This window comes from Rhinopithecus roxellana, chromosome 15 (assembly GCF_007565055.1).
Source record: "Rhinopithecus roxellana isolate Shanxi Qingling chromosome 15, ASM756505v1, whole genome shotgun sequence".
Classification (NCBI taxonomy): Eukaryota; Metazoa; Chordata; class Mammalia; order Primates; family Cercopithecidae; genus Rhinopithecus; species Rhinopithecus roxellana.
The window spans coordinates 109,734,392-109,878,570 of NC_044563.1; the positions used below are offsets into that span (position 1 = coordinate 109,734,392).

At 41.7% G+C, this 144,179-nt stretch overlaps 1 protein-coding gene across 6 annotated transcripts; it reads right to left on the reverse strand.

The window, feature by feature from the left end:
- Positions 1-34,459: 34,459 nt before the first annotated feature.
- EHF (ETS homologous factor) lies at positions 34,460-76,879 on the reverse strand. Of its 6 annotated transcripts, none has more exons than XM_030918693.1 (10): positions 76,692-76,802; positions 58,261-58,449; positions 55,214-55,313; positions 51,293-51,538; positions 48,925-48,987; positions 46,369-46,437; positions 46,181-46,249; positions 41,082-41,144; positions 39,010-39,205; positions 34,460-38,906 (listed from the first exon to the last, which is right to left on the reverse strand). In XM_030918693.1, the coding sequence occupies exons 3-10, from the start codon at positions 55,308-55,310 to the stop codon at positions 38,807-38,809; spliced, it is 903 nt and encodes a 300-aa protein (XP_030774553.1). In that variant the 5' UTR covers positions 55,311-55,313; positions 58,261-58,449; positions 76,692-76,802; the 3' UTR covers positions 34,460-38,806. The 6 variants fall into 6 exon arrangements, with proteins under 6 accessions (XP_030774553.1, XP_030774554.1, XP_030774556.1 ...); XM_030918694.1 differs by lacking the exon at positions 76,692-76,802 and adding an exon at positions 62,880-62,934; XM_030918696.1 differs by lacking the exon at positions 58,261-58,449 and having other exon boundaries at positions 41,082-41,141; positions 76,692-76,879.
- Between the last annotated feature and the right edge of the window lie 67,300 nt (positions 76,880-144,179).

A 144,179-nucleotide genomic window follows, 5' to 3' on the forward strand; every position in this document is an offset into this window, starting at 1 on the left:
GAAAGAAAGAAAGAAAGAAAGAAAGAAAGAAAGAAAGAAGAAAGAAGGAAGGAAGGAAGGAAGGAAGGAAGGAAGGAAGGAAGGAAGGAAGGAAGGAAGGAAGGAAGGAAGGAAGGAAGGAAGGAAGGAAGGAAGGAAGGTCTCTGCAATGAAAACTAGAAAACACTAACGGAAGAAATTAGAGAGGACACCAAAAACTTGAACGATATTTCATGTTCTTTGGAAGAATGAATGTTACTAAAATGTCCATACTGTCACAGGATCCTTAGGATGTTGCTTTGCCAGCTGGAAACCTCTGTGGCCAGTGGCACCTTTGCCCAAATTTTGCTTGGGCCCACTAGACTTACACCCATTCAACCTGGCAGACTGTGCTGGGCTTTCATTACCTGCCCAGATACCATACTTGCCAAGGGTAAGCTAGGCATGGTGTGGTGAGGGGTGCATGAGCAGAGAGTAAAGGGTCTGGCCACTGCACACAGCCAGGCACACTGGCTGCAGTGGGGCAGGCAGTTCCAGGCACCAGCATAAGCACTGTCTCCTTGCTGCAACTGGATCAGACATACTGCAAGTGGATTCCACTGTGGGCACTGGAAAATATGGCAGTGCCCAGAAGCTTGGAGATGCCAGGAACCACAGAACCCCAAAGAGGGTCTCACAGCCCTGGCTCAGGGAACTCCTATGTCTGGGCTCCCCAAAGGACCACAGTGCTTCTCTCCTTCTCTCTTTTCTCCTTCTTGTTGCCTGCAGTGTAGCAAGCGAGGGGCAGGTGTGTTTCAGCACTGTTCGTGTTACAGCTTCTTCAGCCCTGCCATTTGGCAGGTCCTGAGTTCTTGTCCAGGAAAAACGAAGTATATGTACTACTGGAGGGTGAGCAAGGTGAAGCGATGCTTTATTGAGTGACAGTACAGATCTCAGGAGAGCCAAAGTGAGTAGCTGCTATCTGCAGGCAGATCTTTCCAGTGAGCATGCAGCCCTCAGCAGAGAGGAGATCCAGAGTGGGTAGCTCCTCTCCACAAGCAGATCATCTTGTCATCTGCCCGAGTCTGGCTGAATCCAGAGTTTTTGTGGGTTTCAGAGGGGAGGAAGTGCATGCTGATTGGTCCATGGGTGGCCATGGGTGGGCCTGGAAAAATCACCATAAGTTCTCACTCTGGTCCACAGAACTAGTAGCCTGGCCCCCAGGCTTCAGGCCATCCCTGGCTTAAAGGTGGGGTTTCACTAGGGACCTGCCCGTTTTCACCCAGGAGCCTGTCTGCCTCCTGCCACCATTTATGACGCCCAGGCTGTTTGTGCCAAGGGGCACCTGCAATCCTGAGCCAAGCCACCCTCAGCTACCCTAGGCTTCAGCAGCAGGGATTTGTGTGTCTGTACCAGCCTGAGTGTGGGCATGCCCAACCAGGTAATGACAGCACCCAGGCTCATCCACAACTCTACTCTGAAATCAGAGTGGGCACCAGGAGTGTGGAGAGCCCAGGCAGCGGGAGCAGGCAGCTCCGAGACTGTGGGGGTAGGGGGCTTTCTGGGTCCCCAAGACCACAGGGATGCCTGGGTCAGCAGCCATAGCTGGGCAGCTGCAGCTGCACCTGGGAGCACGGGGCTCCCACCCCACCAACTCAGAAGGGGGTGGAGTTCCCACCTGTTCCCAGCTCCCCTGGGCTCCACGGAGCACACAGTGCTCCCCAGGCCTCCTCTGCTACAGTCAGTATTTTTGCAGCAGCCACTCCAGATGGGCCACTGCTGCCATCAATAGTGCCAAAAGCAATCTACAGATTCAATGCAGTCTTTACCAAAATACCAATGACATCCTTCACAGAAACAGAAAAAAAAACCATACTAAAATTTATATGGAACCACAAAATACCCAAAACAGCCAAAGTTATCCTAAGCAAAAAGAACAAAAATGGAGGAATCACATTACCTGACTTCAAATTATAACCACAGAGCTACGGTAACCAAAACAGCATGGTACTGTCATATAAACAGACACATAGACCAATGGAACAGAGTAGAGAACCCAGAAATAAATTTATACACCTATAGTGAACTCATTTTCAACAAAGGTGTCAAAAACATACATTGGGGAAAAGACAATCTCTTCAATAAATGGTGCTGGGAAAACTGGATATCCGTATGCAGAAGAATGAAACTCAACCCCTATCTCTTGACATCTACAAAAATCAAATCAAACTGGATCAAAGACTTAAAAGTATGAAACTATTACAAGAAAACATTGGAAAAACTTTCCAGGACATTGTTCTGGGCAAAAATTTATTGAGTAATAACCCATAAGCACAGACAACCAAAGCAAAAATGAACAAATGGAATCACATAAAATTGAAAAGCTTCTGCTCAGCAATGAAAACAATCAACAAAGTGAAAAGACAATCCACAGAATGGGAGAAAATATTTGCAAACTGCCCATCTTACAAGAGATTAATAACTAGAATATATAAAGAGCTCAAATAACTTTACAGGGAAAAATCTAATAATATAATTTAAATGGGTAAAAAATATAGACATTTCTCAAAAGAAGACATACAATGGCAAGCAGGCATAGGAAAAGGTGCTCAATAGCATTGATTATCAGAGAAATGCAAACCAAAACTACAGTGAGATATAATCTCATCTCAGTTAAAATGGCTTATATTCAAAAGACAGGCAATAACAAATGCTGGCAAGGATGTGGAGGAAAGAGAACACTTATATACCGTTGGTGAGAATTTAGTACTACCACTATGGAGAACACTTTGGAGGTTCCTGGAAAATCTAAAAATAGAGCTGCCATATGATTCAGCAATCCCACTGCTGAGTATATGCTCCAAAGAAAGAAAATCAGTATAGGGAATGGATAACTGCACGACCATGTTTGTAGAAACACTGTTCATAGTAGCCAAGATTTGGAAGCAACCTAAGTGTCCCTCAACAGATGAATGGATAAAGAAAATGTGGTGCATATACATGATGGAGTATTATTCAACCATTAAAAAAAAATGTGATCTTGTCATTTGCAACAGGGGTGGAACTGGAAGTCATTACATTAAGTGAAATAAGCCAAGCACAGCAAGACAAACTTTACATGTTCTCATTTATTTGTGGGGTCTAAAAAACAATTGAACTCATGGAGGCAGAGAATAGAAGGATGGTCACCAAAGTCTGGGAAGGGTCATGGGGCCTGGGGAAAGAAGTAGGGGTGGTCAATGGGTACAAAAAAAAAGTGGTTAGAAAGAATGAATAAGACCTAGTATTTGATAGCGCATCAGGGGGACGATAGTCAATAATAATTTAATTGTACATTTTTAAATAACTGAAAGACTATAATTGGTTTGTTTGTAACACAAAGGATAAGTGTTTATTAGGATAAATACCTCATTTACCACAAGGTGATTATTACACATTACATGCCTGTATCAAAGTATCTTATGTACCCTGTAAATATATACACTTACTATGTACCCACAAAAATGTATATAAAAAGAATACAGGCCGGGCGCAGTGGCTCAAGCCTGTAATCCCAGCACTTTGGGAGGCTGAGATGGGCGGATCACGAGGTCAGGAGATCGAGACCATCCTGGCTAACATGGTGAAACCCCGTCTCTACTAAAAAATACAGAAAAAAAACTAGCCAGGCGACGTGGCGGGTGCCTGTAGTCCCAGCTACTCGGGAGGCTGAGGCAGGAGAATGGCGTAAACCCAGGAGGCGGAACTTGCAGTGAGCTGAGATCCGGCCACTGCACTCCAGCCTGGGCGACAGAGCGAGACTCCGTCTCAAAAAAATAAAAAAGAATACAAAATGAGACATTACTGCAAGTCCTATAGATATTAAATTATAACAAGTAAATATAGTAACCAATGTATACTAATAGATTTATTTAATCTTTTAAGATTTTTAAAAATTATATATAAATATATATATTTTTTATATCTATATATTTGGGGTTTTTTTTTTCTATTTGAGATGGGGTCTCACTTTGTCACCCAGGATGGAGTGCAGTGGCCTAATCTTGGCTCACTGCAATTTCCGCCTCCCGGGCTCAAGCAACCCTCCTACTTCATCCTCCCAAACAGCTGGGACCACTGACACATGCCACCAAACCTGGCTAACTTTTCATATTTTTTGTAGAGACAAGGTTTTACTGTGTTGCTCAAGCTGGTCTTGAACTCCTGAGACCAAGACATGCACCTACCTCAGCCTCCCAAAGTGCTGGGATTACAGGCATGAGCCACTGTGCCCAGACTATTTTTAATATATTTTTATTTTTATTATTATTTCAATAGTTTTGGGAGAACAGGTGGTGTTTGGTTACATGGATAAGTTCTTTAGGTGTGATTTCTGAGATTTTGGTGCACCCATCACCTAAGCAGTGTACACTGCACCCAATGTGTAGTCTTTTATCCCTCACCACCCTCCCACCCTTTCCCTCAAGTCCCCATAGTCCATTATATCATTCTTAAGCACTCTTATAACTTAGCTCCCACTTATAAGTGAGAATATATGATGTTTAGTTTTCCATTCCTGAGTACGTTTTTTAAGCTTAGATTAAAAAGTACAAGTTTCTTGAAAAAAACACAAATTACCAAAAATGACTCAGGAAGAAATTTTTAAATCCTCACAGTCCTCTATCCATTTAATAAATTGAATTTATAATTTAATATATTTCCACAAAGAAAATGCTGAGCCCAGATGGTTTCATTGGTAAATTCTAACATTTAAGAAAAAAAATTATGTCAATCATAAACACTTTTTCAGAAAAAGAGGAGTAGAAAATACCTCCTGATTTATTATATGAAGTCAATATTACCCTCATTCTAAAAACAGAGACATTACAAAAAGAAAAGAAAGGAAAATGCAACATATAAATATACCTCATGCACATAGACTCAAAAATTCTCCAAAAATTTCTAGCAAATTAAATCCAATAGTAAATTAAAAAGACAGCACATTATGACTACATGTGATTTATCCCAGGAAAAGAAAATAATGTTGCAGAAAATACATCTATTGACACAGAAATACACTTACCAAGGCTGGGTGTGGTGGCTCATGCCTGTAATCCCAGTACTTTGGGAGGCCGAGGCAGGTGGATCACAATGTCAGGAGTTCAAGACCAGCCTGGCCAACACAGTGAAACCCCATCTCTACTAAAAATACAAAAACTTAGCTGGATGTGGTGGTGGGCACCCGTAATCCCACCTACTTGGGAGGCTGAGGCAGGAGAATCACTTGAACCTGGGAGGCAGAGGTTGCAGTGAGCTGAGATCCCGCCATTGCACTCCAGCCCGGGAGACAGTGCAAGACTCCGTCTCAAAAAAAAGAAGAAAAAAGGGAGAGAGAAATACACTTAGAATAAAACAAAAGGAAAATATTGGGCCACAAAAAGTGTAGCATGCTACATAATCTCTTTGAAGAGAAAATTCATAAACGTGTACAAATAGAAAAAAATTTCAGTGACTTCCCCAGGTTTGATGCAACTGTCTGATCCAAATCTAGAACAATGTTTTATGTAAAAATAAATAATTAAAAATGTATAGTTGAGGTCAAGAAACAAGAGTTACCAAGAACATAAGTGTAAAGTTATAAGAGTGGTTGAAGCCAAAGATGCGCTGAGCTCTGGGTCCTGAAGCACCATATAACAATTGAGAGTCCACCACTGTGAGCTAAGGAGAGTAGAAAAGTTTCATGTAAGACAGTATTGTCTGCATCATTGCTTGAAAAGAGACTTCTCTCTCAGTCCCTTTCATATGAAAGGAAGCTGACCTGTGTGTCTAAAACAGAACAGACATGAACTTGTGACCTAAAGACAAACCAAGCCACCTTAGCTTTGTCTTGGGTTGACTTCCCTAGAAGCAATTCTGAGATGAGGTGATCAATTTACTGAAAGTGTTCTTTCAGGAGAAACCCATAATGGAGTGAGGAAAGCAGAACACTGTAGAAGCAGCAGCTAGGCATATCATTTGAGGAAGAGCATGATCCCTCAGGGAGCTCTGAAATTTAAAGTGTGTCAAAGATTGTCCTGTCCAAAAGGAGGGAGAAGCTCTTACACTCTTGCTTCAGTCAGTCATTGGCCATATGCCAACTCCCAAAGTGAAGTTGTGAATCCTTCAGAAAATAAAACAAAAAAAAGCTTCTGTCAGTCAAAGATAATCATTTAGAAAAGAATACAAGTGTGATCTATTAGCAATCAATACCCAGAGCAGCTGGGTGGAGCACCAATGGCAACAGCATCTGCTACAGTGGGGGGTTCTATCTGTGATATCCTGAATTGCGGTAGGAGCAGGAGCTCCAAAATGCCATTACAGAACTTTATTCTAAATAGTAAGGCTTAGGAAAGCCAGGCAGAAACAATCACCAAACTACAAAAAACAGTGTGAACACAGAGGTTTGTGTGTGAGGTAATAGGAATAAAAATAAAACACTAAATAAATAAATAAATAACTCTCACACACAATGTCATTTTATGCCAAAATCCACTACACATAAAGAAATCAAATGCTAACAAAGATAGCAAACAAAACCAACAATCAGGACACAGATTCACTCCAAATAAAATTAATGTTATGCAGCAATCTGACAAAGACTTTCAAATGAGTTTTCCTAAGACTCTCAAATAACTAAAAATATAAATTACAAGGAAGAAAAAAATTATGCAACAAAAATGAAAATGAAACAAGAAAAATAGGAGGATGAAAAGAATAAGTTGCTGGGTGTGTATATACCCAAAGGAATAGAAATCATTCTACCAAAAAGACACATGCACACATATATTCAGTGCAGCACTATTCACAACAGCAAAGACATGGAATCAACCTAAATGCCCATCAACAGTGAACTGATTAAAAAAAATGTGATACATATATACAATGGGATCCTATGCAGCCATAAAAAAGAACAAAATCATGCCCTTTGCAGCAATGTGCGTAGAACCAGAAGCCATTATGCTAAGCAAAGTAATGCAGGAACAGAAAACCAAACACGGCATGTTCTCACTTGTAAATGGGAGTTAGACGTTGCACACACATGAACACAAAGAAGGAAACAATAGACACCAGAGCCTACTTGAGGGTGGAAGGTGGGAGGAGGGTGAGTGTTGAAAAACTGCCTATTGGGTACTATGCTTGTTACCTGGGTGACAAAATAATCTGCACATCAAACCGCTGTGACATGCAATTTACCCATGTAACAAACCTGCATATGTACCCCTTCGAACCTAAGACAAAAGGAAAAATGAAATAGAGACTAAAAAAACATAGAAAAGATTAATAACATGAAGTTGTTTTTTAAGAAGATAAACTGCTAGCTAAGGCACCAAGAAAAATAGAAGACCCAAATAAACAAAATCAGAAATGAAAAAGAAGACATTGCAACTGATACCACAAATACACAAAAGATCATCATAGACTATTATAAATAACTCTACACTAACAAAACTGAAAAACCTACAGGAAATGGATAAATAATGGACACATACAACCTACTAAGATTTAACCGGGAAGAAACAGAAAGCCTGAACAGACCAATAATGGGGAATAAGATTGAATCAGTAATAAAAACTCTCTCAACAAATAAAAACCCTGGTCTAGATGGCATTACTGCTGAAATCTACCAAACTTATAAAGAAGAACTAATGCAAATTCTTCTCAAGCTCTTCCAGAAAATTGAAAAGGAGGAAATTCTTCTACACTCATTCTATGAGGTCAGCATTACCTTGGTACCAAAACTAGACAAGGACACAACAAAAAAAGGAAAACTACAGGCCAATATTCCTAACGAACATAAATGCAAAAATCCTCAACAAAATACTAGCAAATTGAATCTATAATCACATCAAAAAGACAACACACCATGATCAAGTAGAATTTATCTAGGAATAAAAGGATTGTTTGACCTACACAAATCAATAAACATGATACATCACATCAACAGAATGAAGGACAAAAAACACTTTTTATATTGATCATTTCAATATATGCAGAAAAAGCATTTGATAAAATCAACATCTTTTTATGATAAAAATTCTGAACAAGTTAGGTATAGAAGATACAGACTTCAACATAATAAGGACCATATATGATAAACCCACAGCTAACATCATACTGAATGGGGAAAAGCTGGAAGCCTTTTCTCTAAGAAGAGGAATAAGATAAGGATGCCCATTTTTACCACTCTTATTCAACGTTGTGTTACAAGTCCTAACTACAGCAACCAGGCAAGAGAAAGAAATAAAAGGCATTTTAATCAAGAAAGATGAAGTCAAATTGTCCTATTTTGCAGATGACGTGATATAGAAAAACCTAAAGGCTCTACCAAAAACTTCCTGGAACTGATAAACTCAGTAAAATTGCAGGATACAAAATTAACATACAAAAATCAATGAAGTTTCTATACACTAGTAACAAACTAGGTGCAAAAGAAATGAAGACAGCAATTCCATTTATAATAGCTACAAAAAATTAAAATACATAGGAATAATTTTAAGGAGGTAAAACATCCTTTTTGTAGTAAGACTACAAAACACTGTCTAAAGAAATTGAAAAGGACACACAAAAAATGAAGAGATACAACATGCTCATGGGTCAGAGGAATTAATATTGTTAAAATGGCCATACTACCCAAAGCAGTTGACAGATTCAATGCAATCCCTATCAAAATACCAATAAAATTAGTGACAAAAATAGGAAAAAAATCCAAAATTATGGAAAAGCAAAAGAGCTCAAGTAGAAAAAGTAATCCTGAACTAAAAGAATAAAGCTAGAGGTATCATACCATCTGACTTCAAAATATACTACAAAGCTATAGTAACCAAAACAGCATGTCATGAGTATAAAGACAGACACATAGACCAATGGAATAATATAGAGAATCCAGAAATAAATCCACATAATTACAGCCAACTAATTTTTGACAAAGACACCAAGAACATGGGGGGGAGAACACCCTATTCAATAAATAGTGCTAGAAAAACTAGATATAAGTACACAGGAGAATAAATATTAAATCTAAAAATATTTTAATGACAATAATAGATTGTGACCAAAAATAGTTTACATTAAGACTACAAGGATAGTTCAACATCAGGAAATAAATCAGTTATGATCTAAACTGTTAGATGCAATGATAGAACAACATATTATCTCAATATGGACAGAAAAAGCACCCAATATAATTCTCCATTCATTCATGATTTAAATAAAAACCTCTTACTAAGCTAGGAGTAGAAGTAAACTTCCTCAGATTAATAAGCAGTATCTATCAAACACCTGTAGCAAACATCACACTTAAAATGGAACACTTTAGAAGTATTGTCTGGTCAGGAACAAGACCATGATTCTTTATTACCCCTTCTATTCAACTCTGTCTGGACACCTAAGTTAGTCACACAAATCAAGGAAATACATTTAAAAATTGAAGTCCAATCTGTTCTTATTTTCAGAAAATGTGATTGAATTACATAGAAAACATGAAAGTCATTTTAAAATATATGAGAACTAATAAATAGCATGATTTTTGAACATTAGGTCAAAATTAATAGTTTACTCATAAATGAGTAATAACAATTAGAAAAATTGAATAGAAAAAAAATCCCATTTACAAAACTGCAAAAATATGTAAAGCATTTAGGAATAAATCTAAAAAATATGTGAAACTCTCATGATGAAAATTATAAAACATTATTAAAAGAAAAGAAAGAATATCTAGATAAATGAAGATATTTGCCATAGTCATATATGAGAAGACAGAAAATCTTAAAGACATTAATTATTCCCAAATTAAATTGTTAAAATCAATGCAATTCCAAAGAAAATATTAGTAGGGTTTCTCACTCAGTTTCACAATTTGATCCTAAAAAGCATGCAAGAGAAGAAAGGACCAAGAATAGAAGACGAAAAGCTGGAGGAATTTATGAAATATGCAACTGGCATAGGAACAGATCAATGAATAATTAGAACAAAATAGATAGCCTAAAAACAGACCTAGCCATATGGGGAAATACACTATAGATGAATATGGTATCATCAAGTATAACAGAATGAATAGATTATTTAGTGAAAGTTTGTGACAGTTGATTATTTATGTAGAAGACAGAAATTAAAATTAACTCCCTGTACAACTAAAATTAACACCATACACAAAAAAGTTCCGGATGAATTAAAAATCTAAATGTGAAAAGCAAAAACTGTAAAACTTTATAATTGAGAAGCATGTATGTATGACCTCAGCATAGAAAATATTTATTTCTTAAACACAACAAGAGTATAGGCCATAAAGGAAAACATTTAAGGTTGAATACATCAAAATTAATAACTTCTGCACAACAAAAGATATCTCAGTCAAAATCACAGGTAATCTATCTACGGTATAGATACTTACAAAATATGTAACTAGAAAAGATTCATCTCCAGAGTCTGTTTTTAAAAATGCTTACAATTCAATAAAAAACTAAAATCAATACATTGAAAAATGGGCTATGTATATAAACCGGCAATTCACAGGAAAGAAAACCTGCGAAGACAATAAAAACATGAAACTGTGCTCAAACCCATTAATATCTGCAGAATGCAAATTGTAACACTAATGAGATACCATTTCACATCCACTAAATTTATGGAAATTCAAAAGTTTGGCAATGCCAAGTGTTGGTAAGGATATGCTGGTAGGAGGGCAAATTAATACTATTACTTTGAAAAACAATTTGGCATTATCTAGGAACTCTGAAGATGCTCATACTCTCTCCAAAATAGTGTTTTGGAGAAACTCTAACTCTTGTGCATGAGGAAACGCGTAATAATGTCCATCGCAGCTGTTTTCCTGGGATCAAACATTTGGAAATGATTTAAATATCTACCAATAGAAATGAATAAATTTCAATATATTTTCTGGAATGGAATATGTTTAATGGAATACTTTAAATGAATGTGGATAACTTAAAATGAAGTCGAGAGACAACAAATACTAATATTGATAAAACACAAATTGCAGAATAATATAGACATAGGATCATTCAGATAAAATCTTAAAATGTGCCAAATTTTGCTATTTACAGTTTAGGGATGCATACATAGATAGTAAAAGTATAAAATAAGCATGAGTATTCAGGAGCATAGTTATGTCTCAGAAAAGAAGCAGAATAGGACCGGCGCTATGGTACCCTGTGGTCTCCAATTGTAACTTTCATTGTAACTTTTTGTTTCCCCCAAAGAAAGAAAAACTCTATATATTTTCTGTGTTTGAAATATTTCACAATTATTTTAAAATCCAAAAGGAGAACTAAAATTAAAGTTTTGAAATATTTATTTTCCTTTTTCATCTTTGTGGTTGTTCAGAAAGGTCAATTCCTTTTTTTTCTGAATATAAAATAATTAGGCCTTCTTTTTATCTGAATATTGTGTGAGTGTATATGTGTGTGTGTGTGTGTGTGTGTGTGTGTGGTGTAGCACATATTCCTTTAGTAATAACATTGAAAGTTAGCGTAATTGGAAAATCTGTTTCTCCATCAATCATTTAGAATATTTGGTAGAAAAGTGATTTTTCTGGGTTGTGCAGATAACTATCTCGTAAAGGCCTTGACATGTGTGGACATGACCTCACCTATGGTGGTTTCCAGGATTTGGATGGGAACCAGTTTCTGCCTATTTCACCACCTCAGGAGAAATGCGAGGTGTTCTTCCTGGGGGCACCCAGTCAGCGCTGCATCTACCCGAGAGTTCCTGCCCAGCCATGCAATCATTTCTGAAACTAATGAGATCAGCAGCTTTTCACGAAACCATGAGTCATACCTATTGGTGAGGATTTCCAGGCTTGAGGAGTGCCTTGAAGTGCCGGCTTCACCAGATGTTCTGGCATCACCAATCCTTCCCCTAATTCTGAGTGCCACATCTGACCTACTGCCAACGGTCACAAGGTCGCCAGTAACCAAAAATCGCCTTGGGCTTCAGGTAAGGACCTGTAAAATCAATGCAATACCAATTAAAATTCCGGTTGGATTGTTTTCAAGGAACTTGATCATCTAAAATTTATATTGGTTCACAAATAACCAAGACAACATTAACTTTAAGATGTATTAGAGACTGATAATAAAAACAGTGTGGTAATGTTTCAAAAACAAATTAGCCAATGGAAGAGAAAAAAATAGTGTCAGACAAATAGACAAAAGAGATTACACATTCATTGAGAGATACTTTGTTTAATAAATATTGAGAAAACTGAAATTAGATCCCCATTTAACTCCATGAACAAGGATAGATTCTAGATTAATTAAAGGCCTAAATGTGAGCTATAAAACTAAAATAAATAGAAGAAAATGTAGAATATTTTTGTGACCTAGGCGCTGGTGGCAAGGAAAGAGAGAGCATTAGTAAAATTTCCAGAGCACAAACCCAATGGCAAAGAAAAAAACCCTTGAAAGATTTGACTATAACAAAACTGTGGATTTGTGTTCATTGAACGACACCATGAAAAAAAAAAATAATAGGAGAATGACAGTATTCAAAAGGAAAGTGAGAGAGCACCTCAGAGGAAGATACTTGTAATCTCTAAAACCAGTATCTGAAATATTCAAACAAATTCAATAAATTTCCCCAAATACAATAGCCCCAATAAGAAAATAGAGGATATGAAAATACAATTTGAAAAAGAGGAAACACAGAAGATTACTTAGTATATTAAAGTCATTCAAAATTGATCAGAGAAAAGTTGTTTTTAATTTTGATGTTTTTAATTGATAAATAAATATATATATATTTATAGTGTACAAAATGATGTTTCAAAATATGTATAGATTTGTGGAAATGGTAAACTGAGCTAGTTACCATACATTAGCTCCACATACCATTTTTTATGGTAAGAACACTTAAAATCTACTCTCAGCAATTTTCAAGTACACAATACATTGCTATTAACTATAGTCACCATGTTTAGAGAAAAGTAATTTTAAACAAGAAGATATCACTTTCTACCTTCTGGACCAACAATAATCCCAGGCTGGACAGTGGAAGTGTTGATGAGGATGAGATGCCACAAGAAAGTTCATTACTGTGGGTGGGAGTTAGGACCCAAAGATTCCAGGTGTACATCCCAATGAATTCTTTACCCAACCCCATAGGAGACCATGTACAACAAACATATTAAACAGAATGGTCGCCCAAGGTAAGAGGCATGGAAATTGGGGTGGATAGGAAAATAAGACAATACATAAACATGTAACATTTAAAAAGAAATGCTTTAGGGCCTAATAATAATTACGTATCATAAATTGTGGAGTGTGATCAGCTCTGCAGCTGAGAATAGTCTTGCCCTGTAAGTGCTCATTATTTCATAGGGGAAAATATACTACACATGTCAAAGAAATTATATATCTGTATATGACATATATATCACATATATATATGGAATTATGGTGTCTGGTAATGTCCAATATACAGATGTTTGTAGTAAGCCAGGCAAACTGTGATAAAAAAAAAAAAAAAAAAAAAGCTATAACACAGAGTGTATTACAACATAATGCAGAGTGACCAACATTTACTTTTGCAAATACTTAACTCATTATACTTCTTCTCTGGGTGTATATTAGTGGCACCCCCTAAAACAACCGTTTGCACAATGAAAAAATCTGGGCATAAATTGTCTGAGACAATGCATCATAGATGTGTCTGTACAGATTTATGGAAATGCATTTAGAGTACCTCGTTTTTTGCAATTTTCATCAGCGCATTGAACCACACATTGATAATGAGAGACAGCATTTTGAAAATATCGCCTATTATCTGTTATATCAATAAAATATCTATTATGTATATTTTTCTGTTTCTAGCCTTTATGAACACCCTGTAGAAGAGCATAGTACCCAGAGAAAATAAATAATTCCTATGTTTTTTTCCCTCCACCTCTAGAGTTTCTCACCCATCATGTTTTAATGCTTGCTCTTACCCTATTTATACAGTAAATATATTGAAATAAAAGAAATGCCATGAATAGGAGAACAATCAAGCCCATCATTTTTCCCACTTGAAAGAAAATTATATGGTCATTTAAAATAACATTAAAGTAGAAGAAGACTGAGAGCACTAAGGAGGAGATGATGCATCTTGGCCAGGGATACAGACAGATTTAAGAGCAGAGCTCAAGTTTTCTCTGGTGAGTCATTTGGTTGGTATCCTTAGTGCTTCATCCCAAACTGCACACCTCTGCCAATCCTTTGGGAATTCTGAATGTTTGTTGACAATAGCAGGTCATGCATGGAGAAAAAAAAGAAAATAAAAATATGTTTTCAAAACTGATTAGTTAGTAAGGGCATAGAGATTTGCAGAGGTATAAAGAGTAATCCTAGATTAATACAACTAAGTTTCATGTATGCTAAGGAGCCATTAATTATAAGATCCTCCATATTTCATGTATCATTAAGTAAGAAAAAAACACTTTCAATTAAACTATCACATAATACCATCCTTGAAAAAATAGTAACACATGTTTAGCAGCCTGGCAAGCCTGGATTTACATCCCAACTCTTCCACTTTTAGCTAGCTGTATGGCTGTGAACAAGTGAACTAACCTTTCTAAGCCTCAGTGTCAGTCTTTGTAATATAAAAACAGTAATAGTACCTGCTAATTTATGTGGAGATTAGATGGGATAGTGGATCTCATTTAGTGTTTAGCATGGTATCTAGCACATACTGATTATCAATACTTAAAATATATTAGCTATTTTAATATTAAAGAAAAGTTTATGGTAATACACAAAGTGCTTAGGGTATAATGATAATTAAAACACAAGACAGAAAATTATACTGTAATTTAATCTCAACTACATTTTTAAAAAGTAATGCATAGAACAAGAGCTGGAAAGAAATATACAAAAATGTTAACACATATGTTAAGACATAAAATATGTATTTGGGAGGTAAAACTATGGATATTTTTCTATTTTATATTTATTTTTTTCTAGCTTCCTAACTTCTCTATAGTATTAATTGTAATGAGAAATAAGTATTTTTATAAGTTACTCCTAGGTCCTTCTTTTATACTCAAATACCACTATTGAATGAGTAAACCAATGCATCCCACTGTACGGTAAATAAATGTGCCTGTAAAACATCCATCCCACCACTTCTCATTCCAGCCCAATGACAGATCTCTCCCACAGAGTCCTACCTGAGAGTCCCTCTCAACACAATAGTTTAGCTCTTTCCTTCTTTTGAAATAGTTTGATGGGTGAAGCCTATCCCTGATCACATGAGTTATTTTTTCCCAGGATATTTACATGTTAATAATGAGCAAAACTTTACGCAAAAGACAAAAAGCTCAAGGTGGAATTCTAAGTGGCCCATATTTGGGAAGGGAGATTTAGAGGGCGAGGTTTTTCAATCCCAACAACTTCACTTTCCTCTACCAAAAGATTGTAAGATTAATGACAGTGTCCCATGTCTTAAGCTTATGGTAAAAGTCCAGATTTTCCAAAATAGTCATAATGTTAAATACTCTACCACTTGTGCTGGTCAGGAAACGTGTTCCAACCTTAGTTTTGCCTGCAAGATCCCTGAACTCGTCTCATTTTATATTCCAGGCATCTGGCTCTCAACACACCCTAAATCAATTGATTGTCAAATGATCAATTACTCCTAGCCCAAAAGAGACTTCTTTCTTTCCCAGCAAAGCCATGATTCCCCTTGCTCGCAGACCTCATTCCTCACCTCCTTAATCTACCTTAACAGAATGCACAGTGCAGGTGGCTGACACGAGAATTAATTTTCTCAGGCATGTTCTAAGAACCAGTTTCCAGGGAGACAGAATGAGTGGTCAGTACCATGCCATGCCCATGCTTTGGAAAGCCACTGGAAATGACTGGTAGGTGAGTCATGTAGCTTTGTCACTGTGTTTGTTTACAGGGACCAAAGCTATATTTGTCTTTAAACATGAAGATTAAAGAATCCATCTCAGGAAATAACCAGAGGCTCATATTACTGCAAAGTGCCTGCAAAAGGTGCTGTGTTGGCTGCAGGTGGAGGTATTTGGGCCTTTGAAACTCCACTAAAAGGCAGCAGACACCTGTTCCCCTATAATGGGTAGTTTACAAAGAAATGTTTACCTATGAATAGGCAGAAGCAAAGAGGAGATTGTGTCCTTCCACATACTCAGAAGGAGGGTTGGGAGGCAGCTCTAGGACAGCCTTTCAAATTGTTGGTTAATGTGGTAGAAATAATGTATAGCATGTTTCAGAAAACTTGCATTCAAGTTCCGCTTCTGTCATTTAATGGCTATTAGATCTTGGGTGAGTCTCAACCTGCCTGAGCCTCAGTTTTCATCATTTTTAAAACAGGGACAATAATTATAGAATGTTGAGATGAACAATTGAGACAACTTATATTGAGTTCCTGGCATGTAGTAGATGTTCAATAGATGTTTCATTCCTTATTCATTTCTTTCCATTTTTCCAGGTATAGAAATGTAGGCTTAGAGAGACACTATGATTCCCCCAAAGGTATCACACGTCAGTGAATGGTAAATGACAGACATCCTTTCTCTCTCTGAAAGTGAAAAAACTGGAACTTTAGTTTTCAGATTTGAAATATAATATATTTTCTGAAAATTCTTTTTACCTTCTCATCTACCAAAGCCAGATGGTAGAGCAGGCAGTTAGGACTGATGTTGAGGAGGAGAAATCGCCACAGAAAACACCTGCTGAGAAATCCTGTAGCTCTGTGAAGCGATGTCATCCTCTTCAGCTGGAGAACCAGGTGAAGGCAGCACGTGGGAGGGTCCAGCCCAGCATTATTGCGTGTGGATGCTCACTGTAGTCATCACTCACCGCTGACCCAACACCATGTCATTATAACAACAATAACTATAATAATGAAAACTCCCACTTACTGTTTCTTTTGTATCCAGTTACAGACCAAACATGCCCACCTCATAGGTTTGTTGTGAAGATGCACTAAGGCAATATATATAAAACACTTAGCAGAGCTCCTGGCTTCTAGTAAGTGCTCAACAAATGGTAGCTGCCTGTGCTTTACATATATAAGCTCATTTCATCTTCATAACAACCTTATGAAATGGGCATTACTATCTCTATTTTACCAATGGTGATGCTTAGGTGGATGAACGAACTTGCCCAGGTCAAAAATCTAGAAAGTAGTCAATACATAACCCAGATGTGTTTGAGGCCAAAGCCTGTGCTTTTAACCATTAGGATATACTGGCTCATAGTCCTGCTTGTGAAAGTTGTGACATGCCAAACATTCTAGGTTTAATGTTGCCTGGGTTATTCCTTTCCCCAAAAATCTCCCATGGGCCCAAGCCCTGGAACTGAGCCCAGCTGGAGGGAAGCAGATGCTGTATTGTACCAAGGGAGGTCTGGCTCCATGCTCACTCTTCATTGCCAGGAGCCTGAGATGCAAGACAATGGCACAGAAGGAAAGACACTGGAGTGAGCTTTTATAATAGGGGAAGCTTAGAGGTCACCTAATCACCAAAGGTCAGTGGACTTGTTTGTTTGTTCCAGTTTGATTTGGTGTCATTTTGTTTGGAATGTTTTGTTCCATTGAAATTATAAAGGAAACCTCAAAATGTAAAACCAACAAAAGTGGAATCACTCTGTTGAAAATGAGTGGGAAGCCCAGAGCCTCATCCCTTTTGAGGAGCCAGGCATCACCTCCTTATTCAAGAGGATTGGCCATGCACTTGGAGACTAAAGAACTGTGGCCTCAGCATGTAGACAGAGATAGCCTGGGTAGTGGAACGTGTGTGGGGCTTTGAAGTCAGACAGCTAGAGGTTCAAGTCTCATCTCTGTCTTTTATGAAGTGTGCAATTTGGGAAAGGAAGATAGCTTTTCTGAACATGTCTTATTGAAAAATTAGCTCTGATCTGAACCTAAGAGGAGAAAAAAATGCAATAATAGATGAAAATATCTTCAGACAGCAAATGCCACTCAGAAGAGGGGAAACAACTGTAAGGTCTGAGGTCACCAATTTTCGTTTTTGTTTTGTCTTTCTGGTTTGTTTTGTTTTTGTGGAAAGAGGAAGAAACTTTTTAAGGGTTAAAATGGTTAAAGAAATAATGCCTTAAGATAAGCATACACAATTACAGAGGCTGAAACGTGCACATCCTTGCCTTGATTCAACATTTACTGTATGCCCAGAAGTGTGTGTTACTGGGATGGAATAAGCAATATGACCTACTATCTGCCTTGGAGGCGAGTGTACCTAATAGTCACACACACACACACACACAGGGAAAAATTCCAAACTCTTCTCAGTATGGTAAATTAGGACATTGCAGCAGCTTGGTGTTCTCAATCTTGGGAGTCCCCGTGCTGGTTCTTGTTACAGCCGGAAAAAAATACTACAAGTTTCTCATATGGGTCAGGCTTTGTCTCAGGTCTCAACAGCTCAGGACTTAGACTCTGTGTTTTTTCTGAATCTGGTTGGACCCTGAGATTCATTTATCAGCCTCTGCCTTGATTTTCCCACTCCTGGTATAACAGGATGACTTGAAAAGCCCTTCTTTTCTACCATGAGTGCCTTTTCCATCCCGAAACTTGTCTCTGGAAAGAAATATGAGGATCAGAATGCAACAGGTTTTGAAAGGGCACTTCCCTCTGGGGCTCAGATATAAGCTTTCTTAGCTAATATATTGAAATGTATAGATAAAATAGGCTCAGAGGGGAAACAAATGTTCCCATAGCTTCTGGATACATAATAAGCCAGGATGATTGTCTCTTAAGGAAAATAGGCCCAGTCATTGCTGGTGGAGAGGGACCAACCCAAGTCAGGGAGCCCAGAGGCTAATGCTCTTGCCCCTTATGGCTGAAGGCAGGATATGGGGAGGAGAAAGACTAGGGAAACATTAAGATCAAGGCAGATGAAACATTAAGACTGTATTAGTCCGTTCTCATGCCACTGATAAAGACATACCGAGACTGGGTAATTTATAAAGCAAAGATATTTAATGGACTCACAGTTCCACATGACTGGGGAGGCCTCACAATCATGGCAGAAGATGCAGGAAGAGCAAAGGGACATCTTACATGGCAGCAGGCAAAGAGGGCATGTGCAGGGGAACTCCCCTGTATAATACCATCTGATCTCTTGAGACTCATTCGCTGTCATTGAGACTTATTTGCTATCATATCTTTCCCATGCTGACTAATATCACGCTATCGGTCAGCATGAGAAAGACCCATTCCCGTGATTCAATTACCTCCCACTAGGTCCCTCCCATGACACGTGGGAATTATGGGAGCTACAATTCAAGATGAGATTTGGCTGTGGACACAGCCAAACCATATCAAAGACCGAGGCTCATTAACAAGGAAGAGACAAGTGTGGGATCTTGGGGAAGTTACTGAATATCTTGAACTTAGGATGAAAAACCAAATACGTGTGAATTAAATTATTCCAAAAATATTTATCAAGCCCCTATAATGAGTATGTTATTAATAGCATCTATTACTGCACAACAAATTATCCCAAAAGTTAGCATCTTAAAATAACAAGCATTTATTTTCTCACAGAGTTTCTAAGGATCAGGCATCTAGGAGCCGCTTAACTGGATAGGTCTGGCTCAGTGTCTCCCATCAGGTCACAGTCAAGCTGTTAGCCAGGGCTACTATCATATGAAGTCCCAAGGGGGCTGCAGAATTCACTCCCAAGATCACTGATATGGCTATTGGCTGGAGGCCTCAGTTCCCTGTCATGTGGGCCTCTCTATGAGGCCGATCATGGCATGGCAGCTAGCTTCCCCCAGAGTGAGTAATCTGAGAGAGAGAGAAGGAAAGAGGATGCCCAAGACGGAAGCCTCAATATCTTCTGTAACCTAATGTTAGAAGTTTCATACCATTACTGTGCCATATTATATTAGCACAAACCAAACCTGGCACACTGAGGGAGCAGACTATATAAGGATGCGAATACCAGAAATCAGGCATCACTGGGAGGCAATCTCAGAGGCTAGTGACACCAAAGTGATACAGTCCCCAATCCCCTTTCTCTGAAACAATGAAACAGATGATAACCCTTCTAACTTAGACATTTTAGAATTCTAAGACTTTATTTAGCTAAGTAAAGAAACTATCTTTCACCCAACAATATCAGAAAGGCAAATATTTTTCATAAAATCTAGTAATAGTATAATTATTTATTCCATTTATTGAGTCCTCAGTATGTGCCAGGTAGTGTGCAGACTTTACATAGATTATCACTGGGCTCTCAGCTACTTGGGAGCATTGAGTTTTATTTGCTGGTTCACTATCATAGTCCCAGTGCCTACAATAGTACTGGCACACAGAAGTTCTCAATAAATATTTATTGACTGAATGATACAGTTAAACCTTCCAAATAACCTGCGAAGTGTTATCTCTCTTTTACAAATAAGAAATCAGAAGATTGTAGTGGCTTGCCCAAAGTCATAAAGCAAATACGTGGTAGAGTCAGGCTTGGGATGCAGGTCTATGTAGTTCCAAAGCCTGTATTCTTATCCATCACACACCATCGTCTCCTTTGCTTCTACTATATGTCCTGACCAATGAAAATATAAAAACAGGCTGGGCGCGGTGGCTCAAGCCTGTAATCCCAGCACTTTGGGAGGCCGAGACGGGCGGATCACAAGGTCAGGAGATCGAGACCATCCTGGCTAACACTGTGAAACCCCATCTCTACTAAAAAATACATAAAACTAGCCGGGCGAGGTGGCGGGCGCCTGTAGTCCCAGCTACTCGGGAGGCTGAGGCAGGAGAATGGCGTAAACCGGGAGGCGGAGCTTGCAGTGAGCTGAGATGTGGCCACGGCACTCCAGCCTGGGCAACAGAGCGAGACTCCATCTCAAAAAAAAAAAAAAAAAGAAAATACAAAAACAAAAGGGGGCTGAGGTTATATCAGAAGTATACAACTTCATAGATGCTTTACAATAAGCAATTTCCAATCTACTACAGTTTGAAAAGTTGATTCCCTGTTACTTGTTATTAAGGTAATAGAGTAGCCAAGGATGAGCACTATTGCCCTGGAAGGAAAGGTAAGTGATAGATCCCTAAACACACACACACTCTCTCTCTCACACACACACACACATTCAGATTTTCACTCTGCTTGAAAGACCTGTGAACAGATAACATTGTTAATATGTAACAGTTCCAAGTTTTCCCTAATCCTCTGCTTGCCAATGATGGCTTTGATTTGGGCTACTCAATTTCTCCCCAGACTTCATATTTGGAGAAGAGTTCTTCCATTGCCAGAAGAGTCTTCCAAATGTTGGAATCAGAATCAGAAAAGAAATGGAAGCAGGAGAGATAATGGAGGACAGGGTAGGGTTGGAGGAATAAATTTTAAGCAGGAAATGAGGATTTCTGAGAGGCACAAGAGAGCAGCTATTGTGAGAAAGTGGATAGGAGAAGAAAAAAATGTTAAAAGAATTTGTATGATTGTTTATCCTTTACAGGTTTTTACAAACATAAGTAAAGAACTCGAGTGGTTTTGAAGTCACTTTTTGGTTTCTGAACAGTATTCTTTGATCAAGGCAGTGCACTGAGACTAGATAATAGAGGATATAGTATTGAATAATTACACATAAGAACCTTACGATAAGAAGAATTTCATAGACGACAATGGAAGCACCACACTAAGAGATATCGTTGAAGTCAGAAAAAAGAGAACACGAGGAAGGTGAGAACATCCTGCTAACAGGTAGTGTTTAATATTCTCTTCTTTAGAGAATGCTAACAGATCCCCAACTGTGAAGTTATCATGATATCAGCGTACTTGAAAAAAAACTGTATATAGGCTTAAAAGTATATAGATTTAAGTAGCAAACTGCAGAGCCTCCGAGTTTTATGCTGGTCCCAACTCTGATTAAAGAAATTGAAGAAGATACAAGTAAATGGAAAGATATCCATTTCATATGTTCATGGATTGGAAGGATTGATACTTTTAAAATCTCCATACTAACCAAAGTGATCTACAGATTCAATGCAATCTCCATCAAAATTCCAATGACATTTTTCACATAAAGAGACAAAATCCTAATTTATATGGAACTACAAAAGATTCTAAATGGCCAAAGCAATCTTAAGCAAAAAGAACAAAGCTGCAGGCATCACACTACCTCATTTCAAAATCCACAACAAAGCTATAATATAATAATCAAAGCAGCGGAGCATTTGTATAAAAAGAGACACCAATGGAACAGAACAAAGAGCCCAGAAATAAATTCACACACTTTTACTTAATCGATTTTCCACACAGATATCAAGAACACACAATGAGGAAAGGACATTTTCTTCAATAAATTGTTCTAGGAAACTGGATATCCACATGCAGAAGAGTGAAATTAAACCCATATCTCACACCATATTCAAAAATCAACTGGAAATAAATTAAATATTTCAATGTAATACCTGAACCATAAAACTATTAAAAGAAACATAGTGAAAAATCTCCATAACATCTAGGCAATAACTTTTTTAATATGACCCAAAAGCACAGACAGCAAAAGCAAAAATAAACAAATGAAATTACATAAAAAATAAAAAGCACTACACAGCCAAATCACCAGAGTGAAAACATAACCTATAGAAAGGCAAAAAATATTTGCAAACCATACATCTGATAAGGTGTCAATATCCAAAATATATAAGGAACTCAAACAACTCAACAGTAAGAAAAAAAAAAGCCCATTTAAAAACAGGTAAAAGACTTGAATAGCAAATTTTCAGAAGATATGCAAATGGCTAACAAATATATGAAAAAATGCTCAGTGTCACTAATGATCAAGGAAATGCAAACTCAAAACACAATGAAATATCATATCACATGTGTTAGAATGGCCATTACCAAAAGACAAAAAATAACAAGTGTTGACGAGCTTGTAGAGAAAAAGGAACTGTTGCTAGAAATGTACGTTAGTATAGCCATCATGGAAAGCAGTGTTGGTTTTCCTCAAAAATTAAAAATAGAACAACCATATGATCCATGATTTCACATGTGTGAAATATAACAAAGTCAAACCCATATAAACAGAGGAGAATGATGCTTAACAGAAGTTGCCAGTGGGGAGGAGGATTGGGGAGATGCTGAGGAAGAAAGAAAAACAAAGACACTGAAGCAACTTCTACAAAAAAGAGTCAGAAAAGCAATAATCCATACATTTGACCCCCAAATTTTACTTTCAGAAATATCTCTTTGAGCCAAGTGTGGAAGTACATGTCTGTAGTCCCAGCTACTTGGGAGACTGAGGCAGGAGGATTTCTTTAACCCAGGAGTTTGAGACTGTGGCACACTATGATCATGCCTGTAAATAGCCATTGCACTCAGCCTGGACAACACAGCAAGACCCAATCACAAAAAAAAAGAAAGAAATATTTCTTAAGAAACAAAACATTAAGAAATATAAAGATTTATGGAAAAAATATTTATAAAGGTTGCTCATAATTAAAACATATTATGATACAACCTATATGTCCAATAAAAACATAATGGTAAGTAAAATAACAATTACTTAAGAAAAGGAGAACATAACTTTTATTTATGTATTTGTACTTTTGTATTTTAGAAATGTTCTTCAACTGGATGTGATTTACTTTCACAGTATGGAAGGAAAACATGTTTTGTTTTTAAAAAGACGAGTCCTAATAGCAACAGGACAGATTCAGTTTGGCTGTGAAGAAATATGGCTAGATGGGACAGGATGCCAAGCCCTGGTTACAGTAGTTTGGTGGTGTAAAATTTTTATTTTGGGGATTTAAGAGGAAAGTCTTTGATGGCTGGGCCAGTGTAGTCAAAAAAGAGCTGAGGAAACGTATACCCAGAGACAGAGGAAAGAAGTGAATAATCTTTTTGGGTTCTTTCCAAAAAAAGAATAAATGTTCTTCTTCCTAAAGAACTGATTTTAGTATTTATTTTACCTTAGTTGTGCTACTGACAAATTCTGTTTGTTTTTGTTTGTCTTAATAGTCTATTTGGCTTTCATGTTTGAGAAATATTTTTTCTGGATATAGAATTTTAGGTTGGACTTTTTTTCGGCAGTTCAAGGAAGTTATTCAATTATTTCCTGGATTCTGTTGTTTCGTAAGAAAATATATATTATTATCTTTTTTCCTCTGCCTATTTTAAAGATATTCTCTTTGTCTTTGCTGTTCATCAGTTTTACAAGGAAAGCCTGGGTGTGGCTTTCTTCTGATGTTTTCTTCTCAGAGTTTGCAAGAATCATTAAACCTGCGGGGTTTATTCATGTTGGAAAATTATATCCCATTAACTCTTCAAATTTTGCTGCATCACATTCTCTCTTCTCATACTGGAACTCAAATTATACCGTTTTTAGAAATATTTACCGTGCCTCATGCATCTATTATACTCTTCAGTGCTTTCTTAAATTCTTTTTTTAGCCTTTGTTTCATATGGATGTTTTCTATTGGCCTCTTTCAAATTATTACTTCTGCTCTCTTTTGTATCTAATCTTCTGTCAAATCCACCCATTGAGCTTTTCATTTTAGTTATTACATTTTTTAGTTCTAAAATTTTAATTTGACTGTTGCTTTTAAAATCTAACTAACGGCTAAAATTATCTGTCTTTTCATATATTTTCTTAATTTTGTTTGTATTATTCTGAAACATGTTAATCCTAACTATTTTAAAGTTCACATCTGATCAGTTCAACACTTGGATCTCCCATGGGTCTTTCTATCAGCTAGCTTTTCTCTTGGTTTTGATCACTTGGTCCTAGTAATTTTTGATTGAATTGCATATGAGAAAGACTCTGAATAATGTTATCTTCCTCGTGAAATGGTTCACCCTTTCCTTTGCCGGACAGATAGATTGGGCACTATCAACTTTCTCCAATCAAGGACTAAGCTCATTTGAAGTAGATTTTCAATTACAGCTAGGATCATCTTTGATTTATCTCCTCTTCCTGGAATTCTCAATAAGAGTTTGAGGTGTTAACTGGAGGTTTTTCTGCATAGTTGGTCCTGAATTCTAATCCTCATCCCTTCGGTATTCTGAGACTACCAAATTTCATTCTGTTTTTCAGAGTCTAAGTTTGTTCATCTCCTGCCCCAAGAAGTTTTAAATTGACAAATATTAATGGTTGGGAACTGATATGATGTTGGAATCAGTTATCCAGCCCTTTCTTCTCACTGACATTCTGACCCTTCAAATATTTTTTTGTCTCTTCGGCCTCATAAGACTAAAAATCTCACTGGGTTTCTCTGCCCTCTTAGTAGCTACCCCTTGCTTGGGTCCTCTTTCCAAATCCCAAACTAAAAAATTCCCAGAGATAAAAAGTCACAATGTCCTTTCACATTTCTGCATCTCTCCCTCTTCCTTGGAATTTTGTCCCCTTGAATCCTGGTTGCCATAGCAGCTCTCAATGCCTCCTTGGATTCCTTACATTTTTCTAGCTCCAGATAAATGTTCATGTAAGGAAATAGCTTATGCTCTAAGAGGCAAGCCATCACTACTATGTTCTATTCCTCCTTAACAAGAATAAGTCCCCTTGTAGCAGCATGAGAAAAAGCTAAACTCCCCAAAATTGGGCCATGTGCCCTCTGTTTTTTGACCTCTGAAGCTTTGTTGCTGTCATTTTCTCTACAGAACTGTTTTCCATAAGCCCCTGTCACCAGCTACCTTTACAATTTTATGAACTAGTGCTCTTCATTTTGTAATCAACAGAAAACTTATACTATCTAAAATAAGAACTTATTGGCTGCTGTAACTGAAAAGTTTAATAATAGGGGTTACTTCAGGTCTAACCTGATCCAGTTCATGATATCATCAGGGACCCAGCAAAAGTCCTCCGAAATTTGGTTTGTCCTAACCCTTCCCAATGTGTTGACTTTATCCTCAGGCTAACTTCTCTCATGGAAGCAAACAGATAGTTGCAGTAGTTCTGGGATTCGCATCCTCATATCATTCAGTCTTGAGAAAGAGAGTTCTGTGCTCCAATATTTCCACCCAAAAGTTCTAAGATTCACTCTGCTTGTGCCATCTGAGGTCACACCATCTGAGGTCACATAGATAACCCTCACCAAGGATGGAGAATGCTGTGATCTGCTCAACCTGGGTAGTGGGTTCCATGTCTAGAGCTGAAGAAAGAGCTAGTTTCCTCAAAGTCACATAGTTCCCCATGTAAACTGAGAACTACCAGAAAGAGAGAAGAGAAGAATGTAAACTCAGGAGGAACCAAGAAGAATTCGTTACATTATGAAATCTGGCCAACCAAGAGGTGAATCCAAATAAAGTACAAGATGAATAATAAATGTGAAAAAAACAGGTGGTAAATATTTGACACACATAGATTTAGATCTAAGATTAAACAACTTTGGGGTTTTGGTTCTGATTTTGTCAAAAAGAATAAAAGTATCTAAACCTCAGTAACGTAAAAATAAAAATAAACTAACCCAAATCAGTAAGTAGGGAAAGTAAAATGTGAGAAACAACACAAGAGTTAACTTTATAATCTTTTACAGCAAGGAGCCAACCAATCCCATCTAAAAATGAATGGATTTTATAAAAGCATAATTACTCCAATGTCAATCTTTTCATAATTTTATTTTTGTAAACTTACAGATATCTTTTGAAGATACCGTATATTAAAAGAACGTTTATTTGAATTGACTCCATCTCTTTTTCTTCAAGTTGAGTTCAAGTCAAATTGACTAATTTTTAATTTTTAAATAGCATGTCAGTTCGCATTTTTATAAAGTTATTTGTCTGTACAATTATTCTTTTTAATGAATAACTAATGCATTAATATGACTCAGATACAAAGTTTTGCAAATCTTGATTCACTGCACCCTCTCAGTTTCCACCCCTCAATCATCTATCTTTTTATTATTCTAGAACCCTGGAAAGGTGTCTACCAAATGTATACAAGGATTCTTTGAGTTGTGAGATTTGTAGTATATATTTTTTAACTTCCTTTGTATTTTCTATATTTCTTCATTTTTTAAATAATGATCAGACATCAGGTTTTTTTAAGTTATAATATTAGAAATGAAAATGATTACTGTCTTTTAATGGAAATTAAATTCCATGCTCTGGGGGAGGCTTTCCTGGCTGCCAGGACCAGAGATCGCCTTTCTTTTTTCTGCCATCCTGTATCCTAACTTTGCATCACTCACACACCAAACATATTCCCTGAGACCAACACTCTTAGTAGACATGTAGCGTATTCCTGTTGCAGGAGCTCCCTGAGAGTCCAATCTGTGATTCCATCATTAGCATTGCTGAGACCAACCAGACTCAAGAAAAGGCAACATCTGTCAAGAGTTTTGAATTTCAAATTACACGTGGTGCCCCAGGGACCTGTTTATTTTTATATTTTTGGCAAAAGTCTACTTCCTGTTTCTAAGAAAGCAGACTCAAAGAAAGAAGGGACTTCACTTAGCTGTTCAAACCTCAGGCAGTGCTTCCTTTAGCAGTTTAGGAGTTTCACTGAAAGAAATGCCATTGCTTGGGAGCTGGGTTCAAATCCTAATTCTGCCACTTGGGAAATTTCCATAATCATTCTGGATCTCAGTATCTTCCTCCCAAGGGAAAGACGATAATAATGACAGCACCTAGCTCATAGAGTTAAGTGAAATCATACAGGTAAAGTGCAGTACTTTGTCTGACACAGAGTAAACACTTAATCAATATCAGCCTTCACTGTTACCTGTGAGACAGATGCCCAAGAAGCAGTGTTAGCAGATGGGGATGCAATTCTTAGATCCAAAAGGACAGCATCCCTTGGAACTGGCTAAGTATGTCCAGGGATCCAGGCTCTGCTGATTTTTTCTTCACTCCCCTCCCACCTCAACCCTAAAACTCCACTAGAGATGGCTCAGCATTCACTTTAGCTCCCAGCCCATTCTAGGGGCATAAGGGAAGCCATTTTTAAATAGAGTGGCTGAGATATAAACATTTAAAGAAATGTTGGACTTGATTCAAACTTATTTTCATAAATTCCTGGAACTTTCTGTTTGGAATGGCCTGAGATGATCTAGTCCAATCTATTGATTTACAGGCAAATAAACTAAGACAATAGAGTTTTTAAAACTTGTGTAGGGTCCATGGCTACTTAGAGTTATAGCCACGCTTGGAAACCAGGCATCCTGTCTCCCTGCAGTTCCCTGTTATTGATCATACTGCAATGTAATACCCTGGTTATTTGGTTCTCTTCCCCAAAAGTATAAGTTCCCACTTAGAACCTCTGCTTTTTCATGAGGAAGCTGAGGCTTGGAGAGGTTAAGCCACTTGTCCAAGGGCACCCACCTTGTAAGTGAAGGTATGTGAATTAAAACAAGGGTTGTTCTAACTCAAAAGTCTATGCTTTTTACCCTGTTAGCCTGTATTCCAGTTTCCTTACTAAAGAAAGAATGGAGCCAGGCACAGCGGCTCATGCCTGTATTCCCAGCACTTTGGAGGCCAAGGTGGGAGGGTTGTTTGAGTCCAGGAGTTCGAGACTAGCCTGGGCAACATAGCAAGCCCTTGTCTCTAAAAAAGAATTTTAAAATTAGCCAGTCATGGTGATGTGTACCTGTAGTCCCAGCCACTTGGGAAGGTGAGGCTAGAGAGCTGCTTGAATCCAGGAGGTCGAGGGTGCAGTAAGCCCTGATTATGCAACTGCCCTCCAGCCTAGGTGACAAAGTGAGATCCTGTCTTAAAAAAAAAAAAAAAAGAGAGAGAGAGAGAGAAAGAAGAATGGGCATCAATGGAGGCAGCATGGTGGAGTAAAACTGGAAGTGAGATGGGCTCTCATGCTGACCTACTGTGTGAACTTGGACCACTCACAACCTTGTCTTCAGTCTGTCTGGTGCAATATGGCAGCACCTAGTGCAGTGAATCTTGATTGTCATCAATTCATAGTTGAAAGTGTTGAATAAGCAAAGCACTTATTTCTTGCACCATGAAGCCATGTCCTTCACTTCTTTTTGCTTTCTCTCTCATAGGAAACCTTGGTGGAGAGTCCAGCATAGGCCCAGAATCTTGCAATCAACATCCAGGTGAGACATGTCCTCAGGTCAAACCTAAGAGATGCCCTCTATTTTCACAGCTTCAGCAGGGATCACCAATTCTATCTAGTGTGAATACACTGTTTGTTTTCCTTCTTCTCTTTCTGTTTGCCATTGGAAAAGTCCATTAGTGCTGAATGACATGACTAAACAGTAAAGGAGAGAACAGTTGATGTGTTAATAACTCTTAGGTAAATACCATTTGTTATTGTCACCGCTGAGGCTTTCAGAGAGATGGCACCATTCCTGGTCCTGGTCTGTCCTCTTGTTGGCTCTGTCTTTCAGCAACCTGGAAAGACAGGTTTGGAGAGGGAAGGAGTCTGAAAGGGATTGGTGAGCAAGAAGAAGGAAGGGTATGGCAAAGGAACAGGGACTCTGAAAGAGACACAGAGAGCAAGAGAGAGAAGGGCAGGCAGACATGCAAACAGACAGCATGTGCACACACACACACACACGACACGACACACACATACACACAGTGAAGCAGAGGAGAGAAGACAGAAGTGATGATTAATGGAATCTTTTACCAGACTCCAGGAACACTCTGTGTCCCTTCCTCAGAAGTGCTGGGACTTTTGCATCCATCATTTCTTAGCAGCGCTGACATGGTCCCTCTGGTTCCATACATCTGCCCTTCCACCAATGTCTAGGATGTGCAGTTCTTCCTCCCTGACTTGGCTGTGGCCCAGAGGGAAGATGGCGTTGGCTGGATTTGAGGAATCAGCACAAGAAAGTTGCATGGTATCACCATGGAGGCCAGGAGGAAAGAGGAGCTTCCCTGAAGATGTCTCTGCTTTGGGGATGGAAGAGCCCTGTGGATATGGGAGGACCATAGCCAAGAAGATTCACATTGGGTGGAAGGATTTTTGAAGAGGAAAGTGGGAAGACTGGCTTCCCCTTCTAGCCAAGAGCCTGGGTGACCTTGAGATTGTTCTTTAAGCTCTCTAAACTCTGATGACAAGAATTTGTACCAAACAATCTTCCAGCTCTGGGGCTATGATTTTAAGGCAGATCAGACATCAAATCCTCCTTGAATCTTAGTCCTTACCCAGAGATGGTCAGGTATGCCCTTTAACACAGGGTAAAATGACTTGACGACACCAATGTTGACGAGTTATCATTGCATTCCCATGCTAGACACTCTAAATATTAATACCTCTCTTTGGGTCATCATAAATTCAAAAATAAGTTTCTTTTTTTTTTTTTTTTTTTTTTTGAGATGGAGTCTCGCTCTGTCGCCCAGGCTGGAGTGCAGTGGCCGGATCTCAGCTCACTGCAAGCTCTGCCTCCCGGGTTCACGCCGTTCTCCTGCCTCAGCCTCCCGAGTAGCTGGGACTACAGGTGCCCGCCACCTCGCCCAGCTAGCTTTTTGTATTTTTTAGTAGAGACAGGGTTTCACCACATTAGCCAGGATGGTCTTGATCTCCTGACCTCGTGATCCTCCCATCTCGGCCTCCCAAAGTGCTGGGATTTTTTTAGTGCTTAATTATTTTCGTAATGCTTTCAAAGGAAGACAATAGAGCATCATGTTTAAGACCTAAATTCTGGTTTCAGCCAGACAGAGGTGCAAATATCAGCTCTTCCACATCAGCAGAATGAACTCAGGTACAATTCTTCACCTCTCTGAACCTCAGTTTCCCAAACTTGTCTCGTGAGGTTAGAGTGAGAGTTACAAGAAAAAATAAAATCAAAGTGTTTTGCACAATGCCTGCACATATAAACCCTTTAAAATTATGGAATGGGCCGAGTGTAGTAGCTCACACCTGTAATCCCAGCACTTTGGGAAGCTGAGGCAGGCAGATCACCTGAGGTTGAGAGTCTGAGACCAGCCTGACCAACATGGAGAAACCTGTCTCTACTAAAAATAAAAATAAATAAAAATTAGCCGGGCATGGTGGTGCACTCCTGTAATCCCAGCTACTCAGGGAGTGGGGGCTTAGGCATGAGAATCGCTTGAACCTGGGAGGCAGAGGTTGCGGTGAGTGGAGATTGTGCCATTGCACTTCAGCCTGAGCAACAAGAGTGAAACTCCATCTCAAAAAAAATTATGAAATGAACAGGGGCTAGAATCTGCTTGATTCCCACAACAACACTGGGAAGAAGGTATGTCTCCATTTCATAGAAGAAGAAACTAAGGAATGGAGGAGTGACAGGTTCATAGTCTCCAGCCAGCTAGAGTTGAAGTCAGGACCAGGAAGAAACAGCCTGTACCTCCCTTATATCATTATGAAGTTTCTTAAGACTGAACCTTCAAGAGGCTAAACTTTGAGGCAGAGAATGGGAAGAAAGAAGGGGGCTGAGGATTTAATCTTGGGGAACGCAGACAGAGGAATGGGAAGAGAAAGAACTGAAGAACGAATACTCAGGAAAGCAGAAGGGCAAGAATTTCACTGGTGCAGAAAACAAAGGATTAGATTATTTTCCAAAATTAAAGGGGGCAGGGTGTCACCAGTGTCAAAAATCATAAAGAAAGACCTTGTAATTTGAAAATAAGCATGTCCTCTATTTATTTATTCATTCTACAAATATTAATGGGGTCAGGGGGACGTGTCAGGCACATCCTCGCTCTAGGAACACATTGGTCAACATGGAAGTTTCTGGCTCCTGTTCTCCAAGAGCTTATGTTCTAGCAGGGACAAGAAATACTATAAAAGTAATGAATTTTTTTTTTTTAGGAGGGTGGGAGACCAGAGTTTTATTATTCCTCAAGTCAGATTTTCCAAACATTCAGGGAGCAGTTTTTAAGGATAACTTGGTGGGTGGAGGGAAGCCAGTGAACCAGGAGTGCTGACTGGTCAGAGATAAAATCATAAAGACTTGGTAAACTAATGAATTTTTTAAAATAATTTCAGATACTGTAAGTTCTGTGACGATTAAATGTGGACAATGTAATAGGAAGCAACGTGAGGTAGGTGGGCAGCTGAAGCAAGTACAATCAGGAAAGCAACGTTTTGAACTCAGACCTGCATGACTGGATGGAACTAGCCACATGAAGACCGAAAGTGCATTGTCGGTAGAGGGAACAGCTGCAGCAAAGTTCCTGATGCAGGAATGAGTTTGACTATAACCTCCAGCAGGGCATTGTCAGTGACTTGATGTGAACAGAGGCCAGATCATAATAATAATGAAGGAGAACTGATTTATAAGGAAAGAGTGCCTAAGGGCAGTTGACTCACGCCAGAAGTTGTTCTTGAAAAGAAGGAATAAAGTGGTATTAGTGCCATTTATAGCACAGTGGGCAGTGGCAACCATTTCTATTTGGGGACCCTCTATTTCCCTTCCCATTTTGGTCATCTCCCCTCAATGCCAATATGCTCAACCAAAAAGCCACATCCTTGGAACATTCATATTAACAACTGTAGGGTATTTTTGGTGTTTGGAGATAAGAATAATCAAATCCTCCCACACCAAGGCTCCACTGACAACATCAAACCTGTTTGTACTGGCAGATACTGTCATCACTCCAGCAAACACAGTTATTTGCTTTGGATCTTTATTTTTTGTTCTCTATAATTCAGGGTCACCTTTGGTTTCTAAGGCTCCTGGGAATCCTATTTCACTGTTGGTTAGTTTTGATCACTATCCTTTCCACCCTTACCCCACCGTCCCAGGTCAGATTTTAGAGCAGTATTAGCCTATAGAATTTTCTCTGATGATGGAAATGTTTAGTGTTTTCACTGTCCAATAAAGTAACCATTTAGCCATATGCGACTATTCAGCACTTGAAAAGTGGATAGTGTGACTAGGAACTTAAATTTTAATTTATATAATTGTAAGTAATTTAAACTTAAATTGTCACCGAGGGCTAGTACCTATAGTTTTGAGTAGGTAATTCTAATGAGTTAAAATTGAGGAGAGTTCATGGTTTTCAAAGAGTCACTTTGCAAGATCTTTATGATTACTGAGAAATGCATCAATGCAAATACATAATGCCCAGGTCAGTAAGTGAGGGATTTCTTCTCAAGGAGGAAAAAAATGGAATATATTCCATTTTGCAGAAATATTATCAGAAAACTTATTTAGCCCAAACATGAAAAATACTACCCCTTCTGAGAAGTAATTTTTAAAGATTAGGAGTGTCCTAAGGGGTGCTGGTTTCACGAGGCCTACTTTGATGAAAGGTGTCCATCGTCAAATAGGCTTAGGCAAGTGAGCACAGTTTTTCCCTCTCTTGTAGATTCACAATGCACATTATTATAGTAAAAACTCTGAGAAGTCTTACAGTAAGTAGCTCTGTTTAACTATAGAAACCTCTGTGTGTGTGTGTGTGTGTGTGTGTGTGTGTGTGTGTGTGTGTGTAAAAAAATTAGCATCCTGAGAAACTAGAGAAATATTATTGGTACAACATGGACTTGGGTTGGGGGTGGGAGGGAGGAAAGAGGGACTTGTGTAAACAATGTCACATCTACCCCTTATTACTAGCTGTGTGACCCTCAGAAAGTCACTTAATTTTTCTGATCTTCATTTCCCTCATTTGAAAACTGGAGATAATATCTATATATCCAAGCTTATATGAGGATTGAATATAATAATATGTGTAAAGAATATTATCACAATTCCTGGGACAAGTGAATCTTCCCAGAGTAGTTAGCATTATTGTTTTCATGATCATTTATGAAATTATGTGACTAAATAGCTGAGATTTTCTGGACCCAGGGAGAAACGTGCTATGAACTACTAGAGCTCACTTACTGCCTGGAGACATTTTTAAGTATTGTATTGGAGACTTGGAGATGAGGGTCATCTTTTCTACCTTTCTTTATATCCAGCATTGAATGCCTTCCTGCAATCCATTCTCAAAACAACAGCCAGAGGAATCATTTTAAACCACAAGTTGGATCATGTCACTCCTCTAGTATCTCCATCACACACATGCAAAGGAAAAACTAGAGCCTTCATAATGGCTTCCAAGCTGTATGTGATCTGATCCACCAGTACCTCTGTTTCACCATTTTTTACTATTGCTGGTCTACTCGGCAAACAGACCTCCTCACTGTTCCCTGGGCATGATAAGGTACACACCCACCTTAGGACCCTCTTTTATCCCTTCACTATGGATCACTCCCCCAGTTATCTGTATATCTGTGTGGCTCCTTCCTTTAGATCCTTCAGTTCTTTACTGAAATGTTTCCTTCTTAACACTGCCTAAATTTACAGCATGCCCCTATTGTATTAAGTGCTCTAGCACTCTCTGCTCCTCTATATTTATTTACTATACATCCGATATGCTATGCATTATTTATTTGTTTGTGTTTTTTCTTGACTGTTTCTACTCAATACAACATAAATTTTATGAAAGCAGAGATTTTTGTCTCTTTCATCCTCTGCTACAATTTGGTGCCTAGAACAACATCTGGCACATAGTAGATGCTCAATAAATGCTTTTTGAGTAAAGTAACACAGAAGCTGTATATGTTCTGTTGTTAGAAATTAAGTGCATTTTCTCTAAGCCCAGCGTTGAATGGCTTATTGAAGAATGAAACACACATTTCCAGGCTGTTCTCTGTGTTTTTTATTAGTGTTTCCTGGGACCCATCAAACAAATAAACATATTTTGGAAAATATAATTCTTTCATAAATCAGGAATAGTCTGAATTTAACATAGCTTAAAGGGAAAGATTTCTGATTTTTTTTTTAATAGTAGCAATAGAGTTGTTTCCCACAAATTGTCAACCCAGGAGTCAGATGGGAAGAAAAACAAGAACTATGCAGATAGCTACAGAAAGATTAATCCCAATTTAGTTAAACTTGTGAAGGCTTGTACATTTCAGAGGTTCATAAGACATAGTCTCAACAGGAGATTTTTTTTTTTTATAAATGCTCTATCACTAGTTCCAGAAACTGAATTCCAAGAAGCAACACTGAGGATAATTCAGCTCTGATATTGTGATACTGTGATGTTCTTTCATTCATACAGTAAGTATCTGCCCAATACGTAACTACCAAGATCTAATGCATCCTACATAGTTAGACAAGCTCCTCACACATATGGGCCCATGCCGTGCACATAGTAGGCACTCAACAAATGTTTGCTTAACTACAGAAGAATAATATAATTGCCTTCCTTCTTAACTGTTTTACCTTTTTCTATACTTGATACATTTTAAAAACAACATGCTTGCAAAACTAAAATCTAATATGCATTACTAACTTTATCAAAAGATCCCTCAGTATTTTTCAAAAAGGAAAAAAAATAATAAAAACCAATCCCCAAATACTAAAACTTAAAACTGCTTTACACTTAAATAGCAATTTACATCATATTAACACATTCATAATCTTCATTGGTTAAAACAGGTCAAAGATTCATTACTGGCTTCTCATACCAGATAAGTCTCATAGTTCCCAAAAAGGCAACAGAATTCTCATCCAACATATATTTACTTGTGGAACCCAATGGCCTGTTTTGGTTTCATTTCAGCGCAAGTGAAGGCAAAATAAAGAGTCTCACAGTAAAATGTTCATAGTAGATAATATGTCCTTGAAGGTTGTGCTGTTGTGCTCTTATTCCATTGAAGAAATGATTCACATCCCAATTATAGATATGGTCTCCCAATCAGAGGAGTCTTTCAGGAGATATTCATTCATTCATTGAACAAATATATGTTGTGTACTTGTATCATGCTAGGTAACAGGAAAATAATAGTGATTGATAAGACATAGTCCCTGTCCTCAAAGAGCTAACAGTCTAGCAAGGCAGGAACTTTGAGAAAAGACCAATGTGTTCAAAGGAAAACTCATAACCTGGATCTCCCTTCTCAGATGGCACATTCAAGAAACTGTTGCTTATGCCCCTGGGAGCCAGAGCCTTGCTTAAGTCTTACAAAGTTAACTATCTAGCAGCCTCAGATGATTTGAGCCTGGTAAGGTCTTAGCAATAGATTTGCTGCCTCAGGTTCCCATGAAAACCTAATAAGGGAGAGGCCTTTCAACTCAGGCATAAAGGGGGTTTAAGGATAACATGGTTAGTGACCATGTGGACGTTCAGCACAGGTGAGCTTCTCAAGTGAGAGCCATGCATCCCCAAAAGGAAGGAGGGCTTATCCATAGGACTTTGCTCTCCCTTTCAACACTGTGGTGGGAAGTACTCTGTTCCCACCCCAACTTGGCATAGCTCGATTACTTTAAGTTCTCCAAGTCACAATCAGCACATAGAAAATGCGGCAAACTCAAGTCAAGACAATAGAAAGATATGCTGAGAACTTAATACTCCAGCCTTAATCAGGCACCAGGTGCCAAGAAACCTTCACTCTCAACAAACAACCCAATCCACTAATTATCTGTAGAACTGTTGTAGTTGGTACTCTTCACATTCACTTACCCCTTAGCAAAGATTGCTCTTGAATGGAAAGGTTGCAGAAAGAGCCAAAGCCAATTTGGAAGAAGTGAGAAACTTACAGGTTTGAGGAAGGGTGAACTCAGAGAAGGATCTAGCCTCCTTAGATGATGAACAGGCAAAGTCAGAGAAGGAACCGCAGTGAGAGAATTGGTAGATACCCCTAATAAAGTCACACAACTCAGACATACACAGACACACAAATATTCATGCGTTATACCCATTCAAGTAACTGGATATTTAATTCCTTCTATGTAATGAACAGGCAAATGCTGGGAAGGCCCCAGAGTTCTTTGGTCTTGCTTGTAAAGCAACATATGTCTTTTCTGCAGGAATGTCTGAGTTGCGTAGTCAAGATCTTTGCTGTTCATTGTTCCTTTTCTCAACTCTTTCAGTAACTGTTACTTGACGACACCAAGTTAAACCTTTATAGAGGTGACTAAGTCAGGCAGAAATAAAAATGGATTTGGTTGCACCTTCGGAAACTTATTCATGGGTCCTCCAAGATCACGACCTAGAATGATTCTCATTATAATTAGGACACATTTTTGACTCTTCTTACTTCTAGCCTTGTGAATATATTACAAACACTTTGCAACCTTTGAATATGAATCGCTTACCTCTACCAGGTAAGACGCTGTGGTAGGTGCTCTATTAGTTGATGAAGAGCACTCCCTCTTACTGATACATGTCTTCATTTGCATATCATTGCTGGAGAAAGAGAGGTAGAATGGAGGAGCAAGCCAAGGACATGAGAGAGCCCAAAAGAAAAGCTGCAAAAGGGATGAGGACATTCAAATCCATTTTCAAAGTGTCTACTGATTCCTGTGCTTCCCAGATTGCATGGCTCAATGATAAGTCTCCAGGACCCCCAGAACAATTCCTCTATTGAAGAAGAGGCTTCCAACTCCTTGGTGACAATTGTGCCTGAGCTGAGTTTTTGGTTTATTTTTTTCATCCTTTCTTTCTTTTCTTAAAAACAAAACAAAACAAATCAATCCTCTGAGTAAAAATCTAGGCAATAAACCATTCACTTGGGATCAGTTCAGATGAAACAGTAAACAGATAATCCAAAAGACAAAAAATTATGAGAATTAATACCTGCAAAGAGAATTTTCCCTGGAAATTCTTTTCTTGGTGTTTCTTTCTACAATATAATTTTAATTCTGCTTTGTAATTCCAGTGAAAATGTCTCCTATTGTACTTCCTGCTACATTACTATGTTTACCTTATCTGACATTGGCTCTCATCTGGGGTTCTGAAAAGAAGTTCCTCTAGCTATTTCAACTTATTGCCCCTAACATTTAAAACATAAAGATAGGTTGAGGTTGAAGTCTTACTTTTGCTTCACTCTAAGGAACTAAAAGACCTTACATATCTTTTTCTTCTGAGAATAAACCACCATCCTCATACTGACTAGCTAAACTGGTGGTTCTCAATCAAGGGCAGTTTTGCCCCCCAGGGAACATTTGTTGATGTCTGGAGACATTTTGGATTATCACAGCTGGGGGGTTTCTGGTCTCAAGTGGTTAGAGGTCATGAGTGGATGCTGCTGAACATCTTACAATGCACAGGAAAGCCCTCACCACAAAGAACGTTCTAGCCAAACAATGTCAATTGTGCGGATTGAGAAACCTTGGACTATAGGGATACAAGAGCAAACTCTTCAGTCATTTCCACACCACCGTCTCCTCTATCCAACTTATTTTTAAGCACTTGCAGCAAAAAAGAACCAAGCTGGGCTCTCTCTTAAATAGCTAGAAGTAAGCAGAGAGGGCAATTAAAGTATTTCACCAACCATCCAAGGGAGAGGAAGGAAGACAACCCTGGCATCAGATAAACCATTCCTGAATGAGTATAAAGACCCCACCATTATTCTTCTTGCTGATTTAAGCATTCCAAATCATGTGATTATGCAGAGATTATAGCCAACCTTGGGTTTTGGAAGTCCCCATTCTCCACTCACTGGATCCTAAGGCTCAGGTTAAACTTCCCAGCATCCATCCACTTTGTCCTAACCATCTGAGACCCTGGAATTCAACCCAGCAACCATGTTCACCTGCCTTGACGAAGCCATATAGATGCTTACATGTGGAGGATGCATCACCTTTTTCTAAATCATGTCACATACAAAACATTTAATGCCCTCTGATTTTTTTTTTCTTTCTCTTAGCAAGAAGCACAAGGCTACAAACCCTGTTACTCTTGCAGTGAAAAAGAATTCACAATAGAGGTGAAAACATATCACAACCACATACAGCATCATATTTCACAGAAAACTGTGTACGTTTTTTCCCCATATAGGACATACTTCAAAGTAACAAAATAATTTTTTAAATCAATTGTAGTGTTTCTTCTTCCCGTTAGAAGTAGTTTCTTTTTCCCCTCATGGTACATAAATATCAGAGAAAAGTAGTCTTTGAAATATTTACGTCCAGGAGTTCTTTGTTTGTGATTAGTTGGTGTGTGTTTTGGTTTGTGTCCAAAGTATTGGCAGCTTCAGTTTTCATTTTCTCTCCATCCTCGGGCATTCTTCCCAAATTTATATACCAGTCTTCGTCCATCCACACGCTCCAGAATTTCTCTTTTGTAGTAGTATCTGTAACAAAGGAGATCGCATAAGGTGACTGATCAGATGAAGGTTGCTAGGTAAATAATGGGTCGTGCAGCCTTATCGTTTTCAGAGACATGAAACTCCTCACCTCATAGCTCGGCTGAGCTTTTCATAGGTCATGCTGCTGTTGTTCTTCTTTTTACCCCATAGCTGAGCCACTGCCTCTGATTTCAAGAACCTGAAGACGCCCTCAGATCGGTCTTCCCATTTTATTAATCCTGGGTTCTTGTCTGGGTTCAAGAGGATGTCGCGGATGAATTCCCATAAGTGAGTCCCTCTCGGGTCTGATGAAAAGCAGAAAGGGAGGTTATTAATGGCCCAAGTCACAGCAAAGGTAGGGCAGAGAGCATTGAGTTAGGTCATCTTCCTCCAAGTAGGAGATACTCATTTCTCCCCTACTTCTCAGGGAAGATGGATCACAGAATCACCAGATGTTGGACATTAAAAAGGTATTTAAGAATAAACTAGCACAGGCCGGGCGCGGTGGCTCACGCCTGTAATCCCAGCACTTTGGGAGGCCAAGGCGGGCGGATCACGAGGTCAGGAGATTGAGACCATCCTGGCTAACCCGGTGAAACCCCGTCTCTACTAAAAACACAAAAAATTAGCCGGGCGTGGTGGCAGGCGCCTGCAGTCCCAGCTACTAAGGAGGCTGAGGCAGGAGAATGGCGTGAACCTGGGAGGCAGAGCTTGCAGTGAGCCAAGATCGCACCACTGCACTCCAGCCTGGGCGACAGGGAGAGACTCTGTCTCAAAAAATAAATAAATAAATAAACTAGCACAATATTTTATTTTACAGATCAGGAAACTGAGACACAGAGAATTTAAGTGAATTGATCAGGGTCACAGCTAACTAGTGACATAGCCAAGACTAAGGAATAGGCCTTAGGTCTTCTAAGCCACGGGGAAGTTTCTTCTAGTTATTATTCACAAACTGCTTGGGGTTCATTTCAACCTGTTACTTCCCCAGAGAGCAACTCTCAACCACTTTTATCTAGTACCTCAACCAATTAAATTGCTTTGACCCAGCAACTGTGTTTCAGCCAAATGCAAATCAATAAGGCTCTAGAACATTTACTCCCAGAATAGATGAGGGTGGTAGGGAAGGGGGTGGTCATGCAGTGACTGAAGGACCCAAATTGAAAATGAAGCCACTACTGCAATAAGATTATCAACCAAATTCAACTTTACTCCCACTGAATTTGTGATGCCCCACCCTCACCCCACCCACCGTTTGAGGGGTTGCATTAATTCAATTTTGTGGGATGATGTGGAATAACAGATAAAGACATTCTAATTCCTTATAATTTCTGGATTATACCTTTTTTTTTTTTTTTTTTTTTTAGACAGGCTATCACTCTGTGGCTCAGGCTGGAGTGCAGTAGTGCAGTTACAGTTCATTGCAGCCTAGACCACTCTGGCTCAAGCGATCCTCCTGCCTCAGCCTCCCAAGTAGCTGGGACTACAGGCATGTGCCACCATGCCCAGCTAATTCTTGTATTTTTTGTAGAGATGGGGTCTCGCCATATTTCCCAGGCTGGTCTTGAACTCCTGAGCTCAAGTGATCCACCCACCTCGGTCTCCCAAAGTGCTGGGATTACAGGACTGGATTACACCATCTTGATTTCTTTCTGTGTTTCACCCACAGTTCCACGTATCTGATATTTTGTATATGTTCATAAGATTTTATTACTGGAGGAGATCCAACTCCCAAAAAGCAGTGTTGAATCTTAAGGAAAAACAGTCATTTCTTGGAATGGGAACTCTGCAAAGGTAGGAGCTCAACATTTAGCAAAAGAAAGGATGATATATCTCAACTGTTTCTTCTTATCTTGCTCCTCTTCCCACCCTTTTCTTCTGGGAGAGATGGAAATTGCTAACCCCATGCCTGAAGCAGTTCTTAGGCACTAGGTGTCTCAGTTTTAGAGCACATATGACAGAACAAGGAGGAAATATCCAGTAAGGCTCCACTTTGAGAAACAGCTGCAGAGGGGGTTACTTTGCTAGCAAGTGATGCCTCTGTTTTCTCACTCCACCCTGTTTGGGATGAAGACATGAAGGCAGCAGACAGAGGCAATATTTGCTGAAAAACTAGTGGCCTCCAGATGTGCCCGATGTGATGGGAAGGACAAAAGGCCATCTGAAAGCCAGTCAACTTACTGTGCTTTTTGGTGTGACACTTGGCAGGGGGGTCTTGCTCCTTTTTTGTATCAGGTGACTCTGCTGAAGAGAAAAATGAGAGCCATTTAACTGACCTATTTTCTATAATTCTCTTTTTACTTCCTGCATCCACTCATTTAAGCAAAATTTACTGAGCACCTACTGCATGCCTGGCACTCTTTGAGTATGTGCTAGTGAACCAAACAAAACAGAGATGATAAATGCTATGGAGAAAAATAATGCAGGGTAAGAAATGGAGATAGATGTATGGACTTGGAAATAATTTGCAATTTGATACAAGGTGGTCATAGGAGACCTCTCTGATTCCACGACCTAAAGAATATGAGGGAGATGGTCATGCGGAGAGCTTGTGCAACAGCCTTCCATGTGTAAGACAGAAGTGCAAAGGCCCTGAGGATGATGTGTGTTTGGTATATGCATGCTGTAAGAGGCAGAGAGGGAGGAGCTGAGATTCTGATCATTAATGCCTTATGGGGCTTTTAAGGACATGACTCTGAGAAAGATGGAAGCCATTGAAAGATTTAGATCATTGAAAATTTTGTTTTTTTTTTTTTACATAATACAAAAATGTAAACGTTTATAACAAAGGAAGATGGCTTTTAAGCCAGAGGAGTGCCCTTTTTTGGCATGCAAAGTTACATTTTAATCAGCCTGACAAAAGGGCCATTGAGTGGCCCAAGCTCAGTACAGAGGGCCATAGTGGACTATGGAAACACAGATTAGTTTAACAAATGACTCATTATGGCAACCTGTGGGACTATTACCAAAGAGGAGATGATGGAGCCGGACCTGGGAAATAAAGATTCTTCTCAGAAAGAAAATTAAATGATCTAGCCGCATGTGTGTGAGTGTGAGTGTGTGTGTGTGTATTGGGAGGACTAAAGCAGATCTTACGAAGACTCTCACACTCAAAAACCAGCCAATTCTAATACAAAATAGTCCCTAAATACAATCCAATTATTTTAAGAAATTGGGCCAGTAAAACTGATCTCTTCCATGTGCCCTTCCTAACCTAGGGTCCCTTGACCCAGTGTGGCCTTCAAGGGCACCTAGACTGACTGAAACCATATGTGAAGGGAGAGGGTTCACAGCACCCATTCAGTTATCAAGAGAGGCCTATTATTCAAAAAAGCTATGAACTGTCAGCCATTAGCTCCTAATTAAATTGGTTAAGAAAAAAAGCTACTATTTACTGAGCACTTACTATGTGCCAGGCACTGTACTACGCACTTTACATGAATCACTTTATTTAATTCACACAATAACTCCATGAGGCAGGTACTAATATGATCCACAGTTTTCAGCTGTGGAGGATCTGAGAAACAGAGGGGTCAAATGACTTGTCTAGAGTCACACAGCTGGAATGTGGTGCCAGGATATGAACACAAACAGTTTGAATCCAGAAGCTTTACTCATAACCACAATTCTATGTCATTTCCAGAAATGATGGCCTACACATAATCTCCCTTTGCACATAACAGATTTCACACAAGCCTTTCCTGCCAAGAATCAGGTTCACTTCTATAATGCTCTTGTTAGTGAAAAAGATAATTTCAATCTGACAATTCTATATTTCCCAACGTTCATGGACCCTTTCACCCATCTTATCACCCAGCTAATCAAGACTCAGTGTTCCCAGCAATTTCTCGAAACGTCATGGCAGGATGGAGAGAGAGATTTAATAAGACCTCAGTAAACGAGAAACCTCTCATCCTGGTTAAGAATTTATCTCCTGGCATTGTCACTAGCAGGGCCTGCACCTGACTTGGGTTTCTCTGAAATCCGAGAGGACAAATTCACAGGAAATGCAAAGAGACTTCACTCTCCCTCTCTGTGGGTTGCAGGGTGAGGTTGCAACATCTCATCAGGATGTAACAATATTGCAACAGGTCTGGCATCCACTCCCGTTTCCAAGTGATACATCACTCTGACAGGGCCACGTTGTACTGCAGACAAAGAGTGGCATTTACCCAGCAGGCCACAAGCAAAGCTCATTTTCAAATGACATCCAGGAGGGATGCAGGGCCATTCTTTCAGAGCCAGGAGTTGAATTCAGAAAAATACAAGAGTCTCAGTATATTGGCCTCAATTATTGCATCTGGGTTCCTAGTTGATTTAGAATTAGTTACTTTAGAGTTCAGGTGCCTTTGTGAATAAGATGAAAACCTTGCACCCTCTCCTCAGAAAAAATGCACATATATGCACACATGAAATTTTGTCAACAATTTCAGGGGGGTGTGGCCCATGTAGCAGTCCATGAACTCTAAAACCCCTAGGCCAGATAAACCATGAGGAAATATTCTTTGAGTTGTCAGCCATTTACCCAAGCTAGGCTCCATCCAGTTTAGGAATGTTCTTTTTTAAATCCCCAAATAAAAATCTTCCCATCATCATAAAAGGGAATAAGCAGTCAAAGGCAAAAAAAGAACCTAATTTCTTCCAGCCCCCTCTTCCTGTTGCAGTGTGCAGGGATAAGCCATGGAATCACTGGCCTGCCTTACCACTGATATCTTTTGATCTTTAACCTCGCTTTAATATGTGTCCTCCTTCTGCCCTAGAATAAAAGTCAAGACTTTGAAGTTAGCCATGTGGTTAAGTGATTCATTCTTATAAAATAATGGCTTGCCCTGGAGAAGTTGTCCAGCCTAGCTTTCTCTTGCTCGGCTCCCAGGCACTTCAGGCCAACGTCCATCCGGTCCAGGCAACGGCAGCAACAAGCCACAGGTTTGTGATGCCAGTGCGAGAGCATGACTTCAGCTAAGCTGCTTCGCAAGAAGCAAAGATTAGAAACATTTGCATATGATTCAGCTGTGAGCCATTTCTTTACGGGATATACAAATTTCAGTGTTCTAATAGACCGTGCCACCCTAGCTTTAGGCTCAACAAGTCAGTGGATAAACACATCAAGCCTGAGCTGGCATGACAGGCTGGAGGACTGTCGAGCAGAACAGGACACTGGCAGCAGGCATTTTATGAAATGGGCAGATGACAGAGAAATCAAAACAAAGCCTGTTTCCCCACCTGCATTTATCACAGAGGGCATCAGTTTATGCTGAGCCTCGCCTTAGCTCAGCTGGTAACTAGCATTAAAACATAGAAAGATATTTCACTGCATTCAATTTCACGGGAACTTGAAATATAAAGACTCAGGCAAATGACCAAGGTTTTCCTGGGGGTTCTGGTTCCATGCAGTAGAGACTATAAACTATTCTGAAAGAAACTGACCCATATAAGGCTGTAATTAACTATCCTACTGAAGGGCTATTACCCCAACTAATACACCAACCCCAGAGACTGCCTTGATTCTTTAGGGCCTGGGTGGTTGATCTCATTTTCCAGCCTGGTTTACAATCACAGGATAGGAATGGGGAGCTGCAGCAAACAAGGATCAGAAGGATAAGGAGAGCAGATTCCTGAACTCATCTTAAGAAGGACTATTGAAAAATACAACCGGTGGACTCAGGAGACAGTGAGTTCCTTGCTGCAAATGCGAAAGCAGAAACTGGTCTCTAAGGCCCCTGTTGATTTTGAGATTCTAGAAGGTGTAAGTCAAGATGTAGAAGAGGATGACCCGGCTGTCAGGGCAGCAGAGCTGTAACTATGACATTTTGGTTTCCCGGGTACGTCAAGACACACTAGCCCCTGAGGCTCAGGAAGTGGTTGGTTCAGCTTTATTCTTAGTTGGAATTTTTTGCCATAAGTCAAAGACCCAACTGGAAGGATGGAAGGATGTGGGAGATGACACTGTAGGAAGTCGCAGAGGAACTCAGAGTGTGACTCGGGAGGTTTCCTCAGCCCTGAACCCCGTGGTCTTGACTGAGTGGTAATGATTGCCATGAAAATTTTACCTCGGTTGGCTCAGTTCCCCCAGAATAGCAAATACACAGCCAAGCCTTGACAGTATTTGATCTATTTCCTAATTTTAACAAATGCTTCAAGTGACACATAATGCTAAGGGCTACTGGGGGAAGGAAAAGTCGAGAGCTACTCTGGCCTCAGCTTTTAACCTCAATTCCAGAAGCATTTACACTGGCTCCCAGCCCCATCTCATTTAAGGGGCTTGACCCAAACAAAACCTCAAACCAAAACCTTTCATTATTTCCGTTCTCAAAAGCAAAAACAAAAACAGAAGAAAAAAAAAAAAAAAAGGGAAGGAAGGGTTGCAGACTAATTTCTTTCACAAAGACCCAATTAAATCCCAGTTCTGAAGTTGCTCCAAATTTAATTCCAGGAGAGAGGCACTATCACTTGTGACTGATGTCTAAGTGCCATTTCATAGACCTAAAGAGATCCACAAGTCTGTACCCAGATCACAGGAAACCATAAGATCCTCTTTCAACCAATTCCCACGGTGTACGTGCCAATGCACCTATTTGTAGGTGAGGGTGGTAATCTGAAATCCCCTCTCCCAGACTCCCAACATCCCAATCTTCTCACCCATTGTAACCTTGGTTAAGAAGCATAGATAGCCCCAGTTGCATCCAACCTTAACCAAATGCAGCTAATGTGAACATAACTCATAAAATGCAGGTGCTCTGACTGATTAGAGAGCACTGATGAGTCATCAGAATTAGACTTAAAAACTGACAAAATAGTGTAACTACGGGGATTCTGGAAATTTCCGATGGCTGCCTTTTCACCCAGAAACCATCACTACAGGTTCACGGACCTTTGAACTTCACTATGAGGTATTCTTTCTCTAAAGTCAAATGTAGTTTGTTGAAAATTAAATATAGCCTTATTTCCCATAAGTATACCCAAATTCGAATAATTTTATCAGTTATATTGCAAGAGTAAGTTTTCGTTGAAAATAAAGAAAAGCCTAAACAACTTTTATTGTCACAACAGAGTGACTAGTTTCACAGGAGACCAACATTTTGCCTAGAGGATCCCTACTGGCCATCTTCAATGTACAAATATTGCCTCAAACGCAAACCTCGTCTAATGGTAACTCCATTCCTTTCCTAGCCCTTCAATTAGAAAGACTCCAGCAAGGTAGAAATGCAGATTGTTGGTAATTCCCACCAATTCTCCCTAAGTACTAGGCACACCCAGCCTCAGATGTGATGACAGCTTACCAATAGGAAGGTGACTGGTGGTTGTCATGGAGATCTGAGCCCGGCAGAAAGTTTTGCTGTCCAACAGATCTGTGGCCATGAAAAGATAAAGGACATTTAGAGTCCCCCCACCTCACAATAGAACACTGCGGCTCTTAGACAAACAGAATAAGAACATAAAGGGCCTTAAGTGTCAGGGAGTTAGTTACCTACTGTGCTACCATAGTTGGTGTCATATAAATAGTTCTCATCTTTCCAGGTGTTCATGATGGAAGGGTCTACAAAAAATAGAGAAGGAGAATAGTCAGTGATCATTTTCCCTAGGGAGAAGAGGCTGCGTTTTCTAACTCATTGTTCATCAACAAGGTATGGGGGGTGAGGAGTGGTCCTCAGAGACAAGGGATATGATTCTGCTTCAGTTGCGTTACTTTGTAATAATGTTGTCTAATTTTCCTTTCAGCATCCTCGGGGAAATGGTCTCATCCACGTGTTCCATACCTATTGCATTTTTAGGGAAGTGAGAGAAGTTACAAGAATGGGAACCTGTCCTAGACTAGTGGTTCCTGGGAATTTTCCTAACCTGGCTTGGCATTGTTTTGCATTCTACTGCATAATCACCACAATATTTTTACCCTCGGATGTGGTGGGGGGAAAGCTTTGTGAGGGATAAATTTATTTAAATGTATAATAAATAATTAACAAGTATCTTTTTCTATTAATGTCTTCCTTGGAGGGTTAATGATGTTTCTTTCAGGAAGAATCTAGTCAATCTTATCACAATTTCTTTGTTGCTGAACTCCAGAGATTTGTCATCCAAGTTGGATGACAGCCCCCTCCCTCTAGGATTTTTCCAATTAGCTTAAAGGATGACATGACATTCTCAAAACAAAACCAAGGAGAAGGGGTGGAGAGTGTTACTAAATCAAACAAACACCTTTTAAGAGTGGGGCCCCATTGCCCCATCGCAGAAAAGAAGTGCTCTTGTACTCTGTCTCTCTCTCTCTTTCTTCTGTGTGCTGCCGTAAGCACATCTCACTTTGATTGACTCTTCAGATTTCAGATTCAAAGGGAATTCCCCTCCACCTACCCCAAATGGAGCTCAATTCCCACACAATCCCCAGATCTGGGCTGGTCTCCAACAGAAGCATTTTGTTTCTTGGCTAGCCAAAAGCTGTAAGATCTCTCACCTTGTCCTCACCAGAAACTTCCTGCTTTCTCCTCACCGCAGACCTAGGTTACCCTCAGCTCCCCTCCTTGCTAGGTTCTGAATTTTAGGGCCGGGGTGTAAGCCACTGACTGTGTTTCATTTTGTTTTTATAGCACAAATGATATAAAACCTGACTTACTGGCTAAGTCCTCCTGTTTACGACATAGGGATTTAGCCAGTATTTTAGCTAATAGCTACATGTTTGGACACCCCAAGCCCAATCTCTTGGGGTTACACCCTCTCTCCTTGTTGGGTCACCTTGTACACCTGTTGTTGTCTCTGAAAACAAATTGAACCAAAGAGGTTTGGGGGTGTTGGCCCCTCTATGAATGTCTTCTCCCTTCCTCCTAGGGTGGACCTTCTTCTCCACCCTTCCACTCAGCTTTTCTGAACTGGCAACACAAGAATGTCTGGATGGTCAAGAAGGAATTATCAAGTTATTTGGGACCTCTCCAGTATTACCCTGGCTCCTTCAGTGGGGCTGTCTGTCAGGTCAAGCAGGGGAGGGGGTGCCATCCTCCTGACCAAGTCCTGCATCCATCTCTAGGGCAATGCCAGGCCTGTAAAGCACAGAACATCCAGATGGCCCATCCCCTGGCCTCTGAAGAGAAGAGCATGGCTAGCAAAGCCTAATTCACATGCTTAGCATTTTGCTTTTTTCTTTAATAATGAATGGTAGGCCAGCCCACTTATAAAAGGGTAAATAACTGCATGGGCCAATTTTGGCCCCAAGTGACTCATAAATCACCTGTATGTCAAATTCTGTCCTTGGTGACTGGGAAACATCCTCAGGGAGGCCTGTGGCAAGCTCGGTTGGCCCATGTGGCTCACAGGCTCCCTGGCATGAACATGGGGAGTGACCTAGGAGCAAGAGTTGCTGCACAGTTTTATGATGGCTCATAGACTTTGGAGGACAGTCTCCAGGAGACAGATTTAGGACAGGGGAAAGGAAATGAAAATGAATGTAGATGCTATGGGACTGTAGCCTCTGCTCAGAGCCCAGAATTGTGTCCTTCATATAAAAACACACGGAAGGCAGGAGTTGGGTTGCAGGTACCTTTGTACATCTCTGCAGAAGCTCCCTAGGGCCCCTAAAAATTTGTTAGCTACAACACCAAGTCAACATCTTCCCCCTTTTGGTGAAACGCACTCCCCTCAAGGGAGGAGGGAGAGAAGAGGAGACATTGCCCCTTCCTCTTCTCTTTGCAAACTTGGCCAAGTCCAGTCCCTGACACTTTTTGTAGTGGGGAGGCCCACCTTATATTCTGCATTTCCTTGGCTACTGGCCTGAGGTCTGGATGATGCCACAACCAGGAGTAGGAGGCAGAGAAGTGTGGCTCCCCATAAGTCTATAAGTCGGAAATAGGTGGCAGTCACTGGTTGCAAGGGCAAGAATGAGGTTCATGGTGGGGGTGGCCTATCAGAGACAGCCAGGGAAAAGGCCTCCCTGCATTTCCTGCAAAAAAACTTGCTCCCACATTCTCTCTTACCCTCTCCCAACTATCCTCCCCAGAGCTTTGCCTGACTAGATTGGCTCCCTTTGTCCACTACTACTCACCAGTTTGTTCAGTCTTGACTATGACATTGTGTGTGGACTGGAACAGGTCACTACTGCACTGGCCTGTGAAGGACAGATTGGGATAGTCAGAGAGGATGGAGCCAGAACTGGGTGCTTAAATGAGGACAGAAATGGCTTCTTTGCAGAGCTTCTGCTATCCTACTCCCTGGTCACCTATGTTTGTTTATGGGAGGGGGTTTCTCTGTTAGCCTCTACAAACTCAAGCCTGCAGTTTCTGACCCCAGAAAATCAGGAATCTAAGGCACTACATTAGAAGCAATTCTTTGATGTGGTATAGTAAAGGCATCCAGTATGGTGGAAATAGAACTTCAGAAGCCCTGTTTTTCCACTACTAGCTATGAGGAAGGTGTGTGCCCTTTACCTTTCTGGGTGTCAGTTTTCCCATCTGTAACAAGATTAAACTAGATAAGGTCACTAGATGACTTCTAAGGTTCTTTCCCATACTAAGATATGATATGAAAATGAAAATGTAGGGAAAACCATTTTAACTAGCTTGATTCTTCTTTGATTTAAAATCTAATCAAAGCCATCATGATTACATCCAATCTGTGAGATATGTCTGGACAAAATGCAGTGACTCTTTCCTTATTTATGTCTCAGCACATATACAAGCAGTGCACATCACATGTCCTTGTTTGCTTGCAATTCCTCTCCCATTATCATATATGACACACACACACACATATGTAAATGCACAAATGAATCTAGTATGTTTTTCTTCCCCAGACAGATTATAAACATCTCAAGAGTGGAAGTCATGCCTTTAACCTCTCTGACATTCAGTCTTCCCACCTGTAAAATGGGCACAATGTTTACTTTGTCATAAAGTTATTAAATGAGTTAATTCACTTACAGTGCCTAGTATAAGTAAATACTCAATAAATGTTAGTTAATAGAATGTCTACACAAAGGCAAACAACAAAAGAGTGAGAAATCTGGCTGGACATTAGGAACTCAGAGGCTACAGCAGCATGTGGTGAGACCAAACAAGCCATGGGAGGTCAGAGAGGGAAGGTCTAAGACGACCACAGCACCTCCCAGGCCTCCCTGCCTCAGGCCTCAATCAGGGTAAAGCTTTAAAGGAGTGGATTTAATTGGGGGTGGAAGTAAATATTTTTAATTATTCAAGTGTAAGTCTGATCTCTCTGAAGATTCCTGAGGGTTATTTATAGAGCCTTGTTTGGTTTGATTCTAGTCAAAGAAAACTGAGCAGCCACCAATGTGAGGGCGATGGGAAGCAGGGTGTGGCCAGGGAGTTGAATGACATCGTCTAAAACGGCCGCGGCAGCCACAAGCTCTGCTGCAAGGCCCCAGGTTCTCTCAGTGTTGATGGCTGTTGCCAGGGTATGACTCTGGTTCACAGCCCTGGAGCTCATGCTGCCCAACTCCCGGTTACTTGCCCAAACATGGGTTCTACCAAGACATAAATGCCTTTTCCAGTACCAACAGGCCAACTCCCTATTCTTAAATATTGCTACTTTTCAGGATGCCCATAGTTCTCAGAAGAGCTAGATTTTTACAGCCACTATCAGGGGAACCTTATGCCAGTGTCAAAACCATTCTGCAAGGTCAGTTGTCCACCCTACTAGGTCTTACATGTCAGTATAGGATGTGTTCGTGTGTGAATAATCTACCATTCAAGGACAACATCTGGTGTGGTGGCCCATCCCTGTGCTAGGGGAAGCCTCAGAGAGACATCTAGGGCATTAGGGCAACAGAAATTCCGGAAACCACCACAGAAATATTCCCCATACACGTATCTAGACCATATGTTCTAACCCTTTTTTTAAGTTACAGACCTTTTAAGAATCTGCTGAAGTATTGTGAGTCTTTTCCCCTCCCAAAATACAAACATAATTCTAGTTTCATATATCTTCTTACCACCCTTAGAACCCTATCTTAAGAACCTAGGTCTAGAAGGTTGTTTGAGGTTGTGTGTGTGTGTGTGTGTGTTTTGTTTGTTTGTTTTGTAACCATGATGATCTTTAACAAGCAAGTGACTGGATGTTAAACTATTGAACCCTGTTTGCAAAGGAAAGAAGAAAACATTTTCCAAGGGTAGTAAATATTCTATGAATTCCTAGACAGCTTTTGTCTTCCTGAAAATTATCACCATAAGGAGAGGATTAAATTACACTACCATTTATAAGGGATTAGCCACACCAGGTACCCTAGGCTTCAATCCTGTCCTCTCATCTTCCTTCCACTTCCCTGTCTTGGGACATGGTAATTTGGAAGTGAGACCACTCTTTATTGTCCCTGACAAAGAATCCTGTCATCTGCAGAATCTCTGTTCTTCCAGCTGGCTCCTAGCAGGGTAGGGAGAGACACAGAAAGAGAGAGTCACCGTTCCACTTAAGATGCTGCAAGTTGCTGTAGAGGAGCTGCCCCGCCGTCCCTGCCGCTCGGGTGAACTCCTGCAAACTCATGCTGCAGAGATGCTCGCCGTTGATGTCGAACTCTTGGAAAGGGATACAACTGGCATCCAGCTGGTTGGTGTCCAGGAGGTGCTGGAGCCACTCCCACACCTGGTACTTGGTCCAGTACTGAGGATGAATTTCATGCCACTGGCCTCCAAAAAACCCGCTGGAAACTATAAAACAGGAGGCAGTCTCGTGAGTGACCCCTGGCTGTTCCTGGCCATAGTATCTGACACAGGGATGCACTATTGGCTGCCAGATATCTCAGAGACACAACCACAGTCTGTGTATGTGCCAGCATGGGGGATGGAGCAGAAATGCATCTTCATGTCCTCCCTAGCATGCTACCTACCCCTGGGCACTGGATGAGGACAAGAGAGCTGAAATGCTCAGAGCTCATTACCCCGCTCACCCACAGTAAAATATCACGAAAGCTAGAGCATTGCTATCATTTCAGCAATTTATTAGCTTATTGTTCATACCTGAATAGTTCTGCTCCTCTTTTCTCTCACTCACTCTCTGTCACTTTTTTCTCTCTTATACACACACACACACACACACACACACCCCAAACTCAGACCATTTTCAACCAAAAATAAGGCCTGAAATTAAGGTTGTTTTCTATATGATGCCTTTGCTTTTCCTCAAAGTGGTCCAGATTATTGATCTGCTAACTGGACTGATATCTCACTGTACCAGCCTAGTCATTATAGCTATCATGATGTCACTTCCCTACTCAGTTACCTTTAGTAGTTCCCATCACCCACTGAAATTAGGCATAAAGCTGCCTAGCTAGGCATTGAGGCTCTTCACTAACTCTTCTTCAAGTAATCAATAACTCTTGTCTTTTTTCTATGCTGTTCTTTCAGTTCAGCTTGTGTTCTACCTCTCACTCCTGTTGAATTTCTACCCATCTTTCAAACTCTGACCACCCCTTAAAGTCATCACCAATCCCCCCAACTTGCCTCAAGGGCTCACTGCCCTCTTACTCTCCAGGAGACATGCTTGGTATTTCTCCTAATGGCTTTGTCATGTTCTGTTTTCCTCTACAAGTCTCTAAGTGCCATCTTATTCTCCTTTGTAAATTGTATGTTTGAGGTCACAGACTGTTTTACTCCTCTTTGTATCACCTATAAAAATGACCTCAGAGACCTTGCCATAGTAGACGCTCACCATATATTTATTTAATGGAATATGTTTTTGAAGGAGAAATAAGGTAGGCATCTGAGGAGTTGGGAGGTGCATTTATAAGATGGTGCATTCAGATACTGATGAAGAAGTGCAGTTCATTCACCTGGATAAATATTGCTGAGCCTAATATGTGCTAGCCGTCTAAATACGTGACTCATGCTCACTTAAAAAAAAAAACATTCCATAGCCTGCCCAAAGTTTTGGGGCAATGGAAAAGACAGAGCCAGCATCTGAGGGCATGGAACAGGGTTGAGAGAGTTTACAGTTCCCTTGAGAATAGACGTCGGCAAAGAGCTCTCTTTCAGGAAAGGTGAGTGAGAGGGGCAAGAGGCAAAGACTATTGCATCCCACCAAGCTGAAGCAAGGGAAATCCAACTGAACATGACACATGGATATTCCAGTAAACTCAAGGGTGGACCAGTAGAAGAAAATGTAGTGCAAGAAAACTGTCTCTAACTTTTTCTTCAAGGTCACACCAGATCAGTTCTTCTCAAAATTTAATATGATCGTAAATCACCAGGGAATATTGTTCAAATGCAGATTCTGATTCAACAGGTCCGGGGAGAAGCCTGAGTTTCTGCATTCCTAGCAAGCTTCCATGTGATGCTGATGTTGCTGGTCTATTGAATTACAAGGAGCTAAAGGCCTCAGAAAGGTTTGACTCCCATAATGCCCATGGTCCAGCCCACAACACCCTCAGAGGGGAGACTGAAGTGGAAATGTTTCTGACCCAATCCCTCTTCTTCCTCATTCATTCAGAATCCATCCATGGCTTCCAGACCTCAGAAGCACTAAGAGGAGGAGGTCAGGTTTATCTAGTGCACAAAGGTGACCGCCATTAGCAATACCCATCACTCACAGTATGCACTTAGCTCCTCGTACCTCATGGCCAAACAAAAGCAGCCCCCAGCCCTCAACATGGGCTCTAAAGAAGAAGCCAATAGTCCGGGATTGGGGGCGGAATGGAACAATCTAATCTAAAAATCTAATTATATGGAAATAGTCCCAAATATACAGACCTTGGGCTCGATCTTTCCATTTCCCCCAATTTTTGGTGCCTCACTAATAAAGCTGTCTAAGGATGGAAAATATATTTTTGTGGCTCCCCAAGTCTTTCATCTTTATTTTTCTAAATTAATTGTCATGCTATGACAGTACAGCTCCGGTTTTGGCAACAAGAGGCACCAACTTTTAATAACCTAGCAGCACATCTAGAATAATCTCATCTGCAAACTTAATATGGTCTAGATTAAAAGATAGTCCCTGCTAATGTATCTTGTTCAAACTTGGAAAATCAGGGATTTTTGTCTGAAGTTAACTGGGGAGATTCCACATCAGACAGAGAACCCACCAAATTCCTGAAGTTTCAGGAGACACAATAAAAATTCCTATGAGTTCACATCCTCTCTGCCGTTCAACTGATCTCCTTCTCTTCAGTCTTGATCAAGGCTGAGCTTTCTTTGAGATCTCTGGAATTTAAGAAATAAAAGTGGCACCCCAGTTCTACCTCCTGCTGAACACATTTCCCCAACTTTCTTCAGAGCAAGCAAGAGAAATGCTGCCTTCATTGAGGGGCCAGGGTCCGGCGGATGCCAAAGACTTCCAGTTTTATTTAGAATCCACTTTCTGGGTCCTCACAGGGTATCTGAGGCTCACAACAGAAAATGTAACTGCCCAGAAAGTGCAGCAGTTTGAGGGGGCAGGTGACTGAGTAAGGGAAGCTCACCTGCTCACCCTTTCAATCATGTTTGACTAGGATTCCAAATTAAAAGAGGTGGAGCTCCACATGGATCAGCACTCCCTGCAGAATAACTCTCCCATTATCCTCCCACTCCTGCTTCCTCTCAAGCTCTGGTCACCAACAAACCATCTCCATATTTCAAAGCAAACTCGAACAGCAGAGCCTCTGGCAGGGAGATTGGCAGTGGGTGTGGATCAAGAAGAGGCCCAGAGCTTCCTAAACTCACTGCTGTTGGATGCACAGCTGAATGCCTACACTGGATGGCTTCACAATGGGGTGTGGGGTTCCTGATTCAGCAACAACTTGATTCAGGGATTCAACTTGATTTAGGGATTCAGCTTCATTCAGGAAGCCACAGGCTTGATCACCAAACCTCCTATACGCCCCACCACCAGGTCCCCTCTTCTTCTAATAGACGTGTTCTAGATTAAAGCACTAGGGAGAACACGTGTTCTCCTTACAAATCTCCTCTCCCCTTTCAAAGAGAGGCCACTGGAAGATGAAAAAGAAAGACTAAACTGCTATAACCCTCTCCTTCCTAACCTCCACGCACACGCACATACACATGCACATACACACCCTTTTTCTCCTAGCCTACCTTGGTATCCCAGCAAAACACTATTAAAACCTTCAACACGGAGTCTTTCCTTTAGGCATCTCTTCTACCTGCCTCACTGCCAGGCTGTCAATCTGGAACCTTTAATTTTGGGAGGAGGCAACAGAATATCTCAAATGAGCTTTTGTCTGGAACCCTGGGGGCCGGTAGGGAACTCCGAAATTGAGTTTTCTCCATTCCTTCTTGTCCCACATCTTCTGCTGAAAAGCCTATATTTTTCAAACATTAGGCTGGGAGAAGAAGTAAAGCAAAGAGCCCCCACAGCACAGCAGTGACACCAACACCCACAGGCCCCCTTACCATTGCACGTGGAGTAGCTGTCTGTCCAGGCTGGCGGCTGGTGAAGGAGGTTGTTGCCGGGGTTGAGATTCATTACACCACCTCCTTCCAGAATCATGATCTGTTAGGGGATCAAACAGCCTGTTCAGTCATTGCCTCTTGGACAAATGTCATTTGAAAGTGCAGATCACAGAGTAAATTTAGGAAGAAAATAAAGAGAATTTGTCCTTCCACCCATTGCCTGCCACCCATTGCCAAAGCCTTTTTTGTAAAAGCAAAACTCACAGCAATTAAAAATTTCCAGGTTCAATTTTCATATGCATGAGGCAAGTTTTTACAGCCACCCATTCATAAATGAATAATCTCTGATCAGGAATGAAGCGGGAGGAAAATGCAATACCTGCTCCCAGGGCGAGGCTGGCTGGCATCCAAGTGGTTTTTTTTTTTTTTACAAAAGTGAAAATGCCAAAGAGATTTTATTTAAAGTATTTAAAGTGCAATTTCAATCATTGAAAATCCAAGCCGGTGGCAGCACAGCCCCAGCACCTGTGTGGGAGCTCGGACTGCAATTGCACCTGCACACCCAGTAACAAGTTTTCTCAGTGTGGGTGTCTGCCACAGGCTGGGCTGGTCGTCAGAGGGCCTCAGTCATATTTTAATAGAGCTCTTCAAGTATCTGGCTTTCTGATAATATCAGGAATCAGTTGGTTTCTCTGACAGACACTGCCCATTTCTGATAAAGAAAAAAAATTTTCCTTTCTGGTAATAATTATAACCATTTTTTTTCTCTCCTGTTAGAGACTTGGAGAATTTAGTGGGTTTCCAAGCTGACCTAAGTAAAAGTGGCTTCCTCAGTCTGTGGGATCATTTTCTCAGTAAAGGACTTGGGAGAAGAGATTTCTTCTGTGGGCCTGTTTGGGTTTATTTTATAGCAATGTAAACATTTTACACTTCAGAAATACTGTCTTCAATTCTCTGGTATATATAATGTCCCTACTCCCAAGCGGGGCACCCTCCACCTTTCAGACCAGAGCCCCAACTGTGTGTTCAGTCATTTAAACGAAGAGCAGCCTGTTTCCAGATCACTATTGGGCAATACCCAGAGGCTGTAAAAGTCACTTGCTCTTTATAAAAATGTTGAGGTAGGGAGAGGAATTCAGCTTTCTAGCAGCAATTCATGGAAAATTTTCTGCCTGTTTTGGGGAAATTTTGCATCCTCGGGTATTATCAATGTCCACAGGAGTAAAATTGCCAATCCAGAAGATTTTCAGCCCTTGGCATTCCGTCCCCTAATTTAGCTACCACTCCTCTGGTTCTGTGTAGGGCCTGTCAGGGGAGAAGAGGGGTCTGCAGAAGGCATACGAATATATTCATGCATTCATTTATTCGACAAGTATTTATCAGCCTAGTAATAGGCTGGGCACTATTCTAGGTGCTGGGGAGAGAGCGGTAATTAAAGGCTGAACTAGGCTACACACAAACATGTATGATAATTATTAGCATCATCATCACTGCTGTTTGGTAAATCATTAGGACTGAATCCAGTCTAAGTAGAAGGTGGAGAAGGAAGACAGGGTAGGGATGGTGAACATTATAACAGCAAAGAGCCACTGGGTGGGAAGGTAGGAGAGCTGGATTCTATGTCCTGGCACCATGTATAGGAGCTTTGAAGCCAGAAGAGCTGGGGTCAATTCCAGGTCTTCCCACTTACTAGGTTAGTACTCACCCAGACATGTTACCTAACCTCTCGGAACCCAGTTTTCTCATATGCAAAATGCAGCTAATCATACCTCGTCTGTACATTGATTGGAGATTAAATGAGTTTCTGTACCTCCAGCACCTGGCACAAAGTAGGGCACGAATACACGTCAGGTGCTATGGTGAGAAGCGTCACTAGCTCTGTGGATAGGCTGAACCAGAAATTACACTGGGCCTCAGTTTCCCCACTTGAAAATTTAAAGATGGTGACTATACTGATTCGTAAGTTCCCTTTCTGAAAACCTCTTTGATTCTCACCCTCAGAGAAAGAAAACAAACTCATATCAAACTTTCTTTTCTTTTTCACAATAACTGGGCATTTTCCCATCCAGCTTTGTAGAGCAATTGCCCTAAAGCTAAGAAATCAGATTGGGAACTTCAAGGCGAAAGAAAGTCTCTAAGTCCCCAGACCGGGTGGCTGGGGGAAGGAGGAGGGCCCAGGGCCCAGTCTCTTGTTTGCTCAAGGCTGGGCTTGTTCCTTGCTAGCATTTGCTCAGCCACAAGCAGTGGAAAGGTTACTGTTTAACCCTGAAAGGGCTGAAGCTCAGAGCCCAGCCCATTTGCACGGAGGGATTGGCCTTCCAGGCTCAGGGAGGACAGGCAGGGGAGGGCTTCTCTAAAATTCTTTCACAAGGATTTACCTGCGGGGTTGTTTCAAAGTGATCGTTTCAGTGGCAGCACCTGCCTGGGCCAACTATGCTTCCTGACAAACAGAAAGCACGGTAGTGTGGAGGTTGAGCACCCAGGCTTTGGAGCTGGAGAGATGCAGGCTCAGATTCCAGTTCCCCTGCTTACTGTGGGTGACCCTGAGCCGGTGCCAAGTCTGTCTAGCCAAAAACATTCTGTTCCTCACTTTCTGTACCTGATAAATGGGAACAATACCAAACTCAAAGGGCTGTAAGAATCAAATGAGGTCATGCACATAGAGAGCTTGGCAAGTAGTGAAAAAAAAAGGATTTAATAAATGTTGCAGAACAACATGGGCCAGTTCTCCACCTGTGGCCAAATGCCCACAAGCCCCTCTCCTCAGGGCCAACGTCATTTTCCACCCTGACCTTCTGGAAGCATCCAGAACTTCTCCCAACCCGCAGAGATGTCTTTAAGACTACAGGGTGGCAGCTGCCCCATCGCTATCCTCCCACAAAAAGATGTCCTGTGCACAGCCCTGCTCCCTGCTGGCACTCCCTTTCCAAGGAAAAGCAGCCAGCATGGTGAGGGGCCCTTTTTTACAGGGCACATTAAGTGGTTTCCACTCATAAAAGAGTTTGTGTGGCTTAACCCTTAATGAGTCAGAGTTCACTTGAGCTCACCTGGGCTTGTAAGCAAAGAAGGTCAGAATCTCCGACCGGGCAGGGAGCTGCAGGGAAAGATGTCCTCAGGGTGGGCACATGAGGTCCAGGGCCAGTGTAGCTGAAGGCCTTTGGCCAAGTCCTACCCTCCTCTAAGGCACAGTTCTTCAGGTGTAGAGTGAAGACACTTGCCCCAACAGCCTCACAGGACTGTTGAGATGGAATGAGATCATGGATAACAAATGTGACTTGAGAGTTGTAAAAAAAAACCTTGTTATAACCACCTGACCCACATCCCCATATGCTAATGTAGATTTTCTATGGTATATAGTAATTGCTTTCTGGGGTATACAAAGCAATCCTTTTAATTAGAAAGTAGGGGAATTATTGAATGCTCTTATTTCAGCTCCCTACTTTACCTTCAGCATAGCTTTCATTATTTCTTAAAAAAAAAAAAAAATACCATCAAATGTGTGGAAGTAGAGACTTCAGAATCTGAGAATCCTGAGTTAGACTCTAGGTCCCATCTTTCAACCATGTGACCTTGAGCACGTTAACCTTTCTGAGCCTCTATTTCTCACACTGGTTTAGAAATGGGAGAGCTGGAGGGGATTGTGGGGGAGTATTCGTTTCTCCTGAGCCTAAAGGCTGTTTTGAAAGATAAATAAGTATAATGGGTCTAAAGGTGTCTTGTCTAGCCCCTGGCAAACATATCCCCTGTCAAAATTAGTTTCCTTTCCCTTCTTTAAACATTAATTCTCAAGGTGTTCCTCTAACACATTTTATTTCTTCCAGGACTGAATCCCCAGTTCAGAGCCTAAGTGAGAATGACTCTATCCTGGGAGTCAAAAGGAAGCTGGGAAAAGAACTTGCTTCGCCCCATCTTCTGCTGGAGGCAGGAACCTCGGACTGGGAGGCAGAGGAGGAATCCTCAGTCACCCTAGGTTGTGGTTAAAAGCAGTTTCTCAACCTCTCCACCACTGAAATGTGGACAGTCCTTTCTGTGGGGGCTGGCCCGTGTATTGTAGGATGTTTAGGAGTACCCCTGGCCCCTACCCTCTAGATGCCAGCAGCACCCCCTCCACACACACCATGTCCCCGAGGCAAAAACCACCCCCAGTGGAGAATACTGGTTAAAAGCTTGTGGAGGCAAACAGCTCAGGCTTTGCTCTTACTGATGTGACAAACTTGGGCTGTCCCTTCGCCTTCCTGGACTGCCATTTCCTCTCCTGGGGAATAAGCATAGACTTGCTGGAGGGTTAAATGAGACAAGGCACCTCAAAGGCCACAGCAGAGTGCCTGGTACCTATAGAGTAATTGCCTGATCTGTGAAGGTTTAAGAGAATACACTGGGTATCAGAGCCACCTTTGTCTGTTCCCAGGTGGTATATATTCTGGAAAGGTAGTATAAATTATTACCTGGGCTATTAAAAACTGCACACACAAAAAGAAAAACTATACCTTTTATTTCAAACTCAAAGAGTGGAGTGTGACCAGGTACGGTGGCTCACGCCTGTAATCCCAGCCCTTTGGGAGGCCGAGGCAGGCAGATCACTTGAGGTCAGGAGTTCGAGACCAGCCTGGCCAACATGGTGAAGCCCCATCTCTACTAAAAATACAAAAATTAGCTGGGTGTGGTGGTGGGTGCCTGTAATCCCAGCTACTTGGGGGGCTGAGGCAGGAGAATAACTTGAACCCAGGAAGCAGAGGTTGCAGTGAGCCGAGATCACGCCCCTGCACTCCAGCCTGGGCGACAGAGCGAGACTCTGTCTCTAAAGAAAAAAAAAAAAAAAAAAGCAGTGAAATGAAATGTAGATTATCCCGAGATTTTTTTTCATATATATTCCCCTATCCTTTTCATAGGTAGGAACAATTGGAGGGAACTGTATTTGATTTTGAGTCACTACTGATTGTCCAGAGGTTGACATTTGTCCCAAACTTCACCTCTTTGTGTAAGACCCACAGTTGTGGGGCAGAACTGTACTCTTCATTTGAAAAAAAGAGCACTGTGTGCTACCCGATAGACTGAAGAACTGGCAAGTACATCATGCCAGGCTTCTTGCCAGAACATATTTAACCTTAGGCAGCAAGTCCCCTACAACGTGCCATCAGCTCCCCTAACATTATGGGCCACTGGGGTTTGGCCAATCTGAAATTCTTTTTCCAGCAAGTAAGCAGTGTTCTGTTCTGAACGACCACAGCCTGAGACATGGCGGGAGATAGGCCAGCCTCCGCCTCTCACTTCTTTTAAGGGCAGTTTCAGGTAAACACAAACTCCCCCAGTGCCCTGAGTTGCTAAGGACTTGGACTACTTCTGTACCAGCCACACACAGAGACACATCCCAGCCCCCTGTGCCTGCTTCTCCTGGCTTGCTTTGTCGAGGGCTTGCTTCCAGAAAAGCACCACCCTGACCACCATGTACAGCCTTGACCAATGAAGGGGAGCAGGGGGAACAGAGCATTTGGTCTAACCCGAAAGTTTAAGAGTCTCCCATTTTGGCTGCTGGTCAGTAGCAAATATGGGCATAGCAGAAAAGCAGCCTAGTGGTGCCGCATGTCTTGAGGGAAACTCTTAAGAGAATAAGGGCTCATGATTCAAATGGCCAGGGTTGAAAACTTGGTACTATGGCTTGGTGGGCTATGTTGACCTTGGAGAATTTCTATCCTCTCTACCGCCTCAGTCTCCCCACATAACAAAATTCCACTTTGGAACGTGGAGCTGATATGAGGATTAAATGAGATTGTTTGTAAAGTCATCAGCGTAGCATCTCATATGTGGTAAGTGTCTAGTCAATGTCTATGCTTATTAGAGGGTCTGCCCATGAGTCTCTGTTTAAACTGTGTTGGCTGGCACTGGGGGCATCTCATGGTAGGGGTACACTCCGCAGAAGTAAGATCATTTCTCGGAGCCCCAGGCTCTGGAGTTACATGGCCACGGTTCAAATCCTGGCTTTGCCAATTTCCTAATGGGGCAAGCTTGGACAAGTTATTTAACTTCTTGAGACCTCAGTTTCCTCATCTATAAAATAGAGATGGTATGAAAAGCATTGTTGAAAGACAACAATGAAATTATACCTGTAAAATGCTTGGAAAAGCATGACACATAGTAAATATTTGATAAGTGTTTGCTGGTTTTTAAATAATAATCATAATCATACTTGTTTTTATTTTATTGAACACTCAAGGAGGAAATTGAGAGCCAAGTTCATTTCAAGCAAGGCTTCAAAGCTCTCTTATCTGTACTGTCTTCTCCAGTTCCAGCTGACTGGCACAGTCGAGCCTAGGACTAGATCTTATGCCTCCCCACTCCCTATTCTGAGAGCTGCTGTGTAGACGCACCATTATGGCTGAGCTATAAACAGTGGGGCTTGGACCCTGCTTGCAGAAGCCATGCTGTTCCCCTCTGACTGGGCACAGTTCTTACCCAAAGGATGAAAGCCATCCCTCCTGCCCCGCTTTCTCTCACCAGACACACTGTCAAGGCTGCCAAGAGCAGTGGTAAGGCATATGCTCCTAAACTCTGTGTTGTCAAAGGCTATGCACTCCCACATACCATGGCTGGTTTGCAGGTGCAGAAAGAAAAAGACCAGGAAGAGCAGCATGTCGTCTAAAACACGAGCCCCTGGCAGAGAACGGCTGATCGTTTCTCTATCCTCCGAGTCCCTTAGCACAGAGAATGCTCAAATACTGCAAAGAATAAGGTTTGCTACTTGGGAGGCTGAGGCAGGAGAATCGCTGGAACCCGGCAGGTAGAGACTGTGGTGAGCCGAGATCGTGTCATTGCACTCCAGCCTGGGCAAAAAGAGTGAAACTCCATCTCAAAAAAAAAAAAAAAGAATAAGGTTTGGGATTGGGACTGGGGTTGATAGGGACAGATAAGCAAGAAGAACCCCTGGGCCACTGGCAGGGAGCTGGAACCACACATCCCAAGGCCCAGGAGGCTCTGCTCAGCCCTGGGATTCCTAACAAGCCCAAGGACTGCTCCACTGGCCTCCCTTCTTAAATATACAGAGCAAACCTCCCAGAAGAGACCAACACAGGCCAGCTTGGGCCTGCTCAGTTAGAGGGAGGTCTTTCTTCTGCTCAGTGATGGGGCTACTGAGACTCAGGATTGAACACTTTAAAAATAATAATAATAACTATATTATAGTAATTAGGACTTACTGAATACTTAAAGTGCCAGCTCTGCACTGCTGGTTTAAACATATTATCTCAATTAATTCTCACAACAACTCTAGGAGGCATTATGTCATTTAACAGATGGCCTCTCTGAGGCACAGAGGAGTTAGGTGACTTGTTCAAGGTCACACAGTTTAGCAAGGGAAGAGAATTCAAACTCAGACTGTCTTGCAATAAAACCTGGGAACTTGACCACTCTCTGCTGAGAAGTGGGTACTTTGCCAGAGAAGACTCATTCTCACTTTGACCCCCATTCTAGACATGGTCATAGCATTCTCCCTGGACCATCTGCTGCCTTACACCTTTATCAAGTTTATATACATATTATATATATACATATTCATATACCTGCATATATACATGCATGCATATATAATGTAAATTATCGCCCTATGACTCAATAAAGTTATTTTAATTTTGTATTTGGGAAATAGACTGGTCCGTAATTACTTAGGCTTTACCTGAATCAGACCTCAGGCCAGAGAGCATGGTCTGCTCCTGCTGCAAGGGTGAAGGAACACTGGGAGCCACCAGGGCCACAGAGCAGATCTTAACCAGGGCTTGCACCTGCGTTCCCTGTCCCCATCCCCAGGGGACTGAGAGTCAAGGCCACCATCAGCCATCTTCCTAGCTCCCTTATTCATCCAACCACATCATCACCAAACTGCCGCAGAACTGGCTGCCATGTGGGCATCTTTACTCCTAAAGCCAAAGAAGCAATTAGTCCTTTTAAATAATTACTTTTGTGATGACAGTGATACCAACACCATTCTCAGTCCTTAATCAAAGTTACCAGCAGGTGAATTCACAGCATTTGCCCTAAGGATGTTGCAACAGCTTACTGACTTCCTGTTTCAATATGACTGTCGTTTCAAAGGACTACTCCCAAATAAGAGAAAAAAAATTCATGTACATGTGAAAGGCAACTGAATATAATACAGACAATCATTTGTGTCTTTACAAATGAATTAAATTATGAATCAAGCTTGGGGAATGTATTTGATTCTCTTGGGATTACATCACAGATAATTTCATAGCCTTATAATGTGTTTTGAAACAGACATTTTTCACGTTCCCAGGGGCAACATCTGAAGTATTATTGCTGGGGTTTCAAGGGTTTTCATCACCAATAATGCGGCACTGGGAGGCCAAGTCTGGATCCATTATAGGTACAATTTATTGACTGTAAGCCATTTGGAAATATATATAGTATGCTGATCTTTATCAGTCTTGGTGTCAGACCCAGGCTAGGTGGCACATACTGACAGTGGCAGGCACCCAAGTTGATCAAAAGACAAGCTTACCTAAGATGACCCCCAGGGCCTTTATCAAACCCATTCAGATATGATAAAGTAAAAATAGGGCAAGCTTCAGATTGTAAAAGGTCACAGAGGCTTTTGAGACCTCAAAAGAAGCTTTGCCTCTCCTCTTCTTCCAAACATTTACAACTTCCTGGTTTTGCTTGTTTTCTGTGGGCCTCTGTGGACAACCTATCACTGTATTATTTGCCAACTTGAAATAAAATAGGTCCTAATGCTCAGTACCCCCATATTGTCAGATTCAACAATGTTTGGCTGCTGAAACCCCAGACCTCTAAACTAAAATCTGCATTTCTGAGAACCTCCCTTAATGAAGTCTTGTACACTCTCACCATTGAGATTTTCTGGTCTATAGATTCACCCACTTGCCTCCCTTCCCTTTCCCACCACAAGATGACAAACTCCAGGAGACACCAGCCTTGAAAGAAATGTCCATAAATGCAAGCAAGTCCTTATAGAGTCAGAGAAAAAAGATTCAGTGTAGAAAATTCAACATCTAATCCATCTGCAGATAGCCTACTGTTACATTATTTGCCAACTTGAATTAAAGCAGGTAATTGCTTAATTCTATTAATACCAAATGTTCAAATTCAGCAATGATTGGATACTTAAAAGTTTGAGTCTCTGAAGGCCGAACAGACAAATCTGGTACCAGAATATAGCGCTTGCAGAGGATCTCTCTGATGGTTGCTTCCATCAGGAGGACCTCAAGGCTGGCCAAGCCACCCCTTACCCCATCCCACTCCCATCTCTGTCCTTCAAAAGATACTTAATTACCCTGGACTTAAGCCCTCATACCCAAGAAAGTTAGTCTCTCAGCCTTCAGCAGAAAGAAACTATCACCAAGAAATGCTTATCCAGCCATTACAATATTGTCTCAGACCCTCTGTAATTCATATATATTTACCAAGTGTCTACTAGATTCCGGGCACTTTGCTAGGTGCTGGGGACACAATAGTAAATAAAACATAGACGCTGCCCTACCCTGATGGACTATTCACAAGGACATGACTTCCAAAACAATAGTGGCTCCTTCCAAAATCATCTGAGCTCATTCCCCACCTCCTGTTGTGAATGGAATGGGGCAAGAGCGGAGAGAGCCAGGCAACCCTCTCTGGCATTTGAGAATGACCAACCTTGAAAAGTATTTCAACTAGTCTTAAAAGCAGGACCAATCCTCTTCTCTCTGGCAACCCCATGCCCTTGCCTTCACAGAAAACTGTGACTAGGACGTGGATTTGGCAGACAGGATAATGCTTCTGGGTTTCACAAAGCAGCCTGAGCCAAAACCAATCTCCACTCAGGGCAGAATAAAGCAGTGGGTTGTCCGGATGGCTGAATGTCTCTCTCCAAGACAATGGTGTGTTTATGTGTAGGAGGGTCAGAAGCAGGTTGTTAACATAAAACCCACCGTAAACAGAGCTGTTAATTCAGTTGCTGGCAGGGGCTTCTGTTATCTTCTGAATACCTCCCAGAGGGTATAAGCCCTACCTTTTCATTTGAGTTGGCAGCAGAGTTATTTTTTTGCACCTGTTGCTCTGCTCCGATAACAACGCAGTTAAGCATTGATTTGTAGGAAAATAAACAGAAAAAGGCAAAGAAAGGCATCTGCCCAAACAGCCTGAGCTGGTTTGACTGAGTGTTCATGCCAATTTGTTTTTCCTATAAAAAACCAAAGAAAAACCTGCATTTTCAGTTTGGATGCTACATTTCCACTCCCTTAATATAAAAGAGGGTATCAAATAGGCCAGAGGGAGCTGGCAAGGCTGAGAAGCCGGAAGACATTGTACTTTTCCATTGGCTGGTTCTGTGAGGGCACTCAGGGGTGTCCAAGGTCTGCAGAGTGACATGGCCAGCCTCCAGCCAGCCCAGGTTCAGATCACAAATCAGATTAACAAGGGCAGAGAAAAGACTGCTGGGATACGATCGAAACCAAAACCACACTCTTCCAAATGGTTGACTTCCAAAAGTCAATACAGTCTATGGAGTAGGTGTAGTCTCTAGGTTACCTCCTAAAACGGAGGCTCAGTGTACCCAGATCTCAGTCTAGCTTCTCCCCTAGACATCCTACATCCAGCCCTGGGCAAAGAGCATAATTTGAAAACCCTTAGTTCCCGGACCACAGTTTTCCCATCGCATAAATGAGGCTAGCCACACCTACCTCAAAAGCGGGCTGTGTAGACCCACTCATCTCCTGCCAAGAGATTTGAGGTCTCAGGTCCCAGGTAGAAAGGGCCTGAGATGTGCTAGATGTGATTTCTGTCCTAATCCAAGCATCATCACATGCTCACTTCTCATTAATTTGTCAATGTCACATGATAAGCTAAGTCCAAAAAGGGCCACAAGGAGTTAAACAAATAGCCTAAATGGAGATCATGAACAACATTAATTAAGCCATGGCATCAGCACTCAGCCTTCAGCACACACAGTCAGAGGGAGTTTTTGAATATCTCTTTTTGGCCAGGCGCAGTGGCTCATGTCTGTAATCCCAGCACTTTGGGAGGTCGAGGCGGGCATATCACTTGAGGTCAGGAGTTCGAGACCAATCTAGTTAATATGGCGAAACCCCGTCTCTACTAAAAATATACAAATTAGCCATGCATGGTGGCATGTGCCTGTAATCCCAGCTACTTGGGAGACTGAGGCAGGAGAATCACCTGAACCCAGGAGGTGGAAGTTGCAGTGAGCCAAGATTGTGCCACTCACTCCCAGCCTGGACAACCAAGTGAGACTCCATCTCAAAAAAAAATAAAATAATATAATATAATATCCTTTTTAAGCTTTGTAGAAGAAAGCACAGTCAAGGCAACATGCAACATTTCCCCAGACAAATACCTTGCCCCAGTTTTCTGAGGGCCGTGGGGGGTTCATTACTACCAGACCACTGGCTTCATGGGGAAGGGGGGCTTATGGCAGTGGGGAATGGCCTCAGAAATGTTGCCTCTCCAGGAGCATTAAGAATTGGGTGTTCCTACAGGGGAGGGATATGACTGCCTGAGTGTTCCCAGACATTCTTGTCATGAGCAGCGTAGGGAGTGGAGTGCTTAGAACCAAATCGGGCGGCAGAAAAATAAAAGATTTAACAACACCTTTAGTTGACTGAAAAATAAATAAGACCAACTGTGCAAGAATGTGGGAAGGGTGGAGGATGGTAAGGGGTGGGGATTGGAGCCAGGGAGGGGTCAGGATGGACTAGGACAATGGATTTGACCATTTCAAGAGTCAAGTTTCCTCATAGGAAAAGACCAAGATGTTTAAGTCAAGGAAAGAGCAACAGCCCCCAGCTCAGAATCTTGAAAACCACGTAATTGCAAAACAACAACAAAAACTATGACAGTGATAATAGTTCATATTTGTTGAGGGTTTAAAATGTGCTAGAAATAGAACTAGGCATTACATGAATTACCTCATTTAATCCTCACAATAACCCTGAATGTTAGTACTAATATTAGCACCATTTTACAGAAAGAGGTTAAGCAACTTTTCTAAAGACATAAAACTAGCAAATGGACTGGATATATTATAATACGTGTACTTGGAAAGGGGTGGGGAAAGCAACATAATTCTTTTGAAATTACTTGAAAATGCATCCTTGTGTTTCTAAAGAGAAGGAGGATGTCTGTTAGGACCTCATACTTTCAATTTCAAAGTTGAGATCCTTCAAGCACGGTTCCCACAACTTTTTCCCCAAAATATAAATAGGAGACATATTGATCATCCTCGTGCCCTAATACAGAAGCTCCCTTTCAGTGCAAATCAGTCTGGATGCTACAGAAACACCACTTCACAGCCACTCAAACCCATCTATCAGAACTTCAGTCTGGCTTCCCGTTGGAGGCCCCACATTGACTCAGGGGTTAGGATTGGCTGCCTGAAGCCACCTCAGACTTATTAGCCATGATAAAAGAGCAGTAATAACAGCAAGAAAAAAAAAACTTGAAAAATGAAGGGTGAATTATGGCTCTTTTGGAAGAGCACCTGATGTCTTAGCCATCACAGATTTGTCCTGATGACAAGCTTGCTTGTGTTATGGACATCACTGACTGACCAGAGAAAGACCATGAAAATGTTATTGGGGGAGCCTGAATTCCATCCCTGAGACAAAGAAATTGAGGAAAAGTCTTCACCTCTTCCACCATCACTACATCTATGACCCTGTTTTGAACATTGGAACAGTCTATAAAAACCTAGCCCTAAAACACCACCAGAACTTCATGAGACTTATTTCATTAGCATCCCTGCAGCTCAAGAGGCAAATAACATCTGAATTTTCTCACAAGTTAGACGACTTCTTCTTTAGAAGAAGTAGAGTTTTCCTTTTGTAGCGATAATCATTCAATAGCAGCAGGCAAGAAAGCCGAGTTTGGTTTTAGATCCTTCCTATGAGAACACTAGACTCGTGGCACACTAGGTCTCATATTTCCTTCCAGAACAGACTTTATTCTGCTTCTCTTGGCTCACTGGTTTATGCAGCAAGCCCTCTGGAAAATAAAATCATGAAAAACCCACCAGTATTGCCAGCAACTCCCTACCAGAAAGGTTTTTCAAGGAATTAAATCCCTTCCAGGCAATTATTCAGCTATCCTTCCAGTTGTTTGGAGGAAACCTTTGGAGCTCAAACAAAACTGTAAAACTCACTAACTCAAAAATGACATCCTCTCTCCTCAACAGGCCATAGCTTCCTACCAGAGGTTGCGTAGCTGAGCCTGATGAAAATGAGGAGGGGGCTCTCTGCAGCAGCTGCCCAGACTCCCAGCCCTGGGAGTTGTCATACATTCCATTTCACCACAACCAGAGGCAGGACCAGCTACATCATTTGCAGAGCTCAGTGTAAAAGGAACATGCAGGGCCCTTTGTTCAAAACTTATGAAGAATTTCAAGATGGCAACAGCAGAGCCTTAAACCAAACACGGAAACTTTCTAAGCATGGGGTCCTGTGGAACTGCACGAGTTGCACACTCATGACATCAACCTTCTCCAAGGGGTCAGTAACCACATTGGCCTTCACCCGTACCCATGTTTCATTACTGTGGGTGGGCAGGGGTCTCTTCTGTCTTTGTTCCATGGACTACCTCCTGAGGTCGTTGAGAGGATTAAACTAAACATGACATTGAACAGGCCTGTAACCACCTGGCTTACAGCAGGCACTCAACAAATTACCATTATCATTCTTATTATCATCTTCATTATGCCAAAGTCTCTTCACAACTCCAAGGCTACCCATAGGCAGGAACATATGGGAAGATCATGTTCCCCTTTTGGCAGAGACCATCTATCAACTGGTGCTGTTCAGAAGTCATTTTGTTAGTCGTGTATGAGAGAATGCTGTAAATGAGGTGTTCTTAACCTTTCAAATGTACGATGGATCTGTTTTGTAATCTAGTGAGGCCTACAGGCCTCTTCTCAAAATAATATTTTTACATGACAAAGTAAAATATTATAAGATTAAAAAGAAACTCTATTTTAAAAGACAATGTCAAAATACTTTTTAAAATAAATGCATGATATCACATTCTGGTGCAAAAGTAATTGCAGGGTTTTTAAATTTTTTTGAGACAGAGTCTCACTCTGTTGCCCAGGCTGGAGTGCAGTAGTGTGATCTTGGCTCACTGCAGCCTCTGCCTCCTGGGTTCAAACGATTCTCCTGCCTCAGCCTCCCGAGTAGCTGGGATTACAGGTGTGTGCCACCACCACACCCGTATTTTTAGTAGAGATGGAGTTTCACCATGTTGGTCAGACTGGCTATTTTTGTAATTACTTTTAATGGCAAGAACCACAGTTAATTTTGCACCAACCTGATAACAATATATGTGCTTCTTCATTAATACATTAAATAAGAATATCTACCTAGTGCAAATCTAACTTGATATCAAATACCCACATTTTGTGATATATGTAATAGGTGTAATAAGACATGCAAATGTGATTTCTCTTGGTGACAGTCACAGTTGCAGTTAATACTACCATGGAGTTTTGCCTACATTCATATTGAAAGAAAATATTAAATTCTAGTTAGAGAGTATTGAAAATAAAGATGATTTTTTTTACATCCAAGTTCACAGAACCTGAATTTACCCTTGGACCCCAGGTTAGGGATCCTTGTTGTTTTACTAATAACAAGAACTACTTGTTCAATTCAAATGGGCTCTAGAAACCACATTTGCATGACCAGAAACCTCATTTGAATAATTTACTAAGAGGTAGACCCCAGAGTGCCTGGGCAAAAGAAGTAATTTTTTTCCCCCAAAGCCTCTAGAATGCCCAAGATTCATGACCTCAGCATCAGTGGTCAGTAGACATCTGGAGACTTGATCAAGAATTTTAGAGGTGGGCAATAGTATACTCACTCCTAAAAGCTGGTCATGTGAACTGCCTGAAGGAGAATCAGTATTTTCTGCAGGTCCCTATGTGCCAGGCATCAGGACACAAGGACAGGAACGTGCTGTGTACCCAATCACCCCAGGTCTCCCAGGACCTCCTTGGTGGTGGTTTGCAGCTGACTCAAAACAAGGTTCAATTTGGATGTCCCCTCTTAATATGGTTCATCCATCTCCCTGCTACCCACCTTCCCAGTAAAATCCCTATTGCATTTCTTTCCCAAGGTCACAGTGAAGAACCAACATTGATCTCTACACACACACACACACACACACACACACACACACAACCAAAATCCCAGAATTTAATACACATTCACTCTGACCCAACAGAAACTCACTGAAAACACTCAAATTGAAGATTTCCCTTGATATCCATTCCACAAATTACTAATATTTACTCACAAGGTTTTGTTCGGGTGCTTTCACATTCTTTCTTAATTTAATCCTTACAACAGCCCAGTGCAGTAGACGTTATAAACTCCATTTGCCAGATGAGAAAATTTAGATGCTACAGCTTATATAACTCACTCAAAGTCATTCAACTACCCAGTGGTAGAGTCCAACTTGAGCTCAGATATCTGGACTCTAAGTCCAGGTGTTCTTCACACCACATCTCAGCAGCTTCCAAGCCATAAAATCTCTTAGCCTTCTACCACTTCAGATACACATGCAGTCAAATTTTACTCCATCAACATTCCTTGACCCACGGCCTTCTGCCTAGTGGAATTAAGATGACTAAAAGGTGAGCTAGCTGCACTCTAATTTTCTAAGTGGGCATGATCGAGACAGGCTGAATTTAGAGTCAAATCTAGAGTACACTGCAAAGACAAAGCAAGTTTTATCATTAGTCAGCATCATGACAAGATTGAAAATTGTTCTCATCTTTCAGACTCTGCTCACCTTATTGTCCAGAATACATCATTGGCCATACTGAGGAGATTTTTTTTAAGGTTCCTAAGAAGAAGCCTGGAATAACCTCCACAAGATGACCATATTTTCCAGTCTCCATTACTGTATTCAAAAAGTAGAAGATCCTCTTCTTATTCCAGGAAAAGCTCAACAGACTTTTGGGGGACGTTGTATCAGGCTGAGAAAGGGCTGGACAGGCAACTGAAATTTTTTGAAGCCACAATTGGGCCAATAAGAGCCCACCCCCCAAGATTATTTATTGTGCTTCTGTGATAGAAAGTGGGGTGGAAAAGCAGCTATGAAATTTTATGTTCATAATTACAACAACATCAAAGAAAAAGGACATTGAGACAGGGTCATACAAAAGTAAAAATAAGTTGTTATGGTAAAATGGCAGAGTTAATGAGGTGGTCTATTAGTCTAAAAATCCAAATATTATAATAGGCATTTTGGTTTCTTTTTATTTTTGGCTTTGTTTTAATCAGAAAGCACATCTTGTATGCACTTATACTGGCCATATTTTAAATAAGTAGGCAAGTACCCCTAATAACAACTAAGATGTTTCTGAGTAAAGAAGTGAGGAAGGCTCCCAGGGCCAGTGTGTGCGGCAAGATTGGAGGAGGAGAGATAATGTGAACCAACTGACCAGAACAAGGGGCCCAGCCCTGTAAAACAAACCGAAGACAGAATGTGGTTAGGTGCTTGTGAAATAAGTTTTCATAGGAGTATTTTACAGTGTGTCTCTTGTAAAACAAGGTCAATTAAAACCCTAGGAGCCTCTTTAAATGGGCCACCCTGCTTGGTCCTGTTGCAAGTTCTGGTTTCTCCATATACAAGGTTGAGGCTTTCTGGGTATATCAGAGTCTCCAGGTTAGGGTGCTCAATGTTTGGGTCAGCCACAGGGTCTTCCTCTAGGAGAAGTGAGTCCACATACATTCGATCTACTCAATAAGCCATGGATAATCAGTCAAGCAAGCTCATCAGTACCATACAAACTCAGTAGACACCATGAGTGCCTAAATGTCCATTTTCTGGCAGGTTGTTTTGGCGTTTTATAGAAGACACCAGTAGAGCACCTGCCCCTGTGCTTAGATGGTTCCCTGCCATCACAAAACAGTCTGTTTCGTCCACTTCTACATTCCCACCAGCTTGAGACAAATGAGGCAAATTGACAAAGCTGGGATGTTGTCATGGGAGTGGATTCTAACATTCCCTAATAAAGGCTCCAGGTGTCAGATCTTAGTACCTCCACTAGGTATAGCCCTTAGCCCAAATTCTGAAGGCCCTAAAGAATCCATTTAAGGGCTCTTGCTAACCTTTGCTGCCTCATCCTTAGAAGGCTTCTCCCACCTGTTCTCAGTTCTCACAGATGCGTGCTTATCCTGCCGACCCCCAGGCACTCCCACCACTCCCAATCACCACAGCCACAGAATCTGAGGGTTAAAATGGATCTTAAAGATGATTAGGTTCAAACCCGTTTGTCCAGAGGTGGAAACTAAAGCTTGGCAAGGAGAATGTGTGCTCTGGGCCACACAGCTCTGCCAGTGCTAGAAGACCAGGTCCCTAGACTACCGCCTGGGCACCGCCTCCCATCCCACCTTCCCTGCACTGTGCTCCCATCACTCCAAAGCTGGAGTTCAAAATTCTTCAGGGAAGATTCTTAAAGAAATATTTCCACCCCCCTCTGAAGTATAATAAACACTGTAGCAAATAACTCTGAGGGATCCCTGGAAATTTCTACTTCAGCACCTCCTGGCTTCTGGACATCAATGCCATTTAGCTTGAAACTATGTCCCACGCTAAGAATAGCTGTGGTGAGGAGCCATTCTCCTCACTGCACTGTTTGTTTCCTGCACAGCTTAGTAGCTTGGCCCTTTGAAACCTGTTCAATTTAAGTAAACACGTTTTTAATAACAGCACGATTGTTTGCTCATTAGAACAAATCTGTTATTTTAAAATCATATTCCTAAAAATTAGATCTGAAAAGTGTCAAATAAAGTTAATTATCTATGCCCTCCTTTCAGTTATACAGCAAGAGATTTAAGAGAACCTGGGCAAGGTGTGGCTGCCCTCCTGCATCTGTCTTCAGATGGCGATCCCTGCCATAGACCCGGCTTACCCAAGCTGAAAGCCACAGCACCGCGTTCGGTTTCCCAGTAACAAAGGCAGGGTGAGAATGTGGTCTCTAGACACCCAGGCTGCGGTGGAGCCAATGCCTCCCAACCAGGGCCCCACCCACAACAGAAATGAGTGTCACGTCAACTCTACCAGAGAGCGATCTTAACAAGAGAAATGGATCTTAACAAGAGAAATGGACTGAAACGGGAGCAACACGGTATCCCTGAAAATCAGGTTCAAGCTTTAAATTGAGTTCCTTAAAACCACGACATTGCTTCTCAAGTGTATTAGCAAATTCTACCATGGGATTCTTGCTCGCCACCCGACCCCTAACCCAGAGGTCTTTGTAAATCACATCTGCGTGAAAGGGCATAGAGATGACTCCATCTGGAGGAAGGGAGAAAAGACAATAACTTCTCAATAATTTGTATGAGCTTCTGTGTCTGTGCTTGATACTGTGACATGAAGCAGGGTCTTGCCCTGGGCTTTCAAAAAAGCAAGATGGTCTAACAATCACAACCCAGTGCTCAAATCCCCAAATTTGTGGAGATTGGGTGGGACGGGGGCATGGGAAAGATATGGAGGAAATAAAACATCACAAGATTCCAGAAAGTGAAATTCTACTTCCTTAGAAGTGAACTTTGGCCAAAAGCACTCACGTTCTGACCTGAGACCCAATAGGAGTTCCTTACAGTTTCCAATTCACTAATTGAATTCAACCTAGTAAACCTTTTAACCTCTCAGTTTCCATTTTGTCTCATACCTTAAAGGAGTCAGAAAGATATTGAAAGAAGATCAGGGTAAAGTTGGTCAATTAATGGGAGCATTTAGGGTTCCCATAAACATGGAATCACAAGTGGGAATGTAATCAGGCTTTCCTGATGTCCACAAAGGTCAAAGACACTTCCATTGGGAGATCACATAATAGATTAAAAATGAAAACAATACGGCTAGGCACGGTGGCTCAAGCCTATAATCCTGGCACTTTGGGAGGCTGAGAGGGGCGGATCACCTGAGATCAGGAGTTCAAAACCAACCTGGCTAACATGGTGAAACCCCGTCTCTACTAAAAATACAAAACTTAGCCGGGCGTAGTGGTGAGCACATGTAATCCCAGCTGCTCAGGAGACTGAGTTGGGAGAATCACTTGAACCTGGGAGGCGGAGGTTGCATTGAGCTGAGATCACGCCACTGCACTCCAGGCTGGGCGACAGAGAGATACTCTGTCTCTTTTTTTTTTTTTTTTTTTTTTTACAAGTCCCCAAGAGGGCTTTATTTTTTCTTTTCAACATCCTGTTCTGCGGCTTCCTTGGCTCTTTTTGCCCGTATGCCAAAGAGTCGGGCATTGGCACGGGCCATGCGGAGACTAGCGACTCAAAAAAAGCCCAAAAAGGATTGTTTGAATTTAACAAATAGGTGCTTTTTAACCAAAGAAAAAGAACAAATACAATTGATTTTGAGCCTTTCCATAACAAATGAGGCCTGAATCAAACACATCACCCTACCCACACTACCTTGAAAGGTCTTGATGAAGGCCACCATCTTGCATGGTTATATAAGAGAACTTACAGCGCAGCTATTCCCTCAAAGTGACTTTCATTTAAAATGCCTCTCTAAAATATTTTGGAAACATAGTGAAGTATTGTCTCCATTACATTTATTATTTTTTCAAGTTCAACTACAGACCTCCAAATGACTCTCAATTCACATTCCATCATGGTTTTTAAATACCATTAGCCATTGGTGTGAAAATAGTGTTGTCTATGTGACTCCGTATTATAAGAAGATGGAATTGGTGAGTTATTTCATCGTCCCGGAATTTTAGGTCACAAAAAGAAAAGTGGATCCTCTGCAAACTCCAAATGCAGCTATTAAAGTCATTCTTAAAATCTCTTAAGAGCCTTTTCTGATAGTATCTCCTAGCCATGAAATTCTTCCTAATAACGTATCTTCTTCTCTTCTGTTAGAAATAAATTTTTCCCTTGACCCCAGTGGAATTAACACACAGCCACACAGAATCTCTAACTGCGCTTTTACACATTGAAAGACTATCTGAACACATCTTCACCTCCATGGCTACAGAACCAACTCCTGAATTAGACCTTCCATCAGTAAGTTACTGGAATCCATTCGCTCACTGTCTCGCTGTCACCAAGGTGAGTGCAGATAACCAGCAGTGGCACCTGTGAACTTGGACTCAGAATCATACACTCTCCATCTTAAAAACACATGCTCTGTTCTTGTGATAATTTGCTAAGAATGATGGTTTCCAGCTGCATCCAAACACCGCATGTTCTCACTCATAGGTGGGAACTGAACAATGAGATCGCTTGGACTCGGGAAGGGGAACATCACACACCGGGGCCTATCATGGGGAGGGGGGAGGGGGGAGGGATTGCATTGGGAGTTATACCTGATATAAATGATGAATTGATGGGTGCTGACGAGTTGATGGGTGCAGCACACCAACATGGCACAAGTATACATATGTAACAAACCTACATGTTATGCACATGTACCCTAGAACTTAAAGTATAATAAAAATAAAAATAAAAAAAGAGAAAAAAATAAATAAATAAATAAATAAAAATTTAAAAATAAATAAATAAATAAAAACACATGCTCCCACTATCCTGGGAGCATGGTAAATCAGCAAAGACGGACGGTGAAAATAGTCGCTTTCTCACCTCAGTCTGATATTTACCAACAAGAAGTTAATTTCCCACTGTTCCCAGATCAATCCACACTGGGGCTAACACTTCTCCACAATTTGTCCAAGCAAAATTAAAAGAATCCCTGTCTTGGAAGGCATTTGTTGCTGCTGAGTCACAACTGCCTGTCTGATCATAGTCTCCCAAAATGGAGTAAACAAAGGGTTAGTTTGTCCCCTTGTTATACAATGAAGCCCTTTGCCAAAATTGATTTTTGTTTTTTCTGGATTTTTGTTTTTTTTAGATATTCAGCTCTCCCAATATCCCTGCCTGCCATGGCTGCCTGGCCACTTTTTCCAGTGTGATTGTGTATATTCTTGCCTATTTCAAGCCATTTTCCAGTCCTGGAACATATTAAAAACAAATTGGCCTTTCCCTATAGCTCATGAGTCAGAAAAATTACCAGGAGAAGACATCTCTAGAAAGCAAGACCATGTACTCTGAGCCCTAACAGCTACTTAGCCAACCAGTTCTTCACTGAGCTATATCAGAGCCACCTATCTCTAGCTGCCTATTTGTTTCAGAAGAATTCAACCCAGGGGAATGGTTTTGCCACATAGGCATAGGGAAGCAAGGGGGCTTTTAAATTCACAGAGACTGGAAGTCCAGACAATGCAGGAAATTCACAGATAATATCCAAAGTAGCCAGCCTGTCCTCCAAAATAAAATTCTGATTTGACCCAGTGAGGTAAGCCCAGGTAAGGTGAGCCTCACTTCCTGCCAGCCGTCTCCAAGAGTCTCTTCTAGTTTCATCTGTCCGGTTTAAAGCAGGCTTCTCTTTCTACTCAGGTGTTTGGATTCCAGACTCAAAAGAAGTTTTAAAAATCAGGACTTACCTCATTTACCTAAAGATTCTGGGTGGGAAATCCAGTAGCTGTGGCTGATGGAGGGGAGGCAGCAGGCTGCAATCTCACCAGCTCCTATAGGGATGGGGCACCACGGGCGTTATCAAGTCTGAGCCCTCATCAGAGTGAAGATAAATGCATATGACAATAATTTTAAATCATTTTGTAGGATGTTAAGCAATAAGCCACCAACCGGGAATTCCCTAAGTCACTTCCCCCTCTTCTGATTGGCTACCTAGCCCTTTAAAAAAATAAAATAAAGGATTACAAACATTGGCTCATTTGCATTTGGCCAACTCACACGTTAGTGTTCAAACAAAACAGGTCTAACCAGGTAATGCCTGTGTCTCAAGAACAGAGAGACAACCTGTTAATGGATGAGGAATTGATTTGGTGGTGACTGTTCTTTTCAGCTCAGAGGCTGTTTCAGGTGAAAAGCACCCTGCTCACCAAAGACACCATCAGGAAAAGGGAATGTAAAAGCAAAGTGAGTAGAAGTTCAAATCTGGAGGAGATGATGGTATAGGGGGGCCCTCTTGAGCACCTGTCTCATTTATTAGTCTGTATTTAGTCCACCCTGCTTTGGCATCAAGATCTTTGCCCTAGCTGTATAAGTACCAGGCTCTGAAGGGGCTCCCAGCAAGTTCCCTCTCCAGGCACCATGACTGCCTTCTTGACAGAGACTCTTGGCAATACAATGAACTTTGAAAAGCCTATCTCCCCTGGCCCCAGGTAAGAGCCTTGAGAGGTTTGAAAGGGAAGATCCTGAGAGGGAGGGTCCCTTACCAGGAGATGTTCAGGTCAAGCAGTCAACTCTCAAATATGCAAGAGCTGATTATCCGGTTGGTGGATTATCTAGGTTCTTCACTTCCTCTTGACACTTACATGATCTTTTTTAAAAGGTTTATTGACACTCCCTGTAGGAGTTAGAGATGAGAAGACCAAAATGCTGAAACTGGAAATAAAAAAGCAGAGTTTGGACAAGAAGAAGGTGGAATATTAGGGAGGATCTACAGGCTTAAATACCCATGCAACCTCTATTCCCTTGAGCCAAAGGACATTTGGGGAGTTACCTGTACCTGCTTCAATGGGTCACAAATATACCTTCTTTCATATGGGTGAGTGACTGCTCCTAGCAAAGAGAAATACCATCCCCCAACCATTAACTTTCTCTGTCGAACCTTCCAGGACACTGGCCTGGCATGAGCGAAGTGTGTAAGCAGATTTCTTTGACTCAACAGGCCTCCGCTTTGTGGGAGAGGGAAGGGAAGTTGAGATTTGGCAACGAGATAAAGATGTGATCAAAACCAAGAAATCCCTTGTGTTAAAAAAAAAAAAAAAAAAAAAAAAGTTCTGCTTATGGGCAAAGGCTGACCAAATAGAATAAAAACTGGTTGTTATATTAAGGGGGAACAGTGAGTGAGCAGTAGTATTAGTCTTTTCTTACTTATTTTTCTAGTTTCAACATGAATTTGGAGGTTTCTGAAAGTGTAAAAGACTCAGTGGGAGGACAAGGGTGGACTTGGGAAGGTCTTGGAAGCTGGGCAGGTCTTGAAGAAGGTCTTGAGGCTTTGGGCAGTGCAGTTTAGGGAAGTTCTAACAAGCCCCTCTGCCTCCCTAACCTGCCTCAGACATTCCCACCCTTCCCTACAGTTCAACCCTGTGAACTTGCCAAGGGCCCTGTGAAAATGCAAATGTAAACCCTGCCCCACATACACACTGATAAAAACAACAAATGTCCTTACTGCCCATTATCACATTAGCCCCAATTAGTCTATCAGTTCCAGATCTGAGAGCAGGGCCCTGAGGGAATGGCCTGCTGGAGTTTTGCTTGAGAGACAAATCAGGCACAGCCTGAAGTAGCTACATTCCACCCACTGCAGGGCATTTGTGTGTGGTGATGGTGAAGGGGGTGGGTGGGGGGCACACGTGAGAAAAGGGAAGCATTAGTGCTACAGCCCGCGGGACTCCAGGGAAACAAACTTGGCCTTCTTTGCCCCGTTGCCTGAGATTAACCTGAGACAGCAGGGTGGGAGTAGAAGGGGTAGGGTTGTGTGGTCAAGAGGTAGTGAACTTCAAATGCAACCCCAAAAGTGATGTGGCTCTCTGAACCAGTCCCAATCACCTTTAATTATAGGCCCTTTAATTTCTAACTGAAGAATTCTGGTTAAATCTCCATTTCTTTATCCACTTGTATTTAGTCTATTAGATTGGAGGACTCCGGAGAAGAGTCATATTGGGGTGGTAATGGTGGGAGGGGAGGGAAAGATGTCACCTCATACTCACAAGCCACTTTATTTGTGGAGGGTTTTTTTTGTAAATAAAGTACCTAAAAGTGTGCCTGCTACTTAGTGGGTACTTATTAAGTATTGATTCTTCTTTTCACTTGGGTCTTAGTTGAAACTTCCAGAAGAAAAACAAAAATGAAAACAATACCCCTCACCCCCAACCTAAAAAAACAAAAGGCTAGAATTGCAGGTATATTGCATCCATAGGGAAAGTCCTCTGGAGTTTGAGGTCTTTCACCCTACTGCCAACTTCAACAAGACAGCACTGGCAACAGAGATAGATAGATAGATAGATAGATAGATAGATAGATAGATAGATAGATAGACAGACAGACAGACAGACAGACAGACAGACAGACAGACAGACAGATAGATAGATAGATAGATAGATAGATAGATAGATAGATAGATAGATAGATAGATAGATAGATAGATAGATATGATGGGATGGATGTCTCAAGGCCTTCTACTACAAGTCTCAGATACATCAAGTATGTTGTTTATGGATACGAACTTTAAAGTGTGATCACAAAATCATCAAACACAGCAGATCCTTTATATGGACACATTGTAAGTTCTCAAGGAGGACTCTGGCAAGAGAGACACCAACACTTGTTCTGTGCTCCTGGATTCTCTGGGGGGCTGATAAAGACATAGCAAAGTGAACAGAGTGATAAACAAAGCTGATTGTCTTTATTTTGTGGAAAGGGATAATCAAGAGAGAGAGACCAAGCAGCTTGCCCTCAAATCAACTGAAACAAACTCTAGAAACCCAATTACTCTGCATAGAAATCTTTCTGGTCTTTCCTACAGATCAAGGCCCAATCACTGTCTCCAACCTGTGCATAGACACAGAGCCTTTGAGTCAAGTCCTGTGCTGGTCCCCACAGAGGAAAAGGGGAACACAGCAAAGCAAACCAGGTTGCGTGTGGTGGCCTGGAGACTGGGAGATCAGTTGGATTGTCTCCTAGAAGATCCAAATTGTAAAACCAAAAAACCCTAGGGATCTTAATTCCCAAATCAAGGCCAGGACAAAGAATCTTTTTAAGCCAAGTATCAGGCCTTAAGGAATCTCAGTCTTAACACCAACACAGGCTGTGGCTACAAGATTAATGGGAGCTGTGTGCTTGCTTTGCAAGAAAGAGGATGCTCACATACGTTACACAATACCTTTTAACTAGAGGGCCTATATTTATTTTTGAAAGCAAGTCTGTGTTTGTATATATTTCTGTCTATCATCTCCTCCTAATGACATGATGTTACCTCCAGGGCAGAACGTGGCATCTATTTAGTGAAAGCCATACAAGAATATGTAAGACCAACGGGAAGAAGAAACTCTTTCTGGTCTTGTGAAACTCATGGGGAGGGGAAATTAAATCGAGCAGAATATGATCATTTATTACACTGGTTACAGTCAAAAAAGGAACAGAATTAATAAGTATCATTTTGCCTCTTAATGCTACTCCCCTCTAAAGGTCACATTTCCCAAATCTTTTGGTTTTGGATTAGATGAGGTTCTTGGGGATCTTCATTATCCTCTAAGGACAAGCTTCATGGTCTCTGAAGGGGGCACTTGAGTTCTGTTTGGGAGGTCACACATTGACAGTTGTTCTAACAGGTTGATGTGAAACACACCAGTCATGCCTCCTGCCATTATGTCTGTGTGCCTGCATTCTGAGCAAATCCTGGCCCAGTGGCATGTGCCACTGGTGTGCCAAGGTGGGGCCACTTTGGTGCTGGAGGAGGAGAGGGTGGCTCACTCTTCCTGGGAAGAATGACCCACTGTGTACACACACACACATGCATGCCCATACACATACACACCACACACAAATACACACAAAACTCAGGCATCTAAGCATGTTGCTAAACTTACCCAAGCACCAAGGATGAATTTTCTGGACTCCTCTTTCATATTTTAATTATTCTCAAGACACCTCCATTCTTGCCTAAACTAATTTGCCCCTGCCCTGTTCCTTTGGCCTTGTCTGTATTTTATTAATCTCTTTCTGGCCTTATCTTTCCCCACAAATAGCTTTACACAGTTCCCTGACTTAAAGCCAACCTCACTGCTACGATAAGCATTTTGGTTCTTGAATCCAGCTGTCTTCAGTTTCTTCACAGTATTTTCATCAGGGTCTTCAAAAAGACTCATTTCTCAGTCTCAGAAAGGGAGGGAAGATCATGAAAAGGTGACCATTTTCAGGCAACATCCCTGTGGCCAGAATGTTTTCTTTTTTGTACAAGAAAGAGTTCTTTATAAGTATAGCACTTAGGATGTTTTGTTTGTTTTTCCAGGTATTATTCTTTTTATATTGACAAATAAAATTTGTATATATTTATGGAGTAAAACATGACATTCTGATTTGTCATATACATTCTCATTTGTCATATATATTTGTCATATACATATATGTATACATATATATGTATACACACACACACATTGTAGAATGGCTAAATTGAGCTAATTAGCATGGGCATTACCTCACATACTTGCCATTTTTGTGTGTGGTGAAAACACAATCTACTCTCTTAGCAATTTGCAAATACATGATACATCACTATTGACTATATTTACCATGCTGTACAATTAGATAGCAATTGTTTTAACATAAGAACTCTTTTTCTACTACCATGGAATCCCAAAATATAAAAGAGATTAAAGAAATGCAGCCATATATGAACCGGAGGTAGGGCAGCTACAGCCCTGCCCCCTTGTTTTCCCTTCCCTACCCTCGTAGGCATCCAGCCTTCTCTGCTATATAGTTCTCCCTGCTGTGTCCATGCTAATGGAGCATCCAAATTACCTTTACAAATTCAGACTCCTGAGTTCCTCCACTCATCTACCAAATCAGCAAACACCTCCAAGGGTGAGATGACAGTGGGGAAAACCATCGGTTTTGCATTCTTCATTGTCCATTCATATTTAGTGGGCTCCCACATTGTTCCATGGATGATCAACCAGAGAACTCCATTCATGCCACTCAAGAGGGTATTTTGGTACAGCCAACCTCAGGTAAAGGTCTCAGGGCCCGGCCTCTTTCACCTAGGAACCATGAGAGACAGCAAACTCTCAGGCCCAAGTAGAAAATGTATAAAATCTCCACCCAGATGCCCAATTATTTGGGATAACCTGTGGTGTCAAAAGACCAGGGACTCTCAGAGCCTATTCCAACAGACTTAGAAAAGCAAGGTGGCTCTGCTCCCTCAGAAGCAGCCTGATGTGGTGAAAAGGACATCGTTTTTAGAGCCAGACAGCCTAGGACAACTTTGCCATATTTGCTCAAACTTTAGGTCTCAGTTTCCCTATCTGTTTATTGGGGATATTAACATACTCAGTGAGCTGTTTGGAAGTTAAATGAGAAACAGTACAAAGCATTAGGAGATTGCATGGCACTTGGTGGCTCTCTGGAAATGCTTATTTACTCCCTCCACTAAGTGTAGAGCTTGAACCCCAATACCTCCACCTTAGGAAGGAATGAAGTTTCATATGAGTGGCCAGAGAACTAACCTTCCATGTTTCTAAGAAAAAGTAGGAGAAGAGGCCAGGTATGGTGGCGCATGCCTGTAATCCCAGCACTTTGGGAGGCTGAGGTCAGGAGTTCGAGACCAGCCTGGCCAACATGGTGAAACCCCATCTCTACTAAACATACAAAAATTAGCTGGACATGGTGGTAGGTGCTTGTAATCACAGGTACTTGAGAGGCTGAAGCAGCAGAATCGCTTGAACCTGGTAGGTGGAGGTTGCAGTGAGCCAAGATCACGCCATTGCACTCCAATCTGGGCAACAAGAGCAAAAATCCATCGGAAATAAGAAAGAGAAAGAGAGAGAGAGAGAGAGAGAGAGAGAGAGAGAGTAGAGAGAGAGAAGACGAGAGAGATAAGAAAGAGGAGAGAGAGAGAGAAAGAGAAAAGAAAAAAATGAAAAGAAAAAAAAGACAGAATAGAAGAAAGAAAGAAAGAAAGAAAGAAAAAGCAAAGAAGAAGCAATAAGAAGACCCAAGAAGAGAAGACGAGAAAGAAAGAAAGAGAGAGAAAGGAAAAAGTAAGAGAAGGAGGTGAACCTGGAGTGGCATAGAAAAAAAGAAACAGAATAGTGACTATTCGTATTCGTTACGTTTTAATCTTGTCCCAGTGACTAGACTAAGAATTTAATTTGCATTATTTCATTTAAGCCTCACAAAAACTCCATCAGACAGGTACTATTCATTTTCTTACTTTACAGATGAGAAAACCGAGCCTCACGAGCCTGATAAGTTAACATGGCCAAGGTTGCACAGTAAATAAGACAAGTAGCTGGAGCTCAGACCAGACAGTGTCATTGCAAAACAAGATCTCTTAACCGCAATCCCCTCCAGAAAAGAGAAGCTTCGCAGCTGGCTGAAATTTGAATTACAAGATCTTAGACATGGAAAGTCAAGCTCAGTTCTGGAATGCAATTGGAAATGTGAATATTTCTCAGAAGAGCGAGATCGGAAAGTTAAAATGAAAACAAAAAGTATAAAATATACAAACAGGTTTGGATCTTATAGAACAATGTTTAGCCCCTGTCCTTCAGAACCAAATATTTAAAAAGCTAAATGTTCAGAATAAGAATTGAGGGGAAATCCATTGGAAAAGTTGTGACTTGGCCTTGCCTGGGAAGTCATGAGGCTCTTGTGATACAAAGGTCACTCTGCCACCCACCAGGCTTAATAGCACTGAGCAAGCTAAACACCCCAGGGAGATCCTTAGGCATTTGGATCCAGAAATAGCAGAGAGGAATAAAGCAAAGAGTCGCTGTGATAACAAAGGCATTAAATATGAAGGTCAAGGGCAGTAGTGAAACCTAATTGGGGTAAGGGTCACTATCAGTTTCTCCATCCTCATTCTTCATATGCAATTGAGAGTGTATCGAAGTAGTATAAAATCAACCAGACTGCTGCCCATAATGCCTTTCAGATAGAAAGCAGGAGATCCAGACCTGCTCATACCCATGGAAAGAATGCGTCTACAAACCTCCTGGAAGTGATATCAGAGAGCTGGCAGCACATCCACTGCAACTATGCAAAAAGACTCATTTGTATAAATAAATTATCCATTCAGTTCATTCAAAACATATGCACCTGAACACTGGTGGAATGTCAGGAAAGAAGCCCTTGGAATTATTTCTGAATAATTTCATACTCGGGGGAAATTCAGATGAAATCTCCCAATATGTGTCATGGCATGTCTATGACTTTTGTCCCCTCTCTCTCCCCCACCCCTATTCTTAGCAATCACATGAGAGTCCAGGGTTTAGAATTAGTCAATCTGTCTTCCTGGACAAGGAAAGTATGCCAAAAAGTACTATGTTGAGACTTAGTTTCTTTTATGACAAGGCCCTAGGAAAGTTTGATGAGAATTTTGATTTATATTTAAAGGTTAATAGCTCTGAAATTCTGAGAACCAAAAAGTATTATGTAGGTGGGTGTACGGTAAAACTGAAATAAGGAAGTCTTCTGCAAACTGAGCCAAAAATCTGCATAGTCAGTGCATCTGAAAAGTTTTCGTGTGACGATAGCCCTGCTGTGAAACAGACCAACCACACTCGGCTCACTTCCTTACGGTGGAAACATGGAGGCTATTATGCTTGGTTATGCTGGAAAGAATGGGGTAAGGAGAGCAAGGGGAAAGAGACATCTCTGACAAGGAGAGAAGGGCATGCCTGGCTTGCTGTGGACTTTATTGATTAATGCCAAAGATACTTTAAAGTCTGCTTAAGGTTTATGATCCTCAAATTCATCAGTCTGTGGCTCTCCAGGAGTTGCCAGAACCACCAGGGCAGAAAACCTCAGGGAGTCCAACTTTAGATCTCACAATTGTGCATGGTTGTAGTGGGGGATGGTGCTCTTGGCAAACATCTGATTTTTGCAAATCCATTTTCTTTCCAGCTTGGCAGGTCACCTTAACTTGGAAGTTCAATGCCCAGCTGGGAATAATATGCTTGTTAGGGGATGGGCCAACGGTCTGTGAACTTGAGCCTTGGCTGGGGGTAACATTCTTTGCACAATCAGGTAAAACAAGCCTGGAAAGCCACAGCATCATGCCACTGCAGGCATCATTGCCAGGCACCCAGACCCACTGGGGGTCACTGCATGGCCCATGGCCTTACTCAGAGTAGACCTGTTCTCTCTTTGAACTGCAATCCCTCCCATTCCTCAGAGCTGTTGGCAGCAAGCATGGGGGAGAAGGCAGAGCTGCTGGGAAAGAGGGCAAAGTGAGACCAAGAAGGGAAAAGACAGAGAGAGAGAGAGAGCAGTTCTTGCATATTTCATCCTGATGACCATCGAGAGACTTTGAAATGCCCCCCACAAACTTTCATTGATAATATTTCTTACCATGTTAGTCACAATTCTGCCAAAATTTTATGCACATGTCTTCCACTCAGTACTTCCTCACATGTGTAGTCTTCTCAAAAAGCAACTGAATCATTTCTTCTTTCAAAAATCTTTGTGGGTTCTCCAATTGCTGGAGCTGTGGTCCTCAGAGGGAAGTACACCTACCTCAGGTGGCAGGCAAGATGAGTCTAAGTTTAAATCATAAGTTTTATTTTAATAGCCATGTGTGTTTGATATGAAAACAAATGTAAAGTTAAAAAGCAAGTCACTTGAAGGAAAAGCATTAAATAAGTAATATAGGTGGGTACACAGACATGCAAATATGGTGACAATGGAATGAGAGAGATTGAAATTTGGAGAAAAAAAAATGGCTAAAGACAGGCAGTCCAAACTCCCTGAGGGTGCGGTATTCTCCATCCTCCACCGCCTGGTCTCTACTGACATGTCCAGTCCTCAAGCCCTTGGTCTCCAACTCTACCTCACAGTGTCCACCCCAGGTACAGTGGACCCATGTCACTTCCACACAAGCATTCTGTGCTCCTCTGCTTCCTGATCCCAACATGTGGTACCCAAACCGTTTCCAATGCCATTTCTCCATTCAGTCTTCCTCGTATTGCCTTCATCAGAATTTAAATCTCCCCGGACTGTTGGTTTGCACTTGGAACTATTCAATAGTCTACATTCCACCAATGTTTCTGGAGTTTCTGCCATGTGTTGGGCACTGTGCTGGGCACTGGGGCTTCAGTTATAGAAGTAAAAAAGAAAAGAATTCCTGCCGTCATACAATGTAGATTCAGATGAAGCAAGATGACAGCATGTTTCCTATTCTGCCATGTGGGGCTGGTTTGGAGCACTATTTTTCCACTTTCAGCCTGGTGAACTGAGGCAGACAGGGCTCTTCATCATGGTCAAATACCCAGAAAGTCCTGACATGACTCCTTCCAAGAAGGAGGGCATTCAAACCTGCTTGTTGAACTGAACAAGCAGGTTGAATTGAAAAGACGTCTTTGCAGAAAGAAACAGTGCAGAGTTGCTTCTGCAATTCCCTCTGCGTCCTCCTCTTCTCTCTCTTATCCCCATCCCCTTTCCAGGCCCACCAACCAACCCTCCACGGGCAGGCTGCATATAGAGTAACCAACTCATCTTAGACTTTCCTGACTTTGGCACTGAATGCCCCACATCCTAGAAAACCCCATATTTCCAGGCAAACCAGGAAGGTTGGTCAATCTAGATGCATGAACATAGATTTTGCTCCAATACTACTTTCTCCAATAGCTATGTGTCCTTAGGCAATTACCTACCATCTCTGAGCCCCTATTGTCTCATCTACAGATGGAAATAATACCATCCCCCAAGGCTGCTGTGAGGATTAAAGATATAATGTAAGTTTAGGGAGAATACATTGCACCATGAATGGTTGCTGTGATTGATACTGTTGGTGGACTGAGAGCAGTGCAAAAAGAGAGCACTGTGCTGAATCAAAGAACCTCTGATCTGGTTAATGCCTGCTAAGCAGCCATCTCTCTTTTGGAGGCTGACAGGTCAATGGTCATGTGGCCACAATGGACATAGTTTGGCCAGGGTCTCTGAATGGCAGGAAACAAGAGACTTGCTGCCAAAGTGCTGTAAACCAAACCCTCAATCTACCCAGCTCTGCCTTATTATTTTTATTAAGCACTTACTATGTGCCAGATACTAAGATCTCATTTAATCCTCACAAAGGCCCCACAAAGTAGCATGATAATCCACTATCTTAAGGATGAGGACATTGAAGCTGACAGACATTAACTTACCCAAGGTCACACTGCTGGAAAGGACAGATAGAAACTAGGTCTGCCTGATCTCAGAGCCTCTATCCCTAAGCACCACCTACCCATCCATAAGAAACATCCTCTCCCTGTGCCCCAGCAGGAGCTGACAGCTTTGCTCCCCTTCACCTAGAAGGAAACTGGCATTTTACTAGGCACTGGGCAATCCGATCAGTCTTGGAAGAAAGGGGAATTAGCAGGCAAGCCCTTGCTTGCTGGGAGATGGTTTACCCTGAAACCCTTCTGGGTTTCCCAGAACTCTGAGTAAATATTAACATAATCTCATTACATTGCTCATTATATTGCTTCAGATTGAGGATAAAACATAGAAGCAACCTGGGCCAATGTATCCTTGTGGTTTGAATGGATTATTTTTCAGCCCAACAGTCTAATTTATGCATACAGCATTATGGAGAAGAGGGTTCCTGACTTGGAAACAGACTGGGGTTTTCATCCCAAGTCTACCACTTACTAGCTATGCCACTTTGGACAACTTGAGGCTCAGTTCTCCCATCTGTAAAATGGGTGTAAGTTTGTCCCAGCATCAGCATTAGCATCCACATCAGCACCCCTCGTGGAGTGCTTGCAGTTTGCTAGGCACTATACTTGCATCTTTGCATCAATTCCTCTCAAAAGCTCTTGGATGCAGTTACCATTTTTATCTCTATTTTATAGTTGAGGAAATCAGGGTATAGACAAGTTAGGAAGGTTGAGCCAAGGTCATACCTCTAGATAAGTGGCAGAGCCAGGTCTGAAACCCACCTAAGAACCTTGCTCTTTATCCCTGTATACTACTTGTATAACCTGTGCTGTAAAGTTTTTATTGAGATGACACGTATGAACGTGCCTGGCTCACAGGTCACCTATGATAGCATCCTCTGTTCCAGTAATTCTCTGCCACTGCTCCTTACGCATGCCTGGAAAGAAGAGAGAGGGGCTCACCCTCTCCGTGGGAGCACCCACACCTTACCAAACTGCACTGCTCTCCAGGGTGACAGCGAATGATTCACCAGTTTGGATAAGCACAAGTGAGCCTGCTAGTGACTCAGGGACATGCAGGGACCAAGGGAAGAGCCTATACCTACGGAACAAAGCCAGACAGCAACTTGTGACGAAGATAATTACAGGCTGGAATGGCAACACCAAGGCCAAGGGCTGTCTAGTTTATACGATAATTAATCACAACCTCAAAGACTTTGAGGAGGTCTGAAGGCTCCACCAGGACCCTGGGGACCAACTAGGCTTTTAAAAACAAAAACCAAAACTGAAAAAACTTCCCCCAGTCCCTATTACCACACTGTATAATCTCCTTGCCTTTCCTCCCAGTGTACGCCCAGGCCCAAGTCCCCCAACACTGCCCCCAACTAGCCCAGTATTCTCAAAAAGGGTGGGAGGAGGGCATAGGGTTGGGAATGTGGTAGAGCTGTCAAATATACACAAATCTACAATGTCAGTTCAAAAATGGAGGTCATGATCCTTTGCATTGTCTTGCAACAGGATAAAAATAGCTCATCGTTCATCAAGATAGAAGAAGAAAACCTACCACTATCATATCTGACAATCTACAACACCACCCTCTACCTCCAAGTTGAAACCTGCCATGCTGAAATTGAAGCTATATGAAGCATTTTGGTTTAAAGTCAGATAGACCTAAGTTTGTATTCCAGATTTGCCACATGTGGCTGTGTGACCTTAACCTTGGCCAAGTAATTTGACTTCTTCAAGCTTCTGCTTCATCTTTTTTTTTTAAATGTGGATCCTGACAGTGCTAGCTCTATAAAGTTAAGAGGATTAAATTAGATAACACACTTAAAAGGCCACTTTTGTCAGTCATTTCATGTATTATTCCTATAATTCTGAATCCTGTCTCCTCCTTCCCCAGCACATAGCCATCTATCTTACACAATTTCCATTCATCACCATCTCCATAGTGCTCTTGTCTTGATCCTCTGTCCCTGCTTATGAGAATTTTAAAATGGGCCGAGTTGAACTGGAGACCAACTCCAATGTCAGGTTCCTAATTATTTGGTCATCGCACACATGCCAGCAGTGGGGCCTGTCTTCTTAGTGATCCAGTTCCAGAACTTTCCACTGGCCCCTTGTTTTAGGTTGCAGAGGCTAGAAAGGCCCCTTTTCCCCACCCAGGCCATCCCTTTCTGAATGCTCACTGTCTCACCTGTACACAGCACCAGAGGTCATGGGATACTTCCATGGAAACGCTATTTGGTTGCCTGGTGTTTTGCATTTTGTAACACCGAGGCCTGATAGAACCAGGTTGTGGGACCAGCCACAGCTTGACAATGACAAAGGCACGCTTTTTAAAACTAACACCTTGACCTCCTCATACCTTCCTCATCTCTCTATCGTCCTTCAAAACACAACCAAGATCTGTGTGTCCGAACTTTCAATAACAACAATAATAATAATTTCTTGTGTCAGGTGCAAAACTATCTGCTTAAAGTACATTTCTTCATTGCTGCTAGATTTTATGTTTGGAAATGTGAATATTCATTCCATTGAACCCTCAAAGCCAGTTTCCCAAATACCCTAGGGCTGGTTCCTACCATTTTATTGGGTAACCATGTCTCAGATGGCCCTACCTACTGGTGTTACATAAGAACAGGCTTGTCAGACAGAGGAGCAGAGTGATGAAGCAGGCAGTGGCCACATGACCAGCTGAGGGAGGATGAGAGTTTCATGGTTTTAAAAGCCTCAGCAAGGTCAGGGCAGTGGTTCATGCCTGTAATCCCAGCACTTTGAGAGGCCAAGACTGGCAGATCACCTGAGGTTGGAAGTTCGAGACCAGCCTGACCAACATGGAGAAACCCCATCTCTACTAAGAATACAATATTAGCCAGGTGTGGTGGCACATGCCTGTAATCCCAGCTACTTGGAAGGCTGAGGCAGGAGAATCACTTGAACCTGGGAGGCAGAGATTGCGGTGAGCCGAGATCATGCCATTGCACTGCAGCCTGGGCAACAAGAGTGAAACTTGGTCTGGAAAAAAAAAAAAAAAAAAACCTCAGCAGGCCAGGTGTGGTGGCTCATGCCTGTAATCCCAGCACTTCGGGAAGCCAAAGCAGGCAAATCACTTAAGGCCAGGAGTTCGAGACCAGCCTGGCCAACATGGCAGAACCCCATCTCTACCAAAAATAAAAAAATTAGCCAGATGTGGTGGCACGCACCTATAGTCCCAGCTACTCCGGAGGCTGAGACATGACAGTCACTTGAATCTGGGAGACAGAGGTTGAAGTGAGTGGAGATCATACCACTGCACTCCAGCCTGGGCAACAGAGCAAGACCTTGTCTCATAAAAAAGCTTCAGCAGAGGTGGTAACGCCTGTGGTTCGTCCAGGCATAGAAGGCAAGCACTCTGTTTGTGGGAGGGTATATTTGTACAGTCTTTATGAAGAGCAATTTGGTAGTACCTACCAAAATTCAAGATGCTTGTATCCTTTGAGTCAGCAACCCTATTTCTAGGGATTTCTCTCATAGATATATGAGAGATCGCAAAAAATATATGATGAAAAATTGCAACTAACTTTAATGTTTACCAAAAGGAAAATGCTAAATAAACTATGGTTCACCTAAACCATGAAGTAATATTAAAAAGACAGATCTATATGCCACAATGCTGAAAGATCTCCATGTAATGTGAATAAACAAGCTAAAAAACAAAGCTTATAATATGATTATATTTTTTGTTTGAATATATATATATTTTGTACATGTCTGGGAGGATATACAACAAACAATAGTTGCTGCTGGGGGTGAGATTGGGGGAAAAGTTCATCCTTTTTAAAATTTTATGACAGATATATTTGTTCATATTTATATCTATTTTTATATAGATATATATTTGTATCTCATATGATAAAAATATTTCAAAGAATAGATTTCTCAGTTCCTCTCCTTCCATCCCTCTGGTAGACTATTCCAGCAAAGCAGTTCCTAATCCCAAATCTACAAAGTGTTTATCCCAAATAAACACTTATTCAGAGCTTTGCAGTTTACAAAGCAATTTTGCAAAAAAAAAAAAAAAAAAAACACTCGTTCAGATCTCACACCATCACCATGTCATGATTCCCATTTTACAGATGAGGAAACAGAGGCTCAGTGAGGAAAAGTGCTTCTGTCCCAGGTCAAATGCCTGGTGGCTGTGAGAGCCAGGACTGGAACCTCAGGTCGTCCATATCTAGCACCAGGCACCTTTTCCAGCCCTCTCCAACTGACACCTGCTATACCTCTTCCATGGCCAAAGTCAGATAGATCTTCTCTGGCACAGGTGAAAACGAGACCTGGACATGCCTTAGAAATTTGAGGGTGGAAGGGAAAAGAGCAGAGAGAGAAGGGGAGGTGCAGGGCATGGTGTAGAAGAAAGGTTAAAAAGTATTTGAAAAGGCACAAGTGCCTTGGCATCCTGTTCTATAATTAAATGCATAGGCCATCAGCAAACCAGGTAAGCAAGACCCTAACCGGGGCCTCCTTCCTGTGCCTGCTCTGTCATTTGAGGACGAGTCATTTGTCACCACCTTGCTGTGAGCTGCATGTGAGCTGAGTCTAAACACCAGTGTGATGCTGCCCAAGAGCACCATAGGGAGCTGTCCCCAGAGCCACAGGTTGGAGAAGAGGAGATCCCAGAGGCCTCCTGGCCTTTCTATAATGTGCATCTCCTTATTCAACATCCTTCAATGGCTCCCATGCCCTTTGGAATAAAATCCAGCCTCCATGACACTATTCACAAGGCCCTCTGTGACCAGGCACCTACCTATTTCTGCAGCCTCATCTCCAGCTTTCTCTCACCTGGCTTTTTACATACTGGCTGCTTTCATTTCCCCAAACAGGCAAGCCATTCTCCCATTCTCTTTCTCTCTCCTTCCTCCCCCAATCCTCACATTATTGCATAGACTGCCCCACATGCCTGGGCACCTTTACTCTCTGTCTTCCCTGGCTAACTGCTACTCATCCTTAGACCCCAACCCAAACACGGCTTCCCCAGGGGCCTTTCCTGATGAGCCCACCCCACCACCATTCAGTCCTCACCTGAGTTGTTGCTTCTCTGCTCCAGAGTCTTCCTCTCTCCAGCACGTACCGCACTTTGTGGTAATGCCTCATGTACTTCCTCTCTCTTGAGCTGGACTATCACAGGGGCTGGGGCATTCTAGGAATCCACAAATATGTATTGAATGAGTGGAGAATGACACAGTATGGATGTCACCCCACAGCAGATGACAGGTATCAGACTTCAAGAATGAAACTTAGCCTCACTGGCTTGGCAGGTGTCACGTAAATCCCACTACCTTGGTCCACATAGCCAGTTTCTCTCTGTCAATGCCTAGGAAATCATAAGTCTTCAATGACAGGCATGTTGAAAAGGGCAGTGACCAAGGGAAGGTTGATTCATTGTGAGAAATTTCTGGCAGGTTCTAACCACAACTCCTTAGGGATAAAAACAGAACACCCTCAGGTTTACAAGGTGGTAATGGAACCAAAGGGCTGAGACCAGTGTCAAGAGGTCATTGAATTCATTCCCCTGCCTTCAGGCAAGGCTGGCTCACTCACAGACCAGTGGGTGTTTCCTTATATTATTAGCAGGAGTTATTATTATTATTATTTTCATTAATAGCAGTATACCAAGGTTTTTATTAAAAATAAGCACTCACAGGGAACATGGTGGGTGCCTGCCTGCATCACCCTTCCCAATACTCAGCAGAACACAGAATCTGGTCTTAACAATGTAAGGTCTGACTCCATGCCCCTCATGTCAGCATGATTGCTCAGTGGGAGAATTGAAGCAAGCAGGTTCTCATTTAGAAGAGACCAAAGAAAATGTTCCAGATTCAGACTTTGGGCACTCTCTCTCACAAGAGCCCAAAGCATATGCAAAGTCACGGGGCCACCATCAGGCATTCCCTTTGCTATTTACAATCGACCCAGCTGTTTCCCTGTGTAGAGGGCACGCAGTTCAGAGTCCTGTCCATCCACGACCTCGTCTGATCCTCACAGTAACACGTGCATCCAAGGAATGGCAAGAAGCCAAAGGTGGGACAGGCTGTAGGTTGGGTCACCAGAGTTCTCAAAACCAAGTGGATGAGTGGGCTTGAGTAAGGAATGAAGACATTCGATCACCAGTCGGAACCTCCACACTTTATATTCTGCTTCTCAGTCTGAAAAGAGTCCACGTAGTCAATAAATATGTGAGCACCTGCTATATTCGCAGTACTGTTCCAGAGCCTAGAAATACAACAATGAACACATTTTTAAAAGACAAAACAAAACCAAAAACCCTGCCCTCGTGGAGCTTATATTCTGGTGCTGTGGTATAAGCCACTTTAAGTAACATGGTTTTAGATGATAGGTGGACCCGGAATTAATCAATATTGAATCACATAATGAGAAATGTGTGCCCATTCCAATTCTCTTAATTCGATCCTTCACAGACTTTAGAGGAGGTCTCAGTTGGCTGATATCCCCCTTCAACGAAAGGAGTACAGGCTGCAGGATCCAATGAGAAGTTAATTCCAGCCTTGGGTTTCATCCGATTTACTAACAGTTACCTTCTAGGTGTAGCCTGGGTTGCTAATTTTACATTGAAGGTAGTGATATTGTTGCTTTGTAAATAAATGCACATTCTTTAATAAGTGAGTCATTTATTTAAAAAAAAAAAAAAAAAAGGACCTAAGAGGCTAATAGTACAAGTGGTAAATGAATATAGCAAAACACTGGATGTTTAGAAGACTTAAACTAGGTGGGGCCCTGAGCTTAGGAATAGCCAAGAGCACTTCTGCTTCTAAAGACCCAGACAAATTAAGGTTGCCTCACTTTTAGAGCGGGATAATCTAAAGGTTCATTGTTTCTTTTTTTTTTTTTTTTTTTTTTTTTTTTGAGACAGGGTTTCTCTCTGTTGCCCCAGCCCGAGTGCAGTGGTGCGATCTCCGCTCACTTGCAACCTCTGCCTCCTGGGTTTGAGAAATTATCATGCCTCAGCCCCCCGAGTAGCTGGGACTGCAGCGCACCACCACACCCGGCTAATTTTTGTATTTTTTTAGTAGAGACAGGGTTTCATTATGTTGGCCAGGCTGAACTCAAACTCCCAATCTCAGGTGATCCACCTGCCTTGGCCTCCTAAAGCGCTGGGATTACAGGTGTGAACCGCCGCACCCAGCCACACCACCTCATATTTTAATTAATCCCACCCCTGTCACCTTCATCTCTCCACCCACTCTCCAGCAGCCACTGCACTCAATGCACACCATCTCCAGGAGAGACACCATGAGGGTTAAGCCTGGAGTCTGGCAGCAAACACCCTACCCTTCCTCCTACCTGCCAAGGATTTCTCTCTCTTATCTCAATCCCCACACCTTCACTGAAGGCAAAGGTCACTCCAGGAAGCTCCCCAAAGTTAATTACCCCTCGTTCTCAGAAGCCAACAACCTCCTACTCTAAATAGGGAAGAGCCATCCAGTCCCTTCGAACCCGGCTTCTCCTTAGGTCAATGGGTTCTGCACAAGCTCAGTATCAGAATCACCTGGGAGCTTTACCAAAACACAGGTGCCTCGCTGCCTACCACTGATTTGCTGAATCAGTCACTTCAAGATAGTGCCCGGAAAGCTGTATTTTGTGCCCCTTTGGAGAGTCCAATGTTCAGCCAGATTTAGAAGCTGATATTCTTTACTGGAAACAACTTCTTCATAGGCTCTTTATTTGGCCAAGTAACAACCCACAATTATCTTATCAAGGCAGGAAGTGTGTCGTTTAGTACACAGGCTTTGGAGTTGAGCAAACCTGGATTCAAATCCTGGGCCCACCACAAGGAAGTGACCGAGTGGCCTCAGGTTAGCTGCTTAACAACCCTGTGCTTCAGTTGCCCCAGCTATAAAATGGGGGTATCAATGGCACCTACTCATCATCAGGTTGTTTGAAGGATTCCATAATCTAATGTATGCAAAATGCATTATGCATTGGCTTGGAGTAAAAGCGAAAAAAATACCAGCCATAGTTAATGTGGATTGGTTTTATCTTGGTAATCAAAGGGGGCTCAAAGTGGTTTGCAGGGAAGACAAGAGGAGAAGAGGACAGAGTAGAGTGAGAGGGAAGGCAAGCTGAAATAATCTTTGATGTTCAGATCTTATTTGCCACTTTCCCTTTAACGAGTGAAGCTCTAAGGCCAGAGGCCAGGATTCTAGGTAATTCCTCACCCCTTTCCTCACCTTCTGATCTAGAGATCCCACACTGGATAGGTGGCCAAAGTTGCTGAGTGACCCACAGATGTGTGGCAGACATTCACCAAGAGAAATCAACTGAGTGGACCATTGAGAAGAGCAAACTAGGACCCCTGTGCAAGGTTAGTAGTAAGGGAGCTTGGGAAGGCCCTACTCTTCCCTGACACACAGCAGGTACTCCCGTCTCCCCTCCACTAGCATATTTCTTTTCTTCATTTGGAAATGGAGGACTCTTTCCTTGTGGTGGATGATCAGTTCACTCACTCATTTACTGGTTCCCTCATTCAGTAAATCTCCACTGAGCGCCTGCTGGGCACCTCATCCTGTGCACATAGAATCTGCTACTGGGACCGGACATCTCTGGCTTGCCTCCTGGTTTTACTGATTAGGAACCTGGGATCCAAGAAGGTGAAATGACTCAGCCACAATCTCGCAGCCGGCAGGTGGTAGCACTGGATTTAGATCCAAGTGTCCTGACTTGCACTCCACACACTGCCTGCATAAAGGGCATGGCCAAGTTCCATAAGGAAATCTGTCTCTTCACCTCCATCATTTACCTGGCAGAATGTCTGGAACTCGGTAATTGTTGGCAGGTGGAATGAATAGTTTGAAAACTAAATCTGAGAATGATTGTGAAACTAACACAAGAACAGAAAACCAAACACCGCATTCTCACTCATAAGTGGGAGTTGAACAATGAGAACACATGGACACAGGGAGGGGCATATCACACACCAGGGCCTGTCGGGGGCTGGGGGGCTAGGGGAGGGAGAGCATTAGGAGAAATACCTAATGGAGATCATGGGCTGATGGGTGCAGCAAACCACCATGGCACATATATACCTATGTAACAAATCTGCATGTACTGCACATGTACCCCAGAACTTAAACCATAATTTTTAAAAAAAAGAGAGACCTGGCTCACGCCTGTAATCCTAGCACTTTGGGAGGCCAAGGCAGGTGGATCACAAGGTCAGGAGATCGAGACCATCCTGGCTAACACGTTGAAACTCCATCTCTATTAAAAATACAAAAAATTACCTGGGCATGGCGGCGGGCACCTGTAGTCCCAGTTGCTGGGGAGGCTGAGGCAGGAGAATGGTGTAAACCCGGGAGGCGTAGCTTGCAGTGAGCCAAGATCACGCCACTGCACTCCAGCCTGGGCGACAGAGCGAGACTCCATCTCAAAAAAAGAAAAAAAAAGAAAACTAAACCTATATTGAGCATAGAGCCATATAATGTGAAAAAGGCAGCGCTTCTCAAACTGTAATGTGCGCACCAATCACCTGAGCGAGATCTTGTTAAAATCATGGTGCTAATTTGGGGAGTTTGGGGTCAGCTGGGTATTCTATATTCATAGCAAGCTTCTGGGTGATACTGACATTGCCAACACCAGACCAGAACCTGAACAATGGACAGCACACTTCGAAGCCAGAGCGCCTAGATTCAAAGTCCAAATTTGCTACTTATCAGCCATGCAGCCTTGAGCCAGTTATTTAAATTGACTGTGCCTTGGTTTTCCTGCCTCTAAAAAGAAGGATGGTGATGATAATGGAGTAGCTGTTTACAGGGCCATTGGGAGATTCAAGTCAGGTAATACGTGTTAAGCACTTTGTCTAGTGTCACTTGTGCATACTAAGCACTCAGAGGGCAGAAGGTGGAAGGAGAACCTTCCTTGAAGTAAGGCAGCCTTCTTGCTTTCTGTCCTAGACCCAACCCAGAAAAGTCAACTTATTCTTCTCCGGGATCTGGCTGTTTTTGATCCAAACCACCAGACCACCTTTGAACAGCTCCTGAAACCAAAAAGGATGGACGCACCCTAGCCAAGATAATGGTCAGATTAGTCCAGAATGTGACTCCAGCCCCAGCTGTCGCACAGCTACGTGAGCCCAGCAGATGAAAATGTGCCAGCAGGCAGATGTGGCAGGGTGCTGCCTTACAGAGTTGAAGTTCCAGCTGGCAGTCGTTTAGATTTGTTTCCCCTAAAAGCCTCTTTCCTTGAGCACATTGACAGCAGAGACTCTGTCTGATTTATCTTGGATCTCTGCACCCTGCACAGAGCTGGCATAGTAAATGGGCCAAGCTGAATTCCAGGCCCGGACCTTAGAGATAAGGGAAGGGCTCCTTGAGAACTGCTCCTGTTTGTCTTCAGGGTTGAGGCATGGCTGAAGGAAAGGGCCCTAGAAGGAAAGGGGCAGCGGCTGCCATTGGATCCTCAGCCTGGGATACTGCAGCCCCCCAGAGACTGGTATGTCAGGTCTCTTGAGTGAACAAACTCAGTTTGATCACGGGTTTCTCTGGGCAGGCCAGGTTCTGGCGTGTGCAGGCAGGGAAGCACTAAGCTCTGGGTTGGGCATTTTCTCAATTGTTTCATTCTCTCTCTCTTATCTCCAGCTAGTTAGTGATTAACTGGTCTTTGAAAGTTTCCCAGCCTCCCCCAAGCTCCCCAGGAGCACAGGTGGCCACTGGGTTGGAGCAGAAGAACCTGACTCAGGGCCCAGTTTTCTTTGCAGGACAAGGAGGACCCAGAGGCACAGCCACTGGGTCATGGGCTCAGTGGGGTAAGGCCAAGAGGTTTGGTGCTGTGCTGCCTGCCAGGGGTTACTGGGAGGGCACCAGAGAGGCATGTCTGCAGGCGCCGGTTTCTTGGAAGTCTGTGGGTGGGTGGGTGGGGGTGGAGAGGGACAGGGGATACAACCAGGATCTGGGAGAGAAGCTTGACATTATCTCCCCACCACCAGGAGCTTTCTGTACAAACCCTCACCCTGGGCAGCTTTCATCAGATAACACCTACATTTACAGATAGCCCCCATAGGTTGGCGCAACTATCTCCCACAGCTTTTTCTAGCGAGCCCCACCCCAGCTGAACCACAAAGGAGACCAGGTAGAAGAAGCAGCTGAATTGGTCAAGGAGGCACCATCCAGAACCTTTCAGGAGTCATTGGACCATTTCCTTTCAGAGTGTGGGCCTCTCTTTCATCTTTTCCTTTCTTTAACCCTGGGATTTTTTATTAGAGGTTTATAATTCCACAGAGGGACTTTCAGGGAGACCTGTAAACCTCTAAGAATACAAACAATATACAAGATATGTTTTGGCTGAGTGTAGAAGCCCATCCTAGAAAAATGTACTTAGATATGTATTGGATTTTCAGCCCCTGCCCTCCTTCCTGTCTTACATCTTCTGTGAGTTGCTCCCTCTCCTTCCCAGAAGCCCCTCTCTCTTCTGCCTGCCCTGCCACTGACCTAGGCTCTTGGCTGGCCCAGGGGAGAAGCAAACAGAAGAATGATAGTAGTCAGGGGTGGACAAGTGACAGTGGAAAGGAGGGATCATATTTGGAAACTGCACTCCCCCTGTGGTCACTTCAAGACAGTAAGAAAAACCTGGACAGGAGGCTTGATTAGAAACTAATGCCAGATGAACTCTCTGTCTGGTATTTCCGGTGGGGGGTAATGACTCTCGCTTTTGTGGCTGGTTTGTGAAAAAGAATGGCTCTCCTCATAAAAGAGAAGAAAGAGATAATCTTATGAGTACTAGCCCTGGGAATTCAAAGACAGATGATAGGAAGGTAGAGCAGGAAGAGATTAATTTCAGAAGAAGTATGACTGTGGCTTCTCCACCTCTTGGCTAAGATCAAGTGCAAAAGAAGTATGACTGATGCATTAGTAAATGCAACCAGAAGAGGACTGGGCAGTGTGCTCTGTTTGTTTGTTTTTGATGGCACCATATTGGCTAAAGCCTTTCTATCCCTTTGTGCCTTCGCCAGGTTTGTTAGAATGGCTTCCAGTGGCAACTACCAATAACTCCTAGGGGACCACCTCAAGACTGAGGTGAGGCAAAGACTCTGGGCCATGAAGCACTTCTTTGTAGCCCAAGTAGCAAGAGGAACCTAGCAAAGAAAATCAGATGGCAGCAACACAGAAGAAACAGGTGGACAAATCCTCAGAACCCGTAGTAGAAGAAACATTTGGGTTGGGTGGATTACCCCAACTTTCAGATGTGATCTGTCCCTTCCAGAGGTTGAACAAGACCTTTCTAAAAATTTCCCATCTGCAACTTCAGTTGGCAAAGTGCCTTTGTTTCTTCCAGGGCTGAGTGGCCATTTTTACACCAGCAAAATTCAGAAAAAAACAAATGTTTATACAACTGATTTCTTTTTCATTCAAATGAAAATTACTTCATTTAGGTGAATCCCAGAGTGAAAGAAATATATATTCTTACAACTCAAATTCACTGCTAAAAAAAAGGAAAGCACAGAAGTCAGTCAATAAAAAATGAGCATCATTAAACACATAAAAAGATGCTCAATCGGCCAGGTGCAGTGGCTCACACCTGTAATCCCAGCACTTTGGGACGCCAAAGCAGGTAGATCACTTGAGGTCAGGAGTTTGAGACCAGCCTGACCAACATGGTGAAACCCCCTCTCTACTAAAAATACAAAACTTAGCCAGGTGTGGTGGTGCATGCCTGTAATCCCATCTACTCGGTAGGCTGAAGCAGAAGAATCACTTGAACTCGGGAGGCAGAGGTTGCAGTGAGCCAAGATAGGGCCATTGTACTCCACATTGGGCAGCAAGAGTGAAACTCCATCTCAAAAAAAAGAAAAAGATGCTCAACTTCACTGATCATCAGAAACACTAACACATGAGAAGCCACTGCGTTTCCTTCAAATTGGCAAAATTAAAAAATCTGATGATACTTTGGCAGGCTGAAGAGGGTGGATCACAAAGTCAGGAGATCGAGACCATCCTGGCTAACACGGTGAAACCCCATCTCCACTAAAAATACAAAAAAATAGCCAGGCGTGGTGGCAGGCGCTTGTAGTCCCAGCTACTCAGGAGGCTGAGGCAGGAGAATGGCGTGAACCCGGGAGGCGGGGCTTGCTGTGAGCTGAGATCGCGCCACTGCACTCCAGCCTGGGCAATAGAGTGAGACTCCGTCTCAAAAAAAAAAAAAAATTGATGATAATAATTGTTGGCCATGATGTGATGAAGTTGGAATCCCAACCCACTGCTGGTTCAGGAGTGTGGATTGTTATCAATACTTTGGAGAGTGATTTGTTAATATCTAGAAAAGATGAAGATGCACATGCCTACAGCCCAGCAAATATAAGCCCATGGAAACTTTACTGCACGCTCACAGGTTCAAGGATATTCAATGCATCACTATTTGTCAAATGAACATTTGGAAGCAAAGTAAGTGCACCTCAGTAGGAGAATGGATACATACATTGTGCCAGCCATCACCATTTGTTGTTTCATTTATTCTTTTATTCATTTTTCATTCAATACATTTCCATGAGTTTGTATTATTATAATGTGTATAGAATCACCTGGGAAGATTGTGAAAAGGGCAGAATTCCTGGTCCTACCCTCAGAAAGACTGAGTCTGGGAATGAGTCCAAGAAATGGGGCCATTTTGTGAGTACATGTGATAGAACTGCATGTGGTCCTGGGCCACACCATATATAATCATTCACGCTGCCATTCGATTTCAAGCTGCATTACAAAACTTGCAGGGCTACATGTGGCCCCTGTACTCATCACTTACTGGGAAGGAGGCCTGGATTGGTGGAACATGGGAGCCTGAGAAACTTCTGGAGCCTCAGGCATGAGACCCAGAGGAAGAGAACAGAAGAGGAGATAAGGGGGTACAGTGAGGGGGAAATGGTAGGGAATGGATCTGAGAGCAAAGAGGCCTAGAACAGCACATCTTCTGATCTTTTGCCCAGACACAGGTCTACCCACAGATCTTTGTTAACAGAATTTGACTTGGAGCTAAGAAAGCTACCCTCCTCTATCCTGTCTGTCGGTAACACTTAATGATTCAACTCAACAGTCTTTTTTTTTTAAGTCCCAAAGGCTAAGGTTCTAGATCTGGGTCACTTCCCCCACATGACCAAGATTCGTGAGAAAAGAGATGACATTGAATCAAGCTTTTATCTGAACCTTTGGTCTATTTTTCCTTGTCCACAGAAGTAGGGAAGTAAGTATTTGTAGGGAATTTAGCTAACCTTTGTCCAAACAGTTTAACACCAGTCACATAATTAACCAGATAGTCTGGCTTTTATAGCTGTATCTAATATGCATGTATTGATTTTTTTTTCAAGGCCTTAGAATCTTTATCTATATTCAATTGGGAAATGCTCTCTAAGCATAACTTAATGTTTCTTTGATGAAGATGCTTTGGAAGTACACAGGAACCACGAAGAAATTTAAGGGACTGGGAGTCCCAGTTAATAGAGAGCCCTGATTAATGCAGTGCTGATAAACAGAGAGTTGCTGTAGATAGAGGTGGTGCTGCGGGCTTGTTTGGAAAACTGTTCATTAACTGGACAGCTTACTTACCCTCACTTACTTACCCTGAAGGGAGAGAATCATAGAAGTGAGAAATGGAAGGAAAAATTGAGCCATCCTCTGTTTGACCCTCTTGTTGTATGCAACGAGACTCTGTTCTGTAGAGGAGAAATGCTCCCCTGAGTTCAGCCAGTGAGGTGCCTGCAAGGACTGGAGAGAGGAAATGAAACCAGGGTATTTCTCTGCTCCCTCTCTGCCCTGAGCATGCCTCCAGCAGCTACTACATTTCCTCCATGGCCCCAGTGCCCTCCAGACGAGTCCATCATGGATTCCAGGAACACTACCTCCTCCCTTTCTCTTTTCAGCCTATGAATACTAGTGACGTTCTGCTCTTATTAACCTTTGAGCTACCTCTTCATCCCCTCTTTGGCACTGCAGCTTTTCTAACACTGGTGTGGCCCATTCCCTGCATTAAATTCCCTCTGTTGAAGACACTTGGGTTTCTTCCTGGTTAGACTCCAATTGATAGAGGAGGTGACTGGTCTTTACTTTCCAGACCACGTTCATTTTACAGAAGAAAGAACAGATTTATAGAAGCTCAAGTAACATGCCAACGTTGCACAGCTACTGAGCTAGCAACCAGGTGTCTTGTGGCCGATGTTAATTTTCCTACAGTATTCAGGCTCTTCTCTCTCTCCCACAGTCCTTACCAGCAAAGACATTCTTTCTGGGTCAAAATAAGGATTCATTTGCATCTCATTTGCACATGATGAAAAAGTGCTATAACTATGCAAAGTGCACATCCAAAGGAGTTCAAGGGAGTATTCATTTCTATTTTGGTCTTTATAAGAATATTTTGCATTTGAGTCAACAAGGACTTTGTCAGCATTCTGTAAATCCTAGGGCAGTATTTCTCAAAGTCACAATTCCCTAAAGGGCATGAGGGTACAGGTCTTAGTCCATTTACATTGCTACAAAAGAATATCATAGACTAGGCTGTAAGCAACAGAAATTTATTACTCAGAATTCTGGAGGTTGGGAAGTCCAAGAGCAAGGCACCAGCAGATTCAGCATCCTGGTGAGGGCCCACTTCATAGTTCATAGATGCCATCTTCTCGCTGTCACCTCACATGGCAGAAGAGACAAGGGAGCATTCTGGGGTCTCTTTTATTAGGTCAGTAATCCCATTTATGAGGGCTTCATTGTTATCATCTAATCACCTTCCAAAGCCTCCTGATATCATCACAATGGAGGTTTAAATGTCAACATAGGAATGAGGGGGGAACACAAAAATCAATTCTATAGCAGGGGATACTTTGGTGAAAATACAGATTTCCTGGACCCACTCCAACCTACTGAAATAGAAAATCTGGGGATGGGAACTGAGACAGTGTATTTTTAGCTAGCAACCCAGATAAGTAGTATTAATAACTAGCAATCCAGATAACTAGTATTAATAACTAGCAACCTGGATAATTCTTATGAAAACAAGTTTTGAGGGCCACTGTTCCATTATGTAGGAAAACATTGTCCATGGACACAGAGAAGAAGGAAGGATCAGGAAGGTGACTAGAGAGCTGGCTTCTGGCCAGACAAATAAAGGTCCAGGTCCTCTGGCTTCCATCCCCAATAAGAGTTACCACTTACTGACACTCTGCTATGTGTCAGGCTTAGCACGATACATTGCAGGTACATGGTTTTATGTACTCTTTACAGCAATCCTGTGAAGTGGCTACTATAATTTCCATTTTACAGACAAGAAATCTGATTCTCAGATTAAATAACTGTCTCTGGATCACCCAGCGATGAGCCCAATTCCAACCAAGTTCTACTTGACTCCAATGTTAGACTCGTCTCTTTTCAGGTCGCCCCTTCCAGAACAGAGCCTGATTCATCGCCATACGATCATGCAAACAATGATATGCTGAGCTGACTCTGTGTGGTGTGTCCTAATCCTGTGCTCTGGGCAATCTGGTGTTTCCTTTCTTCTTGTTCTTGAACGAGACATCGGTGTATCTGCAAAGGGGACAAGTGAATGGTATTTCAATTCCCCCTCCTGAAACACCCCCTGATGGGATGAGATCCTGCAAATGGAGCTGCCAGTGGTCTTTTGAGTGTCCTTCCTAGTTTTCCCAGGAGCTCTTGGGAGCTCTTCTGCCCCTGCACTTGGCTCAGAAGCTTCCGGTTTTGCCCAAACCAGTGGGAACCAATCAGAAAGCCTGAAGTGGCAGATGTCTGCACTAATCCATACAGGGAGGACCTGAGAGAAGCAACTAAGTTTTTGTTCTTATCACAAATGTTTTAAAAATCAACAACATGAATGGGCAAGTGTGCAAGCACATAGTGTTTGACATCTGGATGATCTTACATCATCTGAGCTGCCTTTTCTTTCTTTCTGATACATTGCTTGACATGTCTGATCACCATTCTTTTGTTGACATTGCCGTTTGGATCAGCCAGCTGATGAAACAGCCAGATAGAAATTGGCTGAGGCAGGGGTGGGGGTAGGAGATTCTCTCATCAAGCTGATCATTCAAAGGATTGCAGAGAGGACCACTGGCCTATTAAAAAAAAAGAAAAAGTCCTATGCTCCCCACATCTTTAGTGTTTTTCTTTTATACCTTCCAACAGTTTGGGATCCCAACCTACCTCTCTTAATTGTGTATTCATGTCTCAGTAGACATTTGCTATGTATGTGAGGCTTGCCTGGCTAGCTTTAGACAGCACAGGTTGAGTTCAAATCTCAGGTCAGTCACTCACTAGTTCTGTCTCCTTAGGCATGCTAAATAACCTCTCTGAGCCTCAGTTCACTCATCAGTAAAAGAGAGACAATAATAACATACTAAACTTTTAGAGCTGCTGGAGGAAAAATACTTAATTTCATACAAAGTAGTTATCACAGCACCTAGCTTGACAAGTATTTCTTGAATTCCTTCTACATGCCAGACACTATTCAAGGCACTGGAGATAATTGCAGTGTACAAATAAACCAGAGTCCCTGCCCTCAGAGAGCTTATACATGAGTCATGGAGGCAGACAGTAAACAAATGGGTACATTTATAATACACTGTCACTTAGTGATATGTGTTATAAAGCAGGGTGAGATGATGGAGAATGGCAGAGGGGAGACGGAATGCTTGTTATTGGATAAGGTGGTCAGGGAAGATCCCTCTGTAGAAGTGGCATTTGAAGAGATGGGCTGAGGGATTAAAAGATGAGGGATTAAAACAGATGGGTATATGGGAAGAAGAGCATTCCAGACAGTGGGCAAAGCAGGTGCAAAGGCCCTGAGGCTAGGGCAGGTTTCCTTATTTAGGGAACAGTATGGAGGCCAGTGAGCACAATGAGCCATGGGAAGAATGGGGTAGTTGAGGTTGGGGAAGAAGGCAAAGGCAAACTGTAAGTGAGATGCAAGTAGGTAGATTAACAGGTAGGTAGGTAAGACTAAAATCATTCACTTAGCCATAGTGTCTTTATGTCTTGGGTGGAAGTCTGCTAGATATCATGAGAGACACAGAGATGAACAAGACAAAGAATTTATCTTTGATAAGCCTTGAACCATTAGTTTAGTAGCGGATAAAAGTATCTAAATAATGAGATAGTAAAATAATAGACACCATGAAAGAAATGTGGGTAAGTCCTAAAAGCACCTGAAAGAAAGTTTTTGTCTCTCATAGTCAATCTCTCCACCAGAAATATCGAAAGATTAATAAAAGAGAAGGTATTTACATAAAGACTATAAAACAACTGTGCTCACTATGCTCAAAGAGATAAACTTGAACTAAAAACGTTTTGGCAATCAGCTGAAACAAAATCATTGCAAATTTGAGGAAGAACCAAATAGGAATGATAGAATTTTAACATTTAAAAACCCAATAAAAAAATGAAAAAGTCATTCAGATAGGTTTAATAGCAAATTCAACACAGGTAGAGAGATAATTAATGAACTGGAAGATAGATTAGAAGAAACTACCCAGAATGAATAAGAAAGAGATAGAGATAAAACAATGGAAAATGTAAAGGTGAGAAAAATACAATGAGCAGACCTAACATATTTCTAGGAGTCCTAGAAAGAGAAGTTAGAAGAACAGCAAAGTCATCTCCTAAAAATGTGGAATAAAGGAAATACAAAAGATCAGAGCAAAAATTAATGAAACAGAAAAAAAACAATAGATAAGATTTAAAAGGTAACAATTTTTACCTTTTAAATGATAACATTGATAAGCCTCTGCTGAGACAGATGAAGACAAAAAATGGGAAAGGCACAGATAACTCATGTCAGTAATGAAAAAGAGAACATCTGTGGAGAAAGGAGAACCCTTGTACACTGTTGGGAGTGTAAGTTAGTACTGCCATCATGAAAAACTATATGAAAGTTCCTCAAAAAACTAAAACTAGAACTAACATACGACCAAGTAATTCCACTTCTGGGTGTTTATCCAAATATTGAAATCAGTTTGTCTAAGACATGTCCTTACTCCCATGTTCACTGCAGCACTATTTACACTAGCCACGTTACGGAATCAACCTAAGTGTCTATCAATGGATGAATGGATAAATAAAATGTAGTATATACATGCAATGGGATAATTCAACCTTTAAACAGAAGAAAATTCTGTCATTTGCAATATCACTGAAACTGGAGGACATCATGCTATGTAAAATAAGTCAGACACAGAAAGACAAACACCACATGTTCTCACTTATATGTGGAATCTCAAACAATCAAATCCATAGAAGCAGAGAGTAGAATGGTAGTTACAGGGCCTGGGGGTGAGGGGAATGAAGGAGTGATGGCCAAAGGGTACAAAATCTCAGACAGGAGGAATACGTCTTTTTTTTTGAGATGTATTGTACACCACAGTAAATATACAACTGCTTCTCAAATTATGATGGAGTTACATCATGGATGAGCCATTGATATTGTCAACTTACTCTGGGTTTATCCAGACATAACCCATCATAAGTCATAGAGCATACCGAATGCATATTGCTTTCACACCATTGTAAAGCTGAGAAATCATAATTCAAGCCATCAGAAGAAGTCAGGAACCACCTGTAGATAATAATAGTGTACTGTGCATTTTTAAATAGTGAGAAAAGTGAATTTCAAATGTTTTCACCATAAAAAATGATGAGCATTTAAAGTGAGGGATATATTAATTTGCTAGATTGAATTATTCCACATTGCTTTCATAAATCATAGCATTGTTTAGTGCCCCATAAGTATATGCAATTATAAATTGTCAATTTATAAGCAAAAATAACATGATTACATGTGTTGCAGACATTAGCAAGATAATTTGAAGATATTATAAACAACTCTATGTGAATTAATTTTTTAATTTTGATAAAATAGACAAATTCCTAGGAAAACACTACTCATCAAACTTAACAAAAGAAGAAATAAAAAATCTGAATAATCCTATAACTATTAAAATCATTGATTTAATAAAAAAATCAACCTGTCATAAAATGTTGAGATTTGATATCTCAAGCAAATTTTATGAGATATTTAAATAAGATATAATGCCACCCTTATGCAAACTCTTCCAGAAAACAGAAAAAAGTGAGACTCCCTATGTTATTTTGTGAGGCTTGAGTAATCTTGATACCAAAGCCCAATATGAACAGTATGTGAAGGAAAATCACAAGCCAATTTTACTCTTGAACATAGGCGCAACAATTCTAAAGAAAATATAAACAGGCCAACACCAGCAATATATATTTAAAAATACATCATGTCCAACTTTAGCTTACTTGAGGGTGCTAGTGTAAAAATTGCTTTAACTTTAGAATATCAGTGTAATTTACCAACTTAACAGATCAATGGGGGAAATGTCATATAGTCATTTCAATATGTGCAGAGACAAACATTTGCTAAAATTCAACATCCACTCATTAATGGATTAAAAGTCTTAGAAACTAGAAAAAAGAAAACATGCAGGTAATCTGGTGAAGAGCTGCTACAATAAAACCTATAACAACCAGATTGTTTAAAATGAAACTCTGAAAATGTTCCCTTTGAGGCTGTGAACAGAACAGAGATGCTCACTATCACGACATCTATTCAACAGTGTCTGGGGACCCCACGTGGGAAATGCAAGAAAGAGAAATAAAGATATAAGAACCAGAAATGAAAAAATAGAAGTGTCATTATTTGTGGATTATGTTATTACCTACATAGAAAATCTATGGGAAGCTGCGGGTAATTTTTAGAGTTTAAGAAAGTTTCATAAGGTTACTGAACAAAGTCGATGCAGAAACATGAATTAAATTTCTATACTAAACACATATATTTGTAAAATGAAAAATATATAACAATAATATTTACACTAGCATCTTAAAAATATCCAAAACCTAGGAGGAAATCTATCAAAAGATGGGCAAGACGTTTGCGCAAAACATTACAAAACACTCTTGAGAGAAATTAAAGACCTGGAGTAAAAGAGAGAAATTCTATGTCAGTGGTTTGGGGCGTTCCCTATTTTAAATATCAGCCCTCTGTAAATGAAGCTATGGATTCAATAAAAGTCTCAGCAGGATGTTTAAAGAACTTAACTAGCACTTTCTAAAGTTTATATGCGATTGCCAAGGTTCCAAACTAGACAAGACCGTCTTGAAGAAGAAATGGGGTAAGAGGACTTGCTCTGCCAGGTATGGAGTCTCCCTACCTTACTGCGGTAATTAAGACTGTCATTTTCATTCAAGGATAGTTAGATGGAAGTGCACGTTACTAGCATTTTCCAGTAACTGGGTATTCCCCTCTTCCAGGCAAATGGCAAACAGCACGTCACAACCTTTTGCAGGTGGGTGGAACTCTGACTGGTTCTGACAAATAGGCTGTAAGAGGAAGAGAATGATGGGTGATGCTTTCATTCTGGGTCGATGAAAACCTCATGGACCATTTCCAGTCTCTCTCCCCTGGATGGGGAGTGCTTCTAATGGTGTAGACACTTCACCTTGCAAAGGGCGGTTGCCCTGATGCATCTCCTGCATCAGCTGTGAACTGCCAATGGAAAACCAAAATGACTTTAGTATGTTCATCCGTGAGATGTTGGGGTTCTTTGTTACCAGAAACAAAGCACAGCCTATCTGATCCTGTTCAACATACAAACAGACCAATAGACTCCAAGAGTGCCCAGAAAGAGATCTACCCATGTGCAAACAATTGATTTTTCAACAAAAAGTGAAACTGCAAAGTAGTGGAGAAAGGACAGCCTTGGTCCAACTGAATATTCATTTGAGAGAAAAAAGTAGAACTTGTCTCTACTGCATGCCATACACAAAAATCAATTCTAGGTGGATTATTAACCTTATTTGAAGGGCAAAACTGTATAAAGCTTTAGAAGAAAATATGAGAGAATTCTTTATGGCTCAGGAAATGATTTCCTAAATAAGAAACGAGAATCATTAACCATAAAGGAAAAAATAGTTCAATTGTATTCTGTTAAATTTCACAAGAAAAAAAGTTTTATTATAAAACGAAATAACAAAGTGAATACCTAAATTTTAATAGTTGTTATCTCTGGGTGATTACAGGCTGAAATTATTTTTCTGATTTTGTTTATCTCTTATTTCCAAATATTCTGGGATGAATATGGATCTCTTTTGTAATAGAAAGAAAGAAAGAAAGAAAGAAAGAAAGAAAGAAAGAAAGAAAGAAAGAAAGAAAGAAAGAAAGAAAGAAAGAAAGAAAGAAAGAAAGAAAGAAAGAAAAGAAAGAACGAACGAACGAACTTTACTCTTTCCTTGTTGCTAATCCAAAGGGAAAAATATCCTAACGGTGGGATTTCAGGCAGTGAGGAAGGCAGATGGAGGTGGGATTTGTTGGTCATTCTGGCCTTTTTCCATTCAGGCACTGGAACACCATCCAGGCATTCTGCTGTCCCTTGTTTAAAGCTTTTCTGTTGTAGATTCACAATCTCTACTTCTAGAGGGAGATGCCCTTAAGAGATCTCCTCCCCTCTCCCTTTCCCATTTATGGTCTCCTTTCTTCAATAGAAATACATTTGACTCAAGTGTCTTTCATGGAGCTTAACAGACCTGGAGATGTGGCACCACTGGCCCTGCCCCAGGTGGCTGCCCATCTGGTCTCCCAGTGACAGACACTGGAGCCCTCTCTCTTCCTTTGGTCACACCACGCCAGGCCCTTTGTAGAATGTTTATTAGGCACACATTTGACTCTGAGCAGCTTGAATATAAAGGACTCTTAAGATCTAAAGCACAAGCAAAGAGACTTATTTTGGCTCTTGGTCTTTATAGTTATATTGGCTCTTATTTATTCCTTAAACATTTATTGGGCACAGGTAATAAACTCATCATAGACCATGGCTCCTGAAGCCCTGAGAATTTAATACCTGATTTCTGGAGTCTGGAGAAACCTGGAAGGGGACCTGTAGGATGAGGCAAATTAGCTGTCAACAGGGCAGAAATGGCCAGCCCTAGAGATAATTGGGCTTTAAATGGGTTTAGATATTCTAAAGTGCCTCACGATGGTCAGAAAGAAGGCTCTGGAGTAAGGGTGGGCATTAGTAGCCCCTATACTCATCTCACCATTAGTCTTTATTGAACACTTACTATGTGCCAGAAACTGCTAGGCCAGGTACTTTACATACATCATCTCATTTAATACTCACAGCAATCTTGGGGCATATATGATATTATCCCCTCTTTGAAGATGAGGAAATTGAGCCTCAGAAAAGGTTAAGTAATTTGCCCAAGGTCATATGGTTAGAAGCGGGTGGTGTTGAGCCAGGAATCCAGTCTGTCTGACTGGAAGTCCTTATCTCTTTTTCTGACAGTAACTACTGCTCTGGGCACTGACTGTCATTTGTCTACATCTTTACAAGGTATTTCCATTTCCATTTCATGCACTTTTGAAGTAAAACAGAAATGTTGATTTCTGAAGACTCTTTTTATCTGGCATCCATTTCTTCAGACATTCTGCACTGCAGACATTGCCCCCTGTGATGATGGGGTCCTTGCTACAACAGTGCTGTCACAAGATCCAGATGAGATCGTGCATATAAAACATCTCGCTCGGAGCATGACACAGAGGAGATTCTCAACTCACTAGCTTCCATTAGGACTGTGTCACTCCCTTAGTCCCCAGCACTGCCTGTTCCTCTTTACCTTTGCAGGCAGTGGGGAAAATGTCCAAGGAGACCTAGATTCTGAGTGTTTCTTGGACACAAGTGCTGGCAACTTTGTACAGGAGTATCTCTCAACATCCCTGGAGTCCACATTCTGAATGTCCTGTGTGATGCTGGTATCACCAACTCTGTAGACCCTGAGCCTGCTCGCCATAACTGAGCCTTTGTGTCAAAACAGGAAAATGATGAGAGGTGACTCCGATAAGAAACTCTGAGAAGTTTCTGCATCAGATCCTATACATGAGAAAAACTGTCATGAAGAGGCAGCACAGCATACAGGCTAGAAGATCAAATCTGGAATTACACAAATCAGGGTGTGAATATTGGCTCTGTTCCTTCCAGCTCTGTGACCTGGGGCAAGTTACCTAACATCTCTGAGTCTCTGTTGCAGCTGTAAAGCAGAAATAGTTATAACTATTTCACAGCTTTATTAGGAAAAGTGCATGATATAGTGATATTAAGTGCTTAACAAGAGCCTGGTTCACAGGAAACACTAAATAAATGTTTGTTGTTATTATATTGTTGTTAAATGCAAAAAAAAAAAATCTGCTATGAGATTTGTTTTGCAGATTAATAAGCAATTGCTAAATGACTTTTCTCCCCAGCTGGCTAAGTCTGCTGTTTGATAGGTTTGAATGAATCAGTCAGCTGTTGAAGTCTCACTGAGTGCATGCAGCATGCCCTGGTGCGTCTAGATGCAGGGGCTTGGCAGGCCCGGAGGCCAACAGGCTTAACAAGGTATGCTAGCTGAACACAGCAAGATGAGACATTTGAAAAGTCTACTTGAAATATTTAAATACAAAGTAATTTGGCAAGGAGATAAAATCAGGAGAGCTGATCTGCTCTAGGCCTCAACTTCCCCATCTGCACAAGAAAAGGGCTGGACTTTATGTCACTTTCTTGTGTCTCTGACCTTTATGAGCAAAAGAGGCTGATTCTGCCAGGACCATTTTAGCTGCCCTATGAGTGCGTCTGGCAATTCTGCAAAGTCTGGAAAAACTTGGCATCTGATGCCCCTCTACAAGTCAGAGTTTTGCAGGGCTCACGCAGGCCCACCAGCTAGGGCACATCTCCCCTGCCCCCAAGTCTCCTGAGGACCCACCAATTCCAACATCTCCCAGCTCCCACCATATGCAATCACAGGAGACATCGTTCCAACTGGAGTTCCCAGTCCGCGAGGAAGAGAGAGATCTTCTCTAAACAGGGTCCTGTCTGTTTGAGCAATAAAGCACCTGAGATGTTCAGAAGGAGAGTTCTTCCTTTCCTCCATAGCTTCAGAAAATCATTCTTTTGCACGTTCAGAGGGGGGAAAGTTGGCAACAAAACTTGACTTTTTACCAGAATGAAAACTTTCTTTGGGGTTAAGGAAACATTGCCATCTGGTGGCATAATATAGAAATAACTAGACAGAGTGATGAGTTTCTAATCCCGAAAAGATGAAGTCACAGAATTCCAATCAGAAAGAACTAGAAGGGTCCTTAAAGCTTAGATCCAATGCCTTTACTTTACTGAGTAATGGAAATATTGTGGAGAGATGGCTTGTGAATTTCAAGACTAGAACTCAGATCTTCTCACCTTTATGTGAGTAAGTCAGCTCTCTCCCATCTCCACAACTCTGCATCCCAACATATACACACCTCATACTTTAGCCTGACATGCTTTAATAATTCAGGCTGGCAGGACCAGGATCGTTTTCATCCTACATGTTCCCTCGTGCTTTTTATCAACATCATGGGAGGCAGAAGACGGAGATCAGAGGCACTTTCAACTAGCCACCAGCTAGAGGGTTTACAAAGATAAGGAGGAGGCCTATCAGAAGCCAGAGGAAGAAAGAATGGGTTGATTAGGTAACTGAAATTTCTGTTTCATGTTTCCAGCTCAGGAGGCAGTGGGGCTTGCATTAACTCTCTAAACCGGCAAGAGATATTTGACCTAACAGTAGGGGATGTCTCCTGTTTGGGGATTTTGGATCCTGAAGATAGTAAGTTCAGTGACTTGAGTATAAAAACCCTCATTATTTATGCAAAATGTGAAAATCTATTATTGTGTAAATTGAGCCATGCAATTATAGGCATAGTCATTTCCACCTCTTATATTTGCATATTCCTTTGCAGTTCACTACATGCTTCAACATATTTAAAATTATTTAATCTTTATAAACACCCTATGGTGGGAATTATTACTCATTAGTAATGAGGAAATAGAGGTTTGGAAAAGTTAAGCAACTTTCCTGAAGTCACAGCACTATCAATGGTAGCATGAGGACTTGAAAGAAGGGAGGAAACTTAATATTTAATCTACTCTGGGTCAGGTGAGGTACAAAGTGCTTCCAAGGAAGCTATCAGTGGCTTCTCCCCTTGGGGAGTAGCAAGAGATCAATCACTCATTCCTTGCTCTTCCAACCTGACCACTGTAGAGGCACCCAGTCTTCCTGCAGCTACCCTATCCAATTGTTATTTGCTTGACTGTAGAACATACTAAAAAGCCATATGACATTCATGTTAATTTAAATTTGACTTGGAGAAATTTTTCAAGATATTACAATATCCTCCGAGGCATGACAGGACTCAGCCTAACAGGCCACCAGCCTGGGTCTTTGAGGCTGTTCAAAGGGCTTTTCACCCAGTCACCACCTGAACCATTTCCAAATAGCCCTTTTGTAATGCCCTGACAAAGAGGATTCTCTGTGCCTCCTTTCCTGGGTCCTCACCTCTAAGCATCAGGGCCTAAAGCCCAGTCCTCAGACCACTACTCTTCTGGATCTAATCTCTTTCTGTAAGGGGAGGTAATCTTGTCTCATGCCTTTAAATGCCATGTGGACACTGATGATGCATATACTGATACCCAGAACCCCAGCCTCTCCCTCTGCACTCCCAACTCATATGTGCAGTTGTCTACTCAACATCTGCATGGCGATGTCTAAGGCCCACATCCAAACTCCTGGTTTTCTCCAATCCCTAAGTCATGCTTTTACAACCTTTCCCATCATAGTAAGTGGAAATTCCATTCCTCCAGTTTCTCCAGTCAAAAACTTTGGCATCATCCCTGGGTCCCTCTTTTCCTCTCATAAGCTAATCCATCTGTAAATCCTGTCATCTCTGCCTTCACAGAATTTTCTACTCTTATCCTCTATCGCTGCCTAGCCATCTTCACCTGGACAATTGCAATAGCCTCTGACCTGGTCTCCTTGTACAGCAACTAGAGTTTTTCTTTTCTTTTTCTTTTTTTTGGGGGGGGGGGTGGGCAGAGTCTCTCTCTGTCCCCTAGGCTGGAGTACAGTGACATGATCTCGGCTCACTGCAAACTCCTTCTGGGTTCACACCATTCTCTGCCTCAGCCTCCCTAATAGCTGGAACTACAGGTGCCTGCCACCACGCCCGGCTAATTTTTTGTACTTTTAGTACAGACAGGGTGTCACCATGTTATCCTGGATGGTCTCAATCTCCTGACCTCATGATCTGCCCACCTTGGCCTCCCAAAGCGCTGGGATTACAGGCGTGAGCCACTGCGCCTGGCCTAGAGTTGTTCTTTTAAGATGTAAGTCAGAACATAACACCCTATTGCTCAAAAACTTCCAAGGGCTTGCCATCTTACCTCAGTTGCTCCATGATCTAGCCCACTCCCCTCTCTAACCTGACCTCCTACCACTCTTGCCCTGCTGCCGCCTCTTTACCATATTGCTACTTTCTGTCTCACCCATTCAACATGTAAGAAACTAAAGAGCAGGGATTTCATTCTATTCCATGCTGTAACCCAGGGCCTAAACAAAGTCTGGAGCATGGATGAGGCTCAATACATCCTTCCTGAAACACAGACACCTTTTCCCTCAGCCTGGTTTGTTCCTTAATATCATCGATCCAGAGCCTGATGTAACTACCTCCCACTGCATTTTCAACGTGGACCTTTTTACACTGTGCCCCATGCTGAGGGAGTCCTGTGAGCCCCAAGAGCTTCACACCACGTTTCCCACTCCCGGCAAAGCTGTGATGGGCATGCCCTCCAGGCTTCTAGCCATCTCTTCAGGGTGCGGTTTCTCAATGACCATGTGATCTTCCCATTGGCAGTTCTAGATAAGTACAAACAGCCGAATGGTGCCAGAGAGTAGAGCCAAGCAGGAACTGAGAGTACACTGATTCTGATGATGCACCAGGTGTGCTCAGATGCCAGCCAAGACCACACAAGTTAGGGGCTGACAGTTCCAGATAAGCACAAACAACTGAATGATTTCTTGAACTCTTTCCCCAAGTCTGGGGAAAGAAAGAGCTAAAACTAAAAAGATTGAAGAGGAAACATTTTGAGGGGAAATGAGAAACATCAGGGTACACGCTTGGATTGGTGGTGTGTCACTGGAGAAGACAGTAACCTTTTGGGGAGAACTAGGTATTCCAAAGACGTTCCTCACACCTGCAATGTTGCCAGACTTTCAAACCCTACAACCTTTGGATCAACAAGACTCCTTTTTTTAAAATGCAAGTGTTTTCAGGCCATTAATCATTTACAGCTTATTATAAATTGTTGCTGGCCATTTGGTATCAACCCTCCCGTGGAAATAAGAGTATTGATGGGAAGCAGATGGAAGGGAATGGTACTCTGTAGGACAAATGCTTTAAAAGATTAGTTTGGCAAAAAGTGGGGTCCCTGCATAACCAGAGGGCCATGAAAAGAACAAAGGATACTTTGGGAAGCAGACAGGCTGAGAAGAAAAAAGGGATTATCTCCTGGAGACAGGGAAATGGCTGAAAAAAGAAGACGGCTGGGCACTGAACGAAAGCAATAGTGCCCACTCATGATAACTGATTGTTAAGTTCTCAGAGATTTTGCAAACCATTTGTTAAACCCAGCCATTATTAGAAATTAAAATATAAACTTACAATAAAGTAAGTTGTATTTAGAAACAAAGGTAATAAACACTCAAAACTTACCAGTTCTTAATTATGACTACATTTTACTATTGTCTGTGCTCTGGAAGTTATTCATGGCCACTGTAGTTCTAGAGTGAGAATACTCTATAATAGTGCACTTTACATATCTCTTCCCAACTCTGTTTTGCTGTGTCACATTGGTAGATAGAAACTGGCCATGGTAGGAGTATTTACACCATGGAAATTGGCAGACACTACAGATCAAGGCTTGATTTATTGTTTTGTTGACTGTCCAGACCAAGGCTTGATAAAACTTATTTTGCAAAAGGCCAGATATTAAGCAATTTTGACTTTGATCCATTCAATCTCTGTCCAACCTACTCGACTCTGCCTCTGCTATTGTAATACAAAAGCAGCCATACACAATATATAAAACTAGTGGACATGGTTGTGTTCCAGCAAACTTTATATACAAAAACAGGTCAGGGAACCAGATACTGGCCCCTAGACCATAGTTTAATAATCCCCAGTCTAGACTTATAAAAAAGTGGTGGAGAAATGTTAATAATGCAGATTAAATTCTAAAATGTGACTGTAGCCAATGCATGGTGAATAGCAGAAAAAGACTGAGGCAATATTCTTCCAGTATTCAAAAACTATTATCCAGTTCAACAAAAATGTTGCTCGTGTTGTTAACACATGATTGAAGGCCCAATGTCTAGCTCTGTTGTTTCCCTTTCTTCTTACTCATTAACATAAAGGGAAATCTCAGCCCACATTCTTATCAGAATGGCACTTGTTCGTCAATTGCGGTAATAGACTGGATACACTATAGATACAAGAGCCTCAAACAAAAATCAACAAGAGCATTCTATGGGGATCAATTAGTTATAAGGAATTTATAATCAAGAGTACTATATATTTTAAATTGTGATTACACAATCTTTGTATCAATAAATATTTACCAGCACACCAGGGAACACTACTTTTTTAATGTCCCTCAAGCTATTTTGTTAAAGCATAAGCCAGGTAGTACAGGGTGTTACAATATTTGCAGACGAGTCATGGACCATCCGCAACATTTGTTCTTTTTCCATCATTCACCCCCTGCCCCATCCATATGGCAGCTCAGAGAAGGTCTGTAAGGATCACAGCCACTCCCCAAGCATCCACAAGGGACTGCCCAGTCTAGAATCCCTGAGAATCACAGGGATCCACATGAGATCCATTGCCTTTTCAAACTGAACCCCGAAGTTTCCACTAGAGACATACATACTAGGACCCTTGAGTCCCTACACATCACTCCTGGGAAGTCAATGCTATTTTCAAACCAAAATTGGGTGTATGTCTGACAAACATGTTGCACATGTAAACTAAGCATATTGTGGGAAATTTAGGCCATGTGGTCATATTACTGAACACTTGTTTTCTGCCTCCATTTCCAATAAGCCCGTTCATGGGAAAGTTTTAAAACATTGACCAATGAATTCATGAAGATCAATTATTTAGCAGAACATCTGAACTTAAAAAATAAAGATGACTTTAAATGTTTTATTATTCTTGAGGAACACAATTTCTAGCCAAGACAGAGAATCAGGCCAGTCTAAGAGTGATGCTATTTTAAGTCTACTTCGGAAAATGCTGCCTAGTTCCAGGACCATTAACGATACTGCTGCATATAGTGTGGTCAAACAGTCAAAACATGTAGCCCTAGAATTATGACCCTAAGAATTGTATACGATTCTACAACTTGTTCATGTTTAGTTTTGGCTTGGGACCCTATTTACATTCCTATTGCCTCTATTAGGCTGTGTGCTGTTAAAGACAGTGACTATGTTTTGTTCTAATTTCCCAAATGAGTGACACCTTTCACAACATTAATGTAACACCTTTCACAACACCTCCATCACTGCACAAGAGAGAAACAGATTTTGAACAGCTGTTGGGGTGTAACTTAGCGTCCCTGAACACTGCACTGGGAGAGAAAAATGTGCAGGCACCTTGTTCATTCTCGCACAGGGAAAGAAACAGGTTTTGTGTACTAAAAAGAGCAGCAGACTTGTCATGAGAGCTGGGTTCAGACGCCAGCTCTGACCATGAACAAGCCTCTTGCTTCACACCTCCTGCATCCCTCCATTTATCCCCATCTCCAGGGATGCCCCTCAAGTTCAGCAGTGATGTCTCCCACATCCACCAAGGTCGCATACAGGTTCTTTAACAGAGTGCACAAATGCTTCATGGTCTTCTCCCTAACCCAGTCTCTGTTGCACTTTATGCCACACCACTCCGTTCTTTGTTCCAGCCACATTGGCCTTTCAGTTCTTCGTATATGCAAAGCTTCTCCCTGCTCCTGAGCCTTTGCTCATGCTCTTCCTTCCCTCTCTCCAACCATAGACTTCATTTCATCTGGCTGACTCTTCCTTATCCTGCAGACTTAATGCACTGCTTTAGAAAAACCACCTCTGAGTCCCTAGACTAGGACAACTTATGTCCTTTATACATTCCCATAGCATCTTGTACTTCTTTTTCATGACATTTGTCTCTAATGTATTTAATAGACTATCTGTTACCCTTGGAAACAGACTAGGTTAGACTAGAAACTCCAAGAGGTCAGGGACATGTACATCTGCCCCCTGCAGTATCCTCATTTTCTAGCACATAGTAGATATTCAGTAAATGTGTTGAATGAGAAGTTTTATCTCTCTGAAACTCATTTACAAATGACAATAATGCCCACTTCACAGGACCTTCATGAGGACTCCATCTGATAACCCATGTAAAGCCCTTGCATGGTGTCTTCTATATGGCTGACAATAAATGTTTGTTGAATGACTATAAACACTGTAACTTCTAAGATGCCACCTCTTTAAATGAGTCTAGTTTAAGGACTAGGTTAGTAATTAGCACTTGTGAAGGTTTCTTTATTAGGTGATTAATGCAACTTAAACCTTGGGTGTTGAGGCTAAGGTATTATTAAGACAAGTGTTGATTGGCATTTGCTGGGAATAGATAGTCACCTCGTGCCAGACCAAGACACATAGAAATGTTGTCCTGGGGGATGGGTTCACCATGAGCTCAAGGGACAGAACAGAGCTGTCTATGGCTGAGAAGTGTAAGGGGAATCCATTATACAGATAAAGGCACAATGATTCTTCCAGGGTAGTGAGTTTAATATTCTTCACACAACTCAAAAAAATCATTTCTCTTTCATTCTTTCTTAGGAATGTCATAGGTAGTATGTTCAATCAAAGCAAAGAAATAAACCAAGAGACAGAAAGATATGGGATCCAGGACACAGTTGGTCTAACACAAGAAATGGGAGACCAGAATCCCCAGGATGAAGGAGATAAGAAAACCTAGGAGGACAAGTGACTGACCAAGCAGAATAGCCACTGGATCAGGTTGGAGTGCTCTGGAGCAATGTCGACAAGGGGAAAAGGTAGAGCTGAGAAACGATCTCACTGAGAGAAGAGTTAGAGAAAGAGCCAGGAGATAGATTTTAGAAAACCAAGCAAAGGAAAAATGAGATAATTGTGAACTCCAGGATGAGACTAGGGTTGGGGTTGGAGGGGGTGAAGGAGGATAAGGAATTAAAAAAAAATAAAGTAGTAACCCTACCACATTACATAAACAATATTTACATAATCATAACATAAATACTGACCTGTGTCTTAACTAAAAGAGTAATATTATTTCCAGGAGGACGGGGAAAGAGAAATGTGCATATAGGTGGGGAAAGTGAGCACGGTGTGAGGAACGCCCTGTAAGTGATCTAATCCCTATATGGCAATAAACTCAACAAATAATAAATAAATAAATAAATAATACAGTGAGACAGGAAATACATTTAGGCATGTTTTTGAGAAATACAAAGACCAGAAACAACACCTGAAAGGACAGAACACAGGGCTGGGAGGAAGGGAGTTAGAACGCTCTTGTTTATTACAAACCTGTAGTACTATTTGAGTGTTTAAACTATAAACATGTATTTCTTTGAGTAAAAAAAGAAGAAGAAGAAAAATAGATTTAAAAGAAACCAGGGTGGAAGTATGGCAAACAGTGTTTGAGTGATTTTTATTTTTCTGTATTTCTCAGTTTTTTGAGAAATGCCCACCTTTACATTCCTGGCAACCACCATTCTACTTTCTGTCTCTATGAATTTGACCACTCTAAGTAGCTGATATAAATGGAATCATATAATATTTGTCCTTTTGTGACTGGCTTTATTTCATTTAGCATAATGTCCTCAAGGCACATCCATGTGGTGGCATAAATCAGAATTTCCTTCCTTTTTAAGACTAATATCCCATTGTGTGTATATAACACATTTTGTTTATTCATTCACTAATTGGTGGACACTTGGGTTCTGCCAGGTGTTAGCTATTGTGAATAATGCTGCTATGAACATGGGTGTACAAACATCGCTCCAAGATCCTGTTTTCTCCATTCTTTGGAGTATATATCCAGGAATGGAATTGTGGTATTATATGAGTAATCTATTTTTTTTAATTTTTTGAAGAGCCATCATACTGTTTTCCACAGCAGCTGCACAATTTTACATTCCCACCAACAGTGCATGAGTGTTCCAGTTATTCCACATCCTTGCCAACATTTGTTATTTTCTGTTTTTTTTCATGGTAGCCATCCTAATGTATGTGAGGTGATATTTTAATGCAGTTTTGCATTTCCCTAATGATTAGTGATGTTGAGCATCTTTTCATCTGCTCACTTAGCCTTTATTTTTGACGTGCTGATATCAACAAGAGTCATGGCTCATATTGCACCTGTGTAATCCTCCTTTACTGCACCTGGCACAGACCATGGGCAATTAGGCACTAAAAATACTTAATGAAGAAGCAGAGAAGAGGTAGTAAAACTTCATGGTTAAGCACATGGGTTTTGGAGTCTCCTAGACCTTGTTTGAATCCCCATTCCACACTCATGAGCTGCTGGCTATAGGACCCTAGGCAAGTTACAGTCCCTCTGTGAGTTTGCTCATCTGTAAAACAAGGAGAGCAAAACAGCTTTGGTCACAGTTGTGAGAATTAATTGAGATAATGCAGAATATCTGTTCCCTATTACGTTCCCTGTCCTATTCCTAGAGGAGAGCATTTTTCACTTCCTTTAATTTTTCTTCTGGTATTTGCATCCACATTTATAAATAATATACTATGCTGCTATTCTTTGGTATGGCAATTTTAGACATTGTGGTAAGTGAGGATTTAGGTCTCTTATACCCCACTGTGCCTACCCCTGCTTCCAAATGTCACAACTTTGGGTTAACTCAATAAGAAATGTTTGCAATTTAATAACTATGTACATCTTCATTTTTCACCCATTAGTCAAGAAGTACACCATGATTTCATTTCCTTTCTTGAATATTGTTTTTTGTTTTTCCAGGAGTTAAGCATTGCCTTCTTTACTTTTCATCTGCTTGGGGGTTTTTGTACCTTTTATTCTTTTTCGGCAAATGTAAAACACACCTGTTACACACATTTTTAATACTACTTTCCAAATGTTTATGCCAATCAGATATTCATTTTGTTTTTTCCCCGATGCTGTCCTTTCTGAAGCTGCCCATTCCTTGTCACCCTGGACATGCTCTCCCTGGGACCCCTCTAGCTGTGCCTCTGTATCATGTGATCTCCTGATTCCCAGATCTCATTACTTCCACTTTCTTGAACTATGTCCTTGTTCTGGACAAAGTGCATCTTCCTGAGATACTTGCCAAGATTAGGTGCACAGGAGGTAGAATTTTACAGTTATTATATGCCTGAGAAGATTTGAATTGTTTCTTCACAGTAGGTTTTTTTAATTGGGATGGAAATGAAATTCTAGTTAAAAATCATTTCCTTTTAGCAAGTTTAAGGTATTACTCTTTTACTTTCAGCATCCAATATTGATATAGAGAAGTCTAATGCCATTCAAGTCCTTTGTATGGACTCCCTCTGGAAGATTTTAGGATCTACTTGTCCTAACATTTCACAGGGATAGGTTCTGATGCAGTTCTTGAAAAGTCCATTTTTTTCTAGGTACAAGATGGATTTTATCAATCTGGAGGACTGTGACATTTTATTCCTGAAACTTTTCTTGTAATATTCCTTCCTTTCCTCTATTCTCTTTCTGAGACTTCTTTTAGTCACACACAATCTCCTGGGTTGATTCTCTGTTGTTGTTTTTGAGATCTAAAGTTCTATCATTTCAACATTAAGTTCTAAATTCTGTTTAATTTTTTTTAATTTTTATTTTGTCTTTTATGTCTTTAATTTCCAAGATCTCTTTCCTCTTCACTAATGAATCTGCTTCCATGGCAACTTGTACTTCTTTTAGGTATGCAATATCTTTCTTTATCTCTGCAAAGAATTACAATTATATAAAAGTTTCTGCTTTTTAACTTAATTTTCACTTCCCTGCCATTTCACTGCTCTTTACACTACCAAGTTTTTTTTTCCCCTTCTTTTTTTTAAATTCTTTCAATAAAGTTGGAAGTTTCCTCAAAAGTGATCCTGCCTTTTGACCTTTACTTTCCCCCCCCCCCCCAGGTCTAAACCTTTTATTTTTATTTATTTATTTATTTAATTTTTTACTATACTTTAAGTTCTAGGGTACATGTGCACAACGTGCAGTTTTGCTACGTATGTATACATGTGCCATGTTGGTGTGCTGCACCCATTAACTCATCATTTACATTAGGTATATCTCCGAATGCTATCCCTCCCCGCTCCCCCTACCCCACAACAGGCCCCGGTGTGTGATGTTCCCCTTTCTGTGTCCAAGTGTTCTCATTGTTCAATACCCACCTATGAGTGAGAACATGCGGTGTTTGGTTTTCTGTTCTTGCGATAGTTTGCTGAGAATGATGATTTCCAGCTGCATCCATGTCCCTACAAAGTGCAAGAACTCATCCTTTTCTATGGCTGCATAGTATTCCATGGTGTACATGTGCTACATTTTCTTAATCCAGTCAGTCATTGATGGACATTTGGGTTGGTTCCAAGTCTTTGCTGTTGTGAATAGTGCCGCAATAAACATGTGTCCATGTGTCTTTATAGCAGCATGATTTAAAATCCTTTGGGTATATACCCAGTAATAGGATGACTGGGTCAAATGGTATTTCTAGTTCTAGATCCTTGAGGAATTGCCACACTGTCTTCCACAATGGTTGAATTAGTTTACAGTCCCACCAACAGTGTAAAAGTGTTCCTATTTCTCCACATCCTCTCCAGCACCTGTTGTTTCCTGACTTTTTAATGACTGCCATTCTAACTGGTGTGAGATGGTATCTCATTGCGGTTTTGGTTTGCATTTCTCTGATGGCCAGTGATGATGAGCATTTTTTCATGTGTCTGTTGGCTGCATAAATGTCTTCTTTTGAGAACTGTCTGTTCATATTCTATGCCCACTTTTTGATGGGGTTGTTTGCTTTTTTCTCTTTTGATCTTTAACATTGAGATACTAAACAACCAAGTAAAATCCAGAGGTTCGTAGTAAGGGCCTGATCAGGGGTCATCCCCGGAAACTGTTCAAGTGGTGAGCTGCATTTTACTGGGGAGCTCTAAAAAGTAAGAATCTGAGCTGTTATCTCTTGGATGAGTCAGTTTCTCCAGAAAGGGATCTTCCCATCTTCTGCCTGGGGCAGGGTGGAGAGGCTGATCTAAGCCTGGATGCCAGCATTCCAGGAAGAGAGTAGGAGGCTCATCTGTAGACTCAAACCTCTTCTTTATTTTCTAGATAATATTGCACCCTGTACTTGGCTGTCTCTAGATTTCCCTCACCTAGAGAACAAAAAAAAGTCTCCTGGGTTGAGATGATAAAAAAATAAAAATAAAAAAGCCTCTTACATCAAAATTCTCTATATTCTGAAGTTCAAAAAATCCCCCTGTTTACTGCTACCTGTAGTAGCACTAGCTGCGTTCAAGCCTCCATTTTTCTGTAGTTCTTCCCAGTAAAGCGGCTTGTTTCTCACCAGTTCCACATCCCACTCCATTCCCCACAGTCACGTAGATTATTTCTTCTGCCACTCTGATAAGTCAGTTGCCACTTCTCCATATATTTTCCATATTCCAAAACTTGTTGAAATGTCTTGTTCAATAGTGTTTCCTTTCCTCCCTTTTCCTTGGTGTTTGTTTCTACTCTTCTTTAAATTCAGGTAAAATTCATATAACATAGAATTCATTTTAGCCATTTTGAAGTGTACAACTCCATGGCAATTAGTGCATTCACAATGTTGTGCAACCATCACTTCTGTCTAAGTCCCAAGACATTTTCATCATCCCAAAAGGAAACTTCACACTCATTAAGCAGTCACTTCCCAGTCTGCCTCCTCCTCAGCACCGGGAAACTACCAATCTACTTTCTGTCTCTATGGATTTGCCTACTTTGAGTTTTTCAAATAAATGGAATCATACAGTATATGACATTTTTGCATCTGGTCTCTTTCACTTAGCATGATGTTTATGAGGGTCGTTTATATTGTAGCATGTATCAGTACTTCATTCCCTATTACGATTTATTAACAATCTATTGCATGTATATACCTCATTTTGTTTAGCCATCCACCAGTTGATGGACCTATTCCTAGTCTTTTATTTTTTTTCTATCATTGGCAGTTGGAATTGGGAAGGGGAGGTGATAATGTGGGCGTCTGATCTGACACTTTAGCCAAAATAATGTTGCCAAGTATTAATGCAAGCTTTATCTTACCAACCAGACAGTAGCCTGACTTTCATTTTTCATATCTGTTTAGAAAATAAGCTCTGTGACAAGTCCCCAATAGAGTCACCCCCAAAAGGATGTAGTCCATTCCATTAGTGTCACAAATCAAATTCTCTTTCTCTTCCCTGGCCGGGGGTCTCTCAATCAGTTGAAGAAACCCCAAACAAAATGCTTGGAAAGGCAATCCCAAATTATTTGGAATAGCATGACTGTTTGCTTATTGTATGTTTTATTCCCAAGAGTATTTATAATTAAGTATAGAACTGATAAATTATTTCAAATATATAGAATAATATATTATCCTGAAGAATACTGTTAAGCAATATTTCATGTTGGGCCAGGTGTGGTGACTCATCCCTGTAATTCTAGCATATTGGGAAGTCGAGATGGGAGGATCTCTTGAGTCCAGGAGTTCAAGACTGGCCTGAGCAACACAGAGAGATACTGTCTCTACAAAAAAAAAAAAAAAAAAAAAAAAAAAAAAATTGCATGTTAAAGATGTTAAGGGATAATTTATATATACTTAGTATTTTAAGAACGTATAATCCCATGCTACAGAATCTCATACTTCATGCCCTAAAATTGGAGGCAAGTAATTTTAAGACATGGGCAACATCTGGTTTGGAGAATTGGCATGAAGAGATAAGTATACATTCTTAGGTGTCACTGTTCATTTTCAGAATATCCCAGGTGGATACCATGTGGTCTGTAGAAAAAAATAAAAGGTTGTGAGATACTATTGTGTCAGAATTTGCTGAAAAAGATTCATCCCCAAGTCAATTCCTAGAACAAAAGCTTCCGGGAGGTTACATTAAAGTGCCTAACTCAGACTCTTGAATTTCTTAAAAATATAAAATCTGAAGCACTTCTGGAGAAGATAGTGCATACTTCCCTAAAGTCCAGCCAACAAGGTTAATGAAAAAAACGAGCCCCCAGAAAAAGAGCTTAAGGCAAATTCTTATTTTAATCCAGCCTTACCTTTTGGCACTGCTGGGCACAATGCTAACCTTCCTTTGTTCTGATCTTGGAAAAGAAAGTCTTTCCTCTGCAGCTTTCTTGGGATCCCCAGGCGAGGGGCTATTCAACGCTTCCCAGGAGGCTTCTGTGATCATCTGGGATATGGAGGCAGCAGAACTGAGTGAAAAATTTCCTGGACAAGCATGTTCCAGGCGCCCCTGCCTAACCAGGTTTTGGGCATTACCCCCGGTTTTGCACAAGTGTTATGCGTTTGATTTCTACAATGTCTGTCCTCTCTCATGACGGGAAAGACACAGTTAACTTCTTGCATAAGGCCACAAAGGGTCATACTCCGTAGGTTTCCAGCACTCTTTGCATTGGTTCCCAGGGGCTGAGAGGCAAGTCTCTTGACATAAATATAAAATAGTTGCTGGGAGATGAATGGCCCTGCAGTGAACAGAGAGCTTACTCCATCTACGGGGTTTGTGTACAGCAACTACAATACTAGGCTTTACCAAGAGACAGAGACCCAAGAGCACAGTGGGGGGCACACCAGCAAAACAGATCAACAAGGCAGAGAGGCCCGGAAGAAAGGCAGGGCACAACATGTTAGTCATCAACATATTGGTCAGGTGATTAAGGTAAGGGTTCCTAGGAAAGACAAATGAAAATATCGATGTTGTAGTTCAGGTAGGAACTGTAAAAGTCTTCCCTTTCTGGTCATATTCATCACCCACAATGTGACCATCCCTGTAACAGTCATCATATCATCAGCATCATCATCAATGCAGATAAACTAAATGAGTGACAATATATGTCATGCTATTCATCACGCCCAACACACCCATTCCTGAAACCATCATCGCAGCCTCACCATCATTACCATCATCAGCACCATCAATGTCTGAGGAAGTGTAAAATCACGCATCATGCTGCCATCCTCCATTAAAAGGGAAAGAAAAATCTAGATCCATCCCAGCCCTCTAGGAATGCGTTATTATCATTACTATTATTATTGGCTAAAATGTATTGCATGCTTACCATAGGCACTATCTAAGAATTTAACCTTACAATAACATGCAAGGGGTTAATGCCCTCATATTACAGGTGAGAAGACAGATTCAGCGAGGTTAAGTGATGTTTCCAAGATCACAGAACTAAGGAGTGGTGGAGCTGGGATGTGGACTCAGGCTGTTTGGCTTTACAACCCACACATCTCACTGGGATATAATATTGCCTCCCATAGCCTCCTCCAGTGGTCTGCAAATTGGGGTATGTACAAGAGGATCCACTGAGGGGAAGATGAAGATATCAGAATTGACATTCGTTTTTACTTCTCATTTCATCCTTTTAGTTTCTCTTTTATAATATACTTAATTTACCAGCATAATTGAGTACATAATGCAATTTATATGTAAATAATTTATATTGTAGAAAATAGTATGGGTACATGCTTAATTATCTACTGATAGAAGTGTGCAGCCAAACAGTTAGGAGGCCAGGTGCAGTGGCTCACGCCTGTAATCCCAGCTTTGGGAGGCCAAGGCGGGCGGATCTCCTAAGATCAGGAGTTCAAGACTAGCCTGGCCAACATGGCAAAACCCCGTCTCTATTAAAGATACAAAAAAAAAAAAAAGAAAATAGCCAGGCATGGTGGCAGGTGCCTGTAGTCCCAGCTACTACTCAGGAGGCTGGGACATGAGAATCGCTTGAACCTGGGAGGTAGAGGGTGCAATGAGCAGAGATTGTACCACTGCACTCCAGCATAGGCAACAGAGATTCTGTCTCAAAAAAAAAAAAAAAAAAAAAAAAAAAAAGCTAGGAGATCCCTGGTCTGAAAAAAACTGACATATCCAACCCCATAGCTAGGCAAATGGAGAACTATATACAGTGGATCTGAGATTACCTCTGGACAAACACATTCAGTGTGTACAATTCTGAATCCTGGTATGATATTCTGCAGAATTAAAGTCTTGGCTTCAGCAAGTGACTAACAATTATGACATAACTTTCCTAATGGCCCTTCTAAGTTTATCTGACAGATTGATCTCACTAATCTATATATAATAGAATAATCCTGTTATTACGGTATCAGTGTTAGAAACAGTAAACATGGATTAGTTGTATGATACATTTTTAAATTAAAGAAATATAGTCTCTTCCCTTTCTAAAACCCTTATGAAAATGCACTAATTGTCCTTCATTTAAAAAGTAGATATATGTTGTAAAGGGAATGCTTACCTTTAGGGCATACATAGTGCAATACTGAAGTGACAGGATGTCTGAGACATGCTTCAAAATAAACTGGAGACAGAGAGCAGATGGGAGCCAGAAGAGGCAGAACTGACCACAGGTTGATCACTGTTGAGGTTTGGAGATAGATATTTAGGGTACACAATGTTATTCTGCCAACTTCTGTGTATGTTTTAAGTTCCATAATAAATAGTTTAATACTTAAAATATTTTTTTTAAACTGTCACACCTTGGTGTTTTTTCTCTTGAGCACTGTCAGAGCCCACCTCTCAATTGAGAAAGGTGAGGCATGATCTAATGTGGATTTCACAGAATTTATTGTGTGCCCTTTCATGCCTTCATGAAATGTGTTAAATGTGCATACATCATTTGCTATTGTGTCAGCATTAATCCATCCTATAAATACAATTAATAGAGGGGAAAAGAGGATCTGATTTAAAAAATCATTACATAGCTGTACAGGGAAAAATTAAGGAAGGAAACAAATCTCACATATCATTGAAACGAATGTCCTTTGAAGATATTTTTCCACTAATATTGTTGGTGTGGGTAGCAATGATAGGACTTTTCACACATATGGGTCATATATGGGTCATATATGATCTCTCCTTCCCATGGTTCTTTTTTTTTTTTTTTTTTTTTTTGAGATGGAATCTCGCTCTGTTGCTCAGGCTAGAGTGCAACCGCACAATCTCGGCTCACTGCAACCTCCACCTCCTGGGTTCAAGCGATTCTCCTGCCTCTGCCTCAGCCTCCTGAGTAGCTGGATTACGGGCACATGCCACCACATCTGGCTAATTTTTGTATTTTTAGTAGAGACGGGGTTTCACTGTGTTGGCCAGGCTGGTCTCAAGCTCCTGACCTTAGGTGATCCACCTGCGTAGGCCTCCCAAAGTCCTGGGATTACAGGTGTGAGCCACCGCACCTGGCCTCCTTCTGTGATTCTAAAGGGTGAAACCATTGACTTAGAATTTGAGTTGGAATCTGAGTCTCCACACTCAGAGAGACATGAAGCTGTTTGAAGGAACCCCAGACATGTTCAAGGGAAACACAGTGAGATGCAGACCAGAGTTCCCATAGGAACCAGAAACCAACAAATGGCGACTGCTCTACCACTGGAATTAAATGGTGGAGCAATTCACCCACATCGTCACTAAACAATGCAGAGAAGACAAGGAACAGTGGGCTCAGTGACAGCCCAGAGCTACTGAAAAAGCAAGAAATTGCTCCCAAAGGAAACACCCACCTATGGGCCATACCACTGCTCCAAGAAACAAGAGCCAGATGCCAACAGGCCTCAGGGAAGAGTCCTTCCAGAGTTCAGCCTCCAAGCACTCTTCAATCCTTTGTGTTCTGAGTAAGAATTTCCACACTAAGAGCTCAATTCCAATTACACCCCAAGATAGTATCAAAATGATAGGTAAATACAGTCCCAGCTTTCTGGCCAGGCAGCCAAAGCACACAGTGCCACAGGGGAAAATATGGGCTGATTCAGATCTCTCTCATGGTTATGACGTCTTCTTGGAGAGCAACTGAAGGCAGCCGCAAGCAGTGTTTGTCAGATGGTGCTACCAAGAAAGCATTGACGAGAAGCACAGGCGTGCTTATTGTGACATGGGCTTTCCTAGGAAGGGAGAGGAGGCAGCCATCTCTCAGTGATGTTTGAGATGAAACAAAAGAGAGTTATGGATGAGCCAGGGTGATGTGAGAAGCTGGAGTCCCTGGGTCCAGCTGGAGTCTGTGCAGTGGCAAGAGTCCTAGAATCACAAAATCTCAGAGATGGGAGAAGTTTGACTAGTGTCAACTCTCCCCCAGGTAGGGGAACCAAGGGGCAATTTGGGGTGTGGCTTTAGATTCCCCATAATCTCCATTAGCAACCCTCCAAGTCGCCCCAGATAAACACACAAGCTAAAGGAAAGAATAGCGCTTAATCTGTGCATGCTGTTTCAAGGAAAACTCCCAACACCCATTATGAAGAGATCAGCACCCCTATGCCTCTCCTACATAGGCATTTTGGAAGCTTCACGGCCCTTCCCACCCTTCCTAGCTGTCTAATACTTGAATCAGCCCTACCAGTAGTCGACATTCGTTGAGATTAGAGCTTCACAGCCCCTGGTGGAAGCCCACTCCATCTGTGCATGGCACCTTCTGAGCATTTTTTCCTAACCATCTGGTAATACAGATTACGAGCCTGAAAGTTTCACATTTCTTAGAAACCAGTAATTAATTTCTTGATTCTGCACAGAGGAAGTGCCTCTCAATATGATAAAAGTTCAACTTGAAAATATGTTTTCACAACACTATTTGAAACAGCAAATATTTGGAAACAACAGAAGACTAATAATGGATGGTACACCCACTGGATTCTATAATCTTCAGCCATTAAAAATGGCTAATGGAGATTCCCCATAATCTCCATTCAACGCGGGGGCCAGTGGCTCACACCCAGCACTTTGGGAGGCCAAGGCTGGTGGATCACCTGAGGTTAGGAGTTCAAGACCAGCCTGGCCAACATGGTGAAACCCCATGTCTACTAAAAATACAAAAACCATCCTGGTGAAACCCCATCTCTACTGAACATACAAAAAATTAGCCGGGCATGGTGGCGGGTGCCTGTAGTCCCAGCTAGTCGGGAGGCTGAGGCAGTAGAATGGCGTGAACCTAGAAAGCGGAGCTTGCAGTAAACCGAGATCGCGCTGCTGCACTCCAGCCTGGGCGACAGAGTGAGACTCCATCTCAATTAAAAAAAAAAAAAAAAAAAAAATTAGCCGAGCATGGTGGTGTGCACCTGTGGTCCTAGCTACTTGGAAGGCTGAAGCAGGAGAATCACTTGAACCCAGTAGGTGGAAGTTGCAGTGAGCTGAAATTGTGCCACTGCACTCCAGCCTGGGCTACAGAGTGGGACTCCGTCTTAAATATATATATATACACACACACACACACCTATAGAGAATATAGCAATACAAGAAGAATATAGAATACAAAAACATGCTTTTGATGCTGAAATGTTCAAAGAAACCAGTACACTAAATTCAATATTCATTAGGCTTCATTCATATTTTTAAAGGAAACCTATTATAAAAATGACTAAAAATGATCCCACTTATAAGAGGCACCAAGAAAGTCAAATTCCTAGAGACAGAAAGTAAAATGGTGGTCACCAGCGTAAAGAGAGGTGGATGGGAAATTATTGTTTAATGGATATAGAGTTTCAGTCTGGAGTGACGGATGGTGGTGATGGTTACACAGCAATATAAATGTACTTAATGCCACTGAACTCTACACTTAAAAGTGGCTACAATGGTAAATTCTATGTTACATATATTTTACCACAATTTAAAAATGCACTAAAAATGACTAGAAGGAAATAAACCAAAAGTTAAGAGTACCTGTACTTGAGTAGACTTTGTTTGATGGTTTTTGTTTTGTTTTACTTTTTCCTATTTCTAATTTTCTATATTCTCTAAACTGTCTGCAAGGAATCAGTTTAGTTGTTCTTGGAAAATCCAATAGGTCTTCTTTTTAAAACTAATTTCAATATGATATTGAATAAAATATGTCTAATGTCTTCCTACATGTTTTTCAGGGCACTAATCATACATTTTCCTCACTTAGGTTAAATATTTTGCCCAGCGTGATTACCTTGCCCGTTTTACAGAGGAGGAAACTGAGGCTCATAAAGGTCAGGTGACCTCCTGGAATCACAGAATGTATTGGCAGGGACAGTCTTGAGAATGATGACCTTCTAAACCTCAGACCATTTTTTGCTGAATGTGGCCAGCACAGACCACCAGGATGCAGTTTGCCCTTGGACACAGGTTTCTTTAAGAAGGAAGAAATCCATCTATTAACTGGAATTCCAACTAGCCTCTACCTTCAATTAATTTTTTAGTTTTCATGATAAAGAAACAACTGATTTTTTTAAATCTATCTTGAATTTAATCCAAAAAAGACAATTTCTTGATGGATCATATAACCAACTAATAAACTTCAGCAAACTTCTAAAGTTTCTGCTTTTCAAGATTAGGACACTGAGACCTTGAAACTCTGGATTATTAAGGACTCGAGCATAGGAGGTGGGACACACTGAGGCAGGAAACTTAGACTCAGCTATTTTGGAAGAGTTTTTTACAGCAAAGGCTACTAGTGGTTTAATATTATAATTTCATTCATGTTCTTCAATTAGAATATGAGGGAGGCTGAGGCAGGAGAATGGCGTAAACCCGAGAGGCGGAGCTTGCAGTGAGCTGAGATCTGGCCACTGCACTCCAGTCCGGGCGACAGAGCGAGACTCCGCCTCAAAAAAAAAAAAAAAAAAAAAGAGTATGAAATTACCCAAAGCACCCATATCTCCCACATTCTGATAATTTTTTCCTTTAAATAAACAAGCAGAGCATATCCAGAGGACTTATATCTAAGGCTCTGAAAGGGACAATAAAGATGATCCCACACCTGTTGGTGTTCTAGGCATCACTTTTCCTAGTCTCCCTTCATTCTGATTCCCAGCAAATTCGATTTGCCTTGATTGCCTACTCAGTGACCTGAAGAATGAAAAAATCAGGCAGTTCATGCCCAACACAAGAAATATTTATAAGCCCTTTGCTAAATCCCCTGAAACAAAGAAAAGCAATTCTAGTATCCAGCACCTAGTAATTAAGGAACAACGCCTCATTAGTAACAGAGGGAATGTGGAGCAATGAGAGGTCTCAGCCCAAACTCCTGCTGAGCCTAAGAACCAGCTGTGTCAGTGGAGGAAACAAACAGATACCAGTGAGTCAGTCAGGCTTAGTACACACTGACAGCCATGAAATTTAGAGGGCATTTTGTGAATCCACACCGGATTGTCTTCTGGGGCTCCAAATCCCGTGGAAGTCACAAGAATAAGATGTAGCCCCTTGGAAATAGTTTACTCCAGAGAATTCATAGCAAAAGGCCTAACCAGGCATACGGAAGTGGCTTCATTGCAAATGTCAACTCTGACCAATGGGGCCATGCAGGATGCTGGATTTCAATGGGTCTGAGTCTATGGTCACAGAGAGGAGAAGTGGTGTGCGCCCTTGCTAACATGTCGGGAGACAGGGGCTGGCAGCAACCATGTCAGGCATTTATTTGCCATCCCTGGCCCAAACTGTCATGAAAACTTCTCTTCCAAAAAGAGACTGCCCAGGCAACATGAGTCTTAGGCAAAATTGAGAAGAAGATAAAGTTCCCTTTTAGCAGACCCCGCTCACTTCCTTCTAACATTCCCCTTCTCCCAGTCTCCATCACTCAATTAACTTTATGTTTTCTCACTAATAGTTTCTCCATTTTCTCCAGGGAGCTAATGACAAACAATGATTTAAAGAATGCACATCTTAAGGGAATCAAAATGTCCATCCAACGAGCTGGTGTGTGGACACTGGGACCACCAGATGGTAAGAGGAGAGGAAAGGGATTCTCCTCATTCCCAATCCCATCCCTCCCCCCACGGATGTCTCTGACAGAAAGAAATCCCTGAATCTGACAAAAGGAGAAATTGGTGTTCCCACTGCTTCATCCCACCAGCCCCAACTCTGGTTTCCTTCCTCTGTTACCAGCACAAATACAAAGACTTTTCCACAAAATCTTGGGAAGAGTCCCAGGACCCACGTTAGCGTAACTAGAAGCATCACACTGGGCCCAAGAAAGAAATCACATGGCCCTTTTTACCACTAATTCCCCTACACCATCCTTTCTCAAGGTGCCAGTAAAGATGGAAGGATAGAGAAGGAGAAATTCAAACAATGGAGGAGGAATGGACATTGTGTGGCCAACACTTAGATACCAGCCTTCTAAGGGACTTGCATGTGTTCCATTTGACTCTGTCCCATAGAGAGATGCCCCTCAGAACCTCTCTTCCTTCTCAAAGTCCCAGGATTGGCATCCCAAGCATCTGGCTTGCAGTCTGTGGCATCCCTGCCCAGGTCTCAGAAGCCCGCTGCACACACACAGGTACATCTGGGCATGGAAGAAGGAAGAGGATGCACACCCAGAGGCCGTCTTTATTCCTCATCAAGAGGAAGGACACAGCAGGCTTGGACAAAGGCCGAGGAATATAGACAAGGTTCTCCCTATGTCATGTCTGGGATAGTACCCTGTCTGGCCCAAAGGTCAGACTCCAAGCTCATTGCTATAAAATCTAGACCCAAGCCTAGCAGGCTGAGCTCACCAGAGTAGAGTGCAGTCTTTGTTCTTGCTGCGTATGCTCAATTTACTTGGGAAGCAGACCCAAGGTCACCCGAGGACACTTTCTATTCTGTTCTGAACCAAAGAAGTTTAGAAGTTACCCTTGCAAACCTCTAGGTCTCTGGACCCACTTCTCTGCCTCCAAAAGTAACTAGGAAATTTTTTTAAAATAATGAATGAATGATAAATAAATGGATGAACTGATAGCTAACTCTGGCCCTTCAAGACCACAGGCTATCCCCAGAGACAAGCTTCTTTGACTAAATCCTCAGCTGGGGAGGATTAAAGGCCAGACACCCCACCCTCTACATGGAGGCAGCTGCTGTCAGCAAGCCTTCCCATAGCTAAGTTAGACTCACCAAGGGATTCTGTTACCTCCTACCCAGTCTTTGTTCACCCAGTCAGGACATGGTGCCTCTACTTGGCCAGCCAGCCCAGCGCTCACCTGGCCAGCCTATCTACTCCCTCCTCCCTGTGCCCACCAGAGAGAAAGGCAAGTACATGGCACAGGTGAATTGCAAGGACTGACTTCAGTATAAATCATGGGTCATATTTGGCTAAAACCTCAGCAAGTTACTTAACTTCTATGTGTCTCTGTCTCCTAAATTGTAGTCAGGGGATAATGACATCTACTTCATTGGTATTAGACTCCCTTCGCTAGAATGCAAATGTCACAGAAAGGGGCTGCCAGGATGCTCAACCTCAGGGCACACCAGTCATAAGGTGGCCCACGTGTGTGACTCCCTCTAGAGGTGTGTGCTGTTAATTGCATGTAGTAGCCATGCCACCAGAACAGGGATTTTGTCTGTCCTGTCCCTTGATCTAAACTAAGCACCTAGAATAATGCCTGACTCATCGTAGGAACTCAATAAATATGTGTTGGTTGAATGAATAGAAGCTTTGTAAGGATTTAAGTAAATAATTTTCATAAAGGGCCTGTCTTTTGAGTCAATGCTCAATAAATGGTAGTAGTGATTATTGTTGTTGATGATATTATTAAGTATAATGGGAAAAACCTTTCCCCACAGCCCTGCCTTTTACAATCCATGGGTGTGAACTTGAATGTTGAGGGCCATTCTCCACCAAGACTTCAGCTCCAGATGAGAGTGACTTAGCCCACATCCTCTCACCAGGTTGCAGGAGGCTTTGCCCTTCTCACCTGTCTTGTCCTGGCCTTCCTGCCTTCAGCCCAGCTCTGCCCCTAGTTTGACCCCAAGGCCACTACAGAGCAATAGGGCTGCCATCTGGCTGCCACAGGGCTGGCTGTCTTATCTTCGTGTAAAAGTCAGGACTTTCCTCTTCTCTGCCTTTTCTTGGCTCCCTCATTTGGCACCAGGGCCCCTATTCAGGAGCCCAGTCCTACTCAAAGGCCACAGCTCTTTCTTGGAAATGACACAGACCTGAAAACAAGAGGCTCAAATATCTTTGCCAACAGGGACATTGCATAACAACAGCACCGTGTTCTGGGTGAAGGGAACCCTGTTTCAGAGAGGAGAGAGGGAATTCTTCCCTCCACTCGGGAGGCTGTGTGGATTTTTAAGCCGCTTCTTCTTTGAAGGGAGAGATTTGGTTTTGAAAATCAGATGACATTGGCTTCAGTCTGCAGGTGCCTCTCCTTTCCCACCATCACCACACCCACAGGGACAGCCTCCTTTCTGGAGACAACAGGTGGCTGCTACCTTTGTAGAAAATGAAGTGTTAGGAAGGAACCCACCCCAGAAATAGGACCTCCCTGAATGCCTGGGATTCCACTATTAGTGATTCACTCCTTTGAGTTCAGCACCACCCACTCTCTGACTGTCTTAGAAAACACAAATTCTCCCGGTGGGGGGAGAGGGAGAACACATTAAGTTCCCAACACCTTGAGTGAAGAAATTCATCAGGTATTTTATTTCCTCCCGATGGAAGCAGTAACTGGGTGCTTGGCCATACTATGGGGCTAGAGTGGAGCTCACCAGAATCGAAGAAGAGAGAAGACTTGGAAGTCAAACTAGGTCAGTGTCACCAGGTTTCCCAGAGCCGGGCCTGCCTACACTCTCCAAAGACAGCTGGCTCTGGAGCTGTTTATTTTCATGAGTTGATCACCAAAGGATTAAAAGAGGCTACACCCATAAAGTGCCTACCTCCATACCCTTCATGTAATGGATACTTAACAAATGTTAGTCTCTACTACCCCTCCCATGAATGGAAGAATATATCTGTCTTTGTGGAGAGGGCTGGTCTGTGCCTGCTCCTCATCTTCAGGAGCAGGGCGAGTCAAAGAAATCAGGTTTCTCTTCCATTCCTCTTTAGAATGTGGGTCCACTTCTACCCAGCAAGTCCCTTTGGCCCATGGCTCCTTTGCTGCTGCTGTAGGAGAGAAAGTAAGAGAGGGCCAGATCCACAGACTTCAGTGACAGCTCACTGGAGACCTGCTTTCTCAGGTCCCAAGGCTGTGAGCGTCTGCAGAGTCTCTCGCTTGGCATTGATTCTGCTCTGCTTTCCAATTCTGCAGATTCTCTCCAGAAATCCTGACCCTGTCTGAAGAGAATTTGCAGAGCTGGAAAGGGTACCTCCTTTGCCCTCTGGCTTCCAGTTAGACTCAGCCAATGCAAGGTACCGGCAGGAGACTCCAGGGAAAGAGGAGGGTGGTATGAACTCTTTATTTCCCCTCTCCCTCCCTAAAGGGCCAGGGTTGTGGCTATAGCTGTAACCCCCTAGCCATGGCCACAGCTCCTGCCAGGCAGTCCCCTCACCCATGGTGCCAGTGGTCACTAGGTTCATTTACCTAGCAGTGGAAAAGGTGTCCTGCTCTCGCTAGTTCCTGGTGCCTTGCCAGCTCTTACTGATCATCATCCCTCTGCCTCCCATCCATCAGGGTCATTGTAAGGACAAAATGAGACTACAGATGCAGTTTCTTCACAAATATCTGCTGGAAAAGGAAACAACCTTAAGAAAAATCTTCCCTTAGGAAGAGACCACATAGATCAGGACCACAGTGAACCTCAATAGGTCACCCTGTCTATGCTTAGCCGATCCATTCCCAGGATCCCTGGGCTCATGCCGAATGTCCAGATCCACTCTGTCCATGTGCAGCAGTACTTCATCCATCGGTAGAGCACAGATTTTTTTTAAAAAGTTCTCCTTTACGGCTGCAATGGTCATTTTTGTCACTTCTCGGGCAGTGAGAATTTCCCCTGGAAGTCTATACATTGGCTAAGCCAATGAGAATTTGATTTCAGATGTTACACTTCCCCAAAGAAGGATGGAAAATAAACAGAAACATGTTTGTCCCTTTCAGTCCCTTTCTTTTTGAAATTATTAGATTCACACTTTAAATCAGAACGCAGGTTGTTCTCCCAATCCTGGAGTCTCTGAGTGACCAAAAGAAATAAAGATGTCAGAGCTGCAAAGACTCAGAGTACAGCATCAAGTATGGCAAGTGCCCCATTTTCAGCTGGGGAAATGGAAGCTCCGAAGTTGGAAACGACCTGCTCAAAGTCACAGAGCCTGCATCAAAACTCAGGTCTCCTGGCACACCAGATCAGCAGCCTTCCCACCACCCCAAGGACGTGGGCAGCCCAGCCACCATTTACCCAATTAGAGCCCTTACTCTGCTGAATTTACTCATGTTTCCCCTACAAGAGAGTAAGCTCTATGAAGGCAGGAATCAAGCCTTGTTTGCTATTTAGCCCCTGCCTCTGTGTCTTGGGCACTAATTCCATCTTGAATGAATGAATGTTTTGTGTACACATCTCTGTGTTTCCAGACATCAGACATTTTAAGACATGACCACTTCCACCAGCCCTCATATGTCAGCATCGATGAAGAGACCATTCAAAGTCATAGCTCTAAAAAAAAAGCCCTCCAAGTCTATCCTCATGCAAGCTCCACTCTGGGGGTCCTCGCTCCTGAGACAGGAGAAATCTGGGATAAATGAATATCCAGAAAAGCCTTGGAAAGAAAGAACTGGACAGAGATGGCTCCAAGGAGCAGCTTGCTGGGAATGTTTTCATGAAAGGCAGCCCACCACTTGGTGATTATTACTTATTAATAGCTGCCATTTATGGAATGCTTACTACTTGCCAGTCCCACATTGCATGTTTACATGTATCATCTGAATTGATCCTTACAATACTCATTGTACAAGTAAGGGATTTTGTTTCCTGATTGACAGATGAGGGAAATCATCCTTAGATGTTCAGCAGCTTACCAAAGTTCACATCACTTCCACGTCCGTGTCTACTCCACTTCGCCACTGCACTTCTTCCAAGAATACCATAGGTTTTCTCATTTGTTTAATTTTCTGTTTTTATTTCAATAGGTTTTTGGGGAACAGGTGGTGTTTTGTTACCTGAATCAGTTCTTTAGGAGTGATTTCTGAGATTTTGGTGAACCCATCACTCGAGCAGTGTACACTATACCCAATGTGTAGTCTTTTCTCCCTCACCACCCCGCACCCTTTCCCCCAAGCCCCAAAGTCCAATGTATCATTCTCATGCCTTTGCATCCAAGAATACCATAGGTTTTCTTAAAACATCAATTTTTGATTTATCCTGCCTTTCCCTCACCCACCACAACTCCAGCCCAGAGCTGACATCAGGGAAGAGGAGGAGATGTTGGCAAGTGCAGGGTTCAGGACAATGTTGTTTACTCTGAGAAGTGACTTTGAGCTGACAGAAGAGTTGGGGCTCAGTGGGTAGTTTGCAAGGAATGCAATGAGTCCAGCCTTCAGAATCCTGTTTTTTTTTATTTCTATCCTCTTGTTTATAAGACACTATTTGGACTCCTAATAACAGATCATAAAAAAACTTTCAACTCATTATATTATTTAAGCTGCTCAACAACCTTAAGGTAAGGAAAGATTACTATCACCATTTAAGATGAGGAAACAGCAGCTCGGGAGGTTAAGTCACTTTTCCAAGCGCACAGCTAGTGATTGGAGGAGACAGATTCAAACCCAAGTCTTCTTGCACTCAGATTGGTTCTCATTCCTGGAACTGAACCATCAGAAGAGAAATGTGGGGCTATGGACCAGATGAAGCCAAAGTAGCCTTGGCATTGACCCAGCTTGCTCTGAACCACAACCTCCACCACTGAGTTTTATGAGATCACTTTATTACTCTTTGTTAACACCATGCAAGATGGCTGCCAAGCTCAGGACACAGCTCTGCACTTCTCACTGCTCATGGGCATTCTGAAAATGGCAGGCAGCTTTTGTTGGTTGAGTCTAGAGAATGAGCAAGGCTCTCTTCTGGCAACAGGAAGTTGTAAGGCACATGGGCTGGCCACAGGGCAGAGTTGGGGCAACGCTGTGCTAACTCAGGGAGCTGGAGACAACTGTGCACACAGCACGCTACAGCATTGAGGCCAACACTGTAAAGTCCCACTGGTGCTAGATATTCAGAGGACACAAAGGAAGAAAAAGAGAGGGAGACGTAGGCAACAGGCAAATTCCATTCTTACCACTCCTTTAGCACTCAGCCTGGATAAGAGAAAGGGGAACGTTTGGGTTCAAATTCCAGAAATATCATGTTCTGGCTCTGACCCGCCTGAGTCTGTTTCCTCATCTTCATAGAGTTGCTGGGCAGATCCAAGATGCTGTATGCGATCATATCTCTGAGCACACATGATTTGATATATTCCAAGTACTCAGTGCCACGTACTGATTATCTCCTTTAATCTGAAAGACTCTGCAAGGTCTAAACTCTTTTATCCCTATTTTACAATGATGACACTGTCTCAGAGAAGGTGAGTAACTTACCCATGACACACAGCCAAACATGCTGGTGCTGGGATAATAAATATCAGTTAGTAGCAATAATCCTAGGTCTGGCCTATGAGCGCCTTGAAAGTGGACATCTGTATTTGGGTTTAGTTTTTTACATTATGAAATATTTCAGACCAGGCACAGTGGCTCACGCCTATAATTCCAGCATTTGGGAGGCCGAGGTGAGTGGATCACTTGAGGCCAGGAATTCAAGACCAGCCTGGGCAATATGGTGAAACTGTGTCTCTACTGAAATTATAAAAATTAGCTGGTGTGGTGGTGCTTGCCTGTAGTCTCAGCTACTCAGGAGACGGAGGCACGAAAATCACTTGAACCTGAGGGGCAGAGGTTGCAGTGAGCCGAGATCATACCACTGCACTCCGGCCTGGGCAACAGAGTGAGACTCTGACACACCTACACACACAAATGTATGTATTTCAAGTGTACAAAAGTATATATGATTACAAATGCCTGTGTAACCCTCGGCCTAAGAAATAAGATATTAAAATCAAAGTCTCAGCACACCTCCCTTACTTTTATTCTTCCACCTTCTCCAAAAAGTGCCAGTTGTTTATTTAACAGTATTTATTCGGTACCTACTCCATGCCATGAGTGGTTTCCAGATGTTGAATTGTTTTAAGCATTTTCCTGAATCGTGGTTCATCATTTCCACACCTGTTTTATACTTTATCATATATTCCAGTATCCATTAGCATTAGCATTAGTTGCATGGTTTGAAATTTTATACAAACAGTAAAATATTTATAAACTCTTTTGAAACATTGCCTTGATAATCTTTTTGTTTTCATTTTTACAGACAGGGTTTCACTATGTTGCCCAGACTGGTCTTGAACTCTTGGGCTCCCACGGTCTTGCCTCCTCAACCTTCTGAGTAGCTGGGACTGCAGGTCTGCACCACCATGCCCTGCCAATAATCTCGTTTTTAAGAGAGACAGAGACAGAGATAGACAGAAACACCCTATCACTATGTTAGATATGGTAATATCAATAAATGCATTGAGTTGAACTGCAAAAACACACTCCTTCCTAAGAAAATATAGGAACCTCTCATCTCATTCTGAACAATCTCACTTTAAATGGGCTTTGCAATAATTTAGTGGAGCTACTGGGAAGAGTTATGAAGACTGATACTATGACCTGTTCTAACCAAAATTCAAGCTAAAACCACAAGGAAAAATGATAGCGACAATAATATAGCTTTACATTTGTATAGTGTGTTATCATTTTAAGGCATTTTCATAAACATTACTATTTCTTGGGATGATAATACGTTAGTGAAAAGAAATTCTGGTGATCACCCACTCCAGAGGATATCAGAGTTCATTTTCACAGCAAAACACATTTTTTTTCCAAACTAAATCTTACCTGGGATTTCTCTGGTTTAAACAAGACTGGAGAGTCCAGATGCTGTTCCCCAACTCAGCCTCCTCCCCATCTCCTCTGTCCCTTAAGAAAACCATGGAGATCCAGGACTCTGAGAAAGATCTGGTTCACACACCTTGTTTTACAGAAATAAATATGGGAAGGGATGCTGAGCTTCCCATATGCTGATCCGTTGAGTCTCTACTTTGGCCCTATCATGCATTCCTCACTGAATTCTTCCAATAGAGGTGCAGCAACAATAAGCGCCTTGCCCAAGGTCACATGGCTGTTTTACAAGTCCATGGGAGCTCCAGTGAGTAAGTGGCTGAGTCAGGATTTAAAATCCATCTTCCAATCCCACGGGCAGACCTGCTTCCCTCTAAGCCAGGGGGATTAATCAACTAATACATTTCAACCTCACTTCTCTTTGCTACACTTCAGTTGGATGGATCTTTCTGAGTTTATCTTCCAAAAGCAGGCTCAGTCCAGAGAATCTGTGACCTTACTGGATGAGGCTGGGTAAAGATGTAGGTGTCCTGGAGGACCCAGCACATCCAGGCCTTGGCAAAGATGGGATGTGGAGAATCTCTATGAAGCCTCCTTCTCTTCTTCCTTGGGGTATCCAGTCCTCTCCCTTCTGGTCCCCAGAGCCCTCTTGCTGATCCAGAGGATGCCCTAACACCAATTTTCCTTCCTCATCCCTCCATACATGCCTTCAGCACATTCATCCCACATGCTGCTCCCTGAAAGTGTGCCAGTATAATCCAAGATGACTCATTGCTTAACCTACTGAAATATGCATATCCTTAAGGTAGCTCAAAAAAAGCATATTAATGGTGGAAATTTTAGGTGCCAAATTAGATCAGTCAGAGAGTTATTTATAGAGAAGGAACATTTTTGCTGATTCTCCAAAGATGCCACATAGATCTATAGGTTATGATTCTAAAACCCCCAATAAGCAATGTGTTCAGATTGGCATTGGAGAAGTCCTAAAGTCTGTGTCTTCTGGCAGTTTCAGAGAAGGAAAGAGAGATTGAGAACCAGGTTCACCCTCATTTGAAACTGAAATGTCTCCTCTTGTTACCATGAGTAATAGAAACAGCTAGTGCTAACCAAATATTCCATGTGCTTCCCAATATTCCCAGCCTGCCTCACAGCCAGGTGAGCCACGTGACTAGCTTTGGACACAAACTACAGGCATAAGTGACACGTGCCACTCCTGAGCTGAAGTGGTTAATGATACATGTGCTTCCTCCATCTCTCTCTTTCTTCTCCTGCCTTGATGTCTTGAAGGTCATTTGTTCTAGAAGATGATATGTCCTATAACAAGGAGGAAGGTCACCCAGCCTGCAACACATATTTGGTGAGTGAGAAATCAACATTTGTCATATTAAGTCACTGAAATTTTAGGATTGTTTATGACTACAGCATAGCAGAGCCTACCCTGACTAATACACCAGGGAAGGTGACATTTGCAGTGTTTGTGCTAAATAGGACTGTTGGCAGTAATTTCCCATTCCCTGTAACTCAGGAGCTAGAAAAAAACAATCAGTATTTCTAAAATACCCCTAAAGGCATGGTTCTAGAGACAAATTAGATTCCCCCAATAATGCCCTTGTATGAAGCAACAATATAATAGAGACAGAGTACTTAGAGAGTCCTTATTCCAGTGTCCAGTCACCAGTGTCATGAGTGCCAGAGGCACTCATAGTGAAAACAGCAGGGGCAGCAGTTCCGTGACATTTAGATCGCAGCTACAATGGAATGTCTTCGAGATAGTGCAATGATACCTATCCGGACTTCCACTCCCCCAGCCCTTAACAACAGTTCTGTAAGCTCCTAATTCCCTGAAATGAATCCCTCTCTGCTTGAAATACCTGGATTGGTGTCTATTTCTTTCACTGAACTATGACTGAATCTTTGTTCCTTTCAAAAATTTGAAACTCTTTGAAAAATGATAATATAGCAACAAATAAGAAGATGTGGAATATTCCAAAGGCTCAAACCTAGGAAAAGGCAGGTTCTCTGAAGCCTCTGGGAAAAAAACTTGAAAACAAACAAACAAACAAAAAAATGTAGTAGGGTGAATTTTCACAAAACCATGAATTCATTTTAAAAGCTTAACATAAATTATTTCATGCAAATTCTTCACATGACAGTTGAAGGAGGGAACCCAGAGAATAAAAGTGCCTTCTCTAAGGTGGCACAGCCAATAAAGGGAGAGCTGTGTTTCAAACTGAGGTCCCCGAGACTCTGGCCAGTGCTTCCTCTGGCACATAATGCCCGCTTTGAGTCTTGGTAGAGGAGATTAGGCTCACCTTCCTGAACCACTGGAGACCTACCTGAGTGTTAGAGAGGAGATATATGTGGAACTGGTTACTCAAAGCTGGGGAAGTTCTGCCACATGCTCATTGCATTTAAGATTGTAGAAGACATGCTTGAAATAAAATCTAATGATTGTCATTTACCTTTATGGCATGGTTTATAAAAATATACAGTCTTCATAAAGAGTGACCATTGCCAACCAAAAGCCTGTTAAGTGACTTGAGCTTTTATTTCAGAGCTAACAATCTGAGCTCCTCACATGCCCCAACTAATAATACCCCACATGACCTTGACCTTCTGGCTTAAACTTCTTGTGTCTCATTTTCTCTGTCTGTAAAAGGGAGATAATGACACTAGCTGCTGGATCATGTTGGCAACATGCTTGGAGATCCCCAGATCAAAGGTGCTCTGCCTCGACCAAGCAACATCATGATGATGTTTACCATCATTAGTGTTGTTATTATTATTGTTTTTGTTGTTTGGAGTGGCCATGTTGCAGCCCAGGAAGTAGATACGGCTGAGTCAGCACCAGGGCAAGAATGAGGAGGCATTTTATGCTGCAGAAGCCATTGATATAGAGATTGCCCCTTTCATTGACATCACAGGAGGTCACATTCCCAGACTTCCCATGTGGTGTGAGGCATACTCCTCCCTGGAGGTAGGACCATGTCTAGAACATTTCCAAGAAGTGTATATCTGCCTTTTGGGGAAAGAGACCAGTGAGGAAGACTCCATCATTTATTTGACAATGTGGTTCCCATAATCACACAGCCAACTGAAGAATCCTGGGAACACAGCCAGGACGCTTCAGATTTGAGTTCCAGCTCCACCACCTCGTAGCCTTGAGAATAGGCTACCATTTCTCAGTGTCGTCATTTTCTGATTACAAAATAAGGATGTTT

Bases quoted from the DNA above. Each gene is read 5' to 3' on its own strand.
- EHF (XM_010358369.2), bottom strand. From the start codon at position 55,310: ATGATTCTGGAAGGAGGTGGTGTAATGAATCTCAACCCCGGCAACAAC. The intron at 46,438-48,924 runs GTGAGTAGTAGT...TATTTTTTGTAG, and splicing joins AGTCAAGACTGAACAAACTG to ACCCTTCCATCATGAACACC. The intron at 38,907-39,009 runs GTGAGGAGTTTC...CCTTTGTTACAG, and splicing joins AAGCTCAGCCGAGCTATGAG to ATACTACTACAAAAGAGAAA.